The sequence below is a fragment of the Lithobates pipiens genome, unplaced genomic scaffold (assembly GCF_037356315.1).
Source record: "Lithobates pipiens isolate NorthernLeopardFrog02 unplaced genomic scaffold, aLitPip1_a1.2 Scaffold_23, whole genome shotgun sequence".
Taxonomy (NCBI): domain Eukaryota; kingdom Metazoa; phylum Chordata; class Amphibia; order Anura; family Ranidae; genus Lithobates; species Lithobates pipiens.
The window spans coordinates 24,230,537-24,374,715 of NW_027507785.1; the positions used below are offsets into that span (position 1 = coordinate 24,230,537).

The 144,179-nt window shown below is 45.1% G+C and overlaps 2 protein-coding genes and 1 long non-coding RNA gene across 4 annotated transcripts; 1 reads left to right on the forward strand and 2 right to left on the reverse strand.

Annotated features, from left to right (window-relative positions):
- Positions 1-18,920: 18,920 nt before the first annotated feature.
- Positions 18,921-23,581, reverse strand: LOC143926907 (uncharacterized). Its single transcript, XR_013262154.1, has 2 exons — positions 23,466-23,581; positions 18,921-19,641 (listed from the first exon to the last, which is right to left on the reverse strand). It is a non-coding gene; the product is annotated as an uncharacterized LOC143926907 (long non-coding RNA).
- A 15,888-nt stretch (positions 23,582-39,469) lies between these two features.
- LOC143927093 (uncharacterized) lies at positions 39,470-46,308 on the reverse strand. Its single transcript, XM_077451050.1, has 5 exons — positions 46,210-46,308; positions 44,990-45,108; positions 42,739-43,206; positions 41,187-41,762; positions 39,470-39,940 (listed from the first exon to the last, which is right to left on the reverse strand). Exons 2-5 carry the CDS (start codon positions 45,101-45,103, stop codon positions 39,470-39,472), a joined length of 1,629 nt encoding a protein of 542 aa, XP_077307176.1. The 5' UTR covers positions 45,104-45,108; positions 46,210-46,308.
- Positions 46,309-55,770: 9,462 nt separating this feature from the next.
- Positions 55,771-120,238, forward strand: PPME1 (protein phosphatase methylesterase 1). Of its 2 annotated transcripts, none has more exons than XM_077451355.1 (15): positions 55,771-55,897; positions 64,904-64,994; positions 67,362-67,455; positions 68,168-68,260; positions 69,773-69,830; positions 72,237-72,288; positions 80,597-80,751; positions 84,353-84,443; positions 85,038-85,103; positions 85,194-85,332; positions 87,820-87,949; positions 88,075-88,119; positions 92,992-93,056; positions 110,228-110,295; positions 113,065-120,238. In XM_077451355.1, the coding sequence occupies exons 1-15, from the start codon at positions 55,867-55,869 to the stop codon at positions 113,081-113,083; spliced, it is 1,197 nt and encodes a 398-aa protein (XP_077307481.1). In that variant the 5' UTR covers positions 55,771-55,866; the 3' UTR covers positions 113,084-120,238. The 2 variants fall into 2 exon arrangements, with proteins under 2 accessions (XP_077307481.1, XP_077307482.1); XM_077451356.1 differs by having other exon boundaries at positions 55,801-55,860.
- The last annotated feature ends 23,941 nt before the right edge of the window (positions 120,239-144,179 follow it).

The following is a 144,179-nucleotide window of genomic DNA, read 5'->3' on the forward strand; positions in this document are numbered from 1 at the left end:
AAAAGATGGACGACAAAACAAATTATACAGGGGTGATAACCCTTCCCTATGTTTTCCAAAAAGCTTAAAAATAGTTTTTTTGACTGGAGCTACACTTTAAAAATGTACCAGTTGAAAATTACAAACAGATTCAACTTAACACAACAAACCTACACAGTCCCTGTCTTGTTTGCACTGCCTGTATACTGCTGTTCTGAGTATATAGGGCCTGGGGGCCACACGCATTTCCTTTTTTTAATATGGGTACGGGGTTCCCCTTAATATGCGTACAAGACCCAAAGGGGCTGGTAATGGGCAGGGAGGGCTACCCATGCCATTTTTCTCAATGATTTTCAACCATATTGCAGGAACCAGATATAACATTAAAACCGCAAGCAGCTTTAAATTACGTTATTTCCATTAAATGTAATTTTGGGCAGGGACTGTTCTAAACACGGGAAACACGTGGCACTTCACAGGCATACTACAAACACCCCCCCCCCCCCCCCGGCACCATATTTAACGGAATATTTCACTTTTTTTTCCACTTTAATCGTCATTAAAATCAGTGCTCCCGACAAAACAGCCATTTTTAAAAACATTTTAGGCATTGACCCATGTCCCCAAACCCTTTTTAGGACAGTATCTTGCATATTAACCGTTAAAATTAGCACTTTTAATTTCGAACGTTCGAGTCCCATAGACTTCAATGGGGTTCTAACGTTCGTACGAATTTGGGGTCCGTTCAAAAGTTCTGGTGCGAACCGAACCGGGGGGTGTTCGGCTCATCCCTACAGAGCAGAAAGCCAACCACCAGAGCTATTTATAGGAATGTCTAGAGAAAATGTTATAGCTGGCTGGATAGAACATGGATACAGCCAATGTCCTTCATTTTCTTCAGGAGGGGATAGACAAAGGACTAACTCCTAGCACTATTAAGGTTCAGGTAGCTGCCCTAAGTGTGTACCTCAGAGTCAAAAAAGCTCCATCTTGGGATCTAGCTGTTGTACTTAAAGCCTTCTTAGGGTCATCTTTTGAACTTTTATCAGAGGCCTCTCTAAGATTGATTACTTTCAAGACAGTACTTCTTGTGGCAATCACTTCAGCCCGTAGGGTTAGTGAGATACAAGCCTTTTCCATCAGAGAGCCATTCCTACAGATTTTAGAAGACAGAGTTGTTCTAAAGACAGACCCTGGTTTCTTACCAAAAGTGGCATCTAGTTTCCATCAGGTCACAGGATATTGTCCTCCCTTTGTTCTGCCAGAATGCATCAAATGAGAAAGAAGAACGATTTCATTTATTAGACGTAAGGCGGTGCATTTTAGTATATATTAAGGTAACCAATCCATTCAGAATCTCTGATTCTCTTTTTGTTCTTTTTTCTGGTCAACGTAAGGGACAGAAAGCTTCAAAGGCCACCATAGCTAGGTGGATTAGGCTATCTATAACAGAGGGCAATATATCAATTATCAAAGATCCTCCTGGGGGTATTAGAGCCCATTCCACCAGAGCATTGGCAGCATCCTGGGCAGAAAATTAGATTTGGTGTGTATCTGCCACAGGGTGGTCCTGGGGATACATTACAAAAAAATGCACATGCCGCGTCCCGATAATTCACTTTTTTTAAAGACAGAACCTCAACAAAGATTGTTGACCATAATGGACTTTTTAGGCATAGATATAATATAATGAGAAAAAACAGAAGATGAGGGGAAAAAAGGGGGGAGTAAATAATTTTAAAACAATTGTTTTAAAATTATTTACTCCCCCCTTTTTTCCCTCTTTTTCATTTTTTTTCTCATTATATTATATCTATGCCTAAAAAGTCCATTATGGTCAACAATCTTTGTTGAGGTTCTGTCTTTAAAAAAATCCTGGGCAGAAAGACTTGGTGCCACCCCGGAGCAAATATGTAAAGCAGCCACATGGTCAAGCTTCTCCACCTTTACAAAGGCATTATCGACTGGACCTAATGTCCAGTCAGGATCAGGCTTTTTGGAGGAAAGTCCTCCAAGCCGTGGTCCCCCCTAATCTGGTGAGTACTTGGGGATCTTCTCAAGGTTGATCCTGGAAGACAACTGGGTAAAACCAGACTTAGTACTTACCGGTAACACCTTTTCCAGTGGTCTTCCAGGACAGCACGATCCCACCCTTTTTCTCTTATAATGTTGATGTAATAACGTTATTACTTGTTGTGGTTATATTGTTGTTTTTTACAGTTCCATCCTTCGGTTCTTGGTAAATGACTGGCCACGGACCTGAAGGACTGCCTTTTGAACTGTGACAATGTGTTTCCTGGGTCAATGGGAGGGACTCCATCTCTCAAGGGCTGTCCTTGAAATCGGCTTCCAGAATCGCTTACCTTAGAGTCTGGAAGGCATATGTTTCTTGATGTGGATCCATATGTCAGTATGTCATAGGCAGGATTCATGATGTCCTGCATATGGGATCTGAAATGAAGCTGGCCTTGACTTCTATCAAGAGCCAGATTCGGGCCTTGTCTTTGTTTTTTCCTATGGCCTCTTGCTTCCCACTCTTGGTGCGTAGCTTATTCAGGGGGTAACATGGTTTATTCCCCCTATCAAGGCACATCTAAATCCTTGGGATTTAAAATTGGTCTTATCAGCTTTGTTGAATCAGCCATTTTTCCTTGGTTCTTTGACAAGAAAGATAATCTTTTCTGGTTGCCATTTCTTCTGCTAGAAGAGTATCGGAACTAGCGGCTCTGTCTTGTAAAGAGCCATATTTCATCATGCATAAGGATGAGGTGATTTTATGTCCTCATCCTAAATTCCTACCAAATGTGGTAACAGGTTTTCATTTAAACCATGATATTATTCTTCCTTCTTCCCCCCAGAGCCTTAATCTAGGGAAAGAAGGCTACACTCCCTTCAAGACATGTACGGAGCTATATTGAAAAGGAAGCGCAGGACATACATGACAGGGTGCAAGGAAATTACTGGGCAAAGGAAAAGCAGCGTGGGGGTGGTTAAGAGGCAGGCGTACTTACCCTATTGGTGGACGGTCACAAGGGGGAGGAGTGTGGGTCCTCTGTCCATGTGCCAGGGTGGGGCAGGTCAGCAGTTGGGGTCAGCAAGCGAGGAGAGACGTTGTGTCCTGCAAGCAGAAGGAGATATAGAGACAGTTAGGATGAGTGGGTTGCAAGGGCTTTGGGCACAGCTTAAGGAGGCAGCGGAGGTCCATGGCACGGAGTGGCTTCAGGGCCAGATTGCTGCCACGCTGCAGGGGGTAGGACAGGGTCCTTCCACGACCGGGCCTGTCCAGCGGCGTGCTCGGAGGTCTAGACCCCCGGAGCGCCTGAGCCCTGACAATACCCCCCGGACTCGACGCCGTTATGGGAGCCCCAGCCGGGACCCTTCAGCCACCACCGCCGAACGGACACTCCGGCCAGCCAGCGGTGGGCCTGGAAGGAATCCCCGTCCACGGCAAAGTCCCAGGGGGGGGGAAGTTCGGGGGGCCGGCGGGCCCCCACCCCCTCCTGCCGCCTGCGAGATCCGTTCGGCTGCTGCCTCCGGCGAGGTTCCGGTCGGGGGGGCAGTCCGCCGTGGGAGTCACAGAACACAGGGCACCAGTGCGGGATTCGAGGCAGCTGGGGGCCTACCTCGTGGAAGCGCCATCTTGGCTGTTGGCAGGGAGCAGGATCGCGCTCTTGCCTCACGTCGGTCGGGAGGCCCCGCCTCCAGGCTCAGTGTGGGTCCTGGGAGGGCTGGCCAGAGAGATGCCTGCGCGTTGGACGGGACGGCGGCGCGGATGGATGACGTCACCGGCGCGGCGCCAAATTTGAATCCGGAGCTGCTCCACGTGAGGAATCCCGGCTTCTCTCATCTGCCCAGCGCTGCAGTGCCCAGGGGAGGAGGAGGAACTGAAGGCCTTCAGCGTGATTCGATGGCGGTGGACCGGGCTGGCAGCAGCAGTGAGGAGGGAGAGCTGACTGAAGATCCCCAGGAGGCTGCAGGAGTATCCAGTGGGGCGGCTGGAGGTTCTCATCGCCTGGGACAGCCTGGTGAGTGTTCACACTCTTCTTGTCTTGTGGGGTGGGGGAGGGTTGATGGGGGGGGGAGTGGAGACGGGGGGGCCTCTGGGGGTGGGAGTGTGACGGTTGTGGGGGGGAGGGGGTTGGGGGAGGGCAGTGCACAGGCCGGACAGGGGGTGGGGGAGGGGTCGCAGGGGTTATTGGAGTCCCTTAGGGAGCTGTTACGGCGCTTGGACGGGGGGGAAGTGAGACCCCCGACTCCGGTGACGCCGTGGGTTTCGCCGCCGGCGGCAGTGGGGGGACAGTCTGGCGGGGGGGGGGCGGCTCAGAAGGTGTCGGTGACGACGGAGACACAGACGGAGAAGGACGCCGGGGGTACCAAGCCGAGCGCAGAGGCGGGGGACAAGGATTTGGACAAGGTACGTTTGGCGGATGCAGCGCGTTGTGAGGTGTATGTGTGTTTTGAGGGCCCATTGGGGGCCCACTTGAAGAAGGAGGTGCGGGAAAAGATATGGAAGGACGAGTTTGTGGAGATTTTTTCCCTGCTCCCCTTGGAGAAATTTAATTTAGATCGGGTGAAGCCGGATGAGAGTAAAAAGGATGAGGAGGAGAAGAGGAGGTATAGGCTAATCCCGCGCACATTTGCAAACTGGCTGCAGGCGTTTGCGATTTTTGCAAGTGTGATCGGGGAAAAGGCCCCGGAAAATTGCTCCGCACTGTTTTGCTATTTGGAAGCGATCAGTGAGGCGCATAGGGTTTATGGGGGCCTGGCATGGCTTCGGTATGACGAACAGTTTCGTCAGCGGAAGGCGGTTCGCCCCTCCATTAGATGGGATCACAAAGACATTAGTCTTTGGATGAAGTTGATGACATCGTCGAGGGGGTCGGGGCAGTTTTTTCCAGGGGGGGCCGGCGGCGCTTCCTCCGCGGGATCGCCGGCCCCAAAAAAGAAAGGGGTCTGCTGGCAGTTCAATGAAGGAACTTGCCGTTTCGGATCGGCGTGCAGATACAAGCACGAGTGCGCGGGCTGCAGCGGGAGCCACCCCTTCCTGCGCTGCTTTAGGCAGGGCAAAGGTCGGCCAGGGGACAACGCTGGAAAAAGGGACGACGCCGGTGAGTCTGGTAAGGATGCTTCCCTTTCTAAGTAGGTATCCGGACAGGGCGGCGGCGCTGTTTTTGGAGGCTGGCTTTAGGGAGGGGTTTAGGATTCCGAGCATGGTGCGTGAAGTGCCACCGCTCTCGGATAATTTGAGGTCGGCCCGTCTCCATCAGGAGGTGGTGTCGGCCAAATTGGCCAAGGAGGTGGCGTTGGGGCGTATGGCGGGCCCGTTCGTGGAGCCTCCGCTGCCGGGTTTGGTGGTTTCCCCGTTGGGAGTTGTTCCAAAAAAGGAACCGGGTCAGTACAGGATGATTCATCATCTGTCCTACCCTAAGGGCGGCTCTGTTAATGATGGTATTGACCCGCAATCCTGTGCGGTTACCTATACATCATTTGATGCGGCGGTAGCCTGGGTTAGAAGATATGGTAGGGGATCTCTGATGGCGAAGACCGATGTGGAATCGGCCTTTCGTTTGTTGCCTGTACACCCCGAGAGCATGAGTTTGTTGGGTTGTTGCTGGCTGGGAGAGTACTTCGTGGATAGGTGTCTCCCGATGGGGTGTTCCATTTCTTGTGCGTTTTTTGAACGGTTCAGCTCGTTTTTTGAATGGGCGGTGAGGGAGGTTGCGGGGGTGAGTTCTATTATCCACTATTTGGATGATTTCTTATGCATAGGCCCCCCGGATTCTCGTTGTTGCGGCATATTGCTCGGGACGGTCCAACATTTAGCGCACAGATTTGGGATCCCCCTGGCGGCGGATAAGACCGAAGGCCCCACATCGGCCTTGGTTTTCCTGGGCATCACAATTGATTCGATGGCCATGGAGTGTAGATTGCCGGAGGACAAATTGGTGGCATTGCGGCGGGAGGTGTGTCTGGCCAGCGGCAAGCGGAAGCTTCGCTTGAAGGAAGTGCAGTCCTTGCTTGGCAAATTGAATTTTGCTTGCAGGATTATCCCTATGGGGCGTATTTTCTGTAGACGATTGGCGGCGGCGACGGCGGGGGTGCGCATGCCGAATCATTTTGTGCGGTTGACGAGGGAGTTACAGGATGACATGCAGATTTGGGATTCCTTTCTGGCGGAATTTAATGGGCGGGCCATTTGGCAAGTTGGGCCGGTCGGCAATGCTGATTTGGTACTGTTCACGGACGCGGCCGGTTCGGGTGGCTATGGCGCTTACTGTCAGGGAAGATGGAGTGCGGGCCCGTGGCCGGAGAGTTGGAGGGAAGCGGGTTTTCTCAAGAATTTAGTATTGCTGGAGTTGTTCCCCATTGTTTTAGCTGTGGAGTTGTGGGGGGAGGTATTCGAGAATAGGAAGGTGCGATTCAATTGCGACAACATGGGGGTGGTGATGGCCATTAACAACATCTCGGCCTCTTCCCCCCCGGTGATAAGGTTGTTGCGCCACTTGGTGCTTTGCTGTTTACGCATTAATGCGTTTATATATGCTGTGCATATCCCTGGGGTCGACAATGGCTTAGCGGATGCTTTGTCTCGTTTCCAGTGGGACACGTTTCGCAAATTGGCACCGGAGGCACGTCAGGAGGGGGAGCGGTGCCCGCAGGAGCTGTGGACGGTTGCATTGGAGTCGCCGCAGGTTTGATCAGACAGTCTCTCAGCGCAGGAACGTGGACGGCTTATCGGAAGGTTTGGCAGGAATGGTTGGTCTTTGTGAATGAGGTAGGAGGTATGGGGGGCCCGGATGGGATGGAGATGTTGGTGTTGATCTTTGTGTGTGCTAATCATGCTAAGGGAGTGTCCGGGGCAGCCATCGGACGGAAGATGGCTGCGTTGGCCTTCTGGTTTCAGATGGAAGGTAGGGTGGATGTCACGAAGGCATTTTTGGTCCGCAGGGCTCTGCGGGGGTACAGAAGGGGTTCCCAAACACGCGACTCTAGGCGCCCTGTTTCTTTTGCGGTGCTGGGGTCAGTTCTATCAGTTTTGGGGGAGGTGTGTTCCACGGATTACGAGGTGGTACTGTTTAGGGCTGCGTTTGTGCTGGCGTTCTTTGGGGCCTTTCGGATTGGGGAGCTGGTCTCGCCGTCCAGGAGGATGGCTGGAGGACTGCGGTGGAGTGATGTCCTCTGCTCGGGAGGCAAGGTGAGGATCTGGATTAGGAAGTCCAAGATGGATCAGGAAGGAAGGGGGGCCTGGGTGGAGTTGTTTCCAGGGATGGAGGAGCAGCTTTGTCCGGTAATGGCTCTGCAGCGGTTTTTGGCACTCCGCCCGCCGGGGGAAGGGGCGTTGCTGGTGCATCGGGATGGATCCTGCCTGTCCAGGTTCCAATTTTCTGCGGTTTTTCGGAGGTGTCTGGAGGCAGCGGGTCTTCCCTCGGGTGAGTATGCTTCACACTCGTTTCGGATAGGGGCGGCTACTGAGGCGGCTAGATGGGGACTTCCGTCGGAAGTCATTCAGAGGATTGGTCGGTGGGAATCAGCTAGGTACCGGTTATATGTTAGGCCACAACTGTTGTGTTAATTGTTTGTTTCTGTATATTACTGCTGTTGATGGGTTTGCATGGTTTTTCTTTTTCTTTTCAGATCCCCCGCGATGTCTCGTTTGGATAATGGGACATTCTTTTGTTTTTTGGGGGGCCAGGAGGGCGGATGTCAGGCCTGAAGGTAGACAACTCAGGGTGGCTAGGGAGGAAGGTACGGTCAGGTGGATCGGGATCCCGGGTATGATGTGGCATAAGGTGGTCCCCGAGGTACATCGCTTTGCTGCCCTGGATCGGTCCCCGGATATTTTGGTGCTCCATGTTGGGGGCAATGATCTGGGGATCCGACCTATGCGCCAAGTGATTAAAGATATCCAGTGGGATTTCTTGAGGCTACGTACCGCTTTCCCGGACATGACGGTGGTGTGGTCGGATATTGTGGCCCGCATGTCGTGGAGAGGGGCTCGATCCTGGGAAAAACTAAACAAAACCAGGATTAAGGTCAACAAGGAGGTGGGTAGGTTTGTGGCCCGGAATGGTGGGGTTGTTATCCGTCATTGGGAGCTAGAAGTGGACACCTGGAGGTATTTGAGGGGCGACGGGGTTCATTTGAACCCTGTGGGCATTGATCTGTGGGCCTTAGGGCTAGAGGATGGTGTGCACCGGGCTTTGCTGGCATGGCGGCGGTCACAAGTGTAAGGTTTCACACTTGTTCCGCGGTGGCGTGGGGTCCTTGGCGACTGCTATAGATATATAGGAAAAGATATATGTAGAAATGCATGGGTCAATTGAAAAAGGTTGGGACCCATGCCAGAGATGGAGTCATTGTGTTTGGGCTGGTGTCAGTCCAGATTAATGGCTAACATATGTTGGGGGTCTGTGGTCAGTTAGTGAGTCCTCGAGGCAAGTTTGGCGGCTGGGGACAGATGCTGACGAAGTGGGGATCACAGGCTCAAAATAATAAGGGGTCGTCAGGGACCAGCCAAAAAAGCACTTAGGGTCTGTTGGGTAACTGGAAGTTGTTACAAGTTTTTGTATGGTTAAATATTTAAAATAAAGTTTAATTTTTATTGTTATTTAAATAAAGGCCGTTGAGGCCATTTTCATCCAAGCAGGTGTCCGAGTATTTATTTTAAGTTTAACAGTTAAAATTTACATGTATTGGTGGGGAAGTAAGTTATCTGGCTACCCTAGTCAAGACATGTACGGAGCTATATTGAAAAGGAAGCGCAGGACATACATGACAGGGTGCAAGGAAATTACTGGGCAAAGGAAAAGCAGCGTGGGGGTGGTTAAGAGGCAGGCGTACTTACCCTATTGGTGGACGGTCACAAGGGGGAGGAGTGTGGGTCCTCTGTCCATGTGCCAGGGTGGGGCAGGTCAGCAGTTGGGGTCAGCAAGCGAGGAGAGACGTTCCCGCCCGCCCTCCCTAATAATGGATGTTGTTTGGGTTTGGAAGGGTTATCGTTTTGGGGGTGGCGTGGGGTCCTTGGCGACTGCTATAGATATATAGGAAAAGATATATGTAGAAATGCATGGGTCAATTGAAAAAGGTTGGGACCCATGCCAGAGATGGAGTCATTGTGTTTGGGCTGGTGTCAGTCCAGATTAATGGCTAACATATGTTGGGGGTCTGTGGTCAGTTAGTGAGTCCTCGAGGCAAGTTTGGCGGCTGGGGACAGATGCTGACGAAGTGGGGATCACAGGCTCAAAATAATAAGGGGTCGTCAGGGACCAGCCAAAAAAGCACTTAGGGTCTGTTGGGTAACTGGAAGTTGTTACAAGTTTTTGTATGGTTAAATATTTAAAATAAAGTTTAATTTTTATTGTTATTTAAATAAAGGCCGTTGAGGCCATTTTCATCCAAGCAGGTGTCCGAGTATTTATTTTAAGTTTAACAGTTAAAATTTACATGTATTGGTGGGGAAGTAAGTTATCTGGCTACCCTAGTCATGTAATAAGAGCGACCAGAGTCTATTTAAAGGTGACTGCTCAGGTTCGCAAAACACAGGATTTTGTTTGTACTGAAAGAGGGTCCAAAATGTGGACAGGCAGCGTCAAATTCCACAATTTTTCAGGCCTTGGTCTTCGGTTCATACGTTTATCAGATTTTATCATATCGACATTAAAGGTCATGAGGATATTGCCTTTGGGCACAGTATACTGCAGACTGCAGTATGAGTCCTCTGGCCTCCTGTTTTTTGTTGTGTCTCCCTCCCTTCAGTTGCCATTGCTATGGGGCATCCCACATAGTAATTACTATGGCTCTGTGTCCCCTGATGTAAGAATTATTTATTTTTATAACAGCTTACATGTAAAATCCTTTTCTTTGATGTACATCAGGGGACACAGAGGTCCCTCCCTTCTTTGGGATACACTTGTTTTGCTTGGCTACAAAACTGAGGACTCCCAGTCATGGGATTGGTTATATAGGGAGTACACGCCTTAGGGGCGTGCCAGTGTCCAGCACCTGTCGGACCGATATAACCCACATAGTAATTACTATGGCTCTGTGTCCCCTGCTGTACATCAAAGAAAATGATTTTACAGGTAAGCTGTTATAAAAATCTTGTTTTATATAAATATATTGCTGCCATTGTGCTCTTGCTGGGTGTTTGGTGTGTTCCTGTACCTTTAAGGAGGGGTGGCTCCCCTTCAGTCCACCTACCCTCATCTAACCATCAGAATGCATGTGCCTCCACTGCGGGGACACCATGTTAGTGTTAGGACCACAGATACCGGGGTGCCTTGACGTGGCTCTGTGGCTCACGCATGCGTTTGCAAATGCGTGCGGACTAAACCCCTGTTTTTAACGCATACTGTTAGACAGGTTAATTTGGTTGTCTGCGAGCTGGTGGTAAGTAGGCTTTGGTTTTTCCCTGGGCATTCCCCAGACCTTGTTGTTACCTGTTGTTTAGCCTTCCAAAGCCACTTACTGCGATAGCCAGCTATAGATGAGGGCGGTGGGCAAGTTCTTGATAACACGGTAGTGTTTGCATTGGTCCAGCAGTGCACCAACACCTTTGCTGCCATTGTGCTCTTGCTGGGTGTTTGGTGTGTTCCTGTACCTTTAAGGAGGGGTGGCTCCCCTTCAGTCCACCTACCCTCATCTAACCATCAGAATGCATGTGCCTCCACTGCGGGGACACCATGTTAGTGTTAGGACCACAGATACCGGGGTGCCTTGACGTGGCTCACGCATGCGTTTGCAAATGCGTGCGGACTAAACCCCTGTTTTTAACGCATACTGTTAGACAGGTTAATTTGGTTGTCTGCGAGCTGGTGGTAAGTAGGCTTTGGTTTTTCCCTGGGCATTCCCCAGACCTTGTTGTTACCTGTTGTTTAGCCTTCCAAAGCCACTTACTGCGATAGCCAGCTATAGATGAGGGCGGTGGGCAAGTTCTTGATAACACGGTAGTGTTTGCATTGGTCCAGCAGTGCACCAACACCTTTGCTGCCATTGTGCTCTTGCTGGGTGTTTGGTGTGTTCCTGTACCTTTAAGTAGGGGTGGCTCCCCTTCAGTCCACCTACCCTCATCTTACCATCAGAATGCATGTGCCTCCACTGCGGGGACACCATGTTAGTGTTAGGACCACAGATACCGGGGTGCCTTGACGTGGCTCTGTGGCTCACGCATGCGTTTGCAAATGCGTGCGGACTAAACCCCTGTTTTTAACGCATACTGTTAGACAGGTTAATTTGGTTGTCTGCGAGCTGGTGGTAAGTAGGCTTTGGTTTTTCCCTGGGCATTCCCCAGACCTTGTTGTTACCTGTTGTTTAGCCTTCCAAAGCCACTTACTGCGATAGCCAGCTATAGATGAGGGCGGTGGGCAAGTTCTTGATAACACGGTAGTGTTTGCATTGGTCCAGCAGTGCACCAACACCTTTGCTGCCATTGTGCTCTTGCTGGGTGTTTGGTGTGTTCCTGTACCTTTAAGGAGGGGTGGCTCCCCTTCAGTCCACCTACCCTCATCTAACCATCAGAATGCATGTGCCTCCACTGCGGGGACACCATGTTAGTGTTAGGACCACAGATACCGGGGTGCCTTGACGTGGCTCTGTGGCTCACGCATGCGTTTGCAAATGCGTGCGGACTAAACCCCTGTTTTTAACGCATACTGTTAGACAGGTTAATTTGGTTGTCTGCGAGCTGGTGGTAAGTAGGCTTTGGTTTTTCCCTGGGCATTCCCCAGACCTTGTTGTTACTTAGTGAGATACAAGCCTTTTCCATCAGAGAGCCATTCCTACAGATTTTAGAAGACAGAGTTGTTCTAAAGACAGACCCTGGTTTCTTACCAAAAGTGGCATCTAGTTTCCATCAGGTCACAGGATATTGTCCTCCCTTTGTTCTGCCAGAATGCATCAAATGAGAAAGAAGAACGATTTCATTTATTAGACGTAAGGCGGTGCATTTTAGAATATCTTAAGGTAACCAATCTATTCAGAATCTCCGATTCTCTTTTTGTTCTTTTTTCTGGTCAACGTAAGGGACAGAAAGCTTCAAAGGCCACCATAGCTAGGTGGATTAGGCTATCTATAACAGAGGGCAATATATCAATTATCAAAGATCCTCCTGGGGGTATTAGAGCCCATTCCACCAGAGCATTGGCAGCATCCTGGGCAGAAAATTAGATTTGGTGTGTATCTGCCACAGGGTGGTCCTGGGGATACATTACAAAAAAATGCACATGCCGCGTCCCGATAATTCACTTTTTTTAAAGACAGAACCTCAACAAAGATTGTTGACCATAATGGACTTTTTAGGCATAGATATAATATAATGAGAAAAAACAGAAGATGAGGGGAAAAAAGGGGGGAGTAAATAATTTTAAAACAATTGTTTTAAAATTATTTACTCCCCCCTTTTTTCCCTCTTTTTCATTTTTTTTCTCATTATATTATATCTATGCCTAAAAAGTCCATTATGGTCAACAATCTTTGTTGAGGTTCTGTCTTTAAAAAAATCCTGGGCAGAAAGACTTGGTGCCACCCCGGAGCAAATATGTAAAGCAGCCACATGGTCAAGCTTCTCCACCTTTACAAAGGCATTATCGACTGGACCTAATGTCCAGTCAGGATCAGGCTTTTTGGAGGAAAGTCCTCCAAGCCGTGGTCCCCCCTAATCTGGTGAGTACTTGGGGATCTTCTCAAGGTTGATCCTGGAAGACAACTGGGTAAAACCAGACTTAGTACTTACCGGTAACACCTTTTCCAGTGGTCTTCCAGGACAGCACGATCCCACCCTTTTTCTCTTATAATGTTGATGTAATAACGTTATTACTTGTTGTGGTTATATTGTTGTTTTTTACAGTTCCATTCTTCGGTTCTTGGTAAATGACTGGCCACGGACCTGAAGGACTGCCTTTTGAACTGTGGCAATGTGTTTCCTGGGTCAATGGGAGGGACTCCATCTCTCAAGGGCTGTCCTTGAAATCGGCTTCCAGAATCGCTTACCTTAGAGTCTGGAAGGCATATGTTTCTTGATGTGGATCCATATGTCAGTATGTCATAGGCAGGATTCATGATGTCCTGCATATGGGATCTGAAATGAAGCTGGCCTTGACTTCTATCAAGAGCCAGATTCCGGCCTTGTCTTTGTTTTTTCCTATGGCCTCTTGCTTCCCACTCTTGGTGCGTAGCTTATTCAGGGGGTAACATGGTTTATTCCCCCTATCAAGGCACATCTAAATCCTTGGGATTTAAAATTGGTCTTATCAGCTTTGTTGAATCAGCCATTTTTCCTTGGTTCTTTGACAAGAAAGATAATCTTTTCTGGTTGCCATTTCTTCTGCTAGAAGAGTATCGGAACTAGCGGCTCTGTCTTGTAAAGAGCCATATTTCATCATGCATAAGGATGAGGTGATTTTATGTCCTCATCCTAAATTCCTACCAAATGTGGTAACAGGTTTTCATTTAAACCATGATATTATTCTTCCTTCTTCCCCCCAGAGCCTTAATCTAGGGAAAGAAGGCTACACTCCCTTCATGTAATAAGAGCGACCAGAGTCTATTTAAAGGTGACTGCTCAGGTTCGCAAAACACAGGATTTTGTTTGTACTGAAAGAGGGTCCAAAATGTGGACAGGCAGCGTCAAATTCCACAATTTTTCCAAATGTATTTGTCAAGTGATTGTTCAAGCTTCAGCTTAAAGAAGAAAATTCTTCCTTCTCATGTTAGAGCACACTCATCCAGGGCGATTAGTTCCTCTTGGGTGGTGCATCATCAGGCCTTGGTCTTCGGTTCATACGTTTATCAGATTTTATCATATCGACATTAAAGGTCATGAGGATATTGCCTTTGGGCACAGTATACTGCAGACTGCAGTATGAGTCCTCTGGCCTCCTGTTTTTTGTTGTGTCTCCCTCCCTTCAGTTGCCATTGCTATGGGGCATCCCACATAGTAATTACTATGGCTCTGTGTCCCCTGATGTAAGAATTATTTATTTTTATAACAGCTTACATGTAAAATCCTTTTCTTTGATGTACATCAGGGGACACAGAGGTCCCTCCCTTCTTTGGGATACACTTGTTTTGCTTGGCTACAAAACTGAGGACTCCCAGTCATGGGATTGGTTATATAGGGAGTACACGCCTTAGGGGCGTGCCAGTGTCCAGCACCTGTCGGACCGATATAACCCACATAGTAATTACTATGGCTCTGTGTCCCCTGCTGTACATCAAAGAAAATGATTTTACAGGTAAGCTGTTATAAAAATCTTGTTTTTTATATATATATATATATATATATATATATATATATATATATATATATATATATATATATATTTTCCCTAGTTTGTAGGCCCAAACATTTTTGCAGAATGAAATTTGGCCTAAATTTATGAAGAAAGATTATTTACTTGCAAAGTTTTATAACAAAAACTAAGCAAAAAAAAAGCTTTTTTTTCAAGATTTTTGGTCTTTTTTCATTTATATAGCAAAAAAAAATAAAAAATACAATGATGATAAAATACCACCAAAATAAAGCTCTATTTGTGTGAAAAAAAATTATAAACATTTCATATGGGTACAGTGTTGTATGACCGCCAATTGTCATTCAAAGTGCGACAGCGCTGAAAGCTGAAAATTGGCCAGGGCTGGAAGGGGGCCGAAAGTGTCCGGACTTGAAGTGGTTAACAAGTTCAGTTTTTGGATGTGCAAAACTTAGCTAGGTGCTGTTTGTCTGGAGGTGAAGATCTTCTATTACATTACATACTGTATAGTCTGCCTGGTGTCCTCTGTAGTACAATGGTTAGTGCTGTAAGCTATGCTGAATGAATTTGCAAGTTAAACCCTCAGCGATTCCAACATTAGCTCAAAACTTTAATGGGAACTTCTGGATATGGACCCCTTCTTCTTCTCATCAAGGAGTGACTAAAAAACAAATGGAGTGACTATATGAATTAATATGTTCAGCTGTCGGATGTGACATGAACACTCTTGGGTCATCATAGCATGTTCAGGCCAAAATAGAGAGCACTATAGACGACAAAAGCTTGCCCGATGTGCGTTCACCCAACATCTGTCTGTTGGCGATATTAATATTTCTTTCTGAGCTGTGTGTCCCCCTGCTGACTTTGCAAACTTCCTATTATTCTCTCTGAGCTGTGTGTCTCTCAGCCAGGACCACACGTTCTCCCTTATTTCGAAGCTCTGTGTCTGTCGGCCACCTTCTTTCAAAGCTTCGTATCTCTAGGCCTGTCTAATAGCAGGATGTTTAGGGCTAGTTTACACTTGCTTCAAAACAAGGCTTCGGATACGCTTTGTTAAAGCTCTCTGATGCTAGTCAAAGCTCCTCTCACTAAATAAAATGGTTAGCTTACAGTCCTGTTTACACCTTGCTTGTGCTTGGTGCAGCTTCCATGAGGCTGCGATGGGGGTTTGTTGGGCTTCGAGCAAGCTTTGCCATAGATATAGTTACATAGTTAGTAGTAAGGTTGAATAAAGACACCAGTCCATCCTGAGTGAGTGTCTACAATTGTCCCTATCCCTGTACATTGCACACTCACATCGGCCCCTACCCTCAAGGAGCCCACAATTCAAGGTCCCCATTCATATACTAGGTCCAATTTTTTTTCTTGACAGAAGCCAATTAACCTACCGTATATACTCGAGTATAAGCCGAGATTTTCAGCCTCTTTTTTGAGGCTGAAAGTGCCCCCTCGGCTTATACTCGAGTCACCGCTGTCTGACTGCTCGATCAGCGTATCGAGCAGACAGACGGCGGACATTAAAATTCAAAAGCCGCGCCTCCTTCTCCGCCTCCGCCTGTGATAGGCGGAACACTGAATTTCCCAGCAGTCAGTGTTCCGCCTATCACGGACATCCGCTCATTCTCATACTACGGACGAGGATGAGAGGATGTCCGTGATAGGCGGAACACAGGCTGCTGGGAAATTGAGTGTTCCGCCTATCACAGGCGGAGGCGGAGGCGCGGCTTTTGAATTGTAGAATGGCCGCCGAGAAGAGCGGCGATCCTGGAGCGGCGATCCATTGGCACGACACGGGACGGAGGAGGCACGGGACGGAGGAGGCATGGGACGGAGGAGGCACGGGACGGAGGAGGCACGGGACGGAGGAGGCTCGGGACGGAGGAGGCTCGGGACGACGGCGGCTCGGGACGGAGGCTCGGGACACAGGTAGGCTGGACACACACACAAGGCTGCACGGACACACACACAGGGATGGATGGATGGATGGATGGACACACACACACACACACACACACACACACACACACACACAGGGATGGATGGATGGATGGATGCACACACACACACACACACAGGGATGGATGGATGGATACACACACACACACACACACACACACACAGGGATGGATGGATGGATGGATACACACACAGGGATGGATGGACGGACACACACACAGGGATGGATGGATGGATGGACACACACACAGGGATGGATGGACGGACACACACACAGGGATGGACGGACACACAGGGATGGACAGCCATGTCTCACCCTCGGCTTATACACGAGTCAATAAGTTTTCCAGTTTTTTGGGGGTAAATTGGGGGCCTCGGCTTATATTCGGGTCGGCCTATACTCGAGTATATACGGTACCTGCATGTCTTTGGGAGGAAACCCACAAAGGCAGAACATGAAAACTCCAGGCAGGTAGTGTCATGGTTGGGATGCAAATCAGCAACCCTTTTTAATGCTAGGCAAGAGTGCTAACCACTACACCACTTTGCCAACATATATGGAGGCTTTGAAGACGCTTTGAAGCACAACTAAAGTAACATGGGGTATAATTTTTGAAGCAAAGCTGAAGCAGAAGCAAAGCAAAAGCAAGGTGTAAACAGGACTGTGAGCTAACCATTTTATTTAGTGAAAGGAGCTTTGACTGGCGTTCAGAGAGCTTTAACAAAGTGTGTTCGAAGCCTTGTTTTGAAGGAAGTGTAAACTGGTCCTTAATGTGTTTTGAAGCCAAAGCAATTGTAAATGAACCCTTTGAGATACGTGTTGTGGGGAGAAAGGGCCTTGGAATAAAATAACCAACATCATGAATGAATATTACTAGGGGAGTACAACGGGGGGGATCCATAGTGGAGAAGGATCTGGGGGTTTTGGTAGATCATAAGATCAATAATAGCATGCAATGCCAAGCTGCGGTTTCCAAAGCAAGCAAAGTCCTATCTTGTATAAGAGAGGGAGATATTTCATTTTGCCCCCCTGTACAAATCATTAGTAAGACCTCATCTGGAATATGCAGTTCAGTTTTGGGCACCAGTTTTCAAAAAGGATATCAGGGAACTGGAGAAAGTGCAGAGAAGGGCAACCAAACTGATAAGAGGCATGGAGGAGTTCATCTATGAGTAAAGATTAGAGGAACTGAATTTATTCTCTCTTGAGAAGAGGAGAATAAGGGGGGATATGATCAACATGTACAAATATATAAGGTGTCCATATAGTGAACTTGGTGTTGAGTTATTGACTTTAACCACTTCAGCCCCGGAAGATTTGGCTGCTCAATGACCAGAGCACTTTTTTACAATTTGCCACTGTGCTGCTTTAACTGGTAATTGCGCGATCATGCAATGTTGTACCCAAACAAAATTTGTGTTCTTTTTTCCCCCACAAATAGAGCTTTCTTTTGATGGTATTTGATTGCCTCTGCGATTTTTTTTATTTTTGCAATATAAACGGAAAAAAGACCAAAAATTTAAAAAGAAAAAGATATTTTCTACTTTTTGTTATAAAACAAATCCAATAAACTCAATTTTAGTCATACATTGAGATCAAAATGTATTCAGCCACATGGTAAAAAAAAAAGTCAATGAGCGTATATTTATTGGTTTGCGCAAAAGTTATAGCGTCTACAAACTAGGGAACATTTTCTGGAATTTACGCAGCTTTTAGTTTATGACTACCTATCTCATTTATTGAGGTGCTAAAATGGCAGGGCAGCACAAACCACCCCCAAATGACCCCATTTTGGAAAGTAGATATCCCAAGGAAGTTGCTGAGAGGCATGTTGAGCCAATGGAATATTTTATTTTTTTGCCACAAGTGATTGAAAAATGACAGAAAGTTGTCACTAAATGATATATTGCTCAAATATGCCACGGCATATGTGGAATTACACCCCAAAATACATTCTGCTGCTTCTCTTGAGTACGGGGATACCTCATGTGTGGGACTTTTTGGGAGTCTAGTCGCATACGGGGCCCCCGAAAACCAATCACGGCCTTCAGGATTTCAACGGAAAATGTTCGATGGGAGCTGTTTGTCAGAAATTCCGACCGTGTGTAGGCTCTATCTGACATTTTCCATCGGAATTTCCGACACACAGAATTTGAGATCTGGATCTCAAATTTTCCGACAACAAAATTCGTTGTCAGAAATTCCGATCGTGTGTACACAATTCCGAAGCACAAAGTTCAACGCATGCTCGGAATCAAGCAGAAGACCTGCACTGGCTATTGAACTTCAATTTTCTCGGGGTCAATTTTCTCGGCTCGTTGTACGTCATCGCGTTCTTGACTTACGGAATTTCCGACAACATTGTGTGACCGTGTGTATGCAAGACAAGTTTGAGCCAACAACCGTCGGAAAAAATCCCATGGATTTTGTTGTCTGAATGTCCGATCGTGTGTACACAGCATAAGGGAGTAAATTTTTGTTTTCACTCCTCACTTCCTATCACAGTTTCGGAGGCCTTGAATTGATCAGCCAGCACAAATCCCCCCCCCCCCCCCCGCCAAATTACCCCATTTTGGAAAGTAGACACCATAAGCTATTTGCTGAGAGGCATGTTGAGTATTTTGCAATAACTGCTCTTAGAAATTCCAGGCAACAATCGCTAGAGCACGTGTAGAGAGGACGTGGCTGCAAAGAGGCTGGAGCAAATCAGCAGTACTAAGATGTAACAGTGGATAAACTTGAGATGAGAACAGGATTTTATTAAAAAAATAAATGCAATTGCTTATGATACCAGGAGGAGCAAACTAAATGTCATCCAGTTATAGTTCACATTGTATTAAAAATGTATTAAAACACAGAATTGCTTAAGAAAAGCTGCTAAAATCACTTAAAAGAAAATGTACCTTTATATTGATTACCCATATTCCCATCACATATAATTAAAGCTGAACTCCAATAGGTAACACAATGTTATCCATCACACCACTTATGTATTTGCTGAAAAATCATTGAATGTACTTTTCACCAGTTGTAGATGTGGATGTGCTACACTCATCCAGAGAATCTCATGGAAGTACACAGGGCATGTGCAGTTCTTCTGTATGCTGTCCCTCCCCCTTTCTTACAATTTCTGGCAATTCCAAACTGTCAAAATGACAGCCAAGTGTTGCTGTATAAATACAGAAGCTATTAGACTGCATGCCCATGGCTATGGAGGGGCTTTACAGCATGCATAGCGACATTCCTGGGAATAGCCTGTAGGCAAATCTGTCCTCAAAACAGTCATCATTCATATTATAAGTTTATTCAGTCCAAATTCATTTCTTCATCCGCACTGCATATCAAATCCGAATTCCAAAGTGTAATTTCAGCTAATCAGGCCAAATGATGTGAGGGCAATGCTAAACCCGACCAGCAGGGGCGCTGTGACTTCATTTTTGTTCTTTAGTGTTGCTGGGGCTGAAAGACAAAATGTATAACAAATAAAAAAAAACAGAGAAATGGAAATCTACACAGACAGGGGCAGCGCGGCGATCAGTGGTGTGCCGTCTGTATCACTGATCACGGTAAATAGCCTATGACGTAGGCTCTTTACCATGTGATCACCTGTGTCCAATCACCACAGTGTAAACGGGAAATGCCAGTTATCGCCATTCCTCTCCTCGTACTAGGAATGCCATCTGTCCAGGATTCAGTCCAGGTTTTGATTCATGTGTCTGGGTTTCAGTCCCCCCTGAAACCCGTACACATTATTTAGACAAGAACAGGCCCTGACAGGACAGTGCAGCCCCCAACAGTGCCCACCAGTGCAGCCAATCAGTGCCTCCTCGTCAGTGCCAACTATCAGTGCCCACCAGTGTTGACAATCAGAGCCTACTATCAGCCTGGTTTCACATTTGTGCGAACACAGACATTGCATGTGATTCGCACCCGCAGTGTGTGGTGCGTGTGGTGCCGATCGCAGTTGTATGGCTGAACTCGCATTGGATTCACAGGAAAATAGTGCAGGGACTTTTTTTTTATCCCGCACTGGAATCCCATGGGTGTTCTCACCCATTCGATCCGATTCCTGTGCGAGTTCACAGTTCGCACTGCGATCTGTGAACTGATCTGGAGGTGTCATTACCATTGTATTAACACCCGTAGCGGTTCACAGAGGGCAGTGTGAACTGCCTGTGGGAGAGATGTGATCCAGGAACCGGCGCTGTAATCGCGCTGGTTCCCGCATCGCTACAGTGTGAACCTAGGCTCAGTGTCCATAAGGGCTGCATATCATTGCCCATCAGTGCCGCCTATCAGTGTCCATCAGTGTTGCATATCAGTGCCTCCTCATCAGTGCCAACTCATCAGTGTCTGTCAGTGCAGCCTCATAGCAAACATCATTTGGGAGGCACAGTGGTGTAGTGGGTAGCACTCTCACCTAGCAGTAAAAAGGGTTGCTAGTTCAAATCCCAACCATGACACTACCTGCCTGGAGTTTGCATGTTCTGTGCCTGCGTGGGTTTCCTCTGGTTTCTTCCCACACTCCAAAGGCATGCTGGTAGTTAAATTGGCCCTAGTATATGAATGGGGACCTTACAGGGATAGGGACAATTATAGACACTCACTCAAGTTGAACTGGATGGACTGGTGTCTTTATTCAACCTTACTAACTATGTAACTATCAGTGAAAGAGAAAAATTATTTATTTAATACATTTTATAACAATATGACTATGAAAGAAAGGTTGAGACTTTATATGAAACATGCAACTGAAACATGATACTGGACGGTGGGCATCTGACCAAAAGATTGTAGATTGTGAATGTGCATACTCCACGCTTCTGGTGCCATGCGCAACATGTCAGTACCATGGTGTCGTTGCACAGACTGTGTGGTAACAACGGTGTCTCTGTGTGTGGGGAACATGGCGCCAATTACCGAACGGAAACTCGGCTCAGTTGACGGCGCCTCCCCTCCACCGCTCCGTCATCATGACGTTGGAGATCACCCTAGATTACACTAGAGTATATATACCCCCTCAGTTTTACATATTCCCCTTGTGGCTGTTGGCTCCCATGGACCTGTGATACTATCTTGGATTATAGGGGTTGGCTCAGAAGCACAAGGTAGCTTATGTTACAGTTTTTCACTATTTTCATATTTTGTCTTCACTTTTTAGATCTTTGCCCTTTTAATCGATAATCCATATGATTGGAATACTACCTTCACCTATTCACATCTTTTTTGCTATGGGATATTCCCATCCCATTACTTCCCCTTTCCTACCCATCCTTTGTGGTCATCTCAAGTTATTCCTTTTACCTTTTATATTAGCACATACACCTATTATAATTATTAATACATTCTATGTTACACCTATTTCAGATGACTCATGACCAATCCACGACCTCCATTTGACTTTCCACGGGACACCCTACTCCCAGGGACATTTGTCTCCTGAGGGTTTATTTCAACACCCTATTTTGGGATATGCCGCCTCAGCTCCTGGGACTGATGACTTGTCCGGCCGCTGTGTGGCCCCCCACCGCCCTCAGCCAGACCCATAGGTGATCTGTAAGTTTGGGTGGATGTTTTGCGCCCCATATGTGTTTTGTACCTTTATTTCTCTCTATTCCTCCCCTACTCTCCTGTTATTCAAGACCCCTTATGCCGCGTACACATGACCGGACTTTTCTGGCAAACTAGGTCCGACGGTCTTCCCGACGGACTTTCAGCTGAGTTCCGACAGACTTCCGAATGAACAGACTTGCCCACACATGAACTGACTAAGTCTGTTCGAAAGTCAGTTCGTTTTGAATGTGATGACGTAAGATGGGACTAAAAAAGGAAGTTCAATAGCCAGTAGTCAAAAGCTTCTCTTGCGTTTCATTTATTCCGTCGGACCAGCATACAGATGAACGGTTTTCCTGATAGGAATTGATTCCGTCGGACTGATTTGAAACATTCTATTTCTAGGTCCATCTGATTTTTTTCATGAAAAATGATCGGATTAGCCCACACATGATCGGAATGTCCGAAGGACTGATTCCATCGGACCTAGTCTGCCGAAAAGTCCGGTCGTGTGTACACGACATTACCAATAGCTGAACCTTACTAATTTCAGACATAACCAGCATCTGCTCCTGATGAGTGTAGAGTTCCACAAAACGTATCAAGCCATTTTAATCCTTTCATGATATACACTATATAGGATTATTTCATCATTTGTACCTTGTTTTATTGTATGATGCTGTAATAATCATGATTTCTTATATACCTATCTTGTGATATATGGACTAACGTGCCTGACTTTTTATAATGTTATTACCATTTAATACCATGCTTTAAGCTACAAATGTATTATATACCAAATAAATATTATTCCTATGTATATATTGTCCTGTGTTGCTGTGACATTGAGATCCAGTATGTACAGTCACAATCTACAATCTTTTGGTCAGACACCCACCATTCAGTATCACGTTTCAGTTGCATGTTTCATATAAAGTCAGAACCTTTCTTTCATAGTCATATTGATAACCAGGGATGGAGGCATTGGACCTACTTTCCAGTGCATCATGTAAAGTCCCAAACCCCCTATTCCTCCTCTCCCTTTTATTTCTAAATTTTATAACAGAAACTAAGAAAAACTGCTTTTGTTTATTTTTATTTTTTTTCTATTTTTGGTTTGTCTTTGTTTGTTTCACAAAAACAAACAAACAAACAAAAAAAAACAGTGGTGATTAATTACCGCCAAAAGAAAGTTCTATCTGTCTCAAAAAAATTATAAAAATGTCATATGGGTGCAGCGCTGCATGACCGAGCAATTGTTATTCAAAGTGTCACAGCGCCAAAAGCTGAACATTGGCCTGGGCAGGAAGGAGGTGAAAGTGCCCGGTAGACAAGTGGTTAAAAGTGGTTAAAATCAGCCTTTATGGGATTGGTGGTCATTTTGAATGGCCCGGGTATAATACAGGGGTGTTACTAGAACTCTACAAGACCTGGAGCACATTTTGGGCACCCGAACTGGAACAGTGATGTTACACACACCCAGCGAACATTGGGTGTTGGCCAAAACTGAACAGAAAACTGGCTTAAAGGAGCACGGCTTATTAAATCCAACCTTTGTGAACGAAAAGAGTCTTTGATTGCTGTGCCTTAAGAAATATAGGTAGAAATAGAGGTAGAGATATGCACACAACACATCAGCATTATCGTTTAAAAAAATGAAACGCTACCATTGCATGTGATTTTACGTGCAATGAAAATAAACAGAAAGCTAACTCTTTGTGGGAGCCTACCTTAAAGAAGACCTTCATTAAAATAGTCAGGGACTGATTAGCAACCAGCAACTGTTGAGACAATGAACACTTTGGTCAGAAATGTGTAATGTACAATATAGTGTTTATAGTGCAGGCAGGGGCGTAACTAGAAATCACAGGGCCCCATAGCAAAATGTTGTATGGGGCCCACCCCCACAAAAAATGGTGGGGCTTAAATTAAATAGTGGGCGTGGTTTAAAATGCGTGGCTCAAAGGGGGTGTGGTTCGAGTCTGAGATGAATGAGGAAGGAAGGAAGGAAGCAAAGAAAAGGGATGGAGGGACAACACGCCCAGATCCTACACCACAATAGCAATATACGTATTCCAGAAAGTTTAACAATCAACAGATAAAGATATTCCAAAGAGCTGGTGTTAGCGCTTCAATAATCCTCACCTGTACCCAATGTGGCCTGCCTGTTCCCAATGCAGCGTGGCCTGCCCGTGCCCAATACTGCCTCACCTGTGCCCAATACTGCCTCACCTGTGCCCAATACTGCCCAATGCAGCGTGTCCAGTGCCCAATACAGCCTCACCTGTGCCCAATGCAGTGTGGCCTGTGCCCAATGCAGCATCACCTGTGCCCATTGTAACGTGACCTGTGCCCAATGCAGCCTCACCTGTGCCCAATGCAGCATGACCTGTCTGTGCCCAATGCAGAATGTCCCATGCCCAATGCAGCCTCACCTGTGCCCAATGTGATCTCACCTGTGCCCAATGCAGCATGGCCTGCCCGTGCCCAATACAGCCTCACCTGTGCCCACCTGTGCCCAATGCATAGTGATCCATGCCCAATACAGCCTCACCTGTGCCCACCTGTGCCCATTGCAGCCTCACCTGTGCCCAATGCAGTCTCACTTGTGCCCACCTGTGCCCAATGCAGCCTCACCTGTGCCCAATGCAGCGTGACAGGTGCCCAATGCAGCCTCACCTGTGCAGAGGAAGAGGCGAGCCAGAGGCAGAACTACCGGGGAGGATGAGGAATGCATACTGGAGCCCTCAAATGGCTGCTGGCAAGCGTGGGACTGCCTCAGAGTGGGGGGCTCTGGCTCTACATCCAACTTCTGGCATGTCTCTTCCAGAGCTTTCCACTGTGATTTCCACTCACCGATACCTGGCCTGGATCCCTCCTGAATGACTTTACTGACCAGCTGTCCTTTCTGGCTCCTGTTCCCAGACACCTCTCCATAACCGTGTAAGGAGAGGCTCCCTCCCAGCCCCGAGCACCCTGCCTGAGGTACACCCCCCCCCCCAAGAAAGGGGGTTCCCTCAGACACAACAGTCTAACACTCCATCATCCAGCTGACAACTCCTCCCACAGCAGGTTGACCATGGGTATATGAAGGAGTCCTAGTTGGGGATTGGTCAGAGCTCCCACATGCACCTCATGGCACTCCAGCTCTCTGCCATGCCCCTTTTCCAGAACCTTCTCCCTGGAAACAGAGGAGGCGCCCAAGAACTGAGGCACATATCAGTCACCTGCTGCTATACTAAACCACTCCCCTGCCCCCAGATCAAAACAAACAGACCTAGCTCACAGCATAGGCCTTCTTAAATTTACCTGCGCTGGCAGCTTACACAAAACCTACACCTAGCACGTACTTACCTAAGGTAGAGGGTGCTACACTATAATATTAATAAAGGAATTACTAAACCGTAGCCTAGCACAGGGTTTATCAACTAGGGTTTCTCCAGAGGTTGCTATGGGTTCCTTGATTAATTTCTGCCTCAGATAAGTTCCCACCGACACCATTGATCTTTTTAGCTATCTGTAAGGTGGGAATTCTTCCCAATGACCACAAGCGTAAGGAGCATTCATCCCACTGACCATCATACTAGTATATCATGAGTTGTAGATATAGTCATTTTTTAGCAGGGGTTCTCTGAAACTGAAAAGTTATTTGAGGGGTTCCTTTGTGTTGAAAAGGCTGAGAAAGGCTGGCTTAGCATAACCACTTTTGAGAGTAAACATTCTCTACTCATTTAGTAAATCAGCCCCATTGTATTTGGCAGAGGTTTATACCTTTACTTGGATAGAATAAAAGTGAGAATTTTCATTATAGGGTTGAATCTACCAACTGTCCCTTTTCAACCAATCAACCCAGCGATTTTTTTTTCTTTCCCTCATTTTCATTCTAAGTGAAAAATTAAAGCGGAGCTCCACCCTAAAGTGGAGCTTCCGCTCATTGGAACCCTTCCCCCCTCCGGCGCCACAATTGGCACCTTTCAGAGGGGAGGGGGGTGCAGGTACCTGTACAGTACAGGTATCTGCACCCACTTCCGGCATAGATATCTGCAGAAGCTACGCCCCTTTCCGCAGAATCTACGCCCCTTTCCGAAGGTCCCCCGCTGTCTTCTGGGAAACACACGGATCCCAGAGACAGCGGGGACCATCCTTATTGCGCAGCGCGACTCGCGCATGCGCAGTAGGGAACCGGGAAATGAAGCCGCAAGGCTCCACTTCCTGATTCCCATACCCAAGATGGCGACGGCAGCACCCGAGAGACGATCAAGAGATCGGCTTCGGGTGCCGACATCGCGGGCGTGCTGGGCGGGTGTCATTATTTTAAAAGCCAGCAGCTGCAGTATTTGTAGCTGTTGGCTTTAAAAAAAAAAAAAAAAACGGCGGACTCCCGCTTTAACCACTTCCCGACCAGCGCACGGCGATGTACGTCGACAGAATGGCACGGGCAGGCATATTGGCGTACAGGTACGTCCAATATTCAATGCCGCCCTGCCATCGGGAGCGCGCCGCTGGCGGCACGCTCCCGCGCTGGTCAGGACCCCCGTGAGTCCGGTCCCGATCGCACCCCCGCCAGTGTCATTTACACAGGAATCACTGCATTTATATAGCAGTGATTACTGTATAAATGACAATGGTCCCAAAAATGTGTCAAAAATGTCCGATGGGTCCCCCACAATGTCGCAGTCACAATAAAAATCGCTGATCGCCGCAATTACTAGTAAAAAAATAATAAAAAATTATTAATAAAAATGCTATAAAACTATCCCTATTTTGTAAACGCTATAACTTTTGTGCAAACCAATCAATAATCGCTTATTGCGATTTTTTTTACCAAAAATATGTAGAAGAATACGTATTGGCCTAAACTGAGGGAAAAAAATGTTTTTTTATATATTTTTGGGGGATATTTATTATAACAAAAAGTAAAAAATAATGCGTTTTTTTCAAAATTGTCGCTCTATTTTTGTTTATAGCGCAAAAAATAAAAACCACAGGGGTGATCAAATACCACCAAAAGAAAGCTCTATTTGTGGGAAAAAAAGGACGTCAATTTTGTTTGGGAGCCACGTCGCACGACCGCGCAATTGTCAGTTAAAGCGACGCAGTGCCGAATCGCAAAAAGGGGTCTGGTCTTTGACCAGCAAATTGGTCCGGTCTGCAAGTAGTTAAGTTATCGTTTAAAAACGCAAACACTAATACTGCTACCTTTTATAGCTGTAAAAAAATAAAAATAAAAATCTGAAATATGTAGTGAAGATATTTCCTACATGCAAAAATGCACTATACATTACATGTTCTTTAGACATAACATTTTTTTCAAACATTGGTTTCTTTGCCAATTCAAAAAATTACCATATAGCACGAATTAAAAGATCAGCATTTGTAAAGATCTAAATGATCTGGCAATTTTCCTTTATATAACCAATGACTAATGTTAGAATTTAGCAACTAGAGAAATGCTGAATGAATGTGCAGTCACAATGCAGCCTCACCTGAGCAGAGGAAGAGGCGAGCCAATGCATACTGGGGCCCTCAAATGGCTGCTGGCAAGCGTGGGGCTGCCTCAGAGTGGGGGGGGGGGCGAGCACCGCCCGCACAGTTCCCCAGCCAGGGGAAGTGAGGAGAGGAAGAGGCAAGCTGTCTGTACGAGCAGAGAGCTGTAATAGCTTTCATTTGAATGTCCTGTGTTCCCGGGGCTCACCGTCACATAGCCCCACCTCTTGGCCCGGAGCCTTTGATGACGTCACATGTCCCGCATTGGACCGATGTTCTGTCTATCAAAGGTACCGGGCCAAGAGGTGGGGCTATGTGACGGTGAGCCCCGGGAACACAGGACATTCAAATGAAAGCTATTACAGCTCACTGCTCGTACAGACAGCTTGCCTCTTCCTCTCCTCACTTCCGCTGTCTGGGGGACCGTGCGGGCGGTGCTCGCCCCCCCCCCCCCCCCCAGTATGCATACATCATCCTTCCCACGGGCCCCTCTCAGCTGCGGGCCCCATAGCGGCCGCGTGTGTCGCTATGGCGGTAGTTCCGCCACTGAGTGCAGGTAGTGTTGCCACCTGTCCAGGATTCACCCAGACAGTTTGGGTTTGGAATCATGTGTCCGGCTTTCAGACTGCCTGAAATCCAGACACATTATTTAGACTGGACTATGGCTTCACAGCAGGGCTGCTGGTTGAGGTTGTCTCAGCTGAGAGTGTCTGTTACACTCTTTCACAATGCCCAAAGCCAGCACTAACAATCCCCCTCCCAAACACACAGACAGGAGAGGAGAGAGGGCTTGATCTGCACCTCTTCCTCCTGGCCCTACCCCTCTGTGTCTGCCCACACTCCAATTCCCAGCGCTGTGCCTCAGAAAAGGAAAGTTGGGGCCGCAAATTTGAAGTCCGGTAGCCTCAAGTACATCTGGATGAGAGGTGCTGACTGCCGAGGGGTGAGTGAGCTCACCATCCACCCCCGTCTTTGACTGAAGTCTCCCCCTTCTCTCTTCTGCATCTAAGTACACTTGGGAAAATCAGGGTTTTCAGAGCACCCCTTATATCAGAGTTCCCCTTTTACACCAGAGGCCACAGTGTTTCCCCTTCAATCAGAGTCTTCTCCATACATCAGTGTTCCCCCTTAAATCAGGGTTCCCAGAGCATCCCTTATGGTAGAGGCCCCAGAGTTCTCCCTTACATCAGAGTCTGCAGAGTCCCCCCTTACAGTGAAAAGGAACTCTGCGAGTTCAGATGAAAAAGGGGAACTCTGTGGACTCTGATGTAATGGGGGACTCTTGTTATTAACGTCATATGATTAGAAATGTTATTTAATAGCAAAATATAGGTATAATTTATACTATAAAAAAATTGCAGTGTGCCGCTAAAGTGTTTGGGTTTGATTTGAAGAAAAGGTGGAAACCCTAAGTGCGGGAGTCTGTTAACCACTTGCCGACTGTAGGATGTCTATGGACATCATTGATTTGCAGTGGTTATACTGGCACCTACTGGCATCATCCAGGTATGAAAATTCCCTCTAATGCAGAAGTGATCCAGGTGGCTGAACAGCCACCCGACCACTTCTGCAGGTGGCAGAAGGGGGTCCCACCCCCCTCCCACTGTCGCCTTTCCCAGGCTCTGCCATCTCGATTGGTGGAGATTGCTGCATAGAACAGTAAGCCCTTGTACACAAGGTCCGGAAGTGGTGTTGCATACACACGGTCGGACAAAGTTGTCGGAAAATCCAATTGTACATAACGTGATGACGTTATTTCGTTACAACGGGACTATGTTCAGGCTAGTAGCCAATAGCTTTGGTCTAGGAATTTGATTTGAGCATGCATGGCACCTTGTCCGTTGGAGCAGGCTACACATGATCGGAGTATGTCCGATCGGAGCATTTTGTCGGAAAATATTTCCGGCAAGTTGGAAAAGTTGTCCGACGGAAACAGTCCGATGCAGACCACACAGTCGGAATATCCGACAAAACGCTCCGATCGGAAACATTCCGAGTGAATCTCCGACCGTGTGTACAAGGGCTGAGAGAGAGGAACATGCTCCTTTGTTTACCTGGCCATTAACAGCCAGGAAATTAGCTGATCAGACCGATCTGTGTCTGGCTGGCTGCATTGGAAGCCAGAGGAGAGATTGGGGGGTCTAATAGACCTCAGATTTCTCCATAAAGAGGACCTGTCATGGTCCATGCTGTCACAAGGGATTTTGTTCATCCCTTGTGATAGCAATAACGTTAGTACTAAAAAAAGTGTAAACAAACAAAAAAAAAATTGTATAAAACAAATAATAGAACAAATGAAAGCACCCCCATCCCCGCTGTGCTTACGCACAAATGAGAACGCATACATAACTCCCACATGCATATGTAAACGGTGATCACACCACACATGTGAGTTATTGTCACGAACGTCAGAGTGAGAGCAATAATTCTATAATTCTACCACCAGACCTCCTGTGCCGCACTATACTATACAATCCAAGTGTTCAAAATGTATGTGCAAAAATGCATATGCATACCTCCCAACTTTCTGAGATGGGAAGGAGTGACACCTATTAGCAAAAGTATGTAGGCATAGGACACACCCCCCCCCCCCCCCCTTAAAGGAGAATTGTACCAAAAACAAAATTACCACATGCTTTTTTACCACTATTATTATTCCTTTATACTTTTTTTTTTAATTTACAATTGCAGCAATTAAGAAATTGGATGCAAGATTAGGACTGGAAAACACTTTCTTAGAAGATAAGTTGTGCAGTTTATATACAACTGTATAGATCAGACCAAAATGAGGGACAAATGAGGAGGAATGAGGGACAGAGGGACATTTCTCCAAATAAGGGACAGTCCCTTCACATCAGGGACAGTTGGGAGCTATGCATATGCAGTGTTCCAAATCCTATTCTATGTAATCAAACAATACTGTGTATCATCAAAAAAAATAACTGTAAAAAATTTCAAACATAACACATCGAATGTACAAAAATCTACGCCTTATAAACAGTATATTTATATACCAAAATGTGAAATACAATTTATATTATTAATTTTAAATAAATAAGTGCAGTTCATGAAGTGCACTAAGGTGAACAATAAAGTGTTAACAATGTCCTTATGTAGCGGACCCATTGGATTTGAGTAAAAAACAAGAGGAGAGCTTCCGACGGGTGCAGTACTTTTATTCTTTTGCCACAAAGGTGTGCAGTAGGGTTGAACACCACAGAGGTTAATATTTTTAACGTCTTAAACACCTTAAGCACCGTGAAAACTGTAAAATGACATACAATACATTTGTTTACAGAGATCACAAAAAGGGGACTTACAACAGAAATACAAATGTGGAGTTCTTTTATCTACACACATTATCTAAATTAAGATTAAACATCTAAGGGAACATGACTATATGTTCAAATATTTGGATTGTCTACAGCATATCTTTTAACTAACAGCATGGACTCAATTTATGCCTAAAAACATATATACTTTTATAGACAATGCTTCTTTCCTGCATACCTTGCTCCGCTTACCAAGGGGTGCAACTTTAAACTAGGGATGCACCGATACCATTTTTTTTACAATGAGTACGAGTACCGATACTTTTATTTTAGTACTCACCGATACCAACTGCCCATACCTACCGCAACTGTTTTTTTTTTTCACTTCAGCTGTCAGCAATGGTACAATGCATTAAAAAGTTATTTACAGATGCGCTTTTTCAATGTGAAATGTGTAAATATATGTTAATATACATATATATGGAAAAATATTCACTAATAAAGCAAACAAAAAAAAAAGTTTTCACTGTTTATGGTTTATAAAATAGATGTGAACAAAAAAAAAAGAAGCGGGAAAATAATAATTAAATGGAGGAGAATAGGGAGTTAATTAAGGTGGATTAGCATAAATTAAGGGTTAATAAGGGGTTAAACAGATGAACATTTGTTCATCCCTTTGATCTGCAGATGAAGAAACAGAAAGATACAAAAAGAAAAAATGTTTCTTTTAATTTTAGTGTTTTGGCTGAGCAATGTTGTTAATAAATATTTCCGGCTGCTTTTTTTTGACAGGTCCAATTACCGGATTTCTTTAACACTTTAGCTGTCAACAGGGGAGGCTCACTGACAGCTCAAAGAACCGAACCTGAAAGTATCAGTATCAGTATACATGTGCAAATACTCAGTATCAGCAAAGATACCGATACTAGCAGTGGTGGGACAAGGCCATCCAAAGCCCAGGGCAAACCTGCCAAATTGTGCCACCCCACCCCTCCCCACACAAAAAAAAAAATATTGCCACTCTACGATATTACTTTTATAGCACAAACCCCGCAAATCCCTCCTTCTAGCACAAATACGCTTCTCCCATCCCTCTTCCCAACACAAATCCCCCCAAATCACCACTCCTAGCAAACCTCCCAAATTCGCCCTCCTAGAACAATTCTTACCCCCTGACGCCCCCCCCCCCCCCCCCCGATTCAATTTCGTAACACAAATCCCCCTCCCCCAGCCTCCTTGTGGTGCCTCCCTATCTCACATGATACCACAGTGCCCAGGGCAGCCCTCCCTTCTGCCCACCCCTTGTCCCGGCCCTGGATACTAGTATTGGTGCAACCCTACTTTAAACTTTAGAAAACTTAAACAAACAATCGCCTTACCAAGAGGCACTGCTGGCTTGCTTGCCTTTGAATGCTGAATCAATAAGAACCTCCTTTCTCCAAAACTAGAGGAAGGAGGAAGTGTCTGATGATTAAACAGTTCCCAGATCCTCAAGCCAGGGTCCGGATTAATGGCCACCTTCCGTTTGTTCAATGGGGCGAGGCAGGGATGTCCCCTTTTTCATTCATTCATTCCTAAACAAATTGCGTTTGAACCCCGATATTCATGGAATATTGGTTCATGGCTCGTCCTATAAGGTAGTGGCCTTTGCCAATGATCTTTTGCTATTTTTATCCCAGTTGCATATTTCCCTCCCAAATCTACTTAATGAACTGGAATCATTTAACAATTTGTCCAACCAAAAGATCAACTATTCCAAGTTCCAAGCTTTAAATCTCTCCCTCTCTAATGATGAAGTTGAGGAATGCCAGGCCAATTACGTTTTTCAGTGGAACCAAGAAGCCTTAACTTATCTAGGCATTAAAATCCCCTCTAAATTCTCTGATCTCTACGCAGAAACCATTTAAATGTACTAGAGGGTAGAGATGGCATTGCGGTTCGCCTGGTGGTTGGTTCGCGGCAAACTTTGCTTGTTCGTGATTCGCCAAACCGGCGGACCTCTGGCGCTGTTCACAGCGGACATGTTTTTTTACATTGTGAAGAACTTTGACCCATGACACATCCATCATGGGGTACAGGACAGCCAATTGAGACATTTCAGCACATGGTCATACCCCCTACCTTTTAAATAGACCTGATCTGGCGGCCATTTTACATTGCGTCTTTTGTCAGTGTAGGGAAAGGACGCTGTGTGGAGCAGGGACAGTCAATCTAATCACTATCTAGCTATTACTATTAGGTCCAAAAAAGTCCTTTTAAGGACTGTTATAGGTGTACAGTATATAGGGTTGTAATACACTTTTAATATACTTTCTTTCAAATATAGAAAGCATATTACAGTGCACTGTAGTGCTGATCGATTCTGCAGATGTCTGTTCTCAGTGTAGGTAGGGATAGAGTTTGCTGTTTGGAGCAGGGACAGTCTGTCTGTAATCACTAGCTATTGCTATTAGGTCCACAAAAGTCCTTTTAAGGACTGGTATAGGTGTACAGTATATAGGGTTGGAATACACGTATAATATGCTTTCTTTCAAATATAGAAAGCATATTATAGTGCACTGCATGCAATGTTGTTGACTGATTCTGCAGCTGTCGTTTCTCAGTGTAGGGAGGAACAGTTTGGTGTTTGGAAAAGGGACATTCTGCAATTCACTAGCTACTAGCTAGCTACTATTAGGTCCACAAAGGTCCTTTTAAGGACTGGTATAGGTGTACTATTTGGTGTGCAGTATATAGGGGTGTAATACACGTATAAAATACATTCAAATATAGAAAGCATAGTATAGTGCATTTACACTGTGCAGCATTGTGACTGCTGAACGGTTCTGCAGCGATACTACAAAGAGTGACAAACGCAATTAGAAAAAAGTATTATAACTGGTGTGATAGACCAGTGGCCCCCCAAAATGACAGATTGAAGCGGGGTGTTATATACCTTCTTTCACATATACTGCACTTCTCTAGAGACTTTTGTCACAGGGTCATTTAAAAAATGACCGGCAGAGGAAGAGGCAGGCCCTTCTGCAGGGTGGTAGGGTTAGGGCAGGAGCAACAGGCTTGAGTCAAAGTGGCAAATTGCAGAAGGTGCGTTTGATTACGTCAAAGGACACACCAGACTTAGTTGAGTGGCTCACTCAGCCTTACTCTTCTGCACCCTCCTCATCCTTTTGATCTGCACCCTCTTCACTCTCTGCTGTGTGCACCCCAAAGACACTACCACCACCACCATGTACCCTCCACTTGAGTCACAGGAATTATTTTACGATCCATCACAAGACATTGCTGATGCGCAGCCATTCTTGGCATTGGATCAGGAAGAGGAGGTAGCAACAACCGCCACTCAGTAGTCTGATGACAGTACCCAGATCAGCCCAAGGAGGTTGGTCCCCGGTGTTGCTGCCTACTCCGAGATCTCTAATTATAGCGGTGAGGAAGGTGACGTCGATGATGATGTGTCTAGTGATGTCACGTGGGTGCCCACAAAAGAGGAAGAGGAGGGGAGTTCAGAGGGAGATATGGACCAGCAGATAGGGAGGAGAAGCAGGCGAAACTTAGATTGCACAGGAGGGACAAAGCAGACTGCTAATGTATCAGGAGCGAGGCATCAACCATGTATGGTCACATCTGGTGCTCCCAGGATGCTGCCACATGGCGCCGCAGTGTGGGCTTTTTTAACGTGTCCGCTTTTGACAATAGTGTTGCCATCTGCAGCCTTTGCAGTCAACGCAAAAGTCGCGGTAAGTCCAACACACACCTAGGGACGACCGCCTTAAGAAGGCACATGAGCTGCCATCACCGAGCCCAGTGGGAGCAACGGAACCCACAAAGCCACACTCCAGGCTCTCACCGTCCAGCCTCGTTTTCTACTTCTCCTTCTCCTCTTTCCTCACAATTGTCCTCCACTCCACCTTCCATCATGCCATCCTCACATTTTTCTGAAAAAAGGCAGGCTTCCATGGGCTAAATGTTCGAGTGTAAAAAAATGATGATGCCGGATAACCCTCTTGCCCAACGGTTGACCGCTGGCTTGTCAGAACTGTTAGCCCGCCAACTACTACCATATAAACTGGTGGACTCGGAGGCCTTTTCGAAAATTTGTGGCCATTGGAACACCAAATGGAAGGTCCCAGGAAGGAAGTATTTCTCAGAGAAGGACATCCCAGAGCTATATGGCCATGTTCAGCGGCAAGTGAATGTATCTCTGGCACACAGTGTCGGTGCCAAGATACATCTGACCACAGACACGTGGTCTAGCAAACACGGGCAGGGAAGGTATATCACTTTTACTGCCCACTGGGTGAACCTTCTGACGGCCGTCAAGCATGTAACCCGTGGCACCCGTGTAGATTTGGTTTTACCTCCACAGATTGCATGCAGGCCTGACTCTTCTTCTCCTCCTCCTCCTACCCCATCCTCCTCCCTCTCCTCCTCGGCTGACTCCTCCTTTTCCGCTGCTAGCGTCTCTTCCGCTGCGCCACCCAAGCTCCCCAGAACCTATTCGACATGCCAGGTGAGACGTTGCCATGCCGTGCTGCGTCTGTTGTGCCTGGAAGCCAAGAGCCACACTGGCCCGGCACTCCTTTCAGCTTTGCGTTCACAGGCAGATCAGTGGCTAACACCGCTCAATTTGACAGTTGGTACAGTGGTGTGTGACAACAGTGCCAATCTGCTTAGCGCATTAAAACAGGGCAAAATCACGCACGTGCCATGCATGGCACACGCCTTAAACTTGGTCGTGCAGCGATTCCTTGTCAAATACCCTGGGGTCCAGGACATCTTGCGGCAGGCAAGGAAAATCTCGGCCCATTTCAGAAGATCTTACACGGCCATGGCTCGCCTTGCTGACATTCAGCGGCGACACAATCTGCCGGTCAGAAGTCTTATTTGCGATTGCCCGACGCAATGGAACTCAACCTTCTATATGCTTGATAGGCTGCTCCAGCAGAAACGTGCAGTTAACGTCTACCTGTATGAACTCTGCGGCAGAACAGGTTCTGGGGAGCTGGGTTTTTTTTCACCGCGCCAGTGGCTGCTCATGCGCGACGCATGCAGACTTCTGCGCCAATTTGAGGAGATCACCAAACTGGTCAGTCGCAGCCATGGCGCCATCGGTGACATGGTACCTTATGCCTTCTTTATGGAGCGTGCATTGCATCGTGTCATTTATCAAGCTGTGGAGGAGCAGGAGCAAGAAGATGAGGAAGTCGCAATGCTGGATGAATTCCCAGGGGGGGCTACTCTATCTGAGACAAGTGAACAACAGGAGTCTGAAGAGGAGTCAGAGGAGGATGGTGCCGGGGCGGATGAGGAGCAAGAAGAGCATGCTTTAAACCTTTCTGGGATCCCTGTTGTGCGTGGATGGGGAGAGGAGAATGAAGAGGACGACATTATCCTGGATGATGAGCAGGAGCCAGGCCACCACACCGCTTCCAGTTTAGTGCAAATGGGGGCCTTCATGCTCCAGTGTTTTAATAGGGACCCCCGTATAAAAAGCATAAGGGTCAAGGACCAGTACTGGGTGGCAACGTACTTAGACCCCTGGTACAAACACAAAATGGCGGAAATGTTACAGCCGTCACAGAGGGCTGGCAGAATGGAGCACTTCCAGGCCTTGCTTCGAGAAATGCTGCATTCTGCCTTTGCGTGTGCTGGCAGAGGAGCAATTCCCACTCCCAGAGAAGGATTTGCGGGTACCAATCCAACAGCGCCTGCAAGAAGAGGCCGGTTTGAAGATGTGTTGGTGACTTCGGATATGAGGTCATTCTTTCAGCCGACCCATCGACAGGTGTCATCCGGATCCAGCATCAGGGAACGCCTAGACCGTCAGGTGTCCGACTACATCGGGTTAACGGCCGATGTGGACGCTCTGAGGAGTGATGAACCCCTGGACTACTGGGTGGGCAGGCTTGACCTCTGGCCAGAGCTTGCCCAATTTGCAATCGGACTGTTGGCTTGCCCCTCGTCCAGTGTCCTGTCCGAAAGGACGTTCAGCGCAGCAGGGGGATCGTGACTGATAAGCGTACTCGCCTAGCTCACGACAGTGTTAACTACCTCACATTTATAAAAATGAATGAGGCATGGGTCTCGGAGGAATTCAACACATGTGACCAGTAGACCATGTATATGTCTATAAACAATTTTTTTAATCGAGCACAGAGACCTTCTTTCTTTCATTTGGCTCACTTCCTTGTCCAAAAAAAGCACACCGTACTATATGCCCGTACCCTCCTCTTTGAAGAGGTTGAGCGGTGTCATATTTCTACTGGGGCTGCTTATTTTGAGGGGCTCCCACCATCCCTGTGCTGACATCCTCCTGGGGCTGTACCTCTGCTGTGCATATTATGAGGCGCTCCCACCATCCCTGTGCTGTGCTGACTTCCTCCTGGGGCTGTACCTCTGCTGTGCATATTTTGAGGTGCTCCCACCATCCCTGTGCTATGCTCATTATGAGGGGCTCCCACCATCCCTGTGCTATGCTGACTTCCTCTTGACTTCCCGGTGCTGGTGTTAGTGCTTTATGTCACGCTGCTGATGTCAGTGCTCTCTATCACGGTGCTGCTGTCAGTGCTGTATATCACGGTGCTGGTGTTAGTGCTTTATGTCACGCTGCTGATGTCAGTGCTCTCTATCATGGTGCTGTTGTCAGATGACTCTATCACGGTGCAGGTGTCATTGCTGTATGTCACGCTGCTGATGTCAGTGCTCTCTATCACGGTGCTGCTGTCAGATGACTATCACGGTGCAGGTGTCATTGCTGTATATCACGCTGCTGGTGATCATCTCCTGCACCCTCTTCTTTGCCTACCCTGATCTTCCCTCTCCTCCATTGCCTTCATGCACTCCACAGTCCTGAATTGTCACAACAATTTCCCATATAAAAAAAGAATGCTTGTAGTTGTCGATCCCAGATTCACCTCATAAATGTGTTATGTCATTGGCCATGTGGTGGGACTATGTTTGCACAGCTATTGATTATTTTGTGGCTGCAAATTTGAACTGTAGGTTTGCGAAGTTTGCCTCCCATTGAAGTCAATGGGGCCCGCCGTGAACGTTCCGGTTCGCGAACTATCGGCCGCGTTCGCGGTCCGCGAAACGTCCCATCGGAAGTTCGTCTATCACTAGATGTGGGTCCCGGAGGTGGAGACCAGAGACACATGAGTCCTCAAACAGAGCTGAACGCTATAGTAAGCCAATAAGCGGAAGCGCCACGTAGTGATAGGCGTGCACGTCTGGTGGAGGTGGTCTTGTTTTCCTCTATCCTTTCCTTTTGTCTCTTCTTCTGACTTTTCTTAGTCCGCTGTTCCCCGTTCTGTTTTTTTTGTTTTAAACTCTAGATCTCCGCATGTTTACTCAGCCTAGGTAGCATACAGGCTGCGGGGTTAGGCTCTAGTTGTGGGCCGGTTATTTATAAACGGAAGTGGTTTCTTCCCCTTCTAGTTGGGGGGAAGGGATTCATAAAGGAGTCCTTTACCTCCCCGGGCCCGTAGGGCTGATTTTGGCCAGAGGAGGGTTTGATGGAGGCTAACGTGCCCCCCCTCCCCCATATGAGGCGCGAGGAGGCAGGACCTCCCTGAGACTTTTGACCTTTAACCCCCGGAAATTGTAGCAGATAGGAGTGAAAACTGGGTGGGCGAGTTTCCCCCCCAGTGGAATTGTTGATCTACCTAGAAGAAAGTACCTTGATTCCATGTTTATTAAGTTGTACCTTATGAATCGAACATGTTTATTTGCTCATTGTGGTCAATGCTTGACAAATATTTCCCCTGACTTTTGTTGTTTATGTTTGTTATTCTATACAAATAAATACATATTGCATATAAAAAAAAAACAACAATTTTTATTTATTTTTTATGTGTTTTTTACACTTTTATTGTAACTATAAACTTCCAGGTTAGTATCTCTCAAAATACGATAGCGATCTAACATTTTTCAAGACCCTGCGTGAACGTGTGCCCTAGACTGTGCTGTATCCCAGGGGAGAACGGCCTGGGCCGTTGGGGGCCTAGGAGAGGCTCCGCAACACGTCTAGCAGCAGCAGCAAGGGATTCAGGAAGTGGCTGTAATAGCAGGCGGCATGGCAGTCAGTACAGGTGTAGGGGGCCCAGGTCCCAACAAGACCGCAGGAGGCCCCATGTAACTCCCACGGTCCCCCGCATGATCTACTCCTGTGCCCTCCACCCCCCCACCCACCCACCCACCCACCCACTGTGTCCCCTTGTGCCCTCCACCCACCCACAAATTTGTTGTGAACACCGTTAAAGTCTATGGGACACGAACATGAATAATTAAAAGTGCTAATTTTAAGGGTTAATATGAAAGTTATCTGTGGGTGAAAGATTGTGTATACCCACAGTTGATCCAGAGGAAGGCGAAAAAACCCCAGCATAGCATGATCCAATTTGCTACAGCCGGGGGGAAAAAATTCCTTCCTGATCCCCCGAGAGGCAATCGGATATTCCCTGGATCAACCTTTTTTAAAGCAATCTACTGAGCTGGACAGAACCACCTCTGGAAGGAGACTATTCCACATCTCTTACTGTGCTTCCTTAATAATGTTAGTTTTTATCAGGAAAATGTATCCATAGAGGAGATCATCCTGATAGGTGGCGAGGAATTCTGTGTACAGTATAGGAACCCTCTCTATATGTTCAGCCAGTGTCATGAGTTTAGTACTTTTAGAAGTATAAATTACTCTATGGCCTTGGAGGACGGGATTAAAGTGCCAGAATTACAGCGCCCTCCGTGTTCACGCACACCCTCTACCCCCTCTCTCTCTCACACCCTCTACCTCCTCTCTCTCTCACACCCTCTACCCCCTCTCTCACACCCTCTACCCCCTCTCTCTCTCACACCCTCTACCCCCTCTCTCTCTCACACCCTCTACCCCCTCTCTCTCTCACACCCTCTACCCCCTCTCTCACACCCTCTACCCTCTCTCTCTCTCACACCCTCTACCCCCCTCTCTCTCACACTGTCTACTTCCCGGTCTCTTTCAAAACCTTTACCCACACTTTCTTACGCCCCCCTCTCACTCTCGCCTCCCTGACTTTCTCCTCTTCCCTTCCCCTTTTTACTATCTCTGTTTCCCTTTTTTGTCTTTCTATCGCCCGCTCCATTTTCGCCCTGTCTTGCGAGATGACTTTTGCCATCTCTTCGCTCACCCTCTTTGCTCTCACTCTCTCTTCCCGTGCTTTCTCCTCTTCTCTTCCCTTTATTTCTCTCTTCCTCTCCTCTTGTTCCCACTTTCTCATCCACTCTTCTTTAGCCTTCTCTTTTCTCTCCCGCTCTTCTCTCTCCCTCTTCTCCCGTTCTTCTTTCTCTTGTCTTCTCTTCTCTACTCTCTCCCTATATTCTCTTAGCCGCCTCTCTCTCTCCATTTCCTCACTGTCATCTGAATCTTCATCTTCATTTCCAAAGCTGGCGGTGCAGTTTATTGTGCAAGGGTTCTGTGGAACAGAAGATAAAAAGTATTTATTAGTCAATGTAATACAGGACTATCACCTTTCAGCTACTTCACAGACAGACTGTCACATCTGCAATACTTATTATTATGTCATTTATGATTTATGTGCTTCAAAAATGCTAGTTTTTATCAGGAAAATATATCCACAGAGGAGGTCATCGTGATAGGTGGCGGGTAATTCTGTGTACGGTATAGGAAACCTTTCTATATGTTTAGCCAGTGTCATGAGTTTAGTGCTTTTAGAAGTATAAATTACTCTATGGCCTTGGAGGACCGGAGGGACCAGATTAAAGTGCCACAATTAAAGTGCCCCCCCCCATCCCTCCATGTTCACGCACAGAAGTGAACGCATACGTAACGTAAGTTGCCCGAGCATTTGTAAACGGTATTTGAACCACACATATGTGGTATCACCACAAACAGAGTGAGAGCAATACTTCTAGTGCTAAACCTCCTCTGTAACGCTAAACAGGTAACCTGTAAAGGCATTTAAAGTGTCGCCTAAGGAGGTATTTAAGTACCGTAGTTTGTCGCCATTCCATGAGCAGGCGCAATCGTAAAGTATGACATGTTGGGTATCAACTTACTCCGCATACCATCATCTTTCAAGTTTTTAGAAAAAAATGGGGGTAACTATTGTGTTTTGTTTTTTATCCATTAAAATGTATTTGTTCCAAAAAAAAAATATTCCGTTTGATTTACTTTGTGACATAAAAAAATTGCAACAATCTCTGTTTTATTCCCTAGGGTCTCTGCTAATATAAAATGTATAATGTTTGGGTTATAAGTAATTTTCTAGCAAAAAAAAAAAAAAACAGATTTTAACTTGTAAACAAAAAGTGCCAGAAAAAGCCTGGTCTGCAATTGGCTATAAAACATTTCCCAATTACTATTCATCCCCTAGAATAAGCGATAGTAGCAGATTCTGCCATTGTCAATTTGGGTACAGCGTTGCACAGCCACGCAATTGTCATTCAATGTGTGAGATCGCTGAAAATTGGCCTGGGCAGGAAAGGGGTGAAAGTGCCCAGTAGGCAAGTGGTTAAAGATCTGTAATTTAACACTGGACAATTTCTTAAGAACTGTACTTGTGACCCCCCCCATAGGAAGCATGGTCTCCAGCTACCCAGAAGCCTTTGTTCTTCATCTGGTCCTAACCTGCTTACTTGTGAGAGACTGCTAGTTATCTAAGGAACTACCTAAGCAGTATAATTTTCAACGGTACTTACGTTTTTCATCCACTTCCACAGAGGTTTTAGGAGACAACCCACGAGATCAAACGCAAATGTTGTTGGGTTTAAAGAAGGACAACGCCATTGAGGACAGCAGCAACATCGACATCTGATTTCTTCCTCCTCTTCGCCGTCCTCTTCCTCTTGTTCTTCAGTCTTTTCCGTGCCCTTTGCGGGAGCCCAGGCGGCTCGTATTGCCACATAATATTTTTTCTCTGCCTGTTCTCCGTTCTCTTCGGTTTCTACTTCTTCGCTTTCTACTTCTTCGCTTTCTACTTCTTCGCTTTCTACTTCTTTACTTTCTTCTCCTCCACAGGCTTTCTCCTCCTCTTCATACCTATCTTTGTGACACCGCGTCTCTACATTTATATTCATTAAGGCACACGGCCTGAAGAACCTCTTTTTCCAGTTTCCCTCTTTCCCTTCTTCCATTTCCACCTCTCCTTCCTTAGTTTCCTTCTCCTCGCTCTGATCTTCCATCTCCTCATTTGGCTGTTCTTCCGCTTCCTCGCCCTCATCGGGGTCTTCGTGCATATCTCTACAGCCGATGAAGCAACCGAATAGGAAACCGTACTGTGGAAAAGAGAAAAATAAAGAATTCATTAATTTACAGAACACAGGAGGATAACCATTCAGCTGCATCACAAACAGCCCGTCACTTCTACAATACTTATCAGTTTAGGGCTTTATGTCATTTATGATTTATGTGTTTCCCCAAAAATGCTAATTGTTATCAGGAAAAGGTCTCCATAGAGGAGGTCGGCCTGATAGGTGGCTGGAACTTCGGTGTACAGTATAGGAACCCTTTCTAAATGTTCAGCCAGTGTCATGAGTTTAATACATTTAGGCAGTGGCAGCCCGTATGCAGGGTGCCCCCCCCCACCCCCCATCCATGCATCTGGTCCCCTAAATCCATATGCGGGGCATCGGACGCATGGATAGCCAGATAAGCCTGAGGAAGAGCAGTGATGCTTGAAACTGTACAGTGGCTTGCACTTTTTTGTACGTATTTTGGAATGAAATTCAAGTAAACAAGAATTGCATTGAAACATTGGTCCCATCTTTTTCATTATATATATATATATATATATATATATATATATATATATATATATATATATATATATATATATATATATATATATATAGAAATAAAGATAGAAAAATGTAATAAAAAAATAATAGAAATGGGCAAAAGTAAAAAATAAATAATGTGAAATGGATGCAATAAAATAAAAAAAAAGTCAAAATGTAGATAATGGGTGGTAAGGGATATATATAAATGTAAATAAGAATAAAAGGATAATGGTGAAAAAAAAAAAAAAAAAATGATGTTAATGTAAAAATGTTGTGTATATGAAATAAAAAGAATGTAAAAGCCAGAAAATGCTGTGTGAGTGTATGATAAAAGATATATTGAATAGGGCATGGGAATGACATTTTTTGTGTGTGAAGAGATGTGATATGGCAAGAAAAAAAACCTGGTAGCTTATACTCCCTACTAGATCCTTAAAAAAATAAATAAAAAAAACTTGTATAGAAAACTTACTTTTTTTAAGATCTTCAATATAGGTGCCAAGACAAAACGCAGAATTCCAATTGGGTGAAGGGAACACATACACTTAGCACAGCAATGGCAGCACTGGCAGCATGGGCAGCACTGGCAGCATTGCACGCACCGGCAGCATTTGCAGCACGGGATTTTCAGGCAGCACGGGGAGCACTTCGAGGCCTCGCAGCACGGGATGCACCGGCAGCATTCTCTGGTGTTTTCCCTGTTCTTTTCCTTGTATATTGAGGGAACAGACATGCAGCTGAACGTGTATGCATTCCATTTCTCCCTTTCTTTAGCTACTTCTGCTTTCATTATTTCGTCAGCTATGATTTCTTTCTTTCTTTCTTCTTCTTCTTTCAGTATCTTGTCTTCCTCTTTATCCTCGTATGACCATAAGAGATTCAAGCTGTCTCCATCACACATGGGGATCTCCAACTCTCCTGGTCCCATCTTATCCAGATTCTATAAGAAAAGAACAAAACAAAAAAGGTAAGTGTATGGACATATTCTAAACTGGAACTCTAATCATTCATTAAGATTTGGATGGAGCGGGGGAGGGGAAGGGTTCAAACTTTTCCAAAGATTATTGTGCTCTATGCCCTGAGTGGGAAAGTTTCCTTTTGCTTCCTATCATCCCAGAAGGAGAAGAAGTAAGCGGAATTCTCCCATCAGGATTGCAGACAGCAATAAAAATCCAACTGAGGTTCTAACACTTCCCCCATTCCATCTGAAATTCAGGAACTGCCTTGGTTGGTGTTCTGCTTTATTCGCTTCAGGTCCGTCCTATAGCAGCTTTACTGTTACAGAGCGGCACCTGTGCGCCAGATCGCCTAATATATATATATATATATATATATATATACACGTGATCCGACACTTCTGGGTAGGGGCGCGCGTTGTGATTACACTTGGCGGGCGCCGGGGTACCCGATGACCTCTGCCACCCGCCAATCATCAGGCAAAACAGCTCTGATGGAGGGAAGGGATGGAGTTTGTGTTCCATCTCTTCCCCTAGTGAAAGCACCTCACACGGTTTGGCACAACACTGGCTAGGCACACAGTTTACCCATTGGTCGTCCCTGATGTTAACCCCTTTCCAGCCAGTGTCATTAGTACAGTTACAGCCTTTTTCTTTTTTTTTTTTTTTTTTTAACTCATCGCTGTACCGGTGTCACTGGTCCCCAAAAAGTGTGAAAAGTATCAGAATGTCCACCGCAATATCGCAGTGCCGCTATAAGTCGCTGATCGCCGCTATTACTAGCAAAAATAAAAATATCCCATAGTTTGTAGACGCAATAACTTTTGCACAAACCAATCAATATATACGCTTATTGGGATTTTTTTTTTCACCAAAAATATGTAGCAGTATACATATTGGCCTAAATTTATAAAGAAATTATATATTTTTTTATATTTCCTATTGGATAGGTTTTGTAGCAGAAAGTAAAAAAAATATGATTAAAAAAAAAACGCAGAAGTAATCAAATACCACCAAAAGAAAAATCTATTTGTGGCGGGAAATAAAAGGACATACATTTTATTTGGGTACAGCGCCACACGACCGCGCAATTATCAGTTCAAGTAACGCCCCGCCGTATAGCAAAAAATGGCCTGGTCATTAAGGGGTCAAGTGACTAATATTATTAGATTTTTTAAACTATCTTTACAAAGAATTACTAATAAGAAAGCATTTAAAAAAGTAAGGATCTGAAGATCCCAAATACAGGAATACAGGAGGGGGGGGGGCTAGAAATTGAGGGGCAGACCTACTATTTGTACCAACTCTGCAGCTGTACAAGGACCCCCTGTGACTTAGGGGCTCATCTATATAAAGTACATTAAAGTTTGTGCTGGGGAAATAGGTAAATGCACCCCCCCCCCCGTTGACTAAATTACCACTAGTTTAGTCAACTAAAACAATTCAGATGACTAAAAACACAACTAAAACGGCATTTTGATCAAAAGTCTAAGACTAAAACTAAATTGAAAAATGTGAGGTCTGAATGAACACTGGCTGGAATAAGCACTAGGACCTGATTCTGCCATCACCGCTCATCCCCAATTCTCCAGGAAAGAACATTCATTAAAGACGTCCCTCAAAGAGGAGACATGTCCTCCATTCAGAGGGGTTTCCTCTCCCTCCCTCTGCTGTAGTTGGTACAAGCCTGTGCTTTATACACACGGGATGTTCTTCACCAGGGACACCCAGAACTAACTAATGACTAAAACATTACAAGATACTTACCAAGGTTAATGTCAAGTTCGGCTCCTTGCAAACCAATAACACTGTCTGAAGGATGGTAGGGTCTTTCATACCTTCCTCCACCCCTCTGGTATCCCTTTGAATTCTTGCTGTCATCTTATCTAAAGAAAGAAAGAAAGAAAAAAAATATGGTAAGTTTAAGTACAAATTTAAAAGTGGAACTCCACTCAAAATGTTTTCTTGTAGATTTGGATGGAGTGGATAAAGGGTTTCGTTTTTTTCTATGTCCTGACTGGGATAGTTTCTTCTCACTTCCTGTCATCTCAGCAGGAGAGGAAGTGAGCAGAATCCTCCCAGTGGGGACACAGACGTCAGTAGCCCAAATGAGGTGCTAACCCATCCCCCTTCCATCTGAAACTGTCTTGTTTTAATATAATAATAATAATACAATTTTTGAAAGCATTTTCTCCTGAACCCTGCACTCTGTACATAACGCACCCCTGAACCCTGCACTCTGTGTGTAATGCACCATTGTACCCTGCATTCTGTGTGTAACGCACCACTGTACCCTGCACTCTGTAGCACACTCCTGAACTCTGCACTCTGTGTGTAATGCACCCATGAACCCTGCACTCTGTGTGTAATGCAACCCTTAACCCTGCACTCTGTGTGTAACGCAACCCTGAACCCTGCACTCTGTGTGTAACGCAACCCTTAACCCTGCACTCTGTGTGTAACGCAACCCTTAACCCTGCACTCTGTGTGTAACGCAACCCTGAACCCTGTACTCTGTGTGTAACGCAACCCTGAACCCTGCACTCTGTGTGTAACGCACCCCTGAACCCTGCACTCTGTGTGTAATGCAACCCTGAACCCTGCACTCTGTGTGTAATGCACCCCTGAACCCTGCACTCTGTATGTAACACACCCCTGAACCCTGCACTCTGTGTGTAATGCACCACTGTACCCTGCACTCTGTGTGTAACGCACCCCTGAACCCTGCACTCTGTGTGTAATGCACCCCTGAACCCTGCACTTTTGGCAAAGTGCACCCCTGCATTTTGGACACCAGGGCAGGTAAGAAAAGGTTAAACTATTTTATGTATGTATGTATGTATTTTTAGCCCAAGTTAACTTTTACCTGAACTTCAAGAAAACAAGACAATAATACAATTTTATATATTATAAAATTATATATATATATATATATATATATATATATATATATATATATATATATATATTATAAAAAAGACACTTACCAATTAAATTTGATATCCAAATGAATTTAAAATCCAATAAAAAAGCTCTTCAAAAATCTCTTCAAAGGCTCAAAGTACGTCTAGAATAATTCCTACACATGCAGAGGGAAAAACAAAAATTGTTAGTTTTAATGTTTTAATTCAAGTTATTGTAACAAAAAAAAATCTTATAAACCAGTATAGATACGATGTGTGACATGGATGGAAAGACTTTGCCCAGTAACTGGCACCACAACCCCGGCGCTGGAAATAAAACATTTACTTTCTGTACATGGAAATAATAATAAAAGTCAATATATTAGTGAGGGATTTCCCATCGGTGTAATAATACTGATTGGCAGCACTGGGATTCTGGGGTCAGGGACTGGGAAATCCCATCCTGTAATGGTGTGTGTGGAGATGACATTTATTTCTATAGATTTCTCCAGTGGCGGCTGGTGAAGTTTTTGGATGGGTCTGGCGCCCATCATTACCCCGCCCATCATTTTTGGCCCCTCCCACTTTTCATAAACCACGGCCTTTATGTAATCCACCTAATCTGTCCCCTGTATTCCACTTCCTTCCACCCATAGTGTCATAGTGAGTTATCTGTAAACATTCCTTGTAATAGAAAAAAGCATGACAGGGCCTCTTAAATATGAGATCTGGGTCAAAAAGTCCTCAGAGCTCATATTTACACTAAAATACAAAAAAGGTTTATAAAATGTCTTTTCCAGCAAATTAACAATAACTGTGAGTAACAAGCAACAGAGCAGACCATTGCTTTGCACTTGCTGAATAAGAATACCGCATGGCATGATGTGATCCTCCTGCAAGAAGCATGAAATGATTTGTTTCTTTTACAAATTGCTTATTGCTCTCTAATATAATTCCTGCACAAGTGTACAGCACACAGAGAGTGGTCTAGTAAAGGCTTAGGTCAGGTGCATTTGGTAATTAATTATTATTTACTTAATTATTTCATTTTTTTCACAGTCAGAGTCAATTATGCCACTCACCGTGCTTGCAGCTCCGCTCGGGCTGAGGAACGGAGCTGCCGACGTCACTTCCGGGTTTCGTGAAGCAGCCGAAAGCCAGAAGTGACCTGCCTGTCTTTGAATGACAATGTTCCCGCCCGTAGAATCACAGTGATTGTACGGGCGGAAGCTAGTCGGCGTTCTACAGTGCGCCGCAAGGCGGGTTTTTAACCTGCAAATGAAGCGCCATGGATGCAATCTTGTGATTGCATCAACGTGGCGCTTCTCATAGTGCACTGCGACCGGCGCCACAGTACACTATGTTAAATTGTTAAATGAATTTTTTTTTTTAATGTCTTAAAGGGCCCGTTTTTTTTTTTACTTTTTTTTTACTTTTTTTTTTTTAGACTGAGGGGGGGATTTCTCTCTATATTATCTTCTATGTATTATTTCTAGATTTATGTCACGTCAGTGAATGATTCGCCATCAGTGAGGAACATTCTATGGATGATTGTATGTGTAACACGGAGCAACAACTACACACCTCCTCTCTCTAACGCTTCCAAACAATAATGACTCGGCACGGCGCCGCACTCCCTATATATAGTAGACGGGAGCTACGCTGTGACGTCACAGCTAACGCACGCCACCACTCTGCCAGGCATGCTATTTTTAGACTCGACCGTTAGTCTCAGTCACGTGACCACATGGAGGAGCGGACCTGAAGGGGAACTAGTCTCTGTTTACCCCATCAGGATCCGCCCACTCTTACCAAATCCTCGGCCATTGGACCTGTCAGTGTGAGGGGAGGGGGGCGGGCGCTGTGGCCCGCCCATCCCCTAAACACCGCCCACAGACGATAGTGTATTCACATCACCCCTCCCTGTCCCCGCCCACCCTAAACACAGCCCCCCCCCCCCGCCATTCAAGTGCGGGGGGGGAGGGAGGTGTCTCAGCAGGGAGGGGGAGGAGTTATTGTAAGAGAGTCTCCTCTTATTGGATGATGGATCTGACGCTGTGTATGGAGATTCACAACCAAATCCACCATAAAGATCATGTCTCCCCCTCCCCCTCCATCTTATTACTGGGCATCCAATCCAGGTGTTATAGATGATCGTCCAATCATATCTTCCCTCCTAATCCGTGTAATAAGGGGGGTCCTGGACCTCCATAGATGATTGTACAATCTCCTATACACCATACAATCTTAATGTACGATCTCCTATACACAATACAATCTGATTGTACGATCTGCTATACACAATACAATCTGATTGTACGATCTCCTATAGATCTGCCATCAACTATGTAGTAGAAGAATCGGCCGGATTTCATACGGATCGCTCACATTCATATTACATATATAGATTGTACAATCTGATTGTATGGTGTGTATGGTGGTGGATATGATTGTACAATCTGATTGTATGGGGGGGGGGGTGGATATGATTGTACAATCTGCTTGTATGGGGGATGGATATGATTGTACAATCTGATTGTATGGGGGGTAGATATGATTGTACAATCTGATTGAATGGGGGTGAATACGATTGTATGATATGGGGTCCTTTATAATTTCCCAGCTGAGGTCCAATCCATGGGGGGGCAGGGCTACAGCTGTGTGTGTCAGTGTCCGGTTCTCCTGTAGGGGGCAGTATAACCCGAGAAAATAAAACGATTTTATGATAAGGACAGAAAACTGACTGCGGTCTCCTCCCTGTAATCACCAGCTCAGCCGCCGATTGGCTGATCCCTGGCGCTATATAAAAACCTGACAGGGAACCTAAATAACTAACCAGCTGGTAAAAGGGTTAACTAGGGGCAATCAGGGGGTTAAAAACATTATTGGGTAGTATATGGGGGTACCTAGCACTATAAAAACCTGGCGGTGAACCTAAAAGAATAACTAGCTACCTAGCGACACCAGTGACACTAATGCAGCGATCAGAAAAACGATCGCTTAGTGACACTGGCAAAAGGGGGTGAAAGGGTTAACTAGGGGCAATCAGGGGGTTAAAAACATTATTGGGTAGTATATCAGGGTTTTTTTTAAAATGTCTTAAAGGGCCCGTTTTGTTTTGTTTTTCTTTTAGACTGAGGGGGGGCGGCGCCTTTTTTTTAAAACGTCTTAAAGGGCCCGTTTTTTTTTTTTTTTTAGATGGGCTGCCACTGGTTTCTATGTATTATTTCCAGATTGATGTCATGTCAGTGAATGATTCGCCATCAGTGAGGAACATTCTATGGATGATTGTATGTGTAACACGGAGCAACAACTACACACCTCCTCTCCCTAACGCTTCCAGTCAATAATGACTCGGCACGGCGCCGCACTCACTATATATAGTAGACGGGAGCTACGCTGTGACGTCACAGCTAACGCACGCCACCACTCTGCCAGGCATGCTATTTTTAGACTCGACCGTTAGTCTCAGTCACGTGACCACATGGAGGTGCGGACCTGATGGGGAACTAGTCTCTGTTTACCCCACCAGGATCCGCCCACTCTTACCAAATCCTCGGCCATTGGACCTGTCAGTGTGAGGGGAGGGGGGCGGACGCTGTGGCCCGCCCATCCCCTAAACACCGCCCACAGACGATAGTGTATTCACATCACCCCTCCCTGTCCCCGCCCACCCTAAACACAGCCCCCCCCCCCGCCATTCATGTGCGGGGGGGGGGGGGTGTCTCAGCGGGGGGGGGGGAGGTGTCTCAGCCGGGAGGGGGAGGAGTTAGTGTAAGAGAGTCTCCTCTTATTGCATGATGGATCTGATGCTGTGTATGGAGATTCACAACCAAATCCACCATAAAGATCATATCTCCCCCTCCCCCTCCATCTTATTACTGGGCATCCAATCCAGGTGTTATAGATGATCGTCCAATCATATCTTCCCTCCTAATCCGTCTAATAAGGGGGGTCCTGGACCTCCATAGATGATTGTACAATCTCCTATACACCATACAATCTGAATGTACGATCTCCTATACACAATACACTCTGATTGTACGATCTGCTATACACAATACAATCTGATTGTACGATCTCCTATAGATCTGCCATCAACTATGTAGTAGAAGAATCGGCCGGATTTCATACGGATCGCTCACATTCATATTACATATATAGATTGTACAATCTGATTGTATGGTGTGTATGGTGGTGGATATGATTGTACAATCTGATTGTATGGTGTGTATGGTGGTGGATATTATTGTACAATCTGATTGTATGGGGGGTGTGGATATGAGTGTACAATCTGCTTGTATGGGGGATGGATATGATTGTACAATCTGATTGTATGGGGGGGTAGATATGATTGTACAATCTGATTGAATGGGGGTGAATACGATTGTATGATATGGGGTCCTTTATCATTTCCCAGCTGAGGTCCCATCCATGGGGGGCAGAGCTACAGCTGTGTGTGTCAGTGTCCGGTTCTCCTGTAGGGGGCGGTATAACCCGAGAAAATAAAACAATTTTATGATAAGGACAGAAAACTGACTGCGGTCTCCTCCCTGTAATCACCAGCTCAGCCGCCGATTGGCTGATCCCTGGCGCTATATAAAAACCTGACAGGGAACCTAAGTAACTAACTGGCTATCCAGCGTCACCAGTGACACTTATACGGTGATCGCTGGTAAAAGGGTTAACTAGGGGCAATCAGGGGGTTAAAACCATTATTGGGTAGTATATGGGGGTACCTAGCGCTATAAAAACCTGGCGGTGAACCTAAAAAAATAACTAGCTACCTAGCGGCACCAGTGACACTAATGCAGCGATCAGAAAAACGATCGCTTAGTGACACTGGCAAAAGGGGGTGAAAGGGTTAACTAGGGGCAATCAGGGGGTTAAAACCATTATTGGGTAGTATATCAGGGTTTTTTTTTTAAATGTCTTAAAGCGGGAGTCCACCGGGACTCCGCGTTTTTTTTTTTTTTTTTTAAAAGCCAGCAGCTACAAATACTGCAGCTGCTGACTTTTAAATAGTGACACTTACCTGTCCAGCGCGCCCGCGATGTCGGCACCCGAAGCCGATCGCTCGCTCGGCTGCCGGGTCCCGCCGCCATCTTGGGTATGGGAATCAGGAAATGGAGCCTTTCGGCTTCATTTCCCGGTTCCCTACTGCGCATGCGCGAGCCGCGCGGTGCAATCCGGACGGTCCCCGCTGCCTCTGGGATCTGTGTGTTTCCCAGCAGGCAGCGGGGCACTTGCTGAAGGGGGCGGGCGCTTGCGGAACGTACGCCCCGTTCCGCAGAGAGCTAGCCCGGAAGTGGGTGCAGTTACCTGGATTATCCAGGTAACTGCACCCCCCTCCCCCCTGAAAGGTGCCGATTGTGGCGCCGGAGGGGGGGGGGATTCCGATGAGCGGAGGTCCATTTTAGGGTGGACCTCCGCTTTAAAGGGCCCGTTTTTTTTTTTTTTTCTTTTAGACTGAGGGGGGGGGGGGGGCGGCGCAATATTTTTTTTAAAATGTCTTAAAGGGCCCTTTTTTTTTTTTTTTTAGACGGGCTGCCACTGGTTTCTATGTATTATTTCCAGATTGATGTCATGTCAGCAAATGATTCGCCATCAGTGAGGAACATTCTATGGATGATTGTATGTGTAACACGGAGCAACAAATACACACCTCCTCTCTCTAACGCTTCCAGACTCTAATGACTCGGCACGGCGCCGCACTCACTATATATAGTAGACGGGAGCTACACTGTGACGTCACAGCTAACGCACGCCACCACTCTGCCAGGCATGGTAGTTTTAGACTCGACCGTTAGTCTCAGTCTGTGTAACGTGAGAAGAAAAAAATAGTCACGTGACCACATGGAGGAGCGGACCCGATGGAGAACTAGTCTCTGTTTACCCCCATCAGGATCCGCCCACTCTTACCAAATCCTCGGCCATTGGACCTGTCAGTGTGAGGGGAGGGGGGCGGGCGCTGTGGCCCGCCCATCCCCTAAACACCGCCCACAGACGATAGTGTATTCACATCACCCCTCCCTGTCCCCGCCCACCCTAAACACAGCCCCCCCCCCCCCCCGCCATTCATGTGCGGAGGGAGAGGAGGTGTCTCAGCCGGGAGGGGGAGGAGTTAGTGGAAGAGAGTCTCCCCTTATTGGATGATGGATCTGACGCTATGTATGGAGATTCACAACCAAATCCACCATTAAGATCATATCTCCCCCTCCCCCTCCATCTTATTACTGGGCATCCAATCCAAGTGTTATAGATGATCGTCCGATCATATCGTCCTTCCTAATCCGTCTAATAAGGGGGGTCCTGGACCTCCATAGATGATTGTACAATCTCCTATACACCATACAATCTGATTGTACAATCTCCTATACACAATACAATCTGATTGTACGATCTCCTATAGATCTGCCATCAACTATGTAGTAGAAGAATCGGCCGGATTTCATACGGATCATTCACATTCATATTACATATATAGAGGATTGTACAATCTGATTGTATGGTGTGTATGGTGGTGGATATGATTGTACAATCTGATTGTATGGGGGTGGATAAGATTGTACAATCTGATTGTATGGGGGTGGATATGATTGTATGATATGGGGTCCTTTTAATTTCCTAGCTGAGGTCCCATCCATGGGGGGGCAGGGCTACAGCTGTGTGTGTGTCAGTGTCCGGTCCTCCTGTAGGGGGCGGTATAACCCGAGAAAATAAAACGATTTTATGATAAGGACAGAAAACTGGCTGCGATCTCCTCCCTGTAATCACCAGCTCAGCCGCTGATTGGCTGATCAGTTTATAGAGGAGGAGGAGGTGGGGAGGGGCACATTTACAGATATCAGACATTGTGGGGGGTAAAGCGGCTCTAATCTCCATCTTGGATGTAGCCGAGTGTCCGGAGTTCCTCTTTAGGTTGATGGAAGTTCCTGGAGGTGTCCGTGTATCTCTTCCCTCCCACCGACATCACAGCGCACCCTCCGACACCGCCTACATCTGCTTTCCTCTCCAGAAGGATGGCGCCACCTGTGTTCAGGCATCATTCAGGGTCACCCGGACTATACTATTAATAACCCAATAATGTAAGTCCTGGTGCCTGTGACGGTCTTGTTTCTATTCACAAATGTCTGACACAGATCAGCCCCCTGCTGCAGCCTATGATGTTATGATTTGTTACAATGTTATCGCTGAGGGGGAGGAGACTGAGGACATCATCTCCGCCTGGGCAAAGCCACCGATTGGAGCTCAAGGATGGTCTTTGTAGAGGTGACTCTTTCTTCTGTGTCAGCTTAGCTGCAGCCCCAGTCTCCCTGGATTGTCAGCTCTGGGGCCAGGTGGTTATTGTTCTCTGGGTAGAGAAGCAGAAAACGAGCCTCTCTCTCATCTCTGATCATCTCCTGTATTATGTCTGCATTCTCTGGTCGTCTCCTGTGTTATATCTGCAGTCTCTGATTTTAGCGATACGGCGCCTGTAAAGCGACTCAGTGTGAACGGGGTCTTACACATTACAGTAGAAATCTGAACCCCTCCCTTATGTCCAGGAATTCATAGACTTCAGAGGTGTAGCTGAAGCAAGTACCGGAGCGCTGTTCTTACCAAGCGGGGACAGTGGACAATCGGGACGCATGCAGAGCAGCCTGGTGTGCCAAGCCAGGAAACCAGCCAGCAGAGGGGACGCATGCAGAGCAGCCTGGTGTGCCAAGCCAGGAAACCAGCCAGCAGAGGGGACGCATGCAGAGCAGCCTGGTGTGCCAAGCCAGGGACCTAGCCAGCAGAGGGGACGCATGCAGAGCAGCTTTGTGTGCCAAGCCAGGGACCCAGCCAGCAGAGGGAACGCATGCAGAGCAGCCTTGTGTGCCAAGCCAGGGACCCAGCCAGCGGAGGGGACACATGCAGAGCAGCCTGGTGTGCCAAGCCAGGGACCCAGCCAGCGGAGGGGACGCATGCAGAGCAGCTTTGTGTGCCAAGCCAGGGACCCAGCCAGCGGAGGGGACGCATGCAGAGCAGCCTGGTGTGCCAAGTCAGGGACCCAGCCAGCGGAGGGGGCGCATGCAGAGCAGCTTTGTGTGCCAAGCCAGGGACCCAGCCAGCGGAGGGGACGCATGCAGAGCAGCTTTGTGTGCCAAGCCAGGGACCCAGCCAGCAGAGGGAACGCATGCAGAGCAGCCTTGTGTGCCAAGCCAGGGACCCAGCCAGCAGAGGGAACGCATGCAGAGCAGCTTTGTGTGCCAAGCCAGGGACCGAGCCAGCAGAGGGGACGCGTGCAGAGCAGCCTTGTGTGCCAAGCCAGGGACCCAGCCAGCGGAGGGTACGCATGCAGAGCAGCCTGGTGTGCCAAGCCAGGGACCCAGCCAGCGGAGGGGATGCATGCAGAGCAGCCTGGTGTGCCAAGCCAGGGACCCAGCCAGCGGAGGGGACGCATGCAGAGCAGCCTGGTGTGCCAAGCCAGGGACCTAGCCAGCAGAGGGGACGCATGCAGAGCAGCCTTGTGTGCCAAGCTAGGGACCCAGCAGAGAAGTGGGGGTGACACTGTGGGAAGATACTCAGTGAGACGATTGGAAGAGATCAGGAGATCCAGTGGAAGTGGATCGGCGGTTGCCAATCAGCCATTGCTGGAGTATAGGGGGACCGGAAGCAGATACAAAGAGGCTGCAGGAGATCAGCAGCATTACAGAGTAATACAAGACTAAAAGAAGGGGAAAGAAATTATTTATTTTTTTCATTTATATTTTAACAAACTGCCATTGTTTTACACACAGCAAAATAAATGTCATTCAAAATCTTTAATAAACAGACAAAACAGCACATTCCTGTATCTTGTCACCAACACTGAGCACTTCCCCCCCACCATTCTCATACTATGGAGGGACCATACAGATCTATGGAGGGACCATACAGATCTATGGAGGGAAGACAATGGAGGGACCATACAGATCTATAGAGGAAAGACAATGGAGGCACCATACACATCTATAGAGGGAAGACAATGGAGGCACCATACACATCTATAGAGGGAAGACAATGGAGGCACCATACACATCTATAGAGGGAAGACAATGGAGGGACCATACACATCTATAGAGGGAAGACAATGGAGGGATCATACACATCTATAGAGGGAAGACAATGGAGGGATCACACAGATCTATAGAGAAGACAATGGAGGGACCAGACAATGGAGGGACCATACAGATCTATAGAGGGAAGACAATGGAGGGATCATACACATCTATAGAGAGAAGACAATGAAGGGATCATAAAGATCTATAGAGGGAAGACAATGGAGGGATCATACAGATCTATAGAGGGAAGACAATGGAGGGACCATACACATCTATAGAGGGAAGACAATGGAGGGACCATACAGATCTATAGAGGGAAGACAATGGAGGGATCATGCATATCTATAGAGGGAAGACAATGGAGGGACCATACAGATCTATAGAGGGAAGACAATTGAGGGATCACACAGATCTATAGAGAGAAGACAATGAAGAGATCATACAGATCTATAGCGGGAGGCTGAATTGGTGCTACTCCAAGGTCTTCCTGAATCACAGGGGAAGAGAAGACTGTCAGCGTTCGCTATGAATAAAGTTTTACAAAGTGGGCGGAGCTGACAGCTGCAATGAACTAATTTCCCATCTGCTCTTGCTTGCTGACGTAACTTCCGGTGGAGCTGGACTCAGTGGGCGGTGCCGGCTGTCTCCACGGAAACCCCTCTGGCTGGTGGGTATGAGGCCTGGAGGGACCACTGACACTGGAGGTGAGGGGGAGCCATGGACCGAGGGCTGTATACTGTGTGTGTATATATATTGGAGGAGGACGTGTATACTATGTGTATAGAGAGATATATAGGTGTATATATTGTGTACAGGGTTGGGTGTAATAATATATATGTGTGTATATATACTGTATACAGGGTTGGGTGTAATAAAAAAATATATAAATATGTATGTGTGTGTGTGTATATACTGTGTACAGGGTTGCGTGTTCTATATATAGAAGGCGTATATACTGTGTACAGGGTTGGGTGTTCTATATATAGAAGGCGTATATACTGTGTACAGGGTTGGGTGTTCTATATATAGAAGGTGTATATACTGTGTACAGGGTTGCGTGTTTTATGTTTTTCACAGCTTTGCCACCCCATTACAGGAAGTGGAGAAATAATAGATCAGCTGTCAGAATCAACAAGTAACAATATTATTTTGGGGGGAGGGGGAGGGGTGCCGCCCTCAAACATTACACCCTCTGTGTCAATGCCAGTGACAGGTTCCAGTGTAGGTCCTTTGTGACATCACAGTTAGCAATGCCCGCCCTCTGCTTTCCACTCACAGGAGATTCCCTACTAGGGATGGGCTCAGGCGTGTTCGCATGGAACACGTGCAGAGCCCGCCAGGAAGTCGGCACTGCGCTAATCTTAGGCATTGAGACATTGCCCAGATGCGCGGCTTCAGAGATCGGGCGATGTCTCACTGCCTGTGATTAGCGCAGCGCTGCGCCGACTTCCTGGCGGGCTCTGCACGAGTTCCGTGCGAACACGCCTGAGCTCATTCCTATTCCCTACAACTCCATAGGGATCCTCAATGATGTAATCGGATCTCCAGCTATCCAGCTTTATTTCCGGTGTTGATGGGTAAATGCAGAGCTTTTTTAGGGCTCATGGACACTGGGCGTTTTTACAGCTACTGTTTTGGGCATAAGGCGTTTTTTTTTTTTTTTTTTTTCCTACAGTTTGCATATTGCAGGTGCATTTTGCGTCTTTTCAATACAGATCTTTAGACCATTGAAGTCTATGGAACCAAAATCCAGAAGAAAGTCCCTGGCCCTTTCCATAAAACGCACAGATGTGAGCTACATCCATAGGAAACCATGTTATACGGGCTGGAGTGTGTTTCTGCAAAACTGAAAAATGCATAGGTTTGCACCAGGCCTTAGGGGAGTTTTTTTCCAGCTGAAAAGCACGTCTATCCAGCGTTTTTAGTGTTTTTAAACCTCAAGCTTTTGTGGCTGTGTAGTTTTGCTAAAAAAAAACAATAATGTAAAACAATGGCAGAACTTGTGTTTTTAATGGGTTATTTTACAGCTAACCCTACTGGTGTTTTTATAACGTGCGTGAAGCCTAAAGCCTCGTATACACCATCGGATTTCCCAATGGGGAAATGCTCCATGAAGGCCGTTGGCAGAAAATCTGACCGTTTGTGCGCTCCTTTGGACAATTGTTGTCAGATTTTCTGCGGACAAATGTCTGTTGAGCGTGTGTACACAAGTCCATCGGACCATAGTACAAAGTACAAACGCGCATGCTCGGAAGCAAGTATGAGCTGGAAGCGGTCGGTCTTGTAAGCCAGCGTTCGTAATGGCGAATTAACATGTGTGACGCGGCAAATTATGAAATCTAGAAATGCAGCGCACAATTCTCTTCTTCTTTATTGGCATAATAATGAAGCTGCTTTGCTGGTGATACTGATGGAGTTATTGCAAATGAATTTAAAAAGGCTTTTGTTTTTTTGTTTTTCTTTCTATTGATATCAAGAATAATATAATTTTTTATTTTTATTTTTTATTTATTTTTTTTGGTCAAGTTAACACAGCACCATTATACTGTAGTTTTTTTTGTTTTGTTTTTTATATATCAAAGATACAATATGTTGGTGTCCCTTGTTAATTTTACATTGTATTTTTTTAATTGTAACTGCCGACTCCCAAACTGTCATTTGAAGTAAAACACATAGCCAAGTATTATTCTACACAATTTTTTTTTTTCTTTTTTTATTGGGCATTAAAAAAAGAAAACAAATAAAATTAGACATGCCATCTGCCAATAGAACCTAAAGTGGAGTTCCACCCTTAAAAAAGATAATTTATGTACATGGGGGAAAAAAAAATAAAAAATTGGAGAAAATTATTATTTATTTTACTCGCCTTTAAATGCCTTTTGCTAGGGGGACCCTCGTAGTCTGCCTCCTTCAGTGCCAGGGCTCTTGACATCACTTCCCTTGGCGCAGGAGGTCAGCTCTGACCTCTTGTCTATCATCTGGGACGCAGGTCCCAGATGATTGGGTGGCCAATCACGGTGCACGGCGCCGTGGGTGCCCAGCGCCGTGGGTGCCCAGCTGTGAAGCCACGGCCGGGCGCCCACAGTTACAATGCTGACAAGCAAAGGGGGGAACAAGCGGGGCTTCGATCCCCCGCATCACTGGACCCTGGGACAGGTAAGTGTCCGATTATTAAAAGTCAGCAGCTGCAGTATTTGTAGCTGCTGACTTTTTAAAATTGTTATTTTTTATTTTTTTAAGCCGAACACCTCTTTATCCAAAAAGTGCATTCTATGCATCCAAAATTATAGAAAATATACCAAATCAAATCGTTATACAACCAAAAAATAAAATAAAAGCCTCATACATGTGTCCTGCTCCTTAACCGGTTCCCGACCGGCGCACGCCGATGTACGTTGGCAGAATGGCACAGTCAGGCAAATGGGCGTACCTGTACGTCCCTTTAAATTTGCCGCCCTGCCATCGCGAGCGTGCCTGTCGGGACCCCCGTGAGTCCGGTCGCCGGTCACGCGGACTCGATCGCCACGGGCATACCTGCGATCGTCTCACGGGGCGGCTGAATGGAGAGATGCCGTTGTAAACAGCATCTCCCCGTTCTGCCTAGCAACTAGTGATGCTGATCTCTGCTCCATGTGATTGGAGCAGAGATCAGTGTTCACTAAAAGAAAGCCCAGCCCCCAACAGTTAGTAATATGCCCCTAGGAACACTTAACCCCTACACTGCCACCCACTGGTTAACCCCTTCACTGCCATTTACACAGGAATCGCTGCATTTATATAGCAGTGATTGCTGTATAAATGACAATGGTCCCAAAAATGTGTGAAAAATGTCCGATGTGTCCGCCATAATGTCGCAGTCACAAATAAAAATAGCTGATCACCACCATTACTAGTAAAAAAAAATGTTATAAAAATGCCATAAAACTATCCCCTATTTTGTAAACGCTATAACTTTTGCGCAAACCAATCAATCGCTTATTGCGATTTTTTTTTTTTTTTTTTTATATATTTTTTTTTTACCAAAAATATGTAGAAGAATACGTATCGGCCTAAACTGAGGGAAAAAATGTTTTTTTAATATATATTTTTGGGGGATATTTATTATAACAAAAAATAATGCGTTTTTGTTTCAAAATTGTCGCTCTGTTTTTTTGTTTATAGCGTAAAAAATAAAAACCGCAGGGGTGATCAAATACCACCAAAAGAAAGCTCTATTTGTGAGGAAAAAAAGGACGTCAATTTTGTTTGGGAGCCACGCCGCACGACTGCGTAATTGTCAGTTAAAGCGACGCAGTACCGAATCACAAAAGGTGGTCTGGTCTTTTACCAGCAAAATGGTCCGGGGCTGAGGTGGTTAACCCTTTCATGACTAAGCCTATTTTTGGAATTTGGTGTTCACAAGTTAAAATCCATATTTTTTGCTAGAAAATTACTTGGAACCCCCAAACATTATATATATTTTTTTAGCAGAGACTCTAGAGTATAAAACGGCGATTGTTGCAATATTTTATGTCACACGGTATTTGCGCAGTGGTGTTTTAAACGCAACTTTTTGGGAAAAGGGACACTTTCATGAAAAAAATAAAAAAAACAGTAAAATTAGCCCAATTTTTTTGCGTAATGTGAAAGATAATGTTACGCCGAGTAAATAGATACCAAACATGTCACACTTTATAATTGCGCGCACTTGTAGATTGATGACAAAGTACGGTACCTAAAAATCTCAGTAGGTGACGCTTTAAATTTTTTTTACGGTTACCAGGTTAGCGTTACAGAGGAGGTCTAGTGCTAGAATTATTGCTCTCGCTCTGACGATCGCGGCGATACCTCACATGTGTAATTTGAACACCGTTTACATACGCGGGTGCAACTTCCGTATGCGTTTTCTTTGCTTCGCGAGCTCGCGGGGACGGCGGGCGCTTTAAAAAAAATTTTTATTTATTTATTTTAAAATTACTAAATTGTTTAAAAAAATAAAAATTGATCACTTTTATTGCTGTCACAAGGAATGTAAACATCCCTTGTGACAGTAATAGGTGGTGACAGGTACTCTTTATGGAGGGATCGGGGGTCTAAAAGACCCCCCACCCCTCCTTTACACTTCAATGTATTCAGATCGCCGAAAACGGCGATTCTGAATACCGGATATTTTTTTAAAACCGGCGCCATTGGCAGCCGAGTAAACGGGAAGTGACGTCATGACGTCGCTTCCGTGTTTACGATGAGGAGACTGGAACGAAGCCGATTACGGCTTCGTTCCAGTTCCTCCGCAGCAGCCGGAGACGTCGAATCTCTGATCGGTGCTCCCGATCGAGCGGGAGCACCGGTAACAGCGGCGAGAGGCGGCGGGAGGGGGGGGCGTCCCCTCCCGCTCCTCCGGCATAACAGCCGAGCTGAGTGCAGCCAAAATACCCGAAAGCCGCCGGGAACGAGCGCCACCGAGATACACAGGACATCCGCTCTGTATCTCGGTGGCGCTATTTTTAAAATGGAAAATGACACTGACAAGGCTGCATTAATGGGCATTTAAATGTAAGTTTTTTTGTTTGTTTTTGTTTTTTTCCTTCAACTTCCCTCCTAAGAGTTTTTTTTTTTTCTTTTAATTTCCCTCCTAAACTTGGGGTGCGTGTTATACGCCGATAAATACGGTAATTGGTCACGATTAATAAAGCAACCAATTTTTGGTCCAAGAAATCCTCCTCCCTCCTCCCTCCTCCCTCCTCCCTCCGCACCGGAGGGGGGGAGGGATCAGATGAGTGGAACTTCCACTTCAGGGTGGAGGTCCGCTTTAAGTATCGGTTTGAGAAGCTTCTGAGATTGTTCACAATTTATTGACCGGCACATTCAACTCGCATTGACCTTTTACTGATATGCTTCCAGGATTCTTTAACCTCTTGGCACCCGAAGGGGGGGGGGGGGGAAGCAAATATGCAGCCTCTCAGTGTGGACCTCAATGCCGTGCGGCTGTATATTTGCGTGCAATAGCGCTGTACCGAGAGCACGCTCTCAGCAGTTGACAACAGCTAATGGAAAGCTGTGATCAGAGCTTTCCGAACATGTGACATCCAATCACGGTGGTCAGGGGACCATAAACCCCGCCTCCCAGCATTCTAAACCTCTTAAAGGGTCAGCAGGCGCTGGCTCTAAGACAGTGATGGAGAACCTCGGCACCCCAGATGTTTAAGAACTACATTTCTCATGATGCTCATGCATTCTGCAGTGTAGTTGAACATCATGGGAAATGTAGTTCCAAAACATCTGGAGTGCCAAGGTTCCCCATCACTGCTCTAAGGGCTTAAAGTGGAGTTTCAGCTGGGGGAATTAAGTCAGCAGCTACAAATACTGTAGCTGCTGACCTTTTTTTTTTTAAATTTTTTTTATCCAGAGCCCCCAATGTCGGCACCCCAAGCTGATCCATCCATCGGTTTTAGGTGCAGGCGCCGGCATTGCAAGTAAGGGCCCCACTGCGCACACGCGAGTCAGGCGGTGCTTTTGGAATGGTCCCGTCGTCTTCTGGGACACACCAGGTCCCAGAAAGCAATGGGCGGTGGGGGGCACAATAAAACCAGGGAAGTGACGGGTACCTCGCCGCGGCTATATGGGATGGAGGTCCCAAAGAAAACATGTCAAATTGGAATAAAAAATGTGAATTTGATGGGTTTTGAACCACATCCGATTTGCGTAATGTGGACTGGACAGGCTTGCAGTGGAGCTGGTTCGCACATGTCTGGGGTGGTCACAGTCCGATAAAAAAAAAAAAAAAAAAAAAAAAAAATAACATTTTAAGAGTCCTGTGTGCCTTTTTTTTTGTTTGTTTTGTTTTTTTATTATCCAGTTCCGGTGTGAATTCAAGTAAAAATTTGTGCCTGAACTGGTGAAGAAAATGGCACCGGCCTCTGGGTTGCAAACCGCCAGACATGTGAACCTAGCCTAAGGCTGCATTTACATTCCCTTCGCAAGCAGCTCACAGCAGGGGTCCGGTGCGTCCCCCGTTCACCGTTTATATGTCTGATTTCAGCACGAATTTTTGGCCAAATTTGGACCTGAAAGGGATCAAAAGATGCACAGAGCAAATCGCACCGGAGAGGTGTGAACCGGCTCCATATGTTCCCTCCCTTCCACTCTTTCTCAGCACACAGGCACAGCTGAATGGTCAGAGGAGCGACAATCCCCTTTATGGGGGGTAAAAGCAGGCAGTTCAGCTTTGAATTGTTACCGCAGTCTGCTCACATAATTTATAAAGAAAACATCTTTGCCATTCTGAAGCTTCCCTCCAACTACTTTGCATATTATTTTATATATACTGTGATTCTGTACTTGCCAAATATGCTGCAGAAATCTCCCTCCAGTGAGTCTGGCTGCAGACATTTTAACTGTGGGCAGCTGAAGCTGCTGCCTGTTCAATTCCTGGATTTACACAAAGGCACGCCTCCAGCTCTGCAGCCCTCATTGGCCCTCTTATGACTCAAACACCCTCCCTTCCTGGCTATCTCTCTCTATATTTCGCTCGACCCTGTGTCTCGCTATATGGACCCTGTGTCTCGCTATATGGACCCTGTGTCTCGCTATATGGACCCTGTGTCTCGCTATATGGACCCTGTGTCTCGCTATATGGACCCTGTGTCTCTCTGTGATATATAATATATATAGCGCTGTGCATGATGTGATAAGCTTAGGGGCTTTTTACCAGACAGGAAGAGGGCTGTATAAGGTATTTATTGTCAAAGGAAAAAAAAAAGTTTTACTATCCAAAGGTAACAAGGGCAGAAGATTTAATAGATGGAAAGATGAAAACAATGACGACTGAAGTTCTGCTTTAAGCAGCAAAGACAGCCAGCCAGTGGTATACTCCATGCCATGATGCTTTGCTTCCCATACATAACAAATGTTATTCCCTCCCCCATCTCCTTCTTCAGCTGGCATTACCACCAAAAAATAATACCCATGCATGAGAACAAGGCCGCAATGGGCCCGCAGCTACATGCATTTACAGAGCTATATGCATCTCATTTACATGGTTAAAACAGGTGGTAAGAAGGCAACATGTCGCCTCCTCACTGCCTGTGAAAATGTAGCCTTCCTCTTCTCATATGGAACCGCCAACAAGTGCTGCGCTGCTATGGCTGGCTTCTCAATTATAAGCCAAGCACATTTGCAAAACTAATAAAGGGAAGTATTCCTCCACCAATTCCGAGACTACTAACTAGCGTACTGCTGCACGAGGGAAATATCTGAACCCACAGAAAGATGTAAGGATAAAAAAATAGCGGTGCGCTGTACAGGAAAATATTCCAATAACTGACAGGGAACAAACAATAACCCGTGGCAATAGCCACACTGATACTAAGCAGAGGAATCAGATGAAATAATCAGATAGGTATGTTTTCTAAAAACTTTAGGATAATATCAAAGATGGCATACCATAACTTAATGTGTAGTAAAGTGCTTGTTTAAAAAAGACAACTTGCAAAAATAAATACATAATAAACGTGATGTGTATCAAAAAAGTATATATTAAAAAGCTAAAATAAAAATAGTAAATGTGAATAATAGTGCACCCACGTGCTGAGAAAAAATGCTATAATGCTGGTCTCCCAGCGTGAAATCGCATAGATTTGATAAAACGGATGAATAAAATCAATAATACATCAAAGCAACGAAAATAAAAATTCAAGTGTCCATAAATATTTCCATAAATTCTAAAGTGCACAGTGTAGCGATATTCTACATCCAATTCATAAAGTGCCGGTGCTTGTAAACAAGATTCAATATAAAGTGCTGCTAGTAGTGGGTATCCCGTGCAATCCTTTGTGGTAGTTATATGGGTGTCCCCTTACCTTACTGCTGTAAGGTAACAGCATGAAAATCGTCTGTCTTTATGGTCCTCGGTGACCGTCCCCTTAAGGATCCTACTGTGGTAACCCGGTTCCTGGCTGGCGTTCCTATCCTGCCTATTTGTAGCGGTATACGGCTCCTTTAAGGGTGGCTTTAGGGTGTTCAGGAAGGAGGGTCTCACCAAAATACCATATATAAGGGATTAAAGCAAAGAGGAGGGATGCCCCACAGTGTAGTATTATCACAGCGTTTATTTAACAAGGTGAAAACTGGTACTCACAAACACATACAGATCAATGAGCGATGTACAAAGGCAGCCTGATGAAGTCACGTGATATGTGACGGTACACATTCGTGATAATAAATATATATATATATATATATATATATGTATGTATGTATGTATGTATGTATGTATGTATGTATGTATATATATATATATATATATATATATATATATATATATATATATATATATATATATATATATATATATATATATATATATGAATATGTGTGATCCCATTTCCTCTGTTCTCAGCTGCATTGGAGCGGGGGGAGGACAAACCGCAGTGCACTGATTTTTCCCAGTGATGTGCTGACACGCCCCTCCCTACACAGCTCAAGTCTGATCATTGGAGGAGAGCAGGCCAAACTCCCAGTACAGCTATAGAACTGACCATGCTGTGCTCTCCTGCCTAGTGCAGAGGGACTGGCAGGATCACCAGAGATTTCACACAAAGGAAACAATACAAAGAGGACAGGATACTTTCTCATAATAGTACATGGTACAGCAGCCACATATCAGGAATATGAGGTGTTGGGGTAACTTATTCTTTTATTTTTTTTATTTTATTTTGTTCTTCTTCCTCCAGGAATCATGGAAAAACAGCTCCACCTGGGTCGATTGCCCCCTCGACCACCCATGCCCGCGGGTCTGCAGTCTGGATCCAAAATGAGAATGGGGTATGTTGTCTCCTTTGTTTCTGTGAGGGAGGGAAACGAGGAAGATGCAATTGTTTTCTCTCCTCTGCGTATGGAGAATAAAATGTACGAATTCATTCTTATTTAAAAGGATGTGCTCAAAGTTTTACATTTTAAAGAGTAACTCCACTTTTGTTGGGGGAGGGGAGGAACATTCCCCTCTGGGTGATCCGTGTACATTGCAAGGATTTTAACAAATTTTGTTGCAGATTTCTACCTTTTTGTTTGTGTTTTATTTTTTATTTTTTTCCTTAACCTTTTAAGGCTGCATTCACATCTGAGCGTTTTCAGCTCATAAAACGCCAGAAAAAAATGCCCAATAAGCAAAATCCCATTCGTTTAAATGGCCCCTGTTCACATCCTGAGCGTTTTTCAGCCTGAAGCTCAAAGTACAGGAGCTTCTTTTTGGGCAGATTACAGGCAGTTTTCTGTAATCTTTTCAGTTTTTATTTTTATTTTTTTTTTTTCATTGGTGACCTTTTTGACCTGTACAGAATCACAGGAAAAAAAGTGCGACTTTCTGCCTGAAAACAAAGCTGTCAGGTGTGAATGCAGCGTGAGGGCCAGTTCACACCATAGAAGCGCAGTCCGGATGTGTTCCAGATGTGTTTTTTTTTATTTATTTTTTTTTTTTTTTGGTGCGTTTTTCAAGCAGTTCAGTGCTTATCCCCCTCCCCCTTTTTCTTCACCTTAAGGGCCAGTTCACACCACATGCTGTCCAGTGCACTTTTTTTTTTTTTTGCATCAAAAAAGCATGGAAAGTAGGTTATATGGTTTTCAATGGCGTAGTTCACATCGGTTCTTGCAGTTCCAGGCATTTTTGCTGCACTGGACCGCTGTAAAATGCATCAAAAATGCACTGGAACGCACCTGTCCTTATTTAAAGTTAAGAAAAAAGAGTGGGGGGAAATGCACTGGACTGCATCAAAAATCTGCATGCAGAAAAGCATCTGTAATGCATCTGACTGCGTTTTCTATTGTGCAAACTGGCCCTAAATGTGGACATGTGTTCCAGTGCTTTTTTTTTTGTGCATTTAGGTGTGTTTTTAGGTGTGTTCCAGTGCGTTTTTGATGCATTTTACAGCGTTCCAGTACAGTTCAGTCCAATGCAGCATGCATTTCTTCTTTTTTTTTTTCTGGAACTGCAAGCACTGGTGTGAACTATGCCATTGAAATCCATATAACCAACCCCTGGCCTTGGCCGGAGGGTTATTGTTCTACTGTTCATTCTACAAAACATGTTCTCAATGGGTATTTTTATGTTAAACTGTGTTCTGCTTACTGATCATATCCCCTGCATGGGATTATTACAGCTATATTGGCTTTTCCTATATTTCAATAAAAAAATTGTAAACCATACAACCTACTTTCCATGCATTTTTACTGCAGAAAAAACGCACTGGACTGCATGTGGTGTGAACTGGCCCCAAACGTGTGTTCCAGTGCGTCTTTTTTTGCATTTTAGATGTGTTCCAGTGCAGGAAAAATGCAGCATGTTCTACTACTTTTTATTATGCATTATGCAAGCACTGGTGTGAAATATTCCATTGAAAACCATACCTACCGTGTAGTACCATAACCTACTTTCCATGCCTTTTTTGATTAAGGAAAAAAAAAAAAAACTCGCTGGACTGCATGTGGTGTGAACTGACCCTATCGCACAGTTACACTATTCAATGGCACTGCTAATCATCCCTGCAGCCAGAAGATGGCGGTAATCCTCTCCCACTCCCCAGCGACAGTAGTGTTGCCTCCCCACTCCCCAGCAATAGGTTCCCCCTAACAATAGTCTCTCGTCCTAGCAGCAATAGTGCTCCCTGCCACACAGACAACCCCCACCCCCGGTGCCAGCAACAATAGTTACACCTCCTCCTCCCGCCCTGACCCCTGTTATCACATCAGTAGACACCCACCCCAGCCAGTACCAGTAGACCCCTCCCTGCACAATTGACTTCCACAGCAACATTTGATCCCCCCCCCCCACAGCAAAAAATAGACCTCCCTAGCAACAGTAGACCCACCTGCAACAATAGATCTGCCCCAGCAAAAATAGATCCTCAATCACCCCTTGCCATTACATACATGTAGTGCTGGAGGAGCCAAAACTGCACAACCCCCCCCCCCCCCCCGCATTGCCACTTTAAATAGCCCCGCAGGGAGCTACAATAAATAGAAAATAGATTGTGATGGGGGGGGGGGGAGGGGTGGTGGTGATTTGTGGGTGATTACATTTTTTGCACTGCCTGCTTAGATAATAGGAGGATTTTTTTTCCCCCCCTTATTCTTTTCTTTTCTTGTCTCCTTCGTTCTTCTTTTTTTATCTGCCAATAACTTTTTCTGTATTTTCAGACCTGGAAGGAGAAGGGACTTCTCCCCCGTGCCCTGGAGTCAGTATTTTGAATCCATGGAAGACGTGGTGGTGGAAAGTGAGACTGGGAAAGATATATCCTTTTCTGGAACCATCGCTGATAAGTCTTGGCTCATGTTCATCAAGAGCAAGTATATTAAAGTGGTTGTAAACCCTTCTGTATACCCAGTGAAGTGACTGGCCTCCGGTGATGCACAGAGATGAAACAAATCATCTTATTTAAGTTGTATCTGTTCATCTGCAGTCTTCTCCTCTCTACATCCCTTCAAAGTGCTGAATTCATAAAGCTTGTTTGAGCAGTCAGGAAAAAAGGGGGGCAGAGAGCTGAAGTTGCACTTTGCAGAGATCAGTGAGAAGAGCTGATTTGAGGGAAGGGACATCCCTCCCCCTCCCCCCTCACACAGGAGCAGGACTGAGGCTGTCAATCAGCTGGAGGTCCCTCCACTGTCTCTCTGTGAACAGGCAGCAGCTCCAGCTGCCCACAGTTAAAATGGCTGCAGCCAGACTCTGTGAAGGGAGATTTCTGCAGCATATTTGGCAGGTACAGAATCGCTGTGTGTGTGTGTGTGTGTGTGTGTATGTATGTGTATATATGTATATAATGTGTATATAATAAAAAAAAATATATATATATATATATATATATATATATAATATATATGCGCAACTTGGTTGGAGCGAAGCTCCACAATTGCAAAGATGTTTTTATTACAAATGATGTGACTTCAGTTCCTCTTTAAGGCATAAAAACCCATTTTCAGATCCATTGTTCCTTAACGCCGCACACAGCTTTCGCATTTACAAAAGTGGCTCAGAGGGGCCGGTGCTGTTTTTGCTACATGGTGGAGGGCACTCTGCCCTATCCTGGGCTGTGTTTACGGTAAGTCCTTGGTCACTTGGACGATTTCTTATTTGCTTTTATTTTATTTTTTTAAATCACACATGACACTTACAAATTTTTCTTTTAGTGGTTTTGTCGGATAGACAAGGAGAAAAAAATAAAAGCTTTTCTCACATGAGCGGCCTGGGGGACATTAAAAGCAGGGGGTTGAGCCACAGTTTTACTGTCCACTAACTGCCAGCCTAAATTCTATCATAACATCTGTACCAGGCTGTACACATACCATTGGCATGATGCTTTGCTTGGCGGCCACAGCAGTTTTAACTCAGCTTGCAGAGCTTGACCGGTGGCACCACCTGTCAAAAATGTCTGGGTAATGGGAGCGCAGCACAACTGCAAGCCAAACGATTGGCTTGTGGTTGCGGTATGGTATTTCAATACAAAATCACCTTTTGGGATTAAACAAAAAAAAAAAAAACCCTTTCTAAATGAATACAGGTTTTTTTAGGAGACGGTAGGATCGCCTCCTAAGACCTGGCAGCCATTGCCTTTCGTTGAGTGAGGAGTACCTATATTCAACATTTTTTATTAATATCATGAATGTGAATTTATTGTTGGCCATTTTTATTCTTATTATTGCCACCTTTAGCACAAGAAAAGCTCAAGAAAGATGCACCCCTTTTTAAATTCTATGTATATTTTCACACTGGTCCGTTGCGCTTCCTTTTGTGTATTTAAAAATTTAGCTTGCTGCATTTTTGGTTGGTTTAAAAATTTTTTTTAAAAAAAGCTCCAAAGCATGCCTCCCTGTTGAAATGCATTGAAAACACAGCTAGAATGCATTGATAGTGCATCCTTGTTAGGTTTTTGATGCAGTTTTCAATTCACGTGACCTATAAATAAAAAAACACCATAAGCGCAGTAAAATCCATTATTGTCATCTTTTTTTTTTTTTTTTTCTCTATTGGAAAATTGTCAAACATAATTTTATTTTTTTTGGCCAATAGGTTTTGGCCAACAAAATTTTGGTGCATCTCTAATCGTAAGCAGACCATTGGAAAAGCAGACATATTTTCAGTTGGAATTTTATAATGGAAGTACACTCAGATTAAAAAAAAAAAAAAAGCGGGGAAGGAGTGGTAGCTAGATTTTAATGGTGGAACCCAAAGAGGACCAAGTGCTGCATTTATCAAGGTCTCTGTCATGGACTGTATGGAAACTTCTTTCCATGAACCCATTGTATTGTGTTAAAAGGTATATGTAGAAGTTTTTCGGTGGCATGGGCTATAAAGGGGATAGGTGCATGTAAGAGACGTATAGACAACAATATGGTGGGGTTAACCCAGAGATGCTCCATTAAGGTTGTGACTTCGTTATTTCGTTATTGAGATATAATTGTGGTGTGTCTTTTTTGTTTTGTTTTTGTTTTTTAATATACCTCAGATTATATTCTTTTCAGTTTGTGGTCCTTAGTTGGATTTGCATTCTTTCATATGCCCGCTGTAATCCTTGCACATGTGCCTTACTTATCTGTCCTTTCTTTCCCTGCAGACGGCCATCATCAGCCGGATTAAGTGCAGAGTTGTGGCTCTGGACCAGAGAGGACATGGTATGGAAGACACCACAAGTGTACTTTTTAGTCATTCATGCTAAAGATCCAGACATGCAGTATATATCCATATTATAATTTATTATTCTTGGATGAAGTAATGCTTTGCTACACAAAAACAATGGCATTGCATTAGTAAGGATTGGGAACCCACACAGCAGTCAGCCATTAACAGCCAGTGAAGTGTTTTGTCCACTTGTTCTAATAAAGTTACTTGAAAGCGGTACAGAATAGCAGTGTGTGACTTGTCCTTGCTTGCAGCAGTCAGTCATATGCTAGTGTAGGGGGGGGGGGGGGTCTCCAAACTATGGCTCTCCAGGTCAGAAACTACAATTCCCATGATGCCTAGTCAGGTCTGTGAATGTCAATTTTACAGTGCCTCATGGGATGTGTAGTTCTGAAACAGCTGGAGGACCGTAGTTTGGAAATCCCTGGTCTAGGGCATGAATGTCCAACCTGTGGCCCTCCAACTGTTGTGGTACTAAAAGTCCCTTGAGGCTTTTCAAGGCTAAGGCCTCCTGTACACTGCTGCTGGTAAATGCTGCTTTTTTTTTTTTTTTTTTTTTTTTTTTTTTTTTTCAGCTGCCCCTGAACTTATCCAATGTTATCTTATGTGTACATGTACACAGGTTCGTTTAATGATGTTTTTAGGCAGTTGCCTTTTTAAAGGCTTTTCTTTGAAGGCAAAAAAAAAGTTCAGACGCCAAATGCCACTAAACGCTGTACCGGCATTTAGCCGCATTTTTAGTTTCATAGGTGTTTTTCATATTTGGCTATTTTAAAAAGCTCCTAAACGCGACATGTAAACGTGGCAAAACTATGTTTTTAAACATGGGTTTTTATCTGTCAAGTTAAATAGTTGAGAAGGGGTTATAAAAACGTCCCGTGTACATTAAGCCTAACAGTTGCAAGTTTGGCTCCCAAAGGCAGAGACATGATGGGACTTGAAGATTTGCAACAGCTGGAGGGCCACAGGTTGGACACCCATGGTCTAGAGCAGTGATTCTCAACCCTGTCCTCAAGAACCCCCAACAGGCCTTGTTTTGGGAATTTCTCTTAAAGTAGCTGTCCAAAATACCAAGCCATTGACTCTGATTTTAAAGCACCTGTGCAAGATAAAGGAAACCATGCAAAAATGTCCTGTTGGGGGTACTTGAGGACAGAGTTGAGATCCAGTGGTCGGGGGGTAGGCAATCCAGCTCTTATGGAACTTCAACCACAGGCATGTCTCCTAGAGGCATGGTGGGATTTAGGCTGGGTTCATACCACTGCGAATTGGATGGGGGCTCTCCGCATCCAATTTGCAATAGCAGGAGATTTTGTCTGGCTCTCTATGGAGCTGGTTCTCATATCTCCGCAGTGGGTCCGGTGCGTTTTGCACATAAACGCTGTGTGTCTTTTGATCAGTTTTCAGGCCAAATTCAGCCCAAAATTTGGGCTGGAATCGGACCTGAAATGGTGAAACATGCACCAGACCCCTTATGTGAGCCGAGCCTTAGTTTCACCACAGCTGGAATGATGAGGTTGCCTATCCTCTCTGGTTTAGATGCAAATTCAGAAACTTTTAGGACCAAATGTTTATGCTGCATTCCAGGCAGTTATTTTTACACACATTATCCTAAAAAGAATCCTAAAAGTATATTTTTTTTTCTGCAATTCCTTGCACAGCAAAACTCTGGGAGGTGCAGGGCCAGCACTAGAATCCAGTCACTGTGCAGCAGTTAAAGAGGAGGTAAACACTGTTAAAACAAAACAAAACAAAACAAAAAAAAAACACCATGCAGGACAAAGGCTATGCATACTAGCTCATTATGAATTACTTACCTGAGATCGAAGCCCCAGAAGTGACCCCCCCATTCACGTCCTCTGTCTCCGCCATGATTTGAAAACTCCAGCTGGGAGCCCAGGTGTGTGTGTAGACAACCACAGATGGGAAGCCTGTATAAAGCAATGACAGGTATAGATGTCTGTCAGTGTTCAAATATAATCGCACTTGGAGTGAATACCTGTGATCAGGGAGAAATGATTGCCCCTGGGTGCAAGCAGCTTGTGTCCAAGGACGACCCATCTGTACCTAACCGCAGGTCATCGTTCCATGTGCAATTGCTTATGACCACTAGGGGGCAGCTGTGGCCACTGTCAGCCTGTCACTGTTCTGTATAGGTCTCCTGATGGTGACTGTCTGCACACATCTGGGCTTCTGGCAGCAGTTTTTTTCACAAGATGCTTGAACATCATGGCTGACTTACCTGTGTGAATGAGGCCTTTCTTTTAAATGTGACTAGCGGTCCATAGATATAATTCTTAATGATGAACCACAGCTGACCCTGTACAGTAGCAGCTTGCACACTATGAGAACTGGGAAATGAGCATTGCGTTCACTTGTTTTTTTTTTTTGTTCTACAGGCGAAACAAAAGTTCGGAACACAGAAGACCTTTCTGCTGAAACCATGGCGAAGTAGGTGTCCAGGTTCCTCTATCATACACTGTTGTACCATGCTGGCTGCTATGTACACCTGCCATTTTTCCTCCACTTCTGTTTTTTTTTTCCCCCCCATTGTGTCTTAGAGATTTATTTAGAAAGGTGAAGCACTGGTCTTGTTCAAGCTGTGAAATGCTTATGGGATGTGTTTTGTTGGTTTCTGATCTGCATTGGAGGAATGACCACTGGGATCTGTAGCTGTGATGGCATATACAGTGCCTTGAAAAAGTATTCATACTCCTTGATATTTTCCACGTTTTTATTCATGTTACAACCGTAAATGTTTTTTTTTTTTTTTTTTTTTTTTTTTTTAGGGATTTTATGTGATAGACCAACACAAAGTGGCACATCATTGTGAAGGGGAAGGAAAATGATAAATGGTTTTCAACGTTTATTTTTTTAAAAATAAATATGTGAAAAGTGTGGGGTACATTTGTATGGCGCCCCCCTGAGTCAATACTTTGTAGAACCGCCTTTCACTGCAATTACAGCTGCGAGTCTTGGGATGTCTCTACCAGCTTTGCACATCTAGAGAGGGACATTTTTGCCTGTTCTTTGCAAAATAGCTCAAGCTCTGTCAGATTGGATTTAGAGTGTCTGTGAACAGCAATTTTCAAGTCTTGTCTGGACTGTGACTGGGCCATTCTAACACATGAATATTCTTTGATCTAAACCATTCCATTGTAGCTCTGGCTGTATGTTTGGGGTCGTTGTCCTGCTGGAAGGTGAACCTCCGCCCCAGTCTCAAGTCTTTTGCAGACTCTAACAGGTTTTCTCCATCCATCTTCCCATCAACTATGACCAGCTTCCCTGTCCCTGCTGAAGAAAAGCATCCCCACAACATGATGCTGCCACCACCTTGTAACAACTAATAGTTGTCCTGTGGACAGATTCTCCCACCTGAGCTGTGGATCTCTGCAGCTCCTCCAGAGTTCCCATGGGCCTCTTGGCTGCTTCTCTGGTATATACTCTCCTTGCCTGGCTTGTCAGTTTAGATGGACGGCTTCTTGATAGGTTTGCAGTTGTGCCATACTCTTTCCATTTTCAGATGATGGATTGAACAGAACTCCGTGAGATGTTCAAAGCTTGGGATATTTTTTTTGTAACCTAATCCTGCTTTAAACTTCTCCACAACTTTATCCCTGACCTGTCTGGTGTGTTCCTTGGCCTTCATGATTTGATTTGTTCACTAAGGTTCTCTAACAAACCTCTGAGGGTTTCACAGAACAGCTAGATTTATACTGAGATTAAATTACACACAGGTGGACTCTATTTACTAATTAGGTGACTCTAAGACAATTGCTTCCACTAGATTTTATTTAGGGGGTATCAGAGTAAAGAGGGATTTTCACATATTTATTTGTAAAAAAAAAACAAATTGAAAACCATTTATCATTTTCCTTCCACTTCACAATTTTGTGCCTCTTTGTGTTGGTCTATCACATAAAATCCCAATAAAATACATTTGTTTTTGGTTATAACATGACAAAATGTGGAACATTTCAAAGGGTGTGAATACTTTTTCAAGGCACTGTATGTCACCCTGCAGCAAATTTGACCATAGATGGGGCCTGCACAGGTTACAGTGCATCTAGAAAGTATTCACAGTGCTTCACTTTTTCCACATTTTTTTGTTACAGCCTTATTCTAAATGGATTAAATTCATTATTTTCCTCAAAATTCTACAAACAGTACCCCATAATGACAACCTGAAAGAAATTTGTTTTGACATCTTTGCAAATTTATAAAAAAAAAAAAAAAAAAAAAAAAATCCCATGTACATAAGTATTCACAACCTTTGCTCAATACTTTGTTGAAGCACCTTTGGCACTAATTACAACCTCAAGTCTTTCTGAGTATGATGCTACAAGCTTGGCACACCTTTTTTTTTTTTTTTTATCTCCCATTCTCCCATTCTTCTTTGCAGGACCTCTCGTGCTCCATCAGGTTGGATGGGGAGAGTCGGTGCACAGCCATTTTCAGATTTCTCCAGAGATGTTAAATTTGGGTTCAAGTCTGGCCTCTGGCTGGGTTCACTCAAGGACATTCACAGAGTTGTCCCATAGCCACTCCTTTGTTATCTTGGCTGTGTGCTGGGTTATTGTCCTGTTAGATGAACCTTCTCCCCAGTCGGAGGTCCAGAGCACTCTGGAGCAGGTTTTTATCAAGGATGTCTCTGTACATTGCTGCGTTCATTTTTCCCTTGATCAGTTTCTGCCACTGAAAAACATTCCCACAGCATGATGCTGCCACCACCATGCTTCACTGTAGGGATGGTGTTGGCCAGGTGATGAGTAGTGCCTGGTTTCCTTCAGATATGTTGCTTGCCATTCAGGCCAAAGAGTTCAATCTTTGTTTCATCAGACCAGAGAATTTTGTTTCTCATGGTCTGAGAGTCCTTCTTTTGGAAAACTCCATGCAGGCTGTCATGAGCCTTTTACTGAGGAGTGGCTTTCGTCTGGCCACTCTACTATACAGGCCTGATTGGTGGAGTGCTGCAGAGATGGTTGTTCTCCGCTCTCCACAGAGAAACACTAGAGCTCTGTCAGAGTGACCATTCGGTACTTGGTCACCTTTTCTGACTAAGGTCCTTCTCCCCCGATCGATCAGTTTGGCCAGGCAGTCTGCTCTAGGAAGAATCCTGGTGGTTCCAAACCTCTTCCATTTACAGATTATGGAGACCACTGTGCTCATTGGAACCTTCAATGCTGCAGACATTTTTCCATACTCTTCCCCAGATCTGTGCCTCCATACAATCCTGTCTCGAAGGTCTACAGACCATTCCTTGGTCTTCATGGTTTGGTTTGTGCTCTGACATACACTGTTTAACTGTGAGACCTTATTTAGACAGGTGTGTGTGCCTTTCCAAATAATGGCCAATCAACTGACTTTACCACAAGTGGACTCCAATCAAGTTGTAGAAACATCTCAAGGATGAGTAGTGGAAACAGGGTGCACCTGAGCTCAATTTTGAGTGTCATGACAAAGGCTGTGATGCTTACATACCTTATTTTTTTTTTTTTTTTTTCCGTTTTTATAAAATTTGCAAAGATTTCAAACCAACTTCTTTCACATTGTCATTATGAGGTATTGTTTGTAGAATTTTGGGGGGAAATAATGAATTTACCGTATATACTCGAGTATAGGTCGATCCGAATATAAGCCGAGGCCCCTAATTTACCACAAAAAAACTGGGAAAACTTATTGACTCGTGTATAAGCCGAGGGTGAGACATCCCTGTGTCCCATCCATCGCTGTGTCCCGTCCATCGCTGTGTCCCGTCCATCCCTGTGTCCATCACTGTGTCCCGTCCATCCCTGTGTCCATCACTGTGTCCCGTCCATCCCTGTGTCCATCCCTGCCTACCTGTGCCAATCTGCAGCCTCTCCTCCTCGTCTGACAGACGGCGGCCATTCCACTGTTCAAAAGCTGCGCCTCTCTGTCTGTGATAGGCGGAACACTCAATTTTCCAGCAGTCAGTGTTCCGCCTATCACAGACATCCGCTCATCCTCGTCCGTAGTATGAGACTGAGCGGATGTCCGTGATAGGCGGAACACTGACTGCTGGGAAATTGAGTGTTCCGCCTATCGCAGACAGGGAGGCGCGGCTTTTGAATAGTGGAATGGCCGCCGTCTGTCTACCTGATCTCCGTGACTCGAGTATAAGCCGAGGGGGGCACTTTCAGCCTAAAAAAAGGGGCTGAAAATCTCGGCTTATACTCGAGTATATAAGGTAATACATTTTGGAATAAGGCTGTAACAGAACAAAATGTGGAAAAAATGACGAGCTAAGAATACTCAAAATAGTGAAAAAGGGAGGACAGCCCACATTGGCCCCATAAAGAATGAGAAAGGACACCTGGTTACAAAGGATGGAGAGATGGTGAAGGTATTGAATTTATTCTTCCCCTCAGTCTTCACGGGGGAATCGGGGGGGCTTCAGTAACTAAAACTGCAGTGTTTATCCTCATGACGTATCACAGGAAGTACCTCCATGGTTAACATAGTATAGAATTAAAATTAGACTTGGAAAACTTAATATGAATAAATCACCGGGACCGGATGGCTTGCACCTGAGGGTACTTGGGGAACTCAGTCAAGTAATTACCAGACCACTCATTGTTCCTAATTTTTACTGACAGTCTAGTGACTGGAATGGTACCAGGTGATTGGTGAAAAGCCAATGTAGCACCAATATTTAAAAAGGGCCCAAAATACATCCCTGGGAATTACAGACCAGTTAGCCTAACATCAATAGTATGTAAACTATTGGAGGGGATGATAAGGGACTATATACAAGATTTTAGTAATGAAAACGGTATCATTAGCAGTAATCTGCATGGATTCATGAAGAATAGTTCTTGCCAAACCAATCTATTAACCTTCTATGAGGAGGTGAGTTCCCAGCTAGATTAAGGAAGGCCGTAGACGTGGTGTATCTGGATTTTGCAAAAGCATTTGACACAGTTCCCCATAAACGTTTACTGTACAAAATAAGGTCCGTTGGCATGGACCATAGGGTGAGTACATGGATTGAAAACTGGCTACAAGGGAGAGTTCAGAGGGTGGTGATAAATGGGGAGTACTCGGAATGGTCAGGGGTGGGTAGTGGGGTCCCACCAGGGTTCTGTGCTGGGACCAATGCTATTTGATTTGTTCATAAACGACCTGGAGGATGGGGTAAACAGTTCAATCTCTGTAGTTGCAAACGATACTAAGTTAAGCAGGCAATAACGCAGGATGTGGAAACCTTGCAAAAAGTTCTGAACAAATGAATGGGGTGGGCAACTACATGGCAAAAATATGAATACAATCTATACACTGGGGGAAGAACCTCTGGTGGAATCTAGGATGGAAAAGGTACTGGGGGTCCTAGTAGATGATAGGCTCAGCAATGGCATGCAATGCCAAGCTGCTGCTAACAAAGCAAACAGAATATTGGCATTAAAAAGGGATCAACTCCAGAGATAAAACAATAATTCTCCCGATCTACAAGACTCTGGTCCAGCCGCACCTGGAGTATGCTGTCCAGTTCTGGGCATCAGTCCTCAGGAAGGATGTACTGGAAATGGAGCGAGTACAGAGAAGGGCAACAAAGCTAATAAAGGCTCTGGAGGATATTAGTTACGAGGAAAGGTTGCGAGCACTGAACTTATTCTCTCTGTAGAAGAGACGCTTGAGAGGGGATATGATTTCAATATACAAATACCGTACTGGTGACCTCACAATAGGGGTAAAACTTTTTGTGTAAGGGAGTTTAACAAGACTCGTGGCCACTCATTAAAATTTTGAAAAAAGAGGTTTAAACTACTTAGAGGGTTCTTTACTGTAATAGCGGCAAGGATGTGGAATTCCCTTCTACAGGCAGTGGTCTCAACGGGGGGCATCAATAGTTTCAAAAAACGATTAGATAAGCACCTGAACGACCACAACATACAGGGATATGCAAAGTAATACAGACATATAATCACACACATAGGATGGACTTGTGTAACTTTCCGGATGCACAGTATAGTGAGACTGTCACTGCTACTTTCACAAGGTAACAACTGGGTTACCTTGTTACCATTGGTGTCACTTTAAGGCCTGTAAAAATTTAAAAATAATAAAAAAGTTTATATACTGATTATTAGTCACCAGAATCCAATATTTGTCACTTTAGTGGGCCTGTAGTCCTTTTGCTGATTTCTCCATGACTATTATGGTGGTGGCAATGCTGGCATGTAAACAAACTTCTGGCTGCTGACTATATAGTAGATTTGGGTTGCTGTAAAGCCACCTGATCACTTCTACGTTGTGGGGAATGCCTGTGTTGGCTTTAGCAGGGTGCAGAGGTGATGTTAAGAGTCTAATACAGGGGTGCCAAACCGCTGGCCCATTGATGTGGCCTGCAACCTGCTCTGGGACGGTGGGTCGGCAAGGCCAGATCGTGGGTTCCCGCAGAGTATCGGTGTTAAGAATAGAGCCAGCAGTAGAGGAAGCATGGGGCTTCAGTAGGGAGCAGAGCCGATGCTTTGTATATAGCTCCGACTCCTGTCACAGGGCGGAGCGATACCAAATGAACTCCACCTGGGACAGTAATAGTTGGCGATTTTCCTGTGGGGCGATTCCTGAAGTGAAGGTTGTGTTTTAAAGGTCAGTGTTTTGTTTTTGTTTTTTTATTATTATCACATAGCAATGGGCATATCTGTTCTAGTTTTGCACTGGGTACTCTGGGCTGCTTTCAAACTGATCGGCAGGTGCAGCGCAGTACACCTGAGGGCTACCTGTATTGAGCCATACACTTCTGTTAAGCAAATTCAATGGGACCTTCCATTCAGCGCTATGAACTGGAGAATGCAAAATCTGGTGCAGGTCTGCACAGAAACCAATCGGCTTCCAGGTTTTATTGTCAAAGCTTAATTGAACAAGCGGAACATAGAAGCTGATTGGCTACCATGCACAGCTGCACCAGATTTTGCACGCTTCTGTTTTAGTAGATCAGCCCCATAGTGTTTTGTGGTTTTAAAGTGTGTGTTTATGTGTAAATTCTGCATTTCAATATGTGTGCGCAAAATAAAAAATGGCTTTAAATAAAGATTAAAGCTCAACTCCAGGCAAAAAAAAAAAAAAAAAGATATTGTTGCAGAGAGCCCTTCCACACTTCGATGGTAAAATAGTAATTGTGTCTAGGGGTTGCAGACTAGGCTATACTACTTTCCTGACTTCCCTCTCCAGCAGGCTCCATGTGATTTGGTCCACATCAACCTCTCCTGGAAGCAGCACCTGGCTGTGGTTGCACACTAATCCCCACTGCATACAATGCAGCAGGGATCTGCAATTAGCGGACCTCCAGCTGTTGCAAAACTACAAGTCCCATCATGCCTCTGGGTGTCATGCTTGTGGCTGTCAGAGTCTTGCTATGCCTCATTGGACATGTAGTTCTGCAACAGCTGGAGGTCCGCTTATTGCATATCCCTGCAACACAGCGTTGATAGCCCTGCACTGTTCGCAAAGACACCGAGGCAGGAGCTTCGGAGTGGAGAAGAGCCTGCTGGAGATGGGGGTCAGGTAATCCTGCTGCTTCTGCAACCCCCTAGATTTAACAAGCATTTTAAAATGGTAGTAAACTTTATACTACCACTTGTACCTACAAGTACAGTATCTCACAAAAGTGAGTACACCCCTCACATTTTTGTAAATATTTTATTCCATCTTTTCATGTGACAACACTGAAGAAATGACAATTTGCTACAATGTAAAGTAGTGAGTGTACAGCTTGTATAACAGTGTAAATTTTGCTGTCCCCTCAAAATAACTCAACACACAGCCATTAATGTCTAAAGCGCTGACAACAAAAGTGAGTACACCCCTAAGTGAATATGGGAAATAGAGGACTCCAGTGGCAACCTGTAAAGCTCTGGTGAACTCCATGCTCAAGAGGGTTAAGGAAGTGCTGGAAAATAATGGTGGGCACACAAAATGTTGACACTTTGGGCCCAATATGGACATTTTAACTGAGGGGTGTACACACTTTTGTTGCCAGCAGTTTCCAAATTAATCACTGTGTGTTGAGTTATTTTGAGGGGACAGCAAATTTACACTGTTATACAAGCTGTACACTCACTACTTTACATTGTAGCAAAGTGTCATTTCTTCAGTGTTGTCACATTAAAAGATGGAATAAAAGATAAAAAAAAAAAAATGTGAGGGGTGTACTCACTTTTGTCAGATACTGTAAGCCTGTAATGAGGCTTATCTGTAGAGACGGTGAATATCTCCTAAACTGTGCACAGTTTAGGAGATATTAAGAGTGCATGCAGCCGATGACATCATTGGCGCATGCGCTCTAAAAGTCAGGTGTACAGGACCAGACCTTCAGAGCTGGTGGCAGAAACGGTGGTGACGTCATTGCACCCCCGGCCACTCATGTAGTCGGAGGCCGCGAACCAGGAAGGAAGACCAGGAGAAGATGTCAGCCGTCTCAGCAGTGACATTGCTGCACTGGAGGGCTTCGTTGTAGGGTAAGTTTCTCATAATGTGCTAGTAGCGTGCAATGCATTGCCTTGCAGGATTTTTTTTTTTTTTTTTTAACCACCAGCAGTTTACTACAGCTTTAATCCTTGCAGTGCTTATGGGCCCCACTGCAAGGATTTTTTTTCTTATTTTTATTTATTTTTTGTGCAGAATTGTGCACAATTTGGCTGAAATGTGGTGCATTTGTATTTTTCCATTTTCTGTGATGCTAAACCAACCCTTTTTTTTTTTTATTTATTTTTTTTATTTTGGCATTGTTTTTGAACAGGGACATCGGGAATGTGGTGGAACTCTTGTATGGAGACCTGCCCCCTCCTATTATGCTGATTGGCCACAGCATGGGTGGAGCTATCGCAGTGCACACTGCAGCTGCTAATCACGTGCCAAGCTTGCTGGGACTCTGTATGATCGATGTTGTAGAAGGTGAGTGTGACGGACTGCCTGGCACCCTGACTGGGTGCTTCCGCCAAATAGTGCCTCTTGCCATCCAAACCCTTCCAGCAGACCAGTAGCTAATACCTGCCCTTTACCCCAAGCATTGTACACAGACAAGATGTTGAGGTAAAAACCAAAGGAATAACTTTAAACAGAAACAGGTTTTTATACACTTCAAAAATAGGAGAGTCACCACCTGAATGATAAAAACCTATTACACATTGGGTTAAACGTCCCACAATGGTTAAGTAAAGTCGAGACAAGACTAATCGCATCCTGTACGAATCTCCAGAAGGATTAGCAAACAGACAGAAACAATAGGCGACTCAATGAACAATGGGAATTCATACCTAGGAGACGCACAATTGGAGAAAAGATACTGCACACCTAGACAGCATAGGCAAACACAGATACACATTATAACAGTAAACATATAACTCCTTAATAAACAGATTACACATAACAGCAGAGCCCAGCATCAGGTTGTTTTTGTGAAGTTCCACTTTAATTTGGTTTTCAGGCCAGAACAGTGTTCTCTCTTTATTGCCAAGTGAAGAATGTTTAGCTGCTTTAGTTGGTAAAAGCTCAGCGATGTGCCCCTAATGGCTGTGAAGGAATGAGTACAGGCACACCATGCATCAGCACTGTATCTTCTAAGCTGGATGAAAAGGTGCAACCTGACCATGTTGGGATGGTGCTAGGGATTCAACCTTTTCTTCAAACCAAACTCCAACACAGGGCAATTCATTTTTTTTTTTTTTTTTTTTTTTTTTTTTTTTTTTCAGTAAACACTATAGGATATAGGAGCTGGTACATATTTGGGTGCCACAAGGAGAGTAGTAATGTGACGAACAGTGGGTGTGGCCAAATTGCTTTTGCTGTCGTCATCGCCAAGCCTGCCCTCAGACAGCTGCCTGCAGCTCCAGGATGGAAACAGATTTGCGTGTGACTATATTGGTTACTTGGGGAGCCACAGCCTGGTCTGAATAATGTGTTTCAGGTGGTGGCCTGGAACCCCGGACATATGATTCAAAATTCGAAAATGTCCGGGTAAATCCTGGACAGGTGGCAAACCCTAGATGGTGCTGCTTCCTTGCCTTGATCAGAATGAAACAAGAAGGTGGACTGGCAGGATCACCAGTTATTTGCACAATATCACAGATCGGAATTATTTTCTTGTATGCCCAAGGAGGGACAAACGGTCCCCAAATTAAAATTTAGGAGATGCATGCAAGTATGGCCAAAGCTTTTTTGGCCATAGTTCTCTTGTGGGTCCCAGGAGTAGTGTTACTTTTGTCCTCCTGTGACCCAGAGTCCGCTGAAAGCTGGCTGACGGGGAAGAGCTGTGTTAGGCTCTTTAAGGATCCCAACAATATTGTCGGGGTCCACACGGCTGCCTGAATGACAGCTGGCTCCACCTTTTTGGTGCATGGCTGAGAGCCAGCTGTGCCCACCCCTCCCCTGCCAAGTACTCTGAGTTGGAGTGGAGTGGAAGTCGCTGCTCCTGAGCGACCAGCAGTCATGTGATTTCTCAGTTCTCATAGAGCTAATGTGGGACAGCTGCAGCGTGTGTGTGTGTGTGTGTGTGTGTGTGTGTTAGAACGTCTTTTGCAGAGCCCCTCTTTCTGGAGATGTGTGCGCATAGCAGATAATATATTAAAACAGGTCAGTGCTGCTTAGTGTTAGCACCCCCCACCCCTTCTCCGCCACCTTCTCCTCTTCCCTGTGGGTTGTGAACTACTTTAGAAGCATAGGTTGCATTCAGTGCCATCTTGATGGCATCATAGAGCCCTAGGCTAAGTAATGCACTGGGGCCCCTAGCAGGGAGATGGTGATCTGCGGCAAACAGTGGGTAAACAGACTATGCTTTTGAGACCAAGAAAGGGACTGAGAAAGCACCATTCCCGGTTCCTTTCTGCAGCCTCGGCTGCCCTGCAGATGAACGAACAGGAGATGGCGGCTCCTTTTCATTAACCACTTCAGCCTCAGAAGGGTTTACCCCCTTAATGACCAGGCCTTTTTTTTTTTTTGTGGTACGGCACTGGGTCGCTTTAACTGGCAATTGCATGGTCGTGCGACGTACCCAAATAAAATTGACCTCCTTTTTATCCCTCAAATAGAGCTTTTCTTTGGCATTTGATCACCTCTGCGGTTTTTATTTTTTTTTGCGATATAAACAAAAAAGAGCGAAAAAAACAAAAAACAATATATATTGAAAAAACTAATTTCTTCATCGTTTTAGGCTACATATTATTGGTAAAAAAAATCGCCATAAGCGTATATTGGTTTCCGAAAAAGTTATTGCGTCTCTAAAATAGGGCAAAGATTTATTGACGTTTTATTTTTATTTTTATTTTTTTTTAAATGTCTTTTTACTGTTAATGACGGTGATCTGCAATTTTTACCAGGATTACGTCAGACAAATCTGACCTAAAGTGACAGGGAAGGGGTTAACACTAGGGGACGATCAAGGGGTTAACTGTGTTCCCATGGTGTGCTCTGTGTGTGGGATGGGTGTTCTGGAACAACACAGAGATCGCTGTTCCCGATCACTAGGAACAGCAGATCTCCATGTTGTCCCCTGTCAGAACAGGTATCTGCCTTGTTTACATAGGCAGATCCCTGGCCTGCCTATCTGTGCAGCGATCACGAGTGGCCTGCGGACATTGAGTCCACGGTCCCCCTGCGTGCGCTCCTGTGTCAAGCATCGGGCACTTGCCCACAGTATCTATTTGCCTTAAACTACGCACAGGTACATCATTTCGCGCAGTAGAGCCACCCTGCCGCAGTATGTGGGCGGTCTCAAAGTGGATAATATACCGGCGCATAGTAAATCTAGTTTGGTATGCTTCAGTTATGAATGAACAGAGTCTGGGAATGATCCGTACTGGGGGCAGTGGGGGAATCGCATGTGGCCAGTAGGTGGTGATCATTGCGACGAGTTGGGGGGAAATTGCTGCAACTGATCTTTTGTTTGGATTTTAGCTGCTGCAATGAGAGCCACACAAGATCAGTTCCAGTTATTTTCCCTCACCCACCGCAGTGATCACCTCCGCCTGGAAGGGGGGGGGTGGGGGCTGAAGGGGCCCTCTGTGTACCTGGGGCCCCTGGGCAGGGCCCAGGTGTGCCTATATGAAAAGATGGTCTTGGTTGCATTGCCAGCCATTTTTGTGTCCCCTTCCTGCTGAAGTGGCCAAGGCTGTTGCCTCTCCTGCCTATCCCTCAGCCTGGCCCTTGAAGTGCCTTGGGTATTTTAAAACTGCAGAAACGTACATTGCATTGTTTGTCACATCCTGTTTTTGGCATACTTCACTTGGGCTCTGCACAAGTTCCTTCCAGAGGCCTGGAGGTGAGAGGACACCAACAAGCTTGTTCAATAAAAAAAAAAGTGCCAGCAGGAAAGTGATAAATGATGTACCCATAGCAACCAATAAAAGTCAACTTTATGAAATGGACTGGCGGCAGTAAACCGATTTCTGATTGGTTGCATTATGCACTACGTGTTTCACAACATCCACTGTTCATTAGCAGACACGTGCAGTCCAATTTTAATTACTTTTTTTTTTTTTACTTCACATTTGTTTTCCAGGCACAGCCATGGATGCACTAAATAGTATGCAGAACTTCCTCCGCAGCCGCCCCAAAACCTTCAAATCGCTGGAGAATGCCATAGAATGGAGGTCGGTGATAACTAGTGGTTTCCGTTTTATCAATGTTACAAAAAAAATGCAAATTCCTACTTGAATATAAAGTGACTGTAGAAATGCATAAACATTTTATTAGTGCTTTTTTATGCCTGTATAGAACGCATAACACAAAAACCTTTTAGCCCTTGTACACACGATCGGAGATTCCGATGGAATGTGTCCTATCGGACTGTTTTGTCGGATAATCTGACTGTGTGTGGTATGCATCGGACTGATTCCGTCGGAATATCCGTCGGCCCCAATTTTCCAACTTGCTGGAAATATTTTCTGACAAACTGGTCCGATCGGACATACTCCGATCATGTGTAGCCTACTCCAACGGACAAAGTGCCACGCATGATCAAATTCCTAGACCAAAGCTATTGGCTACTAGCCTGAACGTAGTCCTGTCGTAACGAAATAACGTCACCACGTTATGTACAATCGGATTATCCGACAACATGGTCCGACCGTGTGTATGCAACAGTTTCGAACACAATCCGTCGGACAAAATCCAACAGATTTGGTTGGCAGAATGTCCGACCGTGTGTACAGGGGCTTAGAATAATCTTCATTTATTTTCCGTAGTGTGAAGAGCGGTCAGATCAGGAATCCGGACTCAGCCCGGGTCTCCATGGCCGGACAGATCAAGCAGTGAGTATTGAGCCGAAACATGTCTGTCTGGAGCCCCCTGCCGTTATCCTGAATTTTATTCATTTGGAGAACCTCCTCTCTGCTCTATAGATGTGAAGAAGACTCAAGTCCTGAGGGACCCAAAGCTATAGTAGAAGGTATCATCGAAGAAGAGGAGGAGGAGGAGGAGGATGAGGAGGAAAATGGAGGACACTCCATTAATAAGAGGAAGAAGGAGGATGATACTGAGGTAGATGGAAGTGTTGGAGTATTTCTTCCTCCATTGTTTTGACCCTAGTGGGTGGGAAAATGTCCGAGTGATCCTGGTGAGAAGATTCTAGATCGGAAGCTGATGGCCGTGGTTCACACAGCATCTAAAGCCCAGAGGCAGAGGAGTAGTTGGGTTCTTGGTTCCAGGGCTAAAAGGCAGTCAAGGTGTGCATCTGTCTCAACACAAGGAAAGTAAAAGATATAGATGGTGATTTATTAAAGGCAAATAGACTAGATGCAGTTGCTCCAGAGCTTAGTAAATGAGCAGAAGTTCTGCTGAATTCCTTCATCCAATCATGTGAATAATGCTGTGTTTTTTTTTTTGTTTTGTTTTTTTTATTATTATTTATCTGTTTGTTTTTGTTTTTATTTTTTTTGGTTTGTTTGTTTTTTTCCTTGCACGTGATTGAGCATTCTTTGCGAAGTGGCGCTTTACCTCATTTACTAAGCTCTGAAACTACTGCACTTTTGCAAAGTGCACAGTCTACTTGCCTTTAGTAATATACCCCATAGATCAGGAGTAGAGATGAAGGTTTGATATATGGCCTACCAAAGTCTTTTTTTTTTTTTTTTTTTGTTCCTGTGATCGGGTACCTTTTTTCGGATGGGTACCTGCTCCCACTTCTGCATTTCTTGCCTAGGTGAGACAGAATTCCCACGTGTCCTCGGAGGCTGCGGGACCAGTCTGAAAGTGCGCCGCATTTTTCACATGCGCAGTGGGGAGGCGGCTGTGAAACAGGAAGTCACAGCCGACCTCTCACATCCAAGATGGCGGCGCTGGTGATCTAAAGACTGAAACCCCCTTTTAAATCTCCTCTGTGTAATACCTTAGGTTAATGTGAGGAACCGCTATCCTGCATGTTGGATAAGGTATTTAAAGTGTTACTAAACCCACAGCAGTAAAATCAGTCTGTATACAGTAAAGCATGCATGTTATGCCCACTGTGGAACCTAAGGGGTTAATCCTCTGGCTGTTTGATCCTGTCTTCTCTTATACTCCCCTTCTTCCACTGTCCCCAACCCATCTGCTGATAATATGGAGCCTTGGGGCACTCTGCACATGCTCAGTTTGGTGTGTATTGCTAAAGAGTTTTTTTTTTTTTTTTTCTTCAGAGAGTGCATGTCATCAGAACAGGGCGAATCAGCACTGTCTAAACAGAGGGTCAGGGGTCCTACAGCCTCTTGGAACAATCAGAGGAGAATGAAAACTCCTCCTACATGCTTTAAAGCAGAGTTCCGCCTAAAAAGAAAAAAAAATGAAGTTGGCTACAAATACCGTAGCTGCTGACACTTACCTGTCCAGGGCGCCCTCCAGTATTGTATTTAGGTTTTGTGCTGCCCTAGGCCTGACTAAACTTGTGCACTCCCTAATTTAAATATGACCCCCCCCCCCTTCCCGTCAGGGGCCACACCCACAATGTCCTCAATCCGAAGCCGACCTGTCCCTTGGCTCCCGGGTGGAGGCACCGGCATCTTCAGTAAGGGAATCGGGAAGTGAAGACACAGCCTGGTTACCTACTGTGCATAGCGGAGGAGGGGCCGGACATGGCTTAGATCACCGTGGATACTGCAGCGACCTTTTGCCGGAAGCCAATACCTGCATTAGACCGGTATCTTGCCCCCAGCCCCCCCCCCCCCCCCCCCCCCCCCTGAAAGGTGTCAAATGTGGCACTGGAGGGGGGGAGGAACCAGATGATCAGCGGAAGTTCAATTTCTGGGTGGACCTCCGCTTTAACCAGGCACTGATAGAAGTCACAAGACTGCTACATACTGCTGATGAGAAATGGTATTTATTTATATTTACTAAAATAATTGCATTCCCATTTTTTTGGGGTACTGTGGGAGACCAGATATAGTGAATGCAGGGTCCTGGGTTTAGTAACACTTTAAGGGTCCTATAGACCAGAGGTCATCAACCCTGTCCTCAGAACCCACTAACAGGCCAGGTTTTATGTATTACCTTGGGGAGATGCAGACTAGAATACTGCAATCACTGAGCAGCAAATGATCTCACCTGTGATGTATTTCAGTTATCTTGCAAACCTGACCTGTTAGTGGGCCCTGAGGACAGGGCTGATGCATCTGCTATAGACTGTAGATTACCGCCTTCTAATCTGGTAAATTTAGTGTCAATGCTGTGTCTCCGGGTCACAGACACCGCTTTATGAGGTTCAAGTAAGGGAATAGCTGCCAACAAGGTTTCTGTTGTGTGTTTTGTTTTTTGTTTTGTTTTTTTCCCCCTCCTTTTATAAGCCGTAAACATGAACAGGCATCAAATTTGACTCTACTTGTTTTGATAAGCACTGGCCAACCTGATACAACCATAGCAAAGTTCTATATCTTTGCCTGTCGAAATATGTCTTGTGATGTCCATGGGTGGTGTCTGTGTATCAGCGAGTGTGTGTATAGAGCACCTTTCAGCTTCCATTTTGCTTCATCTTTTTTTCCAAAACTTTCACCTTTTTAGACCAAGAAAGAGCGTCCTTATACCTGGAGAATTGAGCTGTCCAAAACTGAGAAATACTGGGACGGCTGGTTCCGAGGGCTCTCCAACCTCTTCCTCAGCTGTCCAATCCCAAAACAGCTCCTCCTGGCAGGTAAGCCACCCCCCTCCACACTGTGCATGGTATGGTCCACTCTTCATTCTCTGCTCTGCTCTCAGTTCTGTAAGCGGTATCTTCAGTTGGTTTGTGTTCATTTATCTTGTTTGACCTTCTTTTAGGGGTTGACAGACTGGATAAAGACCTCACAATAGGACAGATGCAGGGTAAGAATGTTACTCTGTGCTCTAATCTACATATCTATATCCTTGTATTATTTTTTCTTTTTTTAACCTTGATAAAGGTATAGCACCTTTTTTGATGCCTGCTGGGGCTCCAGTTGTCCAACAAACAGCACTGGAAACTGTCAGCCATTTATGCCTGGTTCACATTTTTTAGTACATTTTCAGTTTTGCTGAAAAACACTACAGTCCATTAACCACGGTTTCCTATGGGTTATTTTCACATAACACCTCAATGGACCTAAAACATGTATTGAAAAATGCAAAATGCACCTGGAATCAACCACCTGCATAGGTGTGAACCAGGCCTAAGAAGCGACACCATTCAACTTGGTGTTGCTTAGTTCCATGGTGGTGTTCTGAAATGGCTGACAGTTTTCAGTGCTAATTGCTGGGTAACCAGAGTGTGGACAGATGTCATACACGGTACTATGTGTTTATCAAGGTGCATGTGTTATGTGGCTGTTTTATAAATGTTCAATTTACACAGCGCTTTACATATACATTGTACATGGTCCCCAACTCACATTAATATACTAGGGCCAATTTAGACAGAAGCCAATTAACCTACCAGCATGTCTTTGGAGTGTGGGAGAAAACCGGAGTACCCGGAGGAAAACCACGCAGGCACAGGGAGAACATGAAAACTCCAGGCAGGTAGTGTCGTGGTTGGGATGTGAACCAGCGACCCTTTTTACTGCTAGGTGAGAGTGCTAACCACTACACCACTGTGCCCGACAATCATTATTATAACTTGATTTTCAGTGCAGAGATTTGGCATTGCTATTCAGCTGTTATTGGAACAGCTAGTGCCCTAAGGCAGACCATACAGTTAGAGACCACGGAACATAGGTTGCAGCTTTGAAGTGGCTTACCGGGGTTATGGCCTTCTTTCTTTTTTTTTTTTTTTCAAGAAAGCATTCTGAGCAGTTCATGAGCCCCTGTAACACTTTCAGACATGGCAGGAGGTGACGTAAACATGACCCCCCCCCCCCCCTCCCCACTGCTCGCTGGTGTCTCTTGGCTTTACCGTTTTTACTGATCAGACGGTGTGGCCGGCTGGTCCCAGAGGCAAACCAAAACTCTTCTTTCATCACCTCTATGGCTTTGGAGGACTAGAGTGACGTCATGACGTCACTTCCGTTCCAGGGTGGATATATATATATATATATATATATATATATATATATATATATATATATATATATATATATGTGTGTATATATATTATTTTATTATTATTGCTTTTAAAGGTAAAAGAAATTTGGGGTCTCTCTCCATAAACAGGACTTTAACCTTCTTTGTATTACAATGATGGATGTTTACGTTCCTTGTAATAAAAGGGATTAAAAAAAAATGTAAAAAAATAAATAAGGAAAAGTAAAGCGCCCCGTCCCTCCACACGCATTCGTAAGTCATGCAAGGATGCATGAATGGTGTTCGCATCACCCGTGTGAGGTATCGTCACGAACATTAGTGCGAAAGCAATAATTTTAGTCCTGGACTTCCTCTGTAACTCTAAACGGGTAACTTGTAACAAAATTTGAATGTGCTGCCATAACATCTTTCACATTTAACAAAAAAATTGGGGTATATGGGTGTTGTGTTTTTTTTTTTTTGTTTGTTTGTTTTTTTTCCCTCTAAAGGTGTATTTGAAAAACCGCTGCGCACAATTTATTCCCTAGGGTCTCTGTTAAAAATGTATAATATTTGGCAAAGTAATTTTCTGGCAAAAAATACTGATTTTAAAGTGTTATAAACTTGTATACAAAAAGTGCCAGAAAAAGCCTGGTCTTCAAATGTGTGCGTATGTGTTTTTTTTGTTTTAACCAGTGGGTTAAATAGAGAAAAAAATTCCCCAATTCCCCAACCACTTCCGCTATGCTATTGTGTTCTGATGGTGGGGAGACTACAATGATCGGTGAATAAAATAGGCACTAATAGAGTGGAAAAAAACAGGCAGGCTGGTTAGATCGGTAGATTGACTTCTGTAGAACCAGGGTGTCCATACATGGATGTATGGCCGCCTTAAGTTTTGTTAGTAAAGCTATCCTATCTGAGAAAGCTTCCTCCAGTGTGCATACGGTCTTATTGTGTTTGGCACCAACAACACTCAGTCCAGATAAGGAACGTACAGAGCTCCTTTCCTCACCAAGAAAAGGACAGACGGTGAGGGAGAGCAGTCAGTTGAATGCGGTAAGAAACCAGTAAATTTAAAGTGTCAGTAAACCCCCAACATTTTTTGTGTCGTTAGCTCTAAAATGAATTGCACTTACTTTGTGCTCAAAGTTTCTTTATTTACTACCTTTTTCATAGTAAATATCTGCTGATCCTCTATTTCTTATTCAGAGTGGGGCTATTCCTGTCGATCCCTCCATCTTCAGCATTATCACTCATCCCCCATACTTAAATTTTTACCTGGAACAAAGCTGTGGACTTTCTCTTTTCTTCCCATGAAACCACCCCAGTTGATACTATGCAGTTGACCTATGCTTGCCTGTGTGTTATATGAAAGAACACATCCCTGGCATCCCTTTAGATGTGCATGTTCTTCCCTTCTGGCCATTGGGCAGTGCAATCTGTTGATTAGTTACTTGATTACACGCCATCAGATCTTCTTCTGGAACAGATTGCAAAGCTAAAGTCTACAGCACCCAGTGGTCAGCTGGAAAGAGAGTTTGCATGATTAACCACTTGCCAACTGCCTAACGTACATCAGAGAAAAAACAAAAAAAAATGATACTGCTGCTCCAGGTGTATGTGATGAGCCTGAATGGAACCTGACCAGGTGTGCCAGCCCCGGCCCGCCTCCGTGGAAATGCTTGGAATTAATAAGAAAGGCTGCATGCGTTTCACACATACATCTTGTGCTTGATGATTAAGCACAGGATATATGTGTGAAACGCGTCTACCTGACTATTTGCTGGTGTCATTACGGTGATTCAATAAAGGCATTTGGAACCTCTGGATGTGCAGCCTTTCTTTTTTATTTTCACGCATTTCATTGGAGGCGGGCCGGGGCTGGCACTGGTCAGGTTCCATTCAGGCTCATCACATACGCCTGGAGCAGCGGGTTCTTTTTTCTCTGATGTACGTTGGGCGGTTGGCAAGGGGTTAATCATGCAAGCTCTTTCCAGCTGGCTACTGGGCACTGTAGACTTTAGCGGATCTGATGGAGGGTATGTACCGTGGCAGGTCAGCTCTATTGTGCGAAATCAGGTACCTTTACATCATATTGTGCATTGGCCACAGGAGCAAGGATCTCTGTCTTCCCCCAGTCAGAGCAATTATTATTTTTTTTTATTTTTTTAATTGTTGGCCTAAACTGATAAAGAAATTTTTGTTTTTAATATATATATATATATATATATATATATATATATATATATATATATATATATATATATATATATTTTTTTTTGGGGTTATTCATTATAGCAAATGTTCACCGATCAGTGTAGTCTCCCCACTGTCAGAACACAATAGTTCCACACAGTGGAAGTGGATGGGGAATTTGGTAATTTATTCATTTAACCCACTGGTTGAACAAAACAAAAAAAAAACGCACAATAACATTTGAAGACCAGGCTTTTTCTGGCACTTTTTGTTTACAAGTGTATAACCCTTTAAAATCCAGTATTTTTTGCTCGGAAATTACTTTCCAAAACATTATACATTATTTTTTTTAGCAGAGATCCTAGGGAATATAAAGAAGATTGTTGCAATTTTTTATGTCTCACGGCATTTGCTATACATGTTTTATAGTGCAAAAAATAAAAAAACACAGAGGTGATAAAATACCACCAAAAGAAAGCTCTATTTGTGGGGAAAAAAGAGACTTAAAGTGGTTGTAAACCCTTACAAACCACTTTGACCTACAGGTAAGCCTAGATTAAGGCTTACCTGTAGGTCCAAGCAATATCTCCTAAACCTATATGGTTTAGGAGATATTTGCCCGAAAACGGGCACGGCTGTCTATGGCGCATGCGCCGTAGACAGCGGCGCGCAGGCGCACTGAACGCGGCAGTTCCAAAAATGGAGCTGCCGCATTTGTCGACTCCCGCGCGCATGCGCGGGAGTGACGTCATCGCGGCTTCGCCGAATGACAGCGGCGGAGCTGCGAGACGCCACCAGCAAGATGGATGTGGCGGACTACAGGGGACAGCGTGACTTCGCTGGCTCCTGTGTCAGGTAAGTGACACATAATGGGCTACTATGCGATGCATAGTAGTCCATTATGCTTTACCTTTGCAGGGAATGAAAGAGGAAGTAAACTCATCAGGGTTTACTTCCTCTTTAAATTTTATTTGTGTACATCGTCGTTGTCAGTTAACAAAAACGATGTGCCGTATCACTAAAAATGGCCTGGTCATTAAAGGGGGGGAAAAAACCTTGCGGGGGTGAAGTGGTTAAACAGCAGCTGGGGATGTGTGTTTTTCATATGACGCTTGGGCTCATAGCTTCATCACACGCTAAAAATAATCTCCTCCCCCACGTCGTATAACTGCCAAATAAGAGGCTAAAGAACATGTTTGAGCTTGGAGAATGTATGCGATTTATGGGCAGCCATTGTCGGGGTCTTTATTGCTCCTATACAATAAGTAGTGGATGATGTGAGGTATTCATGAAAGACCCACTTTAGTTTGCTCTGTGGTTACACAGCCCCTTCCACAGCCCTCCTTGTAAACAACATAAACTGAACACACATCTCTGTCATCAGGACAGGAAATGAGGGGGTAATCTCCCCAGCGGGACGCAGGCAGCAGTTCAGATCTGACATTTATTGCAACTTTTTCCCTTCGCTCTCTACAATGAAAATGGAAGTTGTTTACAGCATCTTCTTTGTTCTCCCAACAGGAAAGTTCCAGATGCAGGTCCTCCCACAGTGCGGTCATGCTGTACATGAAGATGCCCCAGATAAAGTAAGTAACCAGCAAAAGCCTAATCATTTGTGGCATTTTGGTTTTAGTAGAGTATACTAGAGCTGCACGATTTTGGCCAAAATAAGAATCGCAATTTTTTATTTTTTTTTGCTTAAGAATAAAAAGATCACAATTCTCGCGGTGTAAAATCTTTCACATTATACAAAAAAAAATTTGGCTAACTTTACTGGTTAGTTTTTTTATTTATTTATTTTTATTAATTTAAGTGTCATTTTTTTTTCCCAAAATAATTAACTCGAATGACTGCAGCCCAAATACAGTGTGGCATAAAATATTGAAACAACCACCATTTTATTCTCTAGGGTCTCTACTAAATATACTAAAAATGTATATAATGTTCTAAGTGATTTTCTAGCAAATAAAGATTTTACTTGAAACCAACAAATGTCAGAAAAAGATTTCGTGTTTAACCACTTCAGCCCCGGACCAATTTTCAGCCTAAGGACCAGAGGTCTTTTTACAATTTCGCACTGCACTGCTTTAACTGGTAATTGCGCGGTCATGCAATGTTGTACCCAAACGAAATTTGCGTCCTTTTCTTCCCACAAATAGAGCTTTCTTTTGATGGTATTTGATTGCCTCTGCGATTTTTATTTTTTGCAATATAAATGGAAAAAGACCGAAAATTTAGAGAAAAAAATATATTTTCTACTTTTTGTTATAAGAAGAATCGAATAAACTCAATTTTAGTCATACATTTAGGGCAAAATTTATTCAGCCACATGTCTTTAGTAAAAAAAAATGTCAATAAGCGTATATTTATTGGTTTGCGCAAAAGTTATAGCGTCTACAAACTAGAGTACATTTTCTGGAATTTACACAGCTTTTAATTTACGACTGCCTATCTCATTTCTTGAGGTGCTAAAATGGCAGGGCAGTACAAACCCCCCCCCCCCCCCAAATGACCCAATTTTGGAAAGTAGGCACCCCAAGGAAATTGCTGAGGGGCATGTTGAGCCCATTGAATATTTTTTTTTTTGTCCCAAGTGATTGAATGACACAAAAAAACAAATAAATAAAAGTTTACAAAAAGTTGTCACTAAATGATATATTGCTCACACATGCCATAGTTATATGTGCACCCCAAAATATATTCTGCTGCTTCTCCTGAGTACGGGGATACCACATACGTGGGACTTTTTGGGAGTCTAGCCGCGTACGGCACTCCGAAAACCAATCACTGTCTTCAGGGTTTCTAAGGGTGCAAATTTTTGATTTCACTCCTCACTACCTATCACAGTTTCAAAGGCCATAAAATGCCAAAATAGCACAAAACCCCCCCAAATGACCTCATTTTGGAAAGTAGACACCCCAAGCTATTTACTGAGAGGCATGTTGAGTCCATGAAATATTTTATATTTTGCCACAAGTTGCAGGAATATTAAAAAATTTTTTTTTTTTTTTTTTGCACAAAGTTGTCACTAAATGATATATTGCTCACACATGCTATGGGCAGAAGTCAAATTACACCCCAAAATAAATTCTGCTGCTTCTCCCGAGTATGGGGATACCACATGTGGGGGACTTTTTGGGAGCCTAGCCACGTACGGGACCCCGAAAACCAAGCACTTCCTTCCGGATTTAAATATAAAACGCTACCAAAAAAAACTGTTAGCGATCGCAGGGATCAGGCCTGAGTCTGCGATCGCTGCAGTTATGTGTTTAGTGTTTTGTAAGTGTCAGTGATCGATCGATACTGCACTTGGGTGGGCTGGGCGGAGGGGCAAAACGCAGGTGCCAGCAGGTATCTGGGCTGATCCCGCTAACAATGCGTTTTTTTGGAACCCTAAACTGCTGGGGACGCTAGTATAGATCTGATCTGATCAGATCAGATATTGATCTGTTCAGATTCTATACCACTACGGGAGGATTATGCTTTTTGCGCATGGGTGTTAGCGGTACTGGCACTAACCTAGCGCTGCCTGGGGCGACGCAGACCCTGACCCTAAACCCTAATTGATATCACCCGCGGGTGATCAGGGGGTTAACCCTTTATTGGGTAATAAATGGTGGGTGCCCTGATGCTATAAAAAGCAAACTAACCAGAGTCACCCGTAACACTTATACGGTGATCACTGGTGAAAGGGTTAACTAGGGGCAATCAGGGGGTTAAAATTTTTATTAGGTAGTATATGGGGGTCCCTGGCGCTATATAAAAACCTGACGGGGAACCTAAAAAAAATAACTAGCTACTTAGCGGTACCAGTGACACTAATGCAGCGATCAGAAAAACAATCGCTTAGTGACACTGGCAAAAGGGGGTGAAAGGGTTAACTAGGGGCAATCAGTGGGTTAAAACCATTATTGGGTAGTATATCGGGGTACCTAGCGCTATAAAAACCTGGCGGTGAACCTAAAAAAATAACTAGCTACCTAGCGACACTAATGCAGCGATCAGAAAAATGATTGCTTAGTGACACTGGCAAAAGGGGGTGAAAGGGTTAACTCTAGGGGCAATCAGGGGGTTAAACCTTTTATTGGGGGGTGGTAGGGGGCTACCCTGGACCTAAAACTAACTGCCCTGACAATTTTTACTGTCACAACTGACACTGAATGCAGTGATCAGTAAATAAATGATCACTGCAATCAGTGACACTGTGACTGGGGGGGGGGGGGGGATCGGAGGGGGTTTGTGTGCCTTTGTGTGCCTACATGTTAGTGTAGTGTGAATGCACACTTACTTTCACTTCTCCTCTTAGTCCAGTCAATAAGACCGCCCCGAGGAGAATGACATCCCTTCCTCCCTGCCTGTGTTTACTATACACAGTGGGAGGAAGCTTCTCATTGGCCAGGAGCGATCGAGAGGGGATGGCCAGAAACCAACGGCCATCCCCTCATCCCGGATCGCTCCTGAAGTGAAACAGACTGCCACATCCAGCGGAAGGGGGTCCGATCGGACCCCCCACCCGCTGGAAGGCAAGCATGTACATGTACGTGCTTGTGCCTGTCGGTGCCAGCCATTGCACCGACCTACATTGCCATGCGCCGGTCCTTAAATGGTTAAAGTGGTTGTAAACTCTCCCCCACAACTTTGTCCCATGTAAATCAGCATAAAAAAACCCTAATGAACACTGCTTGTAGATATCTCCTTACTTGCTTACTATTGTTGTAGTAATTTTTGTTCTTTAGAATGAAGTCACTGAGCATGCCCAGATTTCCCCTGATTTACGGCACACTCTCTATGTGCTTATCTATCTGTTATCAGGACTTCCTACGGCACAACATTTATATCCCAGGAGGCTGCAGGATCATTCAGAGCTTCCTCCCACACACCATGTGACCTCACATGCAGTGGAAACCTGCCCATTACTGCAGTCTTATCAGCTGAAGCTGATAAGACGGGCAAAGGCAAACACTAGCTAATCGGCACAAGTAAATACTATGAAATAAAACAAGTCAGCTATGAGCAGGGTTGCCATAGAAACATTGGATTGAGAAGGAGGCTTGGTTAACAGTACAGGAAGTGCTCAATGTAAGGGTGGAAATCCACTTCACTGCGGACTCAGAAAACAATACTCAAGATGGTGTTGCCTAACCCCTGGAAACAAGTTTTTTAAAGTTTCTTTAAAGAGGAAGTAAACCCTGATGGGTTTACTTCCTCTTTCATTCCCTGCAAAGGCAAAGCATAATGGACTACTATGCATCGCATAGTAGCCCATTATGTGTCACTTACCTGACACAGGAGCCAGCGATGTCACCACTGTCCCCTGTAGTCCAGCGCATCCATCTTTTCGGTGGGGTCTCGCAGCTCCACCGCTGTCATTCGGCGGAGCCGCGATGATGTCACTCCGGCGCACGGGAGCCGACACACTCGGCAGCTCCATTGTTAGAAATGCCGCGCTCAGTGCGCCTGCGCGCCGCTGTCTACGGCGCATGCGCCGTAGACAGCGGTGCCTGTCTTCGGGCAAATATCTCCTAAACCGTATAGGTTTAGGAGATATTTCTTGGACCTACAGGTAAGCCTTAATCTAGGCTTACCTGTAGGTCAAAGTGGTTTGTAAGGGTTTACAACCACTTTAAACGGAAATAATATGCGATTTGGGCTGGATTACAGTGGCTATAATTTGATAATTACTTATTATAATGGACTAAATGAAAAGAAGCGTCAGAGTGGGAGAGTTTACTTCCTCTTAAAGGGGTTGTAAAGGTAAATATTTTTTCACCTTAGTGTATTCTATGCATTAAGGTGAAAAAACATCTGACAGTGCCTGCGCCCCCAGTCCCCCCGTTTTTACTTACCTGACCCCTCGAAAGTCCCGCGCTCGTCCTCGACTTCCTCTTCACCACTCAGCCTGGCCGCTGATTGGCTGGAGTGGATGGATGGAAAGCAGCGCAGCCATTGGCTCGCATTGCTGTCAATCACATCCACTGACGCGGGGCCGTGTGATACAGCGAGCGGCTATAGCCGCCGGCTGTATCACGGGAGCGCGCCCGCAGATGCTTCTCACCATGCGAGGGAGCTCGCATGAACGTGAGAAGCACCTGTGGGAGGAAGCCGAGACAGCCACGAGGGACCCCAGAAGAGCAGGTTCGGGGCCACTCTGTGCCAAACGAGCTGCACAGTGGAGGTAAGTATAACATGTTTGTTATTTAAAAAAAATAAAATGTTTAACTTTACAATCCCTTTTTAAGTGGTTAAACTTCCCTCCTTTACACACCAAAGTGCATTCCTTTGATCTAAAAGGACACATTTTTACAATGTTTTTACTTCAGTTTCACTGCTAAAGAATGTTGTGATTCTTGGCAGACTGCCTGTTTTTTTTTTTTTTGTTTTTTTTTTTTTAAAGTTTCTTTCTGTTGACAGCTGTGGGCTTCAGCAGAGCAGAGAAAATTCTCTGTATAGAAAGAATCGGGAAATACACTGTCAAGATCGCAAGGGGGGGGGGGGGGGGGGGATCACAATAACGATTAATCGTGCAGCTCTACAGTATACCATATCGGGCTGATGCCCCTAGAAGTTGTAAATCACTGTAGAAGACTTCGCTGCTCCAGTGATCTCAACTAGCTTCTGTGTGTTGAGCAGCCGGCCCGATGCACTGTGAACCCTGGAGGTTGGCCGCTCAGTATCAGCCCCATTCAAAGAATATTTTGCATTTTCTGAATGAGGGCAAAGCATTCCTGATGAGGTGGCACGGTGGGGGACAATGATATCACGCTTTGACTTTGCTCAGAAGATGCAAAGCATTATCTGTTTGGTGCCCGTGCCACGTGGCCAACCTCCTGTGCTCACAACGCAGGAGAGCAGTCCCTCGGCGTGGGACTCGGAAGCTAGTGGAGATCACTGATGTAGCGATCGCTATTTGGATTTCCTGGGGCCTCGATCGGGTATAGTAATAATCTCAGTTTCTAAAAAGGCCTAATTCCAGTGCTCAGGAAAAAATGAAATTCCCAGAACATATATGTAGAAATATATAGATAGCTAGATGGAGAAATGTAAGTCTATGTACGTAAAAGCAGCTGCTTAAATAAATAAAACATAAACATACATGTAAGAAAAAAAAAAAAAGTCCTTCGCCCATATAGACTAAGTTCCAATACTCAAAGCAGTGCTCCAATCAAATAAATGAAATATGATCAGCATTCACATGCTGGTCATATCCAATTTATTTGATTGGAGCGCTGCTTTCAGTATTTCAGTATTGGAAATTGGTCTATATGGACTAAGGACTTTTTTTTTTTTTTTTACTTGCACATATAGGTTTGGTATATACATATTTACATTGGTCCAAGCTGTTTTTTTTTTTTAAGAATCATACTTCCCTAGGTGGAGGCAGCATCTCTGTGCCCCCACCAGCTTTAACACTGAGCAACCAACAGTGTTACTTTAGTCGACTAAAACCGAATAAAACATTTTAGTCTACTAAAATACGACTAAAGCTAAAACAATTGAGGTGACTAAAATATTAGGGCTGCAACTAACGATTATTTTCATAATCGATTAGTTGGCAGATTGTTTGTAATCCGTCAATAACCTTAAAAAAAAAAAAAAAATGGGTCAAATTGACGTTCATTTTCAACCACACAAAATTTAGAAATAATAGAAAACTGCTTTGTCAAAGGAAGTTTCAGACAGGGTTTGTGATTTTCATTCAGAAATTACATTAATTTAAAAAACAGAATGTTAAAAACAAGTGAAAATTTCAAACAAAATTCTTTCATTCAGTGAATGTACAAAGATTTTTCGTCTGAATATTCTCATCTGAAGATTGATCGGTGTGACCAGCATTAGGCTCTGTACAAACCTATACAGTTTGCTTTTGATCTGTTTCTGCAGTGCTTTTTGCTGTGCGTTTTTTGATTTCTGCGCACGTGATTTTACTGCAATTTGCGTTTTTGCATTTTTTTTTTTTTTTGGGCAGATTTTTTTCTGCAGCTTCTTCATTGAAGTATATTGAACCAAAGAAGCACCATTTGGCGTTTAAAAGTCCCTGACACTTTCCAAATATGCAGCGGCTGAAAAAAAGCACAGATGTGAACGTATCCCATAGGAAACCATGTAAATGAACTGTAGTGCAGTTTTGCAAAAAGCACCAACAAACATATAGATGTGAACCAGGCCTAAAACGTTTAGTAACATAATGGGGTTAAAAAGACTAAAATTAGCCCTTTTTTTTTACTGTAGAACTGTGAAACTAATATTTACAATAGCGATTATTTGTTCTTTTTGTACTATAAAGGGCTCTTTTTTTTTTTTTTTTTTTTTTTTTTAACCCCATTATGTTAGTGGCCGATTGATTATGAAAATGGTAATCAATTTAAATGTCGATTAATCGATGAGTTGTTTCAACTCTATAAAATATGACTAAAACTAAAATGGCATTTTAGTAAAAAATTAAGATTAAAACTAAATTGAACTTCCGGTTCCGGCGCCGCATGGAGTAGCTGTCCCTTGTCACAGCTCCCGCACACCAGCCTCCAAAATCGGCTTTAAAAGCGGCGTTTCCGCCCGAAAATCATCAGGCAGCCTCCCCAGTCACACCGGCTCCGTGATGGACCGGTTCGTTGAAAAATCGGGGCCGCGTTCGTATGCGGCCGCCACCGCGCGGCAGGCCTCGCAGCAAATCGAGGCCCCGGCTTCGGCCTACACAGCTCCGGCCTGCACGGCCCCACCGGAGGAGACAGCGCAGCGGATGGAGGTGAGCGATCCCACAGCAGGCCAGACAGCCTCCAAAGACACTTCATTCACACAGTCTCCTGCCCATCCATACCCTGCTGGCCACAATGCTCCTCTCCCCATGCAGCACCACATGCACCCTCCTCCATTACAGGACTGTAACACTGAACTTCTTGCTCAGGCTGTGGCTGCTCTCCTCTCCCCTATGATAGCTGCCTCAGTGGAAAAAGCCATCAGTACAGGCATGCAGAAATTTCAAGCCCAACTAGGGGAACACACTTCCAGATTAAACGAGGCTGAAAATCGCATCTCTAACCTGGAGGAAGAACTTTATCAGACACAATCCCTGGAACAAGCTCAGGATAGAACCAACAAATACATACTGGAAAAGCTCGATGACCTCGAAAATAGGTCAAGGAGGAGCAACCTGCGTTTTGTCGGCATTCCAGAATCGCTGCCCCAATCTACCTTATCGGAAATCTGTTCCCGCCGCATACCTGAAGCTCTGGGCCTCGGTGGGCCCTTCACAGTGGAACGGGCACACCGTGTGGGAGCTTACAATGCCTAACGCAAATCCCCACGCCCGATCATAGCTAAGTACCTTAACTACTCTGATAAGACCTCCATTTTACAGCAGTATCGTCAATCCAGATCTCTTCAGCTCGACGGGACCAAAATCTTGATCTTTGCCGATTACTCGGTGGATGTCTCCAAGAAAAGAAAATCTTTCCAACATGTCTGCTCGGAACTCCACCAACGACAAATGAAATATACACTGGCCTTCCCAGCAATTTTGCGGATCAAAACTCCTAATGGCGCGCAACTCTCGTTCCATGATCCTGATGAGGCGACACGCTTCCTGAAATCGCTACGCTCGGGCCCTCATCTCAGCCCCACACCCAAGGCAGCTCCAGTAAACCGAGCTCTGGATCAGAGAAGCCCACGGAAAGACTCTCCCAAACGCTTCAGGGCTGCGGCCCCGGCTCAACTTTCCCAAACCTCAAGGTGAGGGATCTCCTACCCTACAGGTCTCTCTAACATCTCTCCCGGCCCTCGGATTCCACGCCGACCCTTTTCAGGCCTGGCAGAAGTGGCCCGTTTTGAACGGTTCCCCTCCTGGGCCGTTCACACTTCTCAGGTAGTATTGGGGTACAATTGGGCCCCTCCCTTTTGTTCTGTTTTTTGGATCCTCTACACGAGCTATACTGCTCCTAGGTCTAAATGACTATTTGTCTTTTTTCTTTCTCTTTTTTTCATGCTCTCCTGGTTCCATTGTTTTTATCTGTATGTTCTTTTTTTACATCTATATAACCGCTCTCAGTTGTTATTGCTTGAATTGTTCACCTCAGGTTTGTTACTCTTTTTCCCCTGGGGTCTCATCTGTGCAGATCATCATACGCATCCATGGCATGTCCTGGACTGATGGCTCCCTCGTATTCCCCTTCGGTAGGGCAGAAATGCCAGCATATATCATGGGGCCTGGTTATGGGAGCTGATCCACACAGTGACCCCCATGCGGAAAAAAGTGAAGTTGATGATTGTTTATGCCCCCTCCCTCTGTGCCCAAACCTGGTATCTACACCCTTCCCCCCCTTGGTTTGTCACCCCCTCTGCCTCCTCGAAGCACTTACTTATGCGCAGTCCCCACCCGCTGTGGTTACCCGGCAGGGCATATCAGCCCTCCACACCTTACCCTCCTCTTTTTTGCAGCTACTCAGGCTGGTCAAACTAAAGATTTTATTACAAGCTTGTTATATCCCCTTTGACGCTCCATTATGCTCCAGATAGTATCTTGGAATGTGAAAGGGCTCCGTTCCCCCTCCAAAAGGTTGAAGGTACTGAGGCACCTTAAAAGGCTCAAAACTGATATAGCACTACTTCAGGAAACCCATCTCTCCTCAGCCGATTATGTCCGGATGAAGAAGCTATGGGTGGGTGATGTAGCTGGCTCTGAAGCCGTTGGCCGTAAGGCGGGAGTACTTATCCTTGTCAACAAGAGTCTCCCCTGCAAGATCTTATCTAAGGATACAGATCAACAGGGCAGACTCCTCTCCCTTCGGGTCCGCATAGGATCAAAAGAACTCATTATATCTAATGTTTACGCCCCGAACAACCCTACTAAAGAATTTTTTAGCACGTTAACTAACTGGCTCCTGCATTCCCCCCACCTTCCACAAATAGTGGGAGGTGATTTCAACTCTGTTTTTCACCCGGTTGACGATAGGTCCTCCTATCCGCGTTCAACCTCACCTCCAGCTTCCGATACCCCCTCGAGCCTCGCAGCGACGATGAGTTCCCTCCACCTACATGACATATGGCGACTCCACCACCCAACCGACCGTGAGTATTCCTTCTATTCCTACCCGCATAAGGTCTTTACTAGAATAGACTACATCTTCTGCACTGACGACCTGATACCCCTGCTTCCAGGAGCGGACATACACGACATAGCTATCTCGGATCACGCACCCATTTCAGCTACCCTAGAGACCCCAGATGTACACCCCAACCCCAAACTATGGCGCTTTCCATCCTACCTTCAACACAATTCAGACTTTAAAACATATATGGAGAAGGAGTGGGCAATTTATACACATACAAATGCGTCACACACCAATAGCCCCAACTTGTTTTGGGATGCTGGTAAAGCTTTTCTCCGAGGACGCATTATCTCTTATGCATCTTCGTTCAAAAAACATGCCCTTCACAACTATAAGACCTCTAGCTCCACACTGCACCAGGCCCAACTGGCACTCTACGCCACTGACTCTCCTGAAAACCGGACGGCTTGGCACTCAGCCAAACAATCCTTTGAGACATGGGCTGACACCCTGGAAATCACCAAAAAAACCTACCTCGACGCTACCCTTCATAAATTTGGCAACAAAGCTGGCAAGCTTCTTGCCAGAATTTGCAAAGGCCCCTATCGCCCGACGGTTATTCCGTCCATACGCGACTCAGACGGTCGTGTTGCCACCTCCCAGAAAGACATTAACGCGGCAATGCTGCGCTACTACTCCACCCTCTATGCAGCCGACCCTATTGACCAACGCACAGCGCGACATTTCCTGGATAAGGTTACCCTGACTAGCATATCCCCTGATCAACTCAATGAGCTAAATGCCCCCATCTCCCCTTCTGAAATTTCCTCCACGATTCGGTCTCTAGCCTCCTCCAAAGCTCCCGGCCCTGATGGCCTAACAGGCGAATTTTATAAATCTCTTGAATCCTTGCTAACCCCGACCCTTGCCATGGTTTACCAGGACATATGGGCTGGCGGCGCCTATTTACCCTCCGGCAACCAAGCAATTATTAAACTACTAGAGAAAAAAGGGAAAGACCCGCAAGAACCAGGTTCATACAGACCCATTTCGCTCCTGAATCTGGACGTCAAGATCCTTTCTAAAATAGTAGCAAACCGCCTGGCCAATATCATCCCCTTCCTGATACATTCCGCCCAATCAGGCTTTGTCAAGGGTAGAACAGCGACCATGAATATCAGGAAGGTGATGATCGCATTGGAACACGCCAGATGCAATCCTAATAGTGATTTAGCCATTATTACCCTAGATGCCGAAAGGGCTTTTGATAATGTCAATTTTGGATGGCTATCCATGGTCTTGGGCGAGATGGGCTTCTCTGGCCCTTTTCTTCACTTAATTAGCTCTATGTACGCATCCCCCACAGCTAGGCTTGTTGCAGCAGGCCTCCTATCTGATGAATTCCGCTTGCATAAAGGTACCAGACAGGGTTGCCCCCTATCTCCTCTCCTTTTTAACATTGCTATCGAGACACTTTCTAGGTACTTATCAACCGTAGCCCCCTTACACGGGATCAAAATAGGGTCACATGAACTAAGAACATCTCTCTTTGCTGACGATGTTCTTATTTTCTCTGCCGACCCGTCCGTTGACATGCTCACGATCAAAGAGGTTTTTGATCAATTCCGACTGTGCTCGGGCTTACGCATAAATTATACTAAAAGCGAAATACTCCCCTTGGGCCCCCACCCACATCCACTATGGGCTCGTCACTCCATTTTTACAATAGCAAACTCGCATATCACATACCTGGGAATCAAGATAGGGAGACTACCTTCTTCTCTGTACCACCTGAACTACCCTCCCCTTTTTGACAAAATTAAACGTGAATGTGAAAACTGGATGGATCTGCCGCTATCGCTTCTGGGAAGGTGTCACCTATTCAAAATGGTCAGTTTCGCACGCTTATTGTATCCCCTTCAGACGATACCACTGCTTCTCCGGCACAAGGATGTCAAACTCCTAAACACCGCAATCTCTAATTTCTTATGGCGGGGCAAAAGACCGCGCATAGCATTTACCAAACTCCACCTTCCCAGAACCGAGGGGGGCATTAGTCTCCCCAACATTAGAATATACAACTTAGCTTGTTTGTTAAGGGTAGGCATTGACTGGATAACCCAGAACTCTCGGTACTCCAATTACCAACTGGAATCTGAAATGACGCGTCCCTATTCCCTGTCCGCTCTTCTCCACTGTCAATGGAAAACTCTCAACACATCCTATCAACACAATCTTCTCCTGAGAGATACAGCTATCGCCTGGAGAGAAGTCAGCAAAGGTCTCAAGCTATCTCCTTTCATGTCAAGACACCTCCCGATTCAAGGTCATCCAAACTTTACCCCGGGTCTGGAACACCATCCTTACGCAACATGGCGACAGAAAGGCCTTATCAATTTCTCATCTATGTGTGACTTGGACTCTGGTCGGGCATTACCTTTCCGGACCTTAGCCCAAAAATACTCCCTGCCGGATTCCTCTGCTTTTCACTATGGACAGTGCTTCAGCTTTCTTCAGAAATCATGCAGGGCAGAGCACTTGAGGTTCAAACCTTCCCTCATAGACACGCTTCTACGACAAGACTCATACAAAATCTCTGAAATCTACAAACCTCTACTTCTCAAAACGACACTCTCTTTGCATTCATCCTCGGTATCCAATTGGGCGAAGGACTTTCCGGATGATGACATAGTCGATAAGATTCTGTACGGCCTTAACTCAGTATACCGTCTCATCCCGAACGAATCTTGGAGGGAAACTCAACTTAAAATCGCGCACAGAGCGCATATACCATTCCTCTCATCGGGAACACCTCATACTTCTCAAGCCTCACAGTGCCCTCTCTGCCAACAATCAAAACCTACTCTTGCCCACTGCTACTGGTCTTGTTTGGCCATCTCCTCGTTCTGGGATCGCATATTGGCTTTCATCTTTGAAGTCACACTACTGAAGCTTCCCAAAGATCCGCTACTCCTCATCTTTGGATACTGGGATCCTCAACTTCTCCCATGGTCGGCCGCCTCCTCACCCCCAGGCAAGGAATGGGCCCTGATTTGCCTATTGCTTGCCAGGAGAGCCATTTTGGCACACTGGACTGCCACTACCACCCCTTCCGTTTCTCAAGTCAACAGAGACCTCAGGCACCTTCTTCTCCGGGACAAACTTAACACAAACCTCCACCAACCTAAAACCACACAACGTTTCCATGGTAGATGGGACCTATACATCGCCTCCAAACTCACTCCACAGGAACGGACCTTCCTCAAAGACCATTCTTTCACTCGCATTGACTCCCTGCTACCAGCGAACTCTGCCGCAGTGTGAATCTCTATTACCCAGTATATAAACCAGTGTATCTTCTATTTTTCAACACCGCACCCCCCCCACCACTGGTCAGGATCTCACCCTTCTCTGGTGCGGACTGCTATTCTACACCAGGCTTGGCAAGCTTCCCCCCCCCCTTTTTGTTTTTCTTCTCTCTCCCCCCCCCCAGCATTTTGTTATTTCCCTCTGCATATTCCATGTAGGACCTGGGGTCCCTTGTAGGATTCCATGATGTCATGTCATGGCATCCGCAGATCCATCCAGTTGAGGTCACCCCCTTCTCCTTCTGATGGGGGAGAATGGTTTGGCCTCCATTTTCCTGCAAGGAATACTTTGTTTATGTTTTATGTTTTCAATGCATTTAACTGTTGATGTGATGACTTACTCGAGATTCATACAGCTCCTTTACGAAATGCCTTTATTCATCTTTCAGAATTTTTCTTTGTCATGTGTATTATTTTTCAATAAAATTTATTTGAAAAAAAAAAAAAAACTAAATTGAAATTTTGACGTCTGGTCTGTAGTGCAATTTCCTACCTCAATACCATAAATAACATATTTGATTTTTCACTCCAGCAGTATATGAGTTTGGAAATTGTAGAGATTTGTTAAATAATGTATTATAATTTAACTACACCCATTCGATTTTATATAACTAAAATTAGTTTTAATCAACTAAAATGTACTGGAGATTTTAGTCGACTAAAACAATTGCAGAAGACTAAAATGGGACTAAAATTAAAATGGCATTTTAGTTCCAAGTCTAAAACGAAATTTGCTGCCAAAATTAACACTGGCAAACAAATGCTGCCGATCGCTCGGTTCTCAGTGTTCCCTGAGCAGAGAGCTGGTAACTGTCGGTCATTGCTGCCTGCTCTACCCCACCCACCCCTGTGCTCACTGGAGCGCTCGGCTGTGGAGGGGTCGGGTGTGTCCGGCTCAGGCTCTTGGTGGCTCGCTGAGGGGCTGAGCCGGGTGTCCGTCCAGACGTGGGTAGATTCCTTGTTGCAATCGTGCCTGAGCACTGGACCAGCTGTCTGCTGAAAACGGGTCACAGGAGTGCAGATCAAACTGCACTCTTGTGACCCACAGGAGTACAGCCAAATGAGCTTTGACTATACTTTTCCTTTTTTTTTTTTTTTTTTTTTTATAAACACTAAATGCTCAAGAATTTGTGTACACTGGACCATCACAAAACTGTGTGGACCCTCCAAATTAGTTAAAGTGTGTTCAGTGAAGGGCATTACACCATACAAAGATATTTTAGACCATTTGTGCTCAGTCAACTTTGTGGTAACTGTTTGGGGAAGGTATCTTTCTTTCAGCATGACTGTATACCCTGTGTACACAGCCAGCTTCATAAAGACATGGTTTGGTGTGTAGGCACTCGAGTACTCGAGTGTACTGCACAGAGCCCTGACCTTAACCCTACTAAACACCTTTTAGGGTGAATGGGAATTCCGATTTTGAGTCAAATCTTCTTGACTTCACAAATGTTGCTTGAATGGATACCAGTTTCCAGAGACACACTTCAAAATCTTATGAAAACACTACCCAGAAGAGTGGAGACCAAATCCATATTAATGTCCATGAGTTTAAAATGGAATATCCAACAAGCATATAGGTGTGACGGTCAGGTGTCTACAAACCTTTAACCATAAAGTGTATGTATCACCACCCAATGATCCATTGTGTCACCCCCCTATGCTAGTAACAGACTGTGAAGGGTTTTAGTATAAAAAAAAAATTGTTAGAATATTGAAGAGGGCAAAATATAAGTAAATTAAACAGATAATAAAGCCTTGTTGTGTTTGGCTTTTTTTTTTTTTTTTTGCTTAAATTACAAACATGTTATACTTACATGCTCTATGCAGCCCTGATCCTCCTCTTCTCGGGGGGCCCCACACCGGCACTCCTGGCTTTTACCTCTTGCAGGGTCCCCCCACAAAAAATGCGTTTGAAATACCGTTGCGCAAATACAGTGTGACATAAAACATTGCAACAACCGCCATTTTATTCTCTCGAGTCTCTGCTAAAAAATATATAATATTATATTCATTTGGCGGTTCCAATACATTTTCTAGCAGAAAATACTCCTTTTAACTTGTAAGCAACAAGTGTCAGAAAAAGGTTTGACCTTTTAACTACTTCCCACCCGGCCAATGTACATATACAGCCGGGTGGGTGCGTCCTTCAGAAGGAGGGGTATCACGCGCGCCTGCCCACGCAGTGGCGCGATCCCGATGCGCTTGTGTCACCCGGACACGGCGCATCTCCGATCGGCAGGAGGGCTCTGTGATTGGCCCTCCTGATCACATGACGGCCATGTCCAATCGCAGCCGGTTGCTAGGCAATCGGCTCTCCTCTCCTCACACAGAAGTTGTCGCTGAGGAGAGGAGAGCGGATCGCTGCAGCCGGCTGGTGATCGGTGAATATGAGTTTGTTTTTTTTGTTTTTTTTTTACAGCTTTATACTCACTGATCACCAGTCTAGTGTAAACACACATGTCCCCACAACACACGTGTCCACACATAATAAAAACACCTGCCCCCCCCCACACTTATGTCCCACTAAAATCACACGTCCCAATTATCTGCACACATCTGTACATGATCATTTGCGTACATATGTCCGTGATCACACAAACCAATAATTATACATTAACGGAATTTTTTTTTTACCAAAAGCATGTAGCAGAATACATTTTGGCTTAAATTTATGACAAAATTTGATTTTATTGGATTTCTTTTAAAATAGAAAGAAGAAAATATTGTTTGTTTTTATCAAATTTTTTTTTTTATATTTTTTATATCGCAAAAAATAAAGCCGTGAATAAATACCAACAAAATAAAGCTCTATTTGTGCGAACAAAATGATAAAAATTTAATTTGGGTACAGTGTAGCATGACCGCGCAATTGTCATTGAAAGCGCGAGAGCGCTGAAAGCTGAAAATTGGTCTGGGAAGGAAGGGGGGCGAAAGTGCCCTGTATTGTAGTGGTTAAACTGACCGCATTTACGCACATTCATTCCTTTGATCTAAAAGAACCGAGAGATACTTTTCTATCTTCCAGTAGTAAGGAGTGTTGGGCTTTTCTCCTCCTTCTTTTTTTTTTTTTTTTTTTGACAGCTCGGAGCGCCCCTGCACTTGTCACGTAGAATCGAGGAAATGTCGGGTTAAGATTGAGAGGGAGGTTGAATCTAAAACGTGATCTTTTTAACAATTAATCGTGCAGCTCTACCTTCATGCATAGAATGCATGAAGTTAACCACTTCAGGACTGCCTCACGCCGATATAGGTCGGCAGAATGGCATGGCTGGGCACAAGCACGTACAGGTACTTTGCCCTCTAAGAGCCCAACTGCGGGTCGCACGCGCACTTGTGACCCGGTCCTGCGCTCCGTGACCGTGGGACCCGATCGCCGGCCGTGTCCCACGATCGGGTCACAGAGCTGAAGAACGAGGAGAGGTAAGTGTAAACAGGCCTCTCCCCGTGCTTCCTAGTGAGCCTGTCATAGGGAAAGACTATCAGTGATGTCACAAGCCAAGTCACGCCCCCTACAGTAAAAAAAAAAACACACACACACACACACACACTCACACTCACACTTAACCCCTACACTGCCCCCTAGTGTTAACCGCTTCACTGCCGGTGACATTTTTACAGTAATCGGTGCATTTTTAATCGCACTGATCGCTGTATTAATGGCAATAGTCCCAAAAATGTGTCAAAATTGTCCGACGTGTCCGCCATAATGTCGCAGTCATAATAAAAATCAATAATCACCCCCATTACTAGTAAAAAAAAATGCCATAAAACTATCCCCTATTTTGTAGACGCTATAACTTTTGCGCAAACCAATCAATAAACGCTTATTATGATTTTTTTTTTTTTTTTTTTACCAAATATATGTAGAAAAATATGTATCGGCCTAAACTGAGGGGGGGGGGGGGGGGATTGTAATATATTTATTTATTTATTATAGCAAAAAGTAAAAAATATAGCTTTTTTTTTTTTTTTCTAAATTGTTGCTCTATTTTTGTTTATAGCGCAAAAAAAATTAAAAACGGCAGAGGTGATCAAATACCACCAAAAGAAAGCTCTATTTGTGGGAAAAAAAGGACGCCAATTTTGTTTTGGGAGCCACGTCACGCGAGAGCGCAATTGTCAGTTAAAGTGACGCAGTGCCGAATCACAAAAAGGGCCTGGTCCAAAAAATGGTTGCAAAATGGTCCGGGGCTTAGAACTTTGTGCCTTTACAGCCACTTTAAACTTCAGCTTTAACAATAGAATTCAATGTTTGACTAAAAGATCCAATGCCTGTCCCTGTTTGTGGAACGCCCAAAGCATGCCACAGCGCATTCATCTTGCTCTTTTCTCTCTTTCTTATAGGTTGCTGAAGCTGTTGCCACCTTCTTGGTCCGACATCGATTTGCAGAGTCAGTTGGGGGTTTTCAATGGTGAGAAATTGCTACATGAAAGGAAATTTTAAAGGAAAAGTCCACCGTTAATCCCTTGCATTACACCGATTTTGAAAACTTGAGCAACTGAGACTGAACTTAGGATGAGAAAATACATAAGCTGAAGTAACTACATTTTAAAGCTACTTTGTAAGAACTGCGAGCATTCTGTGAGATAAGTCCAATGAGATGCCTGCCGCCTCTAGACTTATCTCTATTATTTTACATCGGTCAGGTTTATTGTGCTTCAGGAAAATAACTTCTGGAGCTCCAGTGCTGCTCCTTCATGAGCAGAGTTGCTCGAACTGCAATGCCTGCCCTTTCCTTCCTTCCGCCCATTTACAGAAGCTTTTGTATTACTGTATATACTCGAGTATAGGTCGATCCGAATATAAGCCGAGGCCCCCAATTTACCACAAAAAAAATGGGAAAACGTATTGACTCGTGTATAAGCCGAGGGTGAGACATGTCCGTCCATCCCTGTGTGTCCGTCCATCCCTGTGTGTCCGTCCATCCCTGTGTGTCCGTCCATCCCTGTGTGTCCAGCCGCCCTGTGTGTCCAGCCTACCTGTGTCCTGAGCCTGTGTCCTTCCGCACATACGGCGGCCATGCCAGGATCGCCGCACCTCTTCTCGTCTGTGACAGACGGCGGCCATTCCACTGTTCAAAAGCCGCGCCTCCGTCTGTGATAGGCGGAACACTCAATTTCCCAGCAGTCTGTGTTCCGCCGATCACGGACACCCTCTCATCCTCGTCCGTAGTATGAGGATGAGCGGATGTCCGTGATGGGCGGACCACTGACTGCTGGGAAATTGAGTGTTCCGTCTATCACAGACAGGGAGGCGCGGCTTTTGAATAGTGGAATGGCCGCCGTCTGTCTGCACGACACGCTGATCGGGTAGACAGACGGCGGTGACTCGAGTATAAGCCGAGGGGGGCACTTTCAGCCTAAAAAAAGGGGCTGAAAATCTCGGCTTATACTCGAGTATATACGGTATGTGAACTCATTCACAAAATACAAAGGCTTCTGTAAATGGGCAGCAGAGTAGAGGGGTGGGCATAGCTGCTCTCTGTGGATCTCACCTCAAACCTGAGTGTATCCTTCAGGATTGCAATAAACCTGAAACATATAAGTAATAGAGATGGGTCCAATTGGGTGCATGCCACCTCCGGGACTTAAGTCGGTGTGCCTGTACTTTTTGCAAAATTACTGAATTCTTGGAATTCAGATTTAAAGCCATTAGTGATCCTAAATAGAATGACAAATGGAGTTTTATGCAGTGCTACACTTTTTCTAACAAAAGTCAAGCTTGGTTCCGGGGCTTAGGACATACTTGCCAAGTATCACACAGAACTGCTTGTTCAGAAGGGACGGGAGTAAAAACATGGCCTGGTGAATGCACAACCATGATCTTGGGGGAACCTCTTGTTAACCACCTGCTTAGTATCATTTTCAAAGCTAAATGTGTCCTGTATTGCAGCAGTCCCCAAGACAATTTTCCCAGGGACTGGGAATGGGGAGGGGGGGGGCGTTTATTCACGGAGTCTATCCTCCGCCCCCCTTTACAGCACAGGTTCCCCCCCCCCCCCTTTATATCAGTGTCCTCAGTTTCACTTCACATCACAGCTCCCCGTTACAATACAGTGCTGTCCCCTTTACATCACAGTGCCCTTTTACAGTACAGTCCACTTTACATTAATGTAATGGGGACTACCCTGTAAAGGGGGGCACTGTGATATAAAGTTGACTGCTCTGTAATGATTACAGTGCAGTGCCCTTAATACTACAGTTCTCCTGGCAATCACGGCCTCCTCCACCACAGTGCCCCTGCTCTCTGCCCACCACAGTACCCCTGCTATCTCCATGCGCCCCCCCCCCCCACTTTTAACATCTCTCTTCCCTATTCTGATCTCTGCCTCCCCTGAGGCTGTGATCAGTCCCCCCGCCCACCCAACAATGTCATAATCAGCAGGGGGTGGGAGAAGCTGCACATGGGAGTGGAGAGCTCCTCCCACCCTCTACTGATCAGCTGGGTAGGTGGGAGAGGACACACAGGCATGGCTTCACAGCAAGAGGTGATCGGTCTGTGATAGGCCTGTGCGGACCGCGGTCGCCGCTCATCCCCCTGCCGCGCAGCCCCGTCAGCAACAGGCCACGGAACGGCACCCGTCCGCGGCCCAGGGGGTTGTGGACCCCTGCTGTTTTGGGCATAGGTAGATTAGTATGGCAAAGGAGAGCTGTTTAGGCTTCGTTCAGTTTAGGCATTGCTTAACTTACATTTATGGGATTAGTAACATGAAGCTGATCCCTTGCATGTATGGTGCATTTAAAAAACAAAACAAAAAAAACACAGAATGATCTTGACATTTCCTGTAAAGTTGAACTGTGGACAGGCGATGGACATTAGTTTCTACATTTGGGGCTGCAGGAGATCAGCAGCACTGAGAAACGACACATGATAAAAGAAGGTGAAAGGCAGCTGTTTTATGTGCAGCACTTTAGCAAACTGGGTGTCATTCAGTTGGGGTTTACATCTACTTTAACAACATGTTTGGATATCCATAACCTGGCCACAGTTCAACTTTAAAGCGGTATTAAAACCCTGCATTCGTTTTTTTCATTTTTTTTTTATTTATTTTTTTATTTATTTTTTTTTTTGGGGGGGGGCATTGTTAGGCTTACTAGAGATTGGCTTTACATTGTTAGTGTAGCTAAAACTATAGCTCACACTTTATAAGTTTTTGTTTTGTATTGTGTTTGTCTTGCAGTGTGTACCCAGCCTGCTAGTGACCTGCGCTGTGTGACTGCTGGAAACCTTCTGTAAATAAAAAAAAAAAGCTCCAGACAAAAAAAACACGGTGACGTTCCTGGTTCATCAAACTTCAGCACAGCCGAGCAAAGCCAGTGTCCTCCGTCAGTACATGCCAATCAATATCCAGCTGCCATATATTCCTTGTCCTTACTTTACTTTCCCCTCGGGGTCTGACCTCTTCATGTAAAGTCATGACATTGGGGGGGTCACCCATGGTCTGAGTAGGTGATGTAAAATTGTGGCTGGATTATGAACTTCTAAACTTGTGCCTGCTGCAGCCAGCAAGGATTTTTTTTTTTTGTTTTGTTAATAGAAGCACAGTTTATATTCCTGTGTAATGTTTGCTTCCGCTTAGTAAGTGATATGGCCTTTTGAATGGTCTTTTCATTCTTTAGTAGACTTGGTGCAAGGAGGATAGGACTGATAGGCGCCGTCCTCATCTTGGTGTACATTTAAACTTTGCATAAGCTCCACCCCCTCGTTACAGCTTGCATGACCGACGCTCATGTCCTGGGAATCAAGTGATGGCAAGATATTAAAGTGTACCAGTACTGGATAGAGCATCCTAAATTAGGTGACACAGCAGACACCATAAAGTTCCATATCTATCTATATTTCAGTAATCCTCACAGCGCCACCAAACACCTATGCAAATACTGAAGCGTTTCTATAGATTTGGATTAAAGCGCGCTCCCCCACATCTCGGCCCTGGTGATTGGCTGCTCGGTAAAAATCATAGTGTGCCGAGGGGCTCTAGTGCAGCTGCAAGATAGTTATAGAAAGACAGAACGTATGGTATGGTACTTTTTGATGCCTACTTTTGCTGTTTAGCCTAAAGGATATGTTCACCTTAAATAAAATAAATAAATTAAAGAAAATATTAAGTGCACATGATTTTGCAGCTAAAAAAAGGTGCATTTATTATTTTTTGTAATTGAGCCTGCAGAGCATTGCACCCGCAATCAATAGATCGCAGGGGGCAATGTTCTGCTCCTGCAGACACTGCTGAGAGCTGTCTTCCTGTGTTTCCATATGGGCAGACAGTTACTCGGCTACACCTGATCAGCTCCCTGGTAGTTCATTGGGAACTGCCACAGGGGCAGAAACTTCATAAATTTACAGATCTCTGTGAATGAATGGCGCAGCTATGTGGACGGAGCTCTGCAAAGCCACACTGTTTTAAAATCTTGACAGTGGGTACAGGAAGAAACCTCCCCCCCCCCCCTGCCTGCTGTCACAGGTGGGATTGGGGGGGGGGGGGTGCAGGCAGGGGCTGTATAGTACCATGCTAAACCCTAAATACGGGTGGACCATGCCTTACTAAAGGTGAACTTTGCTTTCAAAGCCCAACTCTGGGAAAACGAAAATTCCTCCCTGGTAGGTTTTGTAGGTTGGCTGTGCCTGTACTGTAAGGGTTCTTTTCTTTCTAGACGACAGTAAAAGCACTTTTATGTACCTTGTCAGCCCCCACGCTGTGGAGTGCCCTAAGTCACACCCAGTGCAGGGCTTTGGGCTCTTGGTCTTGACGACATCAGAGGACCTCAGATTGCTGGAGGACAGGGGAGAGAAGGCTGCAGGGACTGGTCTTGCAGAGGGTCAGGTGAGAATACTGATCTTCCCGGTCCCCTAGACCTAAAATGAGCAGCTAACACCCTACAGTGGAGGGTGCAGCCAAACTGCAAGAGAGGACTTTTAGTTTTACCAGAGTCCAGCTTTAAAGCTGAACCCAAGCCTGGAGGATTTGAAAGGTGCTTCCTTACCACGTCGAAAAATGCTGTTTTTGTTTTTAAAATGCTTTCATTCAGTTCCCTCCCTCCCTCTTCAATATGCCCCTTAATCTGGCTGTTCTGATGTATGTGACCAAGTGCCACTGTTCTCTCCCTCTATAGAAACGACTCTTGGTCATATAACCTCCTCCTCCTCTAAGGGAGCAGTGACATGCTGATGTCACATTTCCCTTCTTTGGAAAGGTAGGACCACAACAGCAACCGCCTTGATCCATCCACAGCCTTTGATTGGCCCCCACTTCATTGAATTCCCCTGGCATCTTGGGAAATGTAGTTAAGCTTACCACATAGGAAGCATGTTGGATGTGACGTGCGTCACATCTCCACCTGGGCAAAGTGTTTCTAAGCCAATGACTTCACACAAAATAAAAACGTAATTACTCCAAAAAAAACTAAGGTATTTAAAGAAAATGGAGGTGGGGGGGGGTTGTGGATAGGAAAAGGGAGATGATGTTAAACTATCCTGGTTTATGGAGTTCAGCTTTAATTTAAAGTATTTAGAGTATCCTAGAGGGCACATACCTGCAGCGGCTTTGCCATCTCAATGCCACAATGGTAGTTCTAATTGCACAAAACTTTCTGGTAGTGGCAGAGCTTCCCAGCCCCCTGCAAACTTTCCACACATTCCTATTACTATAAGTGTTTTTATGTCCTGTAATTATTAGCACCATCTAATGACCATAATGCAGTATTTTCTTGATTCACTCTTTCTCTATGAACGAATAACATTCAACATGGAGAGGAAAATCGCCTAATAACATTTTTGATTTTGCCCCATTTGTCCAAAATGAATGTACATGCAGTTTCACAAGACTTATAGCTCTTCAAATTATTATTATTATTATTTTTTAACTCTGCCCCTGTGTAGGGACAGACACAATTCACTCATAACACTGCCTCCATTTGTTTTATTTTTGCAGGTCGTTTTGCTTCAGGGCCACTTCCACCGAGCATAGATTAACCTTCCAGAAATGGCATGGTACAGGGAAAAGACGGGCACTAAACATCACCATTAAAAATACCTGCTTTAAATTTCTCCTCTTTCACCATTGTCTCCTGCAGACCTTAGATTGAAAAGAGACAGGTCCCCTTTTAAGATTTGGCAAGACACCGGAAAAAAATTTAAGTTTCTGCAATAGCAACATAGATGTTGGCTGTGGGCAAAGCTCAAAAAAAAAAGACATATGTAACAAAAGGCATTGAGGTGAATTTGTTGGGACATTTCAGGCTAAAAGTCATGCCCATTTCCATGCCCGTCTGAAGCCATGACTATTGTTTCCCCTATTAGTTTACAAATGTATTTTCTCTATTTGCCAGTGTCCCCAAAAAACTACCAGGAGCCACTTTGACTGTACCCTTGGTCATCCTGCTTACCTTTAAAGGGATAGTGGGGTCCAAACTACATATTCTAATTGGATAATGACCGCTCCAGCAAGTTGCCGAAACTTTGATCACTTGCTGTTCAACCTAGTGCCTGCGCCAGTCAGTGGGCTTTGGGCTTGTGAGGTGAGTTTGAGATGCTTCTAAAATCAGGCTTCATTGACAACTAAATTTTTACTTGCAGTTGACTTCCTCCTGACTTGCATAGAACCACTTTTTAAGCGGCATCAACCTTGGTTCACTCTGCTCTTGCATTCTGACTTAAATTGGAAGAGAAGCAGTTGTGATGCAAGCCAAAAACACCATCAACTCATGTCCTAAGGATCTGTCCAGAGCTATGGTGTTGGAGGAACATGCTTTTTGAATGGCCTTTCCAGGATGCCTGCATTGCACAGCGCATGGTGAGGCAGCAGGTTCAGTATTGCCAGTATTGAGATGTGTTGTGGTGTGTTGGCAGCCCATTCACATGAACTTAGCACGCATTAACATTTTGGGACAAATGGGTATGAATAAGCATTTATTCATGTGTGTGTGTGTGTGTGTGTATAAATCCAGATGTGTTTACCACTTGGCCAATTTAAAGGATCAGTTCTAACCAACACCGATATTTGGTACTTTGCTAGATGTGGTCCTGGTGTCACTAAGGTAAATATCTGCACCCCCTCCCCATATGGCCAATACCAAGGGGTCTTGCTCTCCCTGGTGGAATTATTGTATAAGATGGAGGATGCTCCAGTGGGAATACTTCCAATGGACAGGAACAGAACTCGGTGTAGGGATATCTATGTTGGAGTCCTAAAGCCTAAGAAGGGACTCGGCCCCCTGGGGTTTAACGATTATTACTCTATTCATAACTAAAAAATAAAAGGTTTGACTTAACGTGGAGTTCTGCTAAAAAAAAAAAATTTAAAAGTCAACAGCTACAAATACTGCAGCTGCTGACTTTTAATAATCGGATACTCACCTGTCCCAAGGTCCAGCCATGCGAGGGAGCGAAGCCCCACTCATCTCCCCCTCCTCTCTGTGGTGCCGGCATTGTAAGTGTGGGCGCCCAGCTGTGGCTTCCCAGCCAGGCACCCACTGCGCGATCAGGGCCGCGCCATGCCTCGTGACTGGTCGGGTAATCATCTGGGACATGTGACATGTCCCAAATTGCTGAGAGGGAGGGGGGAGAGGTGATCTCCCTTCCTGCCCCCCCCCCCCCCCAAAAAAATTACATGCCAAATGTGGCATGTCAGGGGGTCACCTCCCTTAAAGCAGAAGTTCCATTTTTGAGTGGAACTCCGCTTTAACAAACTTTTGCTGCCACGTACACACGACCGGACTTTTTGACAGCAAAGGTCCGACGGAACGAGTCCGTCGGACAATTCGATTGTGTATGGGCTCCATCGGACCTTTGCTTGCCAAAAATACGGTGGACTTTAGAAATAGAACATGTTTTCAATTTTCCCACCGGAACTCCGCCGGACCGAGAAATCCGTTTGTGTGTATGCTAGTCCGACGGATTAAAACCAACGCTAGAGCAGATATTGGCTACTGGCTATGAACTTCCTTATTCTAGTCCGGTCGTATGTCATCACGTTCAAATCCGTTCGACTTTGGTGTGATTGTGTGTGGCCAAGTCCGTTCATTCAGAAAGTCCGTCGGAACTCCACCGAAAAAGTCCATCGGAAAGACCGTCAGACCTAGTCCCTCGAAGTCCGGTCGTGTGTACGCGGCAAAAGAAAAGATTTTAGTTTTTCTTTTAGTTGTATGGTCAAGTAAACTGGCGATTTTGTAAGTCAGACCTTCCTAAGCTTTATACCTTGGAGGAACCCTGTAAGTAATTTAAGTCTTGAGGAACTCCTGAATAAAAACTATTTCTATAGCTCACTGTATAGTAATGTGATTGGAAAGTTATAGATATAATAATAAAATAAAAAATAAAGTGGCATGCTCATTACATTTGACACCCAGAGCTTAACATCTCCCTTCCCTATATGACAAAAAAATTTGAAATAATGACCAAAAGAAATGCAGACAGCAAGGTACACACTAGTGAAGGCAGCCCATTCATTTGAATGAACTGCTGTGCATGCGTTTTCCCACAGGAAAAAAGGTGCGTACACCTTTTTAAAAAATGTGACCGCAGGGAAACCGCGTAGTCTTTATGGCCATGTGATGTCCGTACCCCCAAACGCGCTGTGGACTGAGATACATGGGGGTGCCATTCGGAATGAGTGTCTCATAAGAGTGACTTGGGTGGGGGAACAGATGCGATTCCTGCATCTGCGCAATGTGGGCTAGTGTGAACCGAGCCTGAAATTGTGGTGCTCGTTTATGTTCGAGGTCCATGAATAAGTAACTTCTTTACATTGGTGGTCAGGGGGAGTAGTGTCCCCCTTACAATGGTAGTCAGGGGAGTTGTGTCCCCCTTACAATGGTAGTCAGGGGAGTTGTGTCCCCCTTACAATGGTAGTCAGGGGAGTTGTGTCCCCCTTACAATGGTAGTCAGGGGAGTTGTGTCCCCCTTACAATGGTAGTCAGGGGAGTTGTGTCCCCCTTACAATGGTGGTCAGGGGCAGTAGTGTCCCCCTTACAATGGTGGTCAGGGGCAGTAGTGGCCCCTTTACAATGGTGGTCAGGGGCAGTAGTGGCCCCTTTACAATGGTGGTCAGGGGCAGTAGTGGCCCCTTTACAATGGTGGTCAGGGGCAGTAGTGGCTCCTTACATTGGTGGTCAGGGGGAGTAGTATCCCCTTATATTGGTGGTCAAGGGGAGTAGTGTCCCCTTATATTGGTGGTCAGGGGGAGTAGTGTCCCCTTATATTGGTGGTCAGGGGGAGTAGTGTCCCCTTATATTGGTGGTCAGGGGGAGTAGTGTCCCCTTATATTGGTGGTCAGGGGCAGTAGTGTCCCCTTATATTGGTGGGCAGGGGCAGTAGTGTCCCCTTATATTGGTGGGCAGGGGCAGTAGTGTCCCCTTATATTGGTGGGCAGGGGCAGTGGTTTCCCCTTATATTGGTGGTCAGGGGCAGTGGTGTCCCCTTACAATGGTGGTCAGTGGGACAGGTGGTCCCTTGCAATGGATGTCTTGGTAAATTGATGGTCCTTACAGACAGCTAAAAAGTCACTTGTGTCAGAAATTTTTACCTGGGAAATTGATAAATCTCCATTGGTCTAATGCTGATGGCTCTCGTGTGTGATGTGGGTTCCAGAAGTATGCAGGCACTGTTAGTGATAGATCAGTAAGCCAGTGCTCACTGCTCAGGGGAACGTCTGGAGGAACCCTAGGGTTCCACAGAACTTTGGTAGAGAGACTTGCCTAGCTACTTTACCCATCTACTTGCTGAAAGGCCTAGGCAACTGCGGCCCTCCAGCCGTTGTGGATTTATGTGCCCCTTCATGCATCTGCCACTGAGAGTAACTGCCAGTCTCCCCATCATGCCTCTGGGAGACATGCTTATAACAGTCTTGCAATACCTCGTAGTTCTACAACATGTATGTGGGGAAGGAGTACCAAGCTCCATCACTACTAGGAAGTGTGAGTCCCTTTTAATTGAAAATCGAATTTATTATTATTTTTGTTTATAAAAAAAAAAAAATTGCTGAATTTACGGATTCCTGCATAAGTGATCCAAACTAGTTCACTGCTTTGGTCATTTATTGGTTTTTAATATGTTTACATTTCCTCCACTCCCTTTTTGCTGTAATTCAGAAATGGCTGAATTTCATGCTGAAAGCTTTTTGACATCAGACTGTTGACCCGACTTCGCAGCAGATATACTTTTATGGCTGGATATTTTTTATTTTTTCTTCTGTTAATGAATGTATACTTTATTTATGGACATAGAAAAAATAGAACACAAGTAAGCTGGGGAGAAGTGAATTTGGCGTTCGCAGGGGAAAGAGACCACACTAAAATGCGTACAAATATACTTTGTGATTGGGGGGAGCAATGTGTGATAATAAATGTTAAATCTGATTTTGTTTGTCTGTGTGTCACATGATTTATTTATTTGTTTCTTTCAAAGTGTCATCCAATCAGAGAATGTTTTAGAGCAGCAATGGTCAACTTACAGGGGCACCTCAAAAAATTACAATATCGTCAAAAAGTTTGTTTATTTCAGTAGTTCAATTCAAAAAGTGAAACTCGTATATTTTATATAAATGTGTTGCACACACAGTGATATATTTTCAAGGATTTATTTCTTTTAATTTTGATGATTATGGCTTACGCAGAGGTCTCAACCTGGTGGCCCTCCAGCTGTTGCAAAACTACAAGTCCCATGAGGCATTGCAAGGCTGACTGGTAGTTTTGCAACAGCTGAAGGGGCTGCTATTTTGAGACCCTTGGCTTACAGCTTGTGAAAACCCCAAATCCAGTGAAATGAATGTGGTGTGGCATGGAGGTGATCAGCCTGTGGCACTGCTGAGGTGTTATGAAAGCCCAGGTTACTTTCATGGCGGCCTTCAGCTCATCTGTATTGTTGGGTCTGGCGTCTCTCATCTTCCTCTTGACAATACCCCACAGATTCTCTCTGGAGTTTAGGTCGGGCAAGTTTACTGGCCAATCAAGCACAGTGATACTATGATCATTAAACCAGGTATTGGTTCTTTTGGCAGTGTGGGCAGGTGCCAAGTCCTGTTGGAAAATTAAATCGGCATCTCCATAAAGCTGGTCAGCAGAGGTAGGCATGAAGTGCTCTAGAATTTCCTGGTCGAGGGCTGCGCTGACTTTGGACTTGATAAAACACGGTGGACCAACACCAGCAGATGACATGGCTCCCCAAATCATCACTGACTGTGGAAACTTCACATTGGACCTCATCCAACTTGGATTCTGTTCCACTCTTCCTCCAGACTCTGGGACCCTAATTTCCAAATGAAATGCAAAATTTACTTTCGTCTGAAAAGAGGACTTTGGACCACTGAGCAACAGTCCAGTCCTCCTTAGCCCAGGTAAGACGCTTCTGATGATGTCTCTGGTTCAGGAGTGGATTGACACAAGGATTGTGACAGTTGTAGCCCATGTCCTGGGTACATCTGTGTGGTGGCTCTTGAAGCACTGACACCAGCCGTTGTCCACTCCTTGTGAATCTCCCCCAGAATTGCTTAAATCTATCACTCTTTGTGTAATTAATCTATAATCTGAAATAAACTTTTTGATATTAATTATTATTTTTTTTTTTTTTAATGCACCTCTACTTGATGGTAGAGGGCCTTAAGTGTGGTCCCTGACATTGCCAAAGTGTCGCATATAATTCTCAATAATTGTAATGCTATAGAAAGCTGCTGAATACGGCAACCAGGCAACAGGAGATGGCCAGAGATCGTACACATGCTACAGGAGATGGCCAGAGACTGCAGACCTAGTACAGGAGAGGGTCAGAGACTGCAGATATTCTACAAGAGATGATTGGAGACTGCAGATGTACTACTGGAGATGGTCGGAGACTGCCGATGTACTGCAGAGTAGTTGAGAATGGGGATTTGCTTCACGTTACATGAGACTGCTAGTGACTAGAGATCACTGCTGTTGCAACCAAGGCTTTGTTCCCCCTAAAGCAGTGGTTCTCAACCTCCGTCATCAAGTACCCCCAACAGGCCATGTTTGCAGGTTTTCCTTAATCTTGCACAGGTGCTTTAAATCTGAGTCAATGGCTTGGTATTTTGGACAGCTATTTTATCTAAGAGAAATTCCCAAAACATGGCCCTATTGGGGGGTACTTGAGGACTGAGCTTGAGAAGCACTGCCTTAAAGGCCCTTTAAAAATGACTTGTGACACGTTTTGAATACTTCTCTTAGCAGGATCCATAAAAACAAAGTTCAGAGTAACTGGCTTGACAAAGCACCAAAACACAGGCTACTACCTTCAGGGGCCTGGAGGGCCATCCAATAAGTACCAAAGGATGCTGGTAGGGCACCTGGGATTTAGAGTATAAGCTCATTCAAACTGAACTATCACTAAAAGGGCAAAGCCTATCATCATAGTGAAACCTATTATTAATTTAGAAAATAGTCAACCAACTTGTGCCATGAGAACAGTATGGAGGCTGCCATGGAATACTTGTTCCAGTTCAGCAACTCCAAAGGGGACATTTACTAAATCTGAATCTGGTGCAGCTGTGCATAGTAACCAATCCACTTCCAGGTTTTATTGGCAAAGCTTCATTGAAGAAGCTAAAGTTTTTAGAAGCTGATTTACTACCCACAGCTGCACCAGATTCTGTGCGCACCCATTTTAGTGAATCTCCCCAAGTGCTTCATTCACACTTGTACGATTCCAAAGTTACCCAGACTTTGGAGTGCAACTTCGATGCAACTTTGGGTGGGTGCAACTTGGATACGGCTGGCTTTGTGACCAGTGATAATGGACAACTGTTGCATTGTATAATATTTCAGCTACAACTTTCATGCAATTTCTGAGGGTCAATATTGAAGTCCATGGAAGCATGAAAAGCCAGACCAAAGTAGTGCATGAACTACTTTGAAGTGGCTGCAACTTTAAAGGGGGTTGTAAATTCTCCAGGTTTTTCACCGTAAAAGAGGACTTCCCCTTAAAAAAATAAAATACTACAAATACTGCAGCTGCCGACTTTTAATAATCGGACACTTACCTTTCCAAGGGTCCAGCGATGTGGTGGAACCCAGTGATTGGCCGCGCAGTCATCTGGGACCTGTCACATGTCCTAGATGATTGACAGGAGGGAGGGGGCAGAGCTGAGCCCTTCCTGCACCGAGGGGAAGTGATGTCACCAGCCCAGGCACTGAAGGAGGCAGACTATCAAGGACCCCCTAGCAACAGCCATTTAGAGGTGAGTTAAAAAAAAAAAAATGTATTATTTGTTTTAGGAATTTTGATGATTTTTTTTTTTTTTTGATTTTTTTTTTTTTTTATGTGTAACACCACTTTTTAATGCATTTTATGCATAAAGGTGAAATTTTGTGCTGCAGCTGCCCCCAGAGCCCAAGCCCCCCTCCCCCACTATAAATTATGGGTGGAGTCTTACCCCAGCACTTGTAGGTTATAGCTTTCATTGCTGCTGGCTTCCATTCCCTCAGTACTGCTTGCCTAAACTTTCGTTCTTTGCAGGAAAGCGTTCATAGTGGATACTCTCCAGCATGAAAAAGATAGGGATGGGGGGGGGGGGGGGGGGGGTGACTTTGTATTCCAGACTATGGGGCTGTGTGTTTCTTCTGATGCACACAGTGTAGGGAGACACAACTCTGGTGCTGCATGTAAGGTTCCATAGGATGTTGCAAGAGAATGGAGCCTCCCTGAAACAGGGAACCTGGAACAGTGGTCATGGCACCAGCTTAGACTGGAACACGGGCAAAAATTAAGGCTGGGTTCACACTGGTGCGCTCCGGCTCACATCAGGAGTTCGGTGTGTCTCCATTCACCATATCAGGTCTGATTTCACCACAAATTTTTGGCTGAATTTGGAACTGAAGTGGGCCAAAAGATGCACAGGACTCTTGGGCAATTCGCACTGGAGCCACTGCGGAGATGTGAAAGCCGGTCCCAATCCCTGCTATGTGAATTGGATATGGGGGAAAGCTACTTCAAATTCGCAACAGTGTGAACCCAGGCTTGCAGATAAACAAGCTGCATACTTATTAAGTGATTAACCACTTAAGGACTGGAAGATTTTCTCCCTAAGGCTAGATTCACACCTATGGCATTTTTAGTGCTTTTTGCATTTTGCAGATTTGCACCACAGAACGTGTTCCATAGGAAACAATGTTAAATGGACTGTAATGCAAAATGCAAAAAGCACTAAAACTGCATAGGTGTGAATCCAGCCTTAAAGTGGTTGTAAACCCTTACAATACACTTTGACATACAGGTAAGCCTAGATTAAGGCTTACCTGTAGGTCCAAGAAATATCTCCTAAACCTACACGGTTTAGGAGATATTTGCCGAAAGACAGGCACCGCTGTCTACGCAATGAGCGCGGCACCGTCAACGGCGGCTATGCCGCACGTGGCGGCTCCCGTGCGCATGCGTGGGAGCGACGTTATCGCGGCTTCGCCGAATGACATCGACGGAGCAGCGAGACCCACCGAGAAGATGGATGCGCCAGACTACAGGGGACAGCGGTGACATCGCTGGCTCCTGTGTCAGGTAAGTGACACATAATGGACTACTATGCGATGCATAGTAGTCCGTTGTGCTTTACCTTTGCAGGGAATGAAAGAGGAAGTAAACTCATCAGGGTTTACTTCCTCTTTAAAGTGGTTGTAAACCCTTACAAACCACTTTGACCTACAGGTAAGCCTAGATTAAGGCTTACCTGTAGGTCCAAGAAATATCTCCTAAACCTACACGGTTTAGGAGATATTTACTAAAAGACAGTGATAGCTGTCTACGGCGCATACGCTATAGACAGCGGCGCGCAGGTGCAATATCGCCGTTAGCAGCATGCCGCTGCTTACGGTGATATGCCGTTAGTGGCGGCTCCCGTGCGCATGCCACTCACACCACCGGAGCAGCGATACCTGGAAAAAGATGGACACTCCAGACTACAGGGGACAGCTGTGACATCGCTGGCTCCTGTGTCAGGTAAGTGACACATAATGGGCTTCTATGAGATGCATAGTAGCCCATTATGCTTTACCTTTGCAGGGAGACAAAGAGGAAGTAACACCCATCGGGGTTTACTTCCTCTTTAATGACCAGGCCATTATTTTTTTTTGGAGAAAATATATATATAGAGCCGCGCCAAGTGCACTCTAACAGATTAAAGTGACGGTATAAAAACAATATAAAGACAGTGTTATTCTACCCCCAGCCAATGGGGAAATAAGCAATATAGATGTTCTTTCCAGCCACACCCTTAAGTGGGCAGGTCACAATTTAGTGTGCATAAATCATATATCAGGTGATCACATCTAAAAACACCTGTGAACTAAAAATTCTCCAAATAAACACAAAATATTGAACAAATGAAAAGAGTCCAGTCCTTAAAGGATTAGATACAAGCAAAGTCCTCTATGCACAAAAAGTGTTCAATCCACCACCATGTATCTGAAGTCACTTCTTACCGGAACTTCATGATCCCCCACTACAGAGGATCACAGTGAGCATGTAAATATAAGGTTGTCCCCCACTCCAAAGGAATCCTTTCTGTTCACCTTTACATCACCCTCTCCATATATGAATGGCTGGATGCGTTTTTCATAGGATACTTCTCACAAATTTGGAAGGCTCAAAAGCCTACACCATGGAAAAAGAAAAAGGGCTCCAATAGTGTAAAACCCTTTATTAAAAAACTTTAAGGATATAAAATAACACTTAAAATATCATTGAAGTTTCAAAGCCTTAAATCTGTCGCGCCGGCCGGATGCACGCGGACAAACCCGTCCTGCCTGGACACTGAACACGAGGTGATGTTTAGCGTGACGCTCAGCCCTACGCATTTCGCAACAAAATTGCATCATCCAGGGGCACTGGATTATTATTTTTTTGATACGGCCCTTGCGTCGCTTTAACTGACAATTGCACGATATTGTACCGAAACAAAATTTTATATCCCCCTCCCCCCACAAATAGAGCTTTCTTTTGGTGGTATTTGATCACCTCTGCGTTTTTTATTTTTTGCGCTATAAACAAACAAAAAAAAAATGCTATAATATATATCCCAAAAAATAAATTTATAAAAACAAAATTTCTTCATCAGTTTAGGCCGATATGTATTCTTCTACAAATTTTTGTTGGGGGGGGGGGGGGGAGGGAATCACTCCCCCCCCCCCCCCCCCCCCCCAACAAAAATATCGCTTTCTCTTATTTTTGTTGTCTTAGGCCGTATACATACGACCGGACTTTTTGACAGCAAAGGAAGGAGTCCGTCGGACAATTTGATCGTGTGTGGGCTCCATCGGACCTTTGCTTGCCAAAAATCCGGACCAAGAAATCCGTTCATGTGTGTGCTAGTCCGACGGACAAAAACCGACGCTAGGGCAGCTATTGGCTACTGGCTATGAACTTCCTTATTCTAGTCCAGTCGTACGTCATCACGTTCGAATCCATCGGAACTTTGATGTGATTGTGTGTGGCCAAGTCCGTTCATTTGGAAAGTTAGTCGGAACTCCGCCGAAAGTCCGTCGGAAAGACCGTCGGACCTATTCCCTCGAAACGTCCGGTCGTGTGTATGCGGCATTATTTGCTGTAAAGATGCCTGTCTACGGAGTGCAGCAGTCCAGGATTTCTTTTTCTACAGCCTTGTGCAGGGCCAGCACCTGAGAGTTCATAGCAGGGCAGGAGCGCCCATTAAGGTCCGGAGGCTTAACAAGCGGCATCTCCTTTCCATCTTATTCTCGTTGGGGGGGGTGGGATTTAAAAAAAAAAAATTTTTGTTGGGGGGAAAAAAATCGCTTTTTATTTATTTTATTTTTTTTTATTACCAAAAATATGTAGAAGAATACAGTACTGAGGGAATGAAAGCCAGCAGCATTGAAATCTATATACTGCAAGTGTTGGGGTCAGAATTTTCACACACGGTGCTTAAGAATATTTAATGTCGGGAATCAGTTCAAATTACACGCCAGGGGTTTAACCCAATTAGCCACAATGGATGGCATCTTACCACTATTATTATTATTCAGGATTTATATAGTGTCAGCAGCTTACGCAGTGATTTACAATATAAAAGGGAGACAATACAGTTTTATAATACAATAAAATACAAGATGATTAAGAAGGCCCTGCTTAGAAGAGCTTACAATCTAATAGGGTGGGGCAGGTGGTGCAAAAGGTTGTAGCTGTGGGGAATGAGCTGATGGAAGTGGTAAAAGATTAGTTGGCGACGCGATAAGCTTCCCTGAAGAGATGAGTTTTCAGGGATACCACTGGAACCAAAATGAACCTAAAAGGGACACTGGTCCATAGCTCTATCATGTGCTCACCCATATTCACTGCCAAGAGCCACCTTACACCTCAGGGGGTTTAATCCAATTGGTCACCATGGAAGCTTTCCTGCCACAAAACCCAAAAGTCACATAAAAGAATGATTCGATCACAGATTGTATGGCTCAGAACAGGGGAAAACAAAGTCTAAGGCCGCGTATGCACGATCGTAGTTTTGGTTGGAAAAAGCTCTGATGGTTTTCCAACGGGATTTTGCTCAAGCTGTCTTGCATACACACGGTCACACCAAATTATGACTGTCAAGAATGCGGTGACGTACAACACGTATGACAGGACTGGAAAAAGGAAGTTCAATAGCTTCCATCTTGTAATTGAATCTGAGCATTCATGAGTTATTGCGTGTCGGAATTGCATACACACGATCGTAATTTCCGATAGAACGTTTTTCCGTCTGAAAAATTGAGAACACCCTCTCAAATTTTTGCTGGCGGGAATTCGTCCAGCTAAATTCCGATGGAGCGTACACGCGGTCGCATTTTCCGGGGAAAAGCTCTCATTGGTCTTTTGCTGGCCGAAATTCCGATCGTGTGTACGCGGCATTACTTTGGAAGTTTTGCAGTCAGGGTGTCCAAGCCGAGGTGTCCTCCCTCACACCAATAGGCAAATGGTCATCAAGAAAAAGAAGCAGCTGGCGGCACAGTGGTGTAGTGGTTAGCACTCTCACCTAGCAGTAAAAAGGGTCGCTGGTTCAAATCCCAACCATGACACTACCTGCCTGGAGTTTGCATGTTCTCCCTGTGCCTGCGTGGGTTTCCTCCGGGTACTCCGGTTTCCTCCCACACCTCAAAGACATGCAGGTAGGTTGATTGGGTTCTGTCCAAAATTGGCCCTAGTATATGAATGGGGACTTTGGATTGTGGGCGCCTTGAGGGTAGGGACCAATGTGAGTGTGCTATGTACAGGGATAGGGGTAGACATTCACTCAGATTGAACTGGATGGACTGGTGTCTTTATTCAACCTTACTAACTATGAAACTCCATAACATCAAGTGTGTTTATTGTAAAGCCTTCACAGTGAGTACAATCAGAAGCAGACTAGTTTCGGAGATTTCTTGTTCACAGCACACATAAGAGACCTATCGCTGTTCCATAATTCTGTGGTGGTGCACACCCATATTCACTGTCATGGGCTCGTTCAACTTATAACTTTGGGCTATAACCCAACCAATCCTGCGAGACCCAAAAGTCATAAAAAAAAATACCCATCGCTGTTCCATAGCTCTGCCATGCTCATTCAGTGTCAAGAGCCAATCCAAACCACCCAATCAACTGCCATGGATGGTATCCTGCCTTGAGACCCAAAAGTCGCATGAAGGGGACCTATCACTGTTCCATATTTCTACGGAGATCGTTGACATTTTCTAGAGGAGCCTGCAGCCTTTAGTGCTGAAACTGCCTGAAACTATGCCCCATACACACAAACAGATTTTCCGCAGGTTTTTTTTTTTCTTCAGGTTTACCAAAACCATGTAGTAGAAGGGCCTGCCTGATTGCATACAAATTGAAACTTCTAAGGTCTGACCTCATATTATATGGTTTTGGTAAATCTGAAGGAAAAACCCTTTTTAATATCTCAAATAGATCTGTGGATGAACTTCAAGATGGACCTCATCTAGTTCTGGGCAATGAAAAAGTGTATGTTGATGAAGTGCTGTTCTATTTGAGGTATTTCAATGCATTTCAATTTTTTTCGAATTCATCATGTACGACTAATCCCAGGCTGATTGTTTGCGGGAGGCCAGATTTCTATGTGAAGGTCTGAGCTTGTGGAACCTGAGACCTAGAAGGTCTGAGCAGTGTAAAAAAAAACTAGAGGATCTGAAATATCCAGCTGATTGCAATTAAAACACTTTCAGACAAACTTAATACATCCTGGAGTGTGTCCAGGAAACTATTAATTATGGGTGAGGAAACACAAAATTTGTGGTTACTGGGGTCATTAAAGAGGAAGTAAAGGAACTTTAAAAAAAAAAAAAAAAATGCAACCTGTAAGGCAAAGGCATAATGAGCTAGTATGCATAGCATACTAGCTTATTATGAATAACTTGCCTGAGAACGAAGCCCCCGAAGCGGTCCTCCGTCTTTATGGTTGCTGCTGCCATGTATCCCGGAGTGACTTCCGGGTCTCGCTGCTCCGGCGCTGTGATTTGCCAGAGCAGTGATGACGTCACTCCCACGCATGCGCACGGGAGCCGACACGAGCGGCGTATGGCCGTGATCTGCGGCCTGCCCAGTGCACCATGCGCCGTAGACAGTGGTGGCTGTCTTTTTGTAAATATCTCCTAAACCGTATAGGTTTAGGAGATATTTCTTGGACCTACAGGTAAGCCTTAATCTAGGCTTACCTGTAGGTCTAAGTGGTTTGTAATGGTTTACAACCACTTTAACGTCTCCTTTCTATTAACCACTTGAGGACCGCCGTATTGCCATTGTACGTCAGCACAATGGCACAGGCAGGCACAATCACGTACATCTACGTGATTGCCTTCCAGCGGGTGGGGGGTCCGATCGGACCCCCTCCCGCTGGTTACGGCGGTCCGATTCGGTCCAGGAGCGCTCCGTGATGAGGGGATGGCCGTTGGTTTTCGGCCACCCCCTCTGGATCGCTCCTGGCCAATGAGAAGCTTCCTCCCCTGTGTATTGTTTACACAGGAAGGAGGAAGTGATGTCATTCTCCTCGGGGCGGTCTTTTTGACCGGACTACGAGGAGAACAGTAAAAGTAAGTGTGCACCAACACTACACTGACATGTAGGTACACACAGGCACACAAACCCCCCCCGATCCCCCCCCCGATCGCCCCCCGATCCCCCCCCGCCCCCCTCCCCCCCCAGTCACAGTGTCACTGATTGCATTGATCATTTCTTTACTGATCAATGTATTCAGTGTCAGTTGTGACAGTAAAAACTGTCAGGACAGTTAGTGTTAGGTCCAGGGTAGCCCCCTATCACCCCCCAATAAAGATTTAACCCCCTGATTGCCCCTAGAGTTAACCCTTTCACCCCCTTTTGCCAGTGTCACTAAGCGATCATTTTTCTGATCGCTGCATGTGTCGCTAGTGTCGCTAGGTAGCTAGTTATTTTTTTAGGTTCACCGCCAGGTTTTTATATCGCTAGGTACCCCGATATACTACCCAATAATGTTTTTAACCCCCTGATTGCCGCTAGTTAACCCTTTCACCCCCTTTTGCCAGTGTCACTAAGCGATCGTTTTTCTGATCGCTGCATTAGTGTCGCTACAGTCGCTAGGTAGCTAGTTATTTTTTTAGGTTCACCGCCAGGTTTTTATAGCGCTAGGTACCCCGATATACTACCCAATAATGTTTTTAACCCCCTGATTGCCGCTAGTTAACCCTTTCACCCCCTTTTGCCAGTGTCACTAAGCGATCATTTTTCTGATCGCTGCATGTGTCGCTAGGTAGCTAGTTATTTTTTTAGGTTCACCGCCAGGTTTTTATATCGCTAGGTACCCCGATATACTACCCAATAATGTTTTTAACCCCCTGATTGCCGCTAGTTAACCCTTTCACCCCCTTTTGCCAGTGTCACTAAGCGATCGTTTTTCTGATCGCTGCATTAGTGTCGCTACAGTCGCTAGGTAGCTAGTTATTTTTTTAGGTTCACCGCCAGGTTTTTATAGCGCTAGGTACCCTGATATACTACCCAATAATGGTTTTAACCCCCTGATTTCCGCTAGTTAACCCTTTCACCCCCTTTCACCAGCGATCACAGTATAAGTGTCACTGGTGACGCTGGTTAGCCAGTTAGTTATTTAGGTTCCCCGTCAGGTTTTTATATAGCGCCAGGGACCCCCATATACTACCTAATAAAAATTTGAACCACCTGATTGCCCCTAGTTAACCCTTTCACCACTGATCACCGTATAAGTGTTACGGGTGACTCTGGTTAGTTTGTTTTTTATAGCATTTTATATTCAAATCCGGAAGGCAGTGCTTGGTTTTCGGGGTCCCGTACGTGGCTAGGCTCCCAAAAAGTCCCCCACATGTGGTATCCCCGTACTCGGGAGAAGCAGCAGAATTTATTTTGGGGTGTAATTTGACTTCTGCCCATAGCATGTGTGAGCAATATATCATTTAGTGACAACTTTGTGCAAAAAAAAAAAAGTTTGTAATATTCCCGCAACTTTTGGCAAAATATAAAATATTCCATGGACTCAACATGCCTCTCAGTAAATAGCTTGGGGTGTCTACTTTCCAAAATGGGGTCATTTGGGGGGGTTTTGTGCTATTTTGGCATTTTATGGCCTTCGAAACTGTGATAGGTAGTGAGGAGTTAAATCAAAAATTTGCACCCTTAGAAATCCTGAAGGTGGTGATTGGTTTTCGGGGTGCCGTGCGCGACTAGACTCCCAAAAAGTCCCACACATGTGGTATCCCCGTACTTGGGAGAAGCAGCAGAATGTATTTTGGGGTGCAATTCCACATATAACCATGGCATGTGTGAGCAATATATCATTTAGTGACAACTTTTTTGTAAAAAAAATTTTTTTTTTTTTTTTTTTGTCATTATTCAATCCCTTAGGACAAAAAAAATAAATATTCAATGGGCTCAACATACCCATCAGCAATTTCCTTGGGGTGTCTACTTTCCAAAATGGGGTCATTTGGGGGGGATTTGTACTGCCCTGCCATTTTAGCACCTCAAGAAATGAGATCGGCAGTCATAAATTAAAAGCTGTGTAAATTCCAGAAAATGTACTCTAGTTTGTAGACGCTATAACTTTTGCGCAAACCAAAAAATATTCGCTTATTGACATTTTTTTTACTAAAGACATGTGGCTGAATAAATTTTGCCCTCAATGTATGACTAAAATTTAGTTTATTCGATTTTTCTTATAACAAAAAGAAGAAAATATCTTTTTTTTTCAAAATTTTCGCTCTTTTTCCATTTATATCGCAAAAAAAAAAAATCGCAGAGGCAATCAAATACCATCAAAAGAAAGCTCTATTTGTGGGAAGAAAAGGACGCAAATTTCGTTTGGGTGCAATATTGCATGACCGCGCAATTACCAGTTAAAGCAGCGCAGTGCGAAATTGCAAAAAGACCTCTGGTCCTTAAGGTATTTATTGGTCCGAGGCTGAAGTGGTTAATAGACCACCATTTCTTTCTTTTTTTTTTCCAGCAGAGGAGAAGCAGTAAGTGTCAGTCTTCCATTTTATGGTGGCTTCATCTCAACCTAAACGTGTCCAGAAGTTGCAGAACACTGACAGGTGGTGAGCAGAGCAGGAAACGTAACACTGGCTAAAGGAACTTTCATGTTTCAGCTAAACGTCGAAATAAGCAAATGTCTGAATACAAGAGTCATGTGTATTCTCCCTTCAATCTTGGTGTGCTTTGTATATTTCTCTCAAAATCTGTACAGTAATCCATTGTGAATCCTTGCCTCTGTGCAGGAGCTTCCTGGAATAAAGATCGGTCACTACTGCTCTCTCTGCATGTGCAGGACGACTGGTCTTGTACCCGCCCCTTCCGTAGTTTTCTGCTTGCAGCCTGTGGTGGGTGGGACCTGCTGGGTCACAGCACAGTGATGATATCGCTGCTACTTTACAAGGTAATATTGGCATGTAAGGGCATTTGGTTAACACACAGTCTGCATTTTGGGGCTAATTGCCCAGTGTGCTTGAAGCCTTAGCCCTTGTACACACGGTCAGATAATTCTGATGGACAATGTCCGATAGGACCGTGTTGTCGGATAATCTGACAGTGTGTGGGCTCCATCTGACTGTTTCCGTCGGAATATCCGACAGACCAAGTTTGAGAGCTGGATATAAAACTTTCCGACAACATGATCCGATCTGACTTCATCCGATCATGTGTAGAGAATTCCGATCTGACAAAGTGCCACGCATGCTCAGATCAAATTCCTAGACCAAAGCTATTGGCTACTAGCCTGAACGTAGTCCCGTCGTAACGAAATAACGTCATCACGTTCTGAAAGATCGGATTTTCCGACAACTTTGTCCGACCGTGTGTATGCAACACCAGTTTCGGACAAAATCCGTCAGACAAAATCCGACGGATTTTGTTGTCGGAATGTCCGACCGTGTGTACAAGGGCTAAGGAGTAGACACGTGGGCCCAACGTGTCTGCTGTGTTTCAGTTTGAGCAATGTTCAGCATGGAAACCTAAAAGAAAAAGTAAATTCTTCATGTTCTAGTCTAACCCAGTGATCTCCAAACATTAGCCTGCAGGTAAAATCCAGATTGCTGCAAGATTTTTTTTATTTTTTTTAGAATGCAAGCTTCTCAGTTACAGAGACAGATATGAATGGCTCAGATTTTTCTGTGCAGCACGTCTGAATATGTCAGAGCTATATAAATGTAGTACAGTGTCTTGCGAAAGTATTCACCCCCCTTGGCATTTTTTTTGTGTTTTGTTGCCTCACACCCTGGAATTAACATGGATTGTTTGAGGATTTGCATAATTTAATTTACAGAATGTGCCCACAACTTTGAAGATTTATTTTTTATTGTGAAGCAAACAACAAATAGGACAAGATAACAGAAAAAGTCAATGTGCATAACTATTCACCCCCCTAAAGTCAATACTTTGTAGAGCCACCTTTTGCAGCTATCACAGCTCCAAGGCTCTTTGGATAAGTCTCTATGAGCTTACCACATCTTACCACTGGGATTTTTGCCCATTCCTCCTTGCAAAACTGCTCCAGCTCCTTCAAGTTGGATGGTTTGTGCTTGTGAATAGCAATCTTTAAGTCTGACCACAGATTTTCTATTGGATTGAGGTCTGGGCTTTGACTAGGTCATTCCAACACATATACATGTTTCCCTTTAAACCACTGTTGCTTTAGTAGTGTGTTTGTCCTGCTGGAAGGTGAACTTCTGTCCTAGTCTCAAGTCACACACAGAGTGGTACAGGTTTTGCTCAAGAATATCCCTGTATTTAGCACCATCCATCTTTCCCTCAACTCTGACCAGTTTCCCAGTCCTGACTGCTGAAAAACATCCCCAAAGCATGATGCTGCCACCACCATGTTTAACTGTGGGGATGGTGTTCTTTGGGTGATGTGATGTGATTTGATGTGTTGGATTTGCGCCAAACATAGCATGTTCTTTGATGGCCAAAAAGTTAAATTTTAATCTCATCAGACCAGAGCACCTTCCTCCATACATTTTGGGAGTCTCCCACATGCCTTTTTGCAAACTCAAAATGTGCCATTTTGTTTTTTTGCTGAAAGTAATGTCTTTCTTCTGGCCACTCTGCCATAAAGCCCAACTCTATGGAGCGTACAGCTTATTGTGGCCCTATGTACAGATACTCCAGTCTCTGCTGTGGAACGCTGCAGCTCCTCCAGGGTTACATTAGGTCTCTGTGCTGCCTCTCTGGTTAATGCCCTCCTTGCCCGGTCCGTGAGTTTTGGTGTTTGGCCGTCTCTTGGCAGGTTTGCTGTTGTGCCATGTTCTTTCCATTTGGTTATGATAGATTTGATGGTGCTCCTAGGGATCATCAAAGTCTTGGATATTTTTTTTATAACCTAACCCTGACTTGTACTTCTCAACAACATTGTCCCTTACTTGTTTGGAGAGTTCCTTGGTCTTCATGGCAGTGTTTGGTTAGTGGTGCCTCTTGCTTAGGTGTTGCAGCCTCTGGGGCCTTTCAAAAAGGTGTGTATATGTAATGACAGATCATGTGACACTTAGATTGCACACAGGTGGACATCATTTCACTAATTATGTGACTTCTGAAGGTAATTGGTTGCACCAGAGCTTTTTATGGGCTTCATAACAAAGGGGGTGAATACATACGCACATGCCAATTATCAGTTTTTTATTCCTGAAAAATAGTTTTATGTGTATATTTTTCTCATTTTACTTCACCAACTTAGACTATTTTGTGTTCTGATCCTCACATATAATTCAGATTTAAAAAAACGTTGAACTAAAGGCTGTAATGTAACAAAATAGGTAAAAAGCCAAAAGGGGGGGGGGGGGGGTGTGAATACTTTTGCAAGACACTGTATGTGACAGCAGTGGGACATTGGAGTGTAAGCTCTTCTTGTGCAGAGCCCAATGTGACTGGCTCAGTGTTCTCTGTATACCACCTCAGAATATATCACTCCCGCACTCTGTACATACAGGAAAATATATCAGTGTGCAGTGTGGAGGGGGCACAAAGGTGTTCTGTAGGTCAGGATGAGACTCTTCTTGTGTGTATGGCTGGAGCTCTGATGTGGATCAGAGCCAAAGATCTGTGCAGAGCTGTTGGCCCCTCACCAGCCACATCTTCCTACATACTGGAGGCTTTCATAAATTCCAAGATATATTCTTATATAATAGACGTGAGCTGAATCCACATACAGTGCTGAGCTACAACTGCCAGAAATCACAGCTCCTGGAGTCCCCTTCCAATGCTTCTCTGTGAATAAAAACTCCACTAAGCATAAATACTGGCTGTATAACCCAGAAGATGGCTATATATACCGTAGCCTACAAAAAACTTGGCTAAGCATCTAAGCTGTTCGTATAACCCCAAGGTGATTTAAAAAAATTCTTAGGTAAAATACTTTTTCAGTTAAAGCAGTCAAGAGTTTCATAGAATCCTAGGATTCCTCCAGAGGTTGCTAGGTGCTCCTGATTGACCTCCCATTTGATAGCATATGCATAATTCTGGGGTCAATCCCACTTGGCAAAAACTATCTGCATGAACCCAATCATTCTTTTAGTTGCCTGTAAGGGAGGGAGGCATTCTTCCCACCATCCACCAATGTAAGGACAGCATTACTTCCACTGAACACCAACTTATGGAGCATTCTTCTGACTGGCCACCAATGTAAGTTTATCACTGATCATCCATCGACCACCAGTGTAGGAGGGGGGCATTCTCATTGATCACTAATGTAAGAAGCATGCTACCCACAGAAGACCTCTATGGGGCACAATCTTCCTACTGATCACTCTAATTTAAGGGGCATTCTTCCCTCTGACCACCAATGTAAGGAACATTGTTCCCACTGATCACTTATGTAAGGAACATTCTTCTCACTGATTACCAATGTAAGGGACATTCTTGTCCCTGATCACCAATGTACAGAACATTCTTCCCACTGACCATCAATGTCAGGGGCAGTCTTTTCACGGATGACCAACGTGAGGGACATTCTTCCCTCTGACCACCAATGTAAGGGACATTCTTCTCACTGGTCACCAATGTAAGGAGCATTCTTCCCACTGACCACCAATGTAAGGGACATTCTTCTCACTGGTCACCAATGTAAGGAACATTCTTCTCACTGATCACCAATGTAAGGGACATTCTTCTCACTGATCACCAATGTAAGGAACATTCTTCCCACTGACCATCAATGTCAGGGGCAGTCTTTTCACGGATGACCAACATGAGGGACATTCCTCCCACTGACCACCAATGTAAGGGACATTCTTCTCACTGATCACCAATGTAAAGGACGTTCTTCCCACTGATCACCAATGTAAGGAGCATTCTTCCCACTGATCACCAATGTAAGGAGCATTCTTCCCACTGACCAACAATGTCAGGGGCAGTCTTTTCTTTTCATGGATAACCAACGTGAGGGACATTCTTCCCACTGACCACCAATGTAAGGGACATTCTTCTCACTGGTCACCAATGTAAGGAACATTCTTCTCACTGGTCACCAATGTAAGGAACATTCTTCTCACTGATCACCAATGTAAGGGACGTTCTTCTGACGTTCTCACTGATCACCAATGTAAGGGACATTCTTCTCACTGATCACCAATGTAAGGGACACTCTTCTCACTCATCACCAATGTAAGGAACATTCTTCCCACTGACCACCAATGTAAGGAACATTCTTCCCAATTTTTCTTTATTAAAAGTCTTGCAATCAATAATCATAAAATCACAATATATAAATATACATAAATATATACATATTTACATAAATTAAACTAAAAATAGCAAAACTGCTCTCAAAACAAAAAAAATACTTTACAGCAAGAACATAAATCCTATTACAACTCACACCATTACACCAGACATCAAACTTGTGAGATTAAGAAACAATCCCGCACCTATTATGCATGCAGTCCTTCTTCAAAAAGAAGATATTAACCAACAAAAGCTAAGGGAGTGAAAGAAACAGAAAAAGAAAAGAGCTCCTCACCCAGAGATGGGCAGTTCACCAAAGGCAGGTCTGATATTCCTCCACGCCCTTATCCAGACTGCCCGAGGCTCCCTGCCCTTCTCAAGACCCTGAGTTTTCCCAACCTCACCCAGAATATCATGCACCACCACCTCAACAGAGAGGACTTTCTTCCGCAGGGTAATCTGGCACCGTGCATTCCATGTGAAGTAACGGACAACTATACTAACTAAAAACAGTGTATCGAAATCAAAATCCCAGTGAGTCGGGAATGCCCCATACACCCACTCCGCATAACTCATGCGATAGAAAAAGGGGATGCCTAGAGCCCTCCCCACCCTTTTATACACCTCTATGTTAAAGGGACACTGGAGCAAAAAGTGGTCCATAGACTCCACTTTACCAACACACTCTGCTCTAGGACAATCCCGATCATCCACAGGGCGATGCTTCAAGTTCCCTCTCACATAGAGCCTTCCATGGAAAGCGAGCCAGGCTTGATCCCTAAACTTCAAGGGGATTCTTTCTAAATTGATTAAACGCAACCCCTCCCTCATTACAGAGCCTGGGCAATCCCTTAAGGCCAGTGACACACTGAAAGCAGAGCCCAAAATCCTCTTCTCCAGAAGCTTCCTGGGGAGGGACTTGATATCCTCCACTGTCACCTGCCACTGCCGAAGTATTTTCAGACACGGGGCAACATAAGCCGGGAGCTTGCCATGTCGGACTCTCAGACTTTTCACTGGCCCGCCATCTTCCCAGCATCGCAGAAAAGGCCTAAAACAAGATTGAAAAATACCCACCCATCCCGGCGGGTTCTCTGCCGGCATGTTACCAAGATTGTACTTTAAAAACAGCAGAGAAAAGAAAACTATTGGGTTGACCATTCCTAGGCCACCCTCCCGCCTAGACAGGTAAGTTACATTGCGTTTAATCAGGTTCAGCCTACTTCCCCATAACAGTTGGAAAAAACAGCTGTACACCCTTGCATAGAGGGATACTGGCAAGATGCAGACGAAGCTGACATATAAAAAAATTGGGACCAGGTACGTTTTGATCAAGTCAACCCTCTCCCTCAATGAAAGCTTCCATTTCTTCCAGCTTGCTACTTTGGCATTGGCACACACCAACCTGCTTTCCCAATTTCGATGACCATAGTCACCAGGACCAAATTTGATGCCCAACACTTTAATTTCCTGCTGGAGCTCTGGGAAGGCATCCGGAAGTTCGAAGCTTTCACCTTCCTCACCCATCCAGAAAACTTCACTCTTTTCATGGTTGACTTTAGAACCAGAAGCCTCTGTGTACTGCTCTATCATAGAGACCACCTCCTGCGCCTCCTCCGTTCCAGAGACAATAACAGACACATCATTGGCATAGGCCACGACCTTCAAAGGTGGCACACCAGCAATGCCCAAAGGCACCCCGCACAAAGATCCACACTCTAGCCTTCTTATGAAGGGGTCAATTGCGAATACATATAACAGGGGACTCAGAGGACATCCCTGGCGCACACCAGAGCCAACCTCAAAAGGCCGTCCAACCCAACCATTAACCAGTGGGAAGCTCTCAGCCCCTTTATATAATGTCTTCAGCCAATCTATAAACCTCCCCTGCAGGCCGTATCTACCAAGTAGCAAATACAGGTACTCGTGATTGACTCTATCAAAAGCCTTCGCCTGATCCAATGCCAGCAAGTACTTTCTCCATCCAGCAGCCCTGCATCGTTCCAAAGCCTCCCGGACAGCTAAAACCGCTGAAAAGGTACTTCTACCTTGGACCGATCAGTGCTGATGACTGGACAACAAATCGCTTGCCACTGACGACAAGCGCCAAAAAAGAATCTTCGCCAAGATCTTTCTATCAACATTGAGAAGACTGATGGGGCGCCAGTTCTCAATCATTGAGGGGTCTTTACCTTTTGACAGAAGAATCACAGCGGATTGCCTCATGGAGGGAGGGAGCGAACCCTCTTCTAGACAGCTGTTATAAACCTCCGCTAAAAAGGGAGCCAGAATGGACTTAAAACACTTGTAAAATTCAGCTGTCAACCCATCTGGCCCAGGCGATTTTTTGGTAGCCAGCTTCTCTATAGCATGGACTACCTCATCCACTGAAATTGGTTCTATCAAATCCATCAACGGCAATGTACCATTTCCCAATCCTGGAGTAGAATCCAGAAAGCTTTCCATCTTGTCCCGACAAAGGTCCTTTCTTCCTAGAAGATCTGCATAATATGATCTGAAGATCTCCAGGATCCCTGATCTGGACTTCACCAGGGAACCCGTACTATCCCTCAGGCCTATGACCGTCTTAACTGCTATGCCTTGCTTACAGTTCTGGTAAGGATCAGGCGAGTAATATTTTCCATAATCCCTCTCCAGAACCAAGGAGGCATGCCGGTCGTATTGACACTTTCTAAGAAGAAACTTCACCTCGGAGATCTCCCCTGGATCTTCTCTATACGAGACAAGACGATCAAGCTTCCTCCGCAAATGCTGGTAGGCAATGTACATACCAAGCTGCTTCTTCTTACTTATGGCCTTGAAAAGTTCAATCGCCCTTTGTTTCACAAGTTCCCACCACTCTGACTTAGTGCTGCAAAAGTCCAGAATAGACAACCTGCTGGGACGTAAAAGGGAAGGGCTTGATCTCTGTGAGGAGGCATTTCCTGCCCCATCTTGACTGCGGTCCATAGATATTGATCAAACGCAGGTCCTGCCCCCTAACAGAGACGTCCAAGACCATGCATCTCCCAATCTCTACCTCAATTACCCGCCGGCACGTTACCATATCGGTTTTAAAAAGGACCGCAACTCCGCTGCAGGGCTCAGCCGCAAGAGACCAAAAGGAGGGACCGCATCTCCACTCCCTTTTTGCTAGATGGACATCGGCCAAAGTATTGAGCCAGGTCTCTTGCAAAAATAAAATCTCGGCATCAAACTCGCTGAGCAAAAATAAGGCAATATCACGAGCTCTTGCAGATTTAATGCTGGCGACATTAATGGTCGCCACCTTTATCGGAGTGGGAACTGCCATCAGGATGATTGGGGTAGTCGTTTCTTAACCTTTGCCACACTCTCATCACCAGAAACAGCTCTCTTCAAACTATGTGACTCCCCCTCATCCATGGATGATAAAGAAAAAGATAAATCAGACATCCCATCACCTGGCAAAACTGAAAAAGGGTTACCAAGAGGAACCCCTCCCGGGTCCGACTCTGAGGAAGAAATTACCACCTTATTTGTCTTCCTCTTCTTCTTTTTCTTCCTCCTAAACGTCTCCCACCCCTCATCATCCAAATCCCCCCCAACAGAGGGTGAGACATGGGATATGGACACCCTTCCATCAGCCCCACCCCCATCCAGCACTCCCACATTCCCCTGACCACGTTTGCGCTGCCGAGGGACAGGGACTGGAGGCTGAGAAGGAAGATCCGCTAAACCTGCCCCCCCAGCAGCTTCCGCTAGCCTGGAGGATCTACGTACAGCAGGAATAGGGACCACCACATGGGGGACAGACTTAGGGACCACATCACTAGAGGGAACAGAATCTGAAGCAACAGAAGGAACTGACACAGGAGGGACAGACTCAGGGACCACATTACCAGGGGAAACAGAACCTGAAACAGATGGAACAGACACAGGAGGGACAGACTCAGGGACAACATTACCAGGGGAAACAGAATCCAAAACAACAGATGGAACAGACACAGGAGGGACAACAACAGTTACAGCGGCCTCATCCTACTTATCCAGCCTCTGCAGCTCAGCCTCCAATCCTGGCAAATTATGTAATGCCTCCGGACACTTACTATAAGGATGGCCAAGCTTTTGGCACAGATTGCACCGAATTTGGGTACAATCCTTTGCCAAATGGTCCAGATCCTGGCATAGCGAACACTTTTTACGGGTGCAGGTAGAGGCAAAATGACCCTTTTCACCACATTTATTACAAACTTTGGGCTGTCCCTGGTAGAATATAGTCAACCGATCTCTTCCCAGAAAAGCTGAACAGGGCAGATGTTGGACTACATTGCCCAGCACCACCAATTTTAGTGACACTGTCCAGGCCCCTGTCCATATCCCATGTTCATCCTGGACCTTCCGCAGTGGAGTGAGGACCTCACCATATCGGCGTAGCCATACTATCAAATCAGCCTCTGGTATGGATTCGTTGCGCACCAGGATGGTCACCGATTTTATCAGAGGCTGCCTGGAAATCACCTTTGGCACCAAACCACTCCACTGCGGAAGGCCCTGGCACCTCCTATGTCGCTCCCAAAATAAATCTAGACCCTCAGGTTTTACAAAGGACAAATCAAATTCATAACTTCCCACTGGGCAAATCAAAGCAAAAATATCCACAGCTTTAAACCCCATTTCCAAAATCAACTCAGCCACCCTCCCCCTCACTGGTGGGGTCCCCTCCCCCTCCCACTTGAACTGAACCACATTCCTCCTCCTGTACCCACTACCCATCCCACCACCAAACTTCCCCAAATTGTGACCACCAATATTTACAGCATTCCCCCCACCCTCCTTGGTGCGACTCCCCAAAACAGATGCATAACTCCCCATATTCCTCCCAGCAGAAGAGACATTTGTTTGTTTTGAACTGTCTGAGACATCTCTAGCAGATATCGATTGTACAGATTTGGTCTGTACAATCAATGAGTCTTTCCTCTGCTGAGCAGAGGGAGGAATGTCATTTTTATTTTGCCCAGCAATATTAACCCCTCCACCATCACCACCCACCACATTCACTGCCTTATCAATATTATTACTGCCATTATTTCCTGGCACATTCATAAATCCTGCCGTGTCCTCAGTCACTGCTGTCCCCATACACACGTCACCTCCAGGCCAACTCTTCTCCTCCATCAGGACAGGACTATCAGCTGAGCAGGGTGAATGTTGTTCTAATACAACAACAGGTGAATCACTGCAGGAGACTTCCATGGCTGTCTCCACTTCACATGCTGCACTGTGCTGATCCCCTCCCCCACCTGCATCAATCAGCCCAGGTGAAGGAGAAACAGTCTCTCTGGATCTGGCAGCCATCTTGCATGTAGGACTACAGGTCTCAGCAAAATCCATGCGTGGGGTGCATGGTGGAGATCCATCCACATGGTGGGCTGATGACACCTCTGCCAGGGGCTCTCCCTCCATGTCTGCAGAGGGTTTCTCCACAGCAGAAACTCCAACAGGCAGCTGTTTGCAGAGCTCCTTCCCTCTCTGTTCCTCAGCCGGGACACCATCCACTACAGCAGGTGGGGCAGACATGTTGGATGGAGGCTGTACAGCGCACTGGGATCCCTCCACCAGTGCTGGCTCTGCCGGTCTGTAATCCCTCCGTTCATTATCAGGGACCTCCGATGGCTCACCAACAGACCTGTCTGCCCTTAGGGGTGACTCCATCTGCTGGATGAACTGCAGGGTGCCATGTTGACTCTCAACCCCCTGGCTGGTTGCCGCTGGCGATTCCCCAGCCTGACATGGGGGGAGAGGTGCAGAGACAGATGAAGCCGGGTTGTCTGTTACCTGTGGCTGCTGATCAACAGAACTCACCGATGTCTGGCTGGAAAATCTCCTCTCATTTTTAAATTTTTCTGAAAAAGCTCCGCTTCTGTCTTTCAATTTATTCAAAAATAAAGATTGTTTCTTTACCTTCTCCTTCATCTGCTGCAACTCTGGCTTCATGGCCAAACGGTTCTTACTCCAGGCCTGGAAATACTTAGTCTTGAAGTTTTTATGTTCAGATTTTAAACATTTAAGTTTCTCCTCAGCCCTTCCGATTGCCCGAAAACGGTCAACAATCTTCTGTCTGTAGGTATCCACGTTCTCAGCAGGGCCTGGACCCACAGACAGATCCTCCACCTCCTCCTCCTCACTAGGCCCCGTATCATCAGGGGAATCCATCCCAGGGCCTCCCCCAGGATCAGGCATTATTCCTGGGCCGAGCTAGCAGGCAAGGCCCAGGCTTGAAAAAAGGGTGGTTCTCAGAGAGCTCCTTGGGTGTGTCCTCCTCCTCCTTCCCACTGATCACCAATGTAAGGGACACTCTTCTCACTGATCACCAATGTAAGGGACACTATTCTCACTGATCACCAATGTAAGGGACACTCTTCTCACTGATCACCAATGTAAGGGACACTCTTCTCACTGATCAATGTAGGGGATATTTTTCTCACTGGTCATCGATCTAAGGAACATTCTATTCATTGGCCATCAGGGGAGGGCTGGCAGCCTTAGGCCTGGGGGGCAAGTCTAGTCAAGTGGCCCATTAATCCACGAATCAGCTCACCATCAACAGTGCCCATCAATGCAGCCTCACCAATGCCCATCAATGCAGCCTCACCAATGCCCATCAATGCAGCCTCACCAATGCCCATCAATGCAGCCTCACCAATGCCCATCAATGCAGCCTCACTAGTGTCTATCAATGCAGCCTCACCAGTGCCCATCAGCTCAGCCTTGTCAGTGCCCATCAATGCAGCCTCACCATAGCCCATTAATGCAGTCTGTTCAGTGCATGGGGATTAGAGAGAGAAAAGCTGCTGGATAACACAGAGCGGAGATCTCCCGCTTACCCAGTGCGGCTTCTGTCATACGAAGTCCTGCCTCCTGGACCAGGTTCTATGATAGATGTCACCAGTGTGCTATTTATCATAGGACATCCTTGGCTTCCTGGTGGTACACTGAGGTACACGTGACCGAGGAGCCGATGCACGTACCCGGTTGCTGTGATGTCTGCCGGGCACCCGCAATCGCTCATGACAGAGCAGGAATGTGGATCTGTGTGTGTAAATACACAGATCCACATCCTGTCAGGGGAGAGGAGACAGATCGTATGTTCCTAGTATATAGGAC

What these genes read in the sequence shown, in the direction of transcription:
- LOC143927093 (XM_077451050.1), bottom strand. Translation starts at nt 45,103, where the DNA reads ATGACAGCAAGAATTCAAAGGGATACCAGAGGGGTGGAGGAAGGTATG. An exon ending in CGAACTTGACATTAACCTTG is followed by an intron (nt 43,207 to 44,989) that starts GTAAGTATCTTG and finishes CTTTTCTTATAG; the next exon opens with AATCTGGATAAGATGGGACC. An exon ending in TATTGAAGATCTTAAAAAAA is followed by an intron (nt 41,763 to 42,738) that starts GTAAGTTTTCTA and finishes TCTTTTCCACAG; the next exon opens with TACGGTTTCCTATTCGGTTG.
- PPME1 (XM_077451355.1), top strand. Translation starts at nt 55,867, where the DNA reads ATGAGGCCTGGAGGGACCACTGACACTGGAG. An exon ending in ATGGCCGGACAGATCAAGCA is followed by an intron (nt 85,104 to 85,193) that starts GTGAGTATTGAG and finishes TCTGCTCTATAG; the next exon opens with ATGTGAAGAAGACTCAAGTC. An exon ending in CACAATAGGACAGATGCAGG is followed by an intron (nt 88,120 to 92,991) that starts GTAAGAATGTTA and finishes TTCTCCCAACAG; the next exon opens with GAAAGTTCCAGATGCAGGTC.